The sequence below is a fragment of the Xenopus tropicalis genome, chromosome 5, assembly GCF_000004195.4.
Source record: "Xenopus tropicalis strain Nigerian chromosome 5, UCB_Xtro_10.0, whole genome shotgun sequence".
In the NCBI taxonomy this organism is placed as follows: Eukaryota; Metazoa; Chordata; class Amphibia; order Anura; family Pipidae; genus Xenopus; species Xenopus tropicalis.
The window spans coordinates 29,993,762-30,137,940 of NC_030681.2; the positions used below are offsets into that span (position 1 = coordinate 29,993,762).

General features: G+C 38.5%; 2 protein-coding genes across 2 annotated transcripts in view; one reads left to right on the forward strand and one right to left on the reverse strand.

The window, feature by feature from the left end:
- The first annotated feature begins 4,589 nt into the window (after positions 1 to 4,589).
- pcsk2 (proprotein convertase subtilisin/kexin type 2) lies at positions 4,590 to 95,164 on the forward strand. The gene is made up of 12 exons (NM_001097191.1): positions 4,590 to 4,988; positions 41,802 to 41,906; positions 54,163 to 54,276; positions 55,587 to 55,695; positions 56,765 to 56,802; positions 71,192 to 71,268; positions 79,286 to 79,374; positions 80,747 to 80,922; positions 81,997 to 82,212; positions 83,025 to 83,125; positions 84,384 to 84,611; positions 92,747 to 95,164. The coding sequence occupies exons 1-12, from the start codon at positions 4,809 to 4,811 to the stop codon at positions 93,231 to 93,233; spliced, it is 1,920 nt and encodes a 639-aa protein (NP_001090660.1). The 5' UTR covers positions 4,590 to 4,808; the 3' UTR covers positions 93,234 to 95,164.
- A 3,588-nt stretch (positions 95,165 to 98,752) lies between these two features.
- bfsp1 (beaded filament structural protein 1) overlaps positions 98,753 to 144,179 on the reverse strand; it is a 46,350-nt gene continuing 923 nt past the window's right edge. The window contains exons 2-8 of the mRNA XM_002931744.5: positions 133,184 to 133,244; positions 120,657 to 120,752; positions 113,169 to 113,261; positions 109,958 to 110,065; positions 107,308 to 107,528; positions 104,660 to 104,745; positions 98,753 to 99,992 (exon numbers count right to left, since the gene is read on the reverse strand). Of these exons, the coding sequence (XP_002931790.1) occupies positions 99,088 to 99,992; positions 104,660 to 104,745; positions 107,308 to 107,528; positions 109,958 to 110,065; positions 113,169 to 113,261; positions 120,657 to 120,752; positions 133,184 to 133,244 (1,570 nt within the window). The 3' untranslated portion in view covers positions 98,753 to 99,087. The remainder of the gene's footprint in view (positions 99,993 to 104,659; positions 104,746 to 107,307; positions 107,529 to 109,957; positions 110,066 to 113,168; positions 113,262 to 120,656; positions 120,753 to 133,183; positions 133,245 to 144,179) is intronic.

The window sequence follows — 144,179 nt, forward strand, 5'->3', positions numbered from 1 at the left end:
TAAGATATAATTACCCCTTATTGGGGGCAGAACAGCCCTATTGGGTTTATTTCATGGTTAAATGATTCCCTTTTCTCTGTAATAATAAAACAGTACCTGTACTTGATCCCAACTAAGATATAATTACCCCTTATTGGGGGCAGAACAGCCCTATTGGGTTTATTTAATGTTTAAATGATTATTTATTAGACTTAAGGTATGGAGATCCAAATTAAGAAAAGATCCGTTATCCGGGAACACCCCAGGTCCTGAGCATCCTGGAAAACAAGTCTACTTGTATTAGTATAGTAAATAGTAAACTGACCACACTATTATTTTTCCTAAAATGCATATCTTTAGAGCTTAGTATCACTCTAGATCCTGTCCCAGCAGAGAGAATCTCCAACAATCAAACATCTTATTCTCAAACATAACCAAACAATAAAAGTGACTAGTGATGAGCGAATCTGTCCCGTTTCGCTTTGCCATAAAATTCGCAAAACGGCAACAAAATTCGCGAAAAATTTGCGAAATGCATTTGTCGCACAAATGCAGCTATTTCTTGTTGCCGCGCCTATTTTTTTGTCGCCCGTGCTTTTTTGACGCGACCGTGCCCAATTTTGCCCGCGGTTGTTACGCAACCACGGCCATTTTGACGCGCGACTAAAAAAATTCGACACAACGAATTTTCCTTCTGCAAATTTTTACGGAAGTTTTGCGAAACAATTCACCAAAGGTGAAATGCAGAAATACGCTGGGAATCCATGCCTGCCGAAAAAATTCGCTCATCACTAAAAGTGACTACATTTTTGACTGAAAGAGCTAAAAATCTGATAAAACTGCGCATAAAATACTGGATATCTACTGTTATTTAACAAACCAAATCTTCTACATAGATCTGTGAATTCCCTAATGATAAATGTGTGCTGTCTGGAAGCATTATGCCATGTTCTGTTGTATAACTACAGATAAGTGTGTGCATTAAACCCAGCGCACGGTGCCTGAGAGTCATTTACACATTTCTCATATAAAAATGTGCAGGGAGAATAAATTTACAGCAGAAAAGTTTGATCCGAGGTCTAGAAACCCATAGAAACCATTCAGATATTTGATTTTATTATTTAAGAGACAGTAGACAGGTTAATGTTAAGAACTAGTAGGTTGCTAGGAGTTACTGAACTGGGAGCAAATATTTCACACGTTACCCTTTAACATGTAGCTTAGTGATGCAGAGGAATATATATAATGACTGTTACAGTGACTGTTACAATAGAAATACATGCATAGAAAGTCAATCACAATATAGTATTATTTGTAACATTGCGGAGGCGCACAACATTATTTGATAGCGTTCCATGTTAATCAGTTGGGGAAATACCTGTAAAAAAAAATCAGTGGACTGGTTTGAATTTTATAAATATGGAGGAAGCACTGTTCACAATATGTATACGTGTAATGCTTTTTTTTACGACTTCCTGTAACTCCCAGCAGACTTTCTCTGAGGTGGGCCCTCGCTGTAGGATGGAGAAGGGGTTCATCACACTCTTCCCACACTAAACAACAGGTACTTAGCAGGTGGGGCAAAACTTTTTTCCTTTATGGTCTATGTGCTTTAGTAGCAAAACTGTGCACACTGTGGGATAAGTTTTGTAAAAATTTGTGACTGCATTTTCTCCCCTGCAATCCGAGAAAACATATCTCAAATAAGTTTTTGACTATCAAATGAAAAATTGTAAAAATTTGATTGAAAACTCCACCACCTATAATCTGTTGAAATTCTATAGGAGTCAGTGGGTTGCAAAACATGATGCTTACCAAAGCGGCGCTTGCCCAGACTGCGGTGGGTTTTTCCTCGAAATGCCCTCCTGTTCATTTTTAGGTCTGGCCAGCCACTCTCTTCCTACAGAGAAAATAGCTTTTGCCCACCTTGCCTTATTACCAAACCTGTTTCTTTTTCTAACTGCCTGTTCTTTGCTTTTAGGGGTACCATTAATGCTTATTCAAAATGCACTTGTGTCGGGGGTCTGGCTGTTCTCTGCACCTAGCTCCAGAATCCCAATCTGATGCACAATTTGGTGATGGGAATTGGGATGCCCAAAGTCCTCCCCCTGACTGCCCTGAAGACTTTTGCATTATGCAGATTGCACTGCATTAGTAAATAAGCTGCACTGTCTCTTAATTTTGCATTTTTGTGCAATTTGGACTGGCACTTTCTGGTAATACGGGAGTCAAGCTGTCCATCTGGTTTTACTTATACATTATAGTGATCATTCATTTTTATTTTACTTTATTTTTATTTGTTTTTTCATTTTTTTTCCCATTAAACGGGTAATAGAAAATGGATAGGGACAAAAAAATGAGTACAGTGTACACTATAAGTTATTCTAGAGTTCCCGGCAGTCTCGATTTTGGTGGCAAGGTCTGAAAGTAACTCTTGCAGGGATAATAAATAAAGTGGGCTAGGAAAGCAGAGTCCTTGAACCTACACAACATGAACAAAAAATCCAACTAGAAATAAGGCATTATGATTGTAGTCACATTGTATAAGATCCCTGTTGTTAGAAAGATAAGTCCGACTATTCATTTTTATTATTGCTTTGTTTCACAGTTTAGAGTCAGGCCACCTTAAACTTTCCATATAAGCTTCCATATTCACCGATGAACTGCTTTGTTTCCTGCTTCATGTGAACTGGATTGTACAAAAGCCTCAGGCTACGGTAATGATTAATTCCTGCATTGTGTGCAACATGTAACCTACACAGGAAAAACACTAAGAGCAAATTCAGATGGAAACTAGTTCCTATCTAATAGCATTTACACACTTTACTTTGACTCTCTCAAAGCATAATTGTTTTCAAATACTAGTGCAATTGTAATAAAGACAAGCTCCCTGATGGTTTTATTGTGCTATAAACTCTATTGTCTACAAACCATTAAATATGAGCAAAGCATTTTTCGCAGAGCACGTTGCCTTTATGTTTCGGACTGGGGCAGTATTTAAACTGAAAATAAAAAGCTGAACAGATAAACCAACTTCATCTTCATAAAATCCTACCTGGATAGCAGTTGAAAAAAATATACTTTACTGTGCTATGTGTCAACTACACTTTCATTTTCATACACAAAATATGAAGCTGATAAAGCATATTAAGGTATGTTATATTGTGTATTAAGCTTTATCTTGTTTCAGCCTACTTAATATTGAAACAGATTTACATGTGAAAGAAACATGCACATTTTGCTGGAAATACAGGATCTATTAATAACAAAGTGTTATATGCCTTTGGTATGTTAATAATGATATGAAGCTTCTTCCAAACAGAGAAAACAAAGGTTTTCAGGACAATTCTATTCTAATTTGTGTCATTCTGAATGATCCCATTAATGACCAATATTTTTCGGCTTGCTTCAACAATATTTGTCATTTGGAATTAAATTTAAATGGGGGTGTGCTGAGATAGATAGCATCAAATCTGTTAATTGGGAAAAAGGCCATTGGTAAAACTGAAACAGCACAACTGACCCCCCACCCCCCAGGGAGATTACAAGCAGCCATGGTGAAATCTGCCCATCTCAACTAATTGATTCCTTTGACAAATTGATCACTGCTCTATTTCCTTGGAGATGTCTGAAAGATACATGGAATTGTTTCTCAGCCACTTGACCATATCCATTTCTCTTCCTGGGGGCTGTTATAGGTCAGGCACATCGTCTAAACATGAGCACTTATAACATGTCGCTAAAAGCATTTTGGTATTCAGCCCTTGCAGTATTTTACTGAAATCGATGGCAAAGATCAATAGAAAAGAATAGTCCAGGTAGGTTTATAGAAGTGGCAGCAAGAAGAGGGTGGGATGAGTGTGTAACTTCCCCTTGGTATCCGTCTCTGTGTATGCACACATACATTCATTATACCTGCATTTGTGATAGACATCTATATATATAGTATGTAATTTTAGCAATTCATATGCAAAATGTAATTGTTATATACATCTAAAGAAAAGGAGTTATTCACACATGCCAGAGAAATGAATGCAGAATAAAGGACTAATTGAATGGTAAAGTAGCAGTAATTAGAATTTAATATATACTGTAGCTACAGTGCATCTATACATAGACACATATCTGTGCTGCTGTTATGGAGCAGCTTTTGTCACGTTAGCACAAAGCAAATGTGCAAAGTGCTTCATTCTTTTGCATCTAGGCTATTGCTTGCCCCTAGCTTTGCAGCATGTGTCCCCTATATTAGAAAAGAAGCCTATCTTTGTATGTAGGCAAGGTTTACCTTACTAGGTATGAAATGACATCGGGTTTTGATAACAGTTTTGTCCCTGGTGGGTTTCCCCTGACTGCACAGCTCAGTTTGACAGTTCTGGAGCGCAGAAGAAATGGAGGAATTCTCCAGGGTGCTGAATCAGGAAGCCAGCAGCTAGGCACTAATGAGCAGCCTGAGAGGGGGGTGTGGAGCACTCGGTCAGCCCCCCTCTTATCTTGCAGCAAGACATTGGATGGGAGTCTCTCTACACGTGATCTTGTTTAGTTCTGGCTTTGAGCCTCAAATGAATTATAGATGAGGAGGAGCTGAGTGCAGATTTGGCATCAGAAGTAGGCTCACATACACATACACAGCAGAGCAACCTCAGGAGCAGAGTTGAACTGCTTGGCACGCTGAAGGGAGAGATGCAGTAGAATAAAGCACATTGGCTTTCCCCTTTATTTTTATTTATTTTTTTTACTCTCACTGTTCAGTCTTTTTGCACCTCTGCATTTCATTTGTTTGATTTAAACCTTAACCCGCTCATATCTACCTTCAGTACTAATCCTGAAAGATGAGGGAAGGTGTTGTGACAGTGTGGATGCTTGCTGCTCTTGTTCTGCATCTTGCCAGTGTTCTGGTCTCCGCTGGAAGACCTGTCCTCACTGATCATTTTTTGGTTGACTTACGTGAAGGAGGGGAAGCCGAAGCGAAGCAACTTGCAGCAGAATATGGCTTCAGTGGGACAAGAAAGGTACGGTAGCATCATGGATTCCACAGTTTTGTCTTCCATTCCCTGCAAAATTCATTCGTACCATTCTGTCTGAAAGTTAAATCCACTCATATCCATATTTATAATCACTAAATGAGTTTTTAAGCCATTTGCATTTTGGAGCCCAGGGTCTGCCTATACCCTCCCCATACATTTAACTTAATGCATTTGAAAAGATTAAATGTGGAATGTATTATGTATAACAGCTGGGACAGCGTATAATGCTGCTCTAAGCAATATTGTTGCTGGTTTTTGCATCACATTAGTATGTTAACATAAAACTGTAGGTGTGATAAACACATATATACACTGACATGCAATTTAAAATTGTCTCCACCCTTTAACTGTTTACATTCTTGCATTTTTTCTATACTTACATAATAACCCACGGGGTGGGGGGGGGGGGACAGGTATCGTTATAATGGGGAAGCAAAGATATGGCTTTAACTGCCTTGTCGTCTCTAAAGAACCAAATAAATGGACTTTTCCATGCATTATAATTGCAGGCTGTTCATTTAGAAAGGTTATGTTAGCAGGTCATGCACTTTGCAGTTTCCCATTAATGGAAATACTGTTACAGCCATGTAGAAAAGATCTTCTTATGATTGTATAGCATTGACACAATCTAGAAGCAATTTATAAAGCTGCGTGGGAATCTATATTATGTGCAATAAATTCAGGAGACTGTGCTGTAAATGAAAGAGAAACCGGGCCTAATTAAAGGCATAATTTACTCATTAGAGAGCATTCATGTGTAAAATGAAATATCACCTGCAGCCAATAACACTGATGCACTGCTCAAGTATGGCAAATATTCCACATACTGTCCTGGTAAGCCTGCGAAGGGAACTGCTTATAAGGCACACTTGGGTGCAATGACCTTTAGATCACACTGATCAGTCTTCCCCTACCAACTTATTATGATCTATACACTACAGTTCCTAAGTGCCTATTGAATCCTCAGAGCTATCAATCTCCTTTCTCTAATTATTGACAGTGAAGTCTATTATGGGTTTTAAAATGACCCTTTCCACGGGCGGGATTCAATTTTACTCCGGGTGTGATAAGGATTTTTGTTTGCATATGTTTTTGTGTTAAATACATCCCCATTTGGCAAAGTGTGAAGTAGCCGGGGGCCACTATGAACAGAGACAGATATAAAACAGCTGTAGACAAACAGTTATTGTTCTATATATACACTGTATCCAGTTACACTTACTTTGAGTAAATAAGATACAGGTATGAGATCTCTTATCTGGAAACCTGATATTTAGAAAGGCTATCTCCCACAGAGTTCAGTTTAAGCAAATAATTCCAATTTTTAAAAAATTTCCTTTTTCTCTGTAATAATAAAACAGTAGCTTGTACTTGATGGTAACTAAAGACACATTGATAATATTGTAAATTAACATACACCAATTCCTGCCATTTATATTTCAAAACACTATTTTCCCCACATCCATATAGGCAGATGTCCAGCATTTTGTATACAAACAAGAAAATAACAATCAGAGAAACTGCACACTCAGGAAAGTTCTTAGTTTTGCTCACAAACCAATCTTATCCAAACACCACCCAGATTCTTTCTCTGGAAAGACAATAACGATGAAAAAACAATACACTTTCAACAAACTGTGAGAAACAAGCAATGAAATTGGCAGCATCCAATAAAATCCTTCTGTAGGCAATCAGACGTTGTTAATGTATTTGTAGCATTTATAGCATTGATACCAATCGAACACAAAATTACTATGGACGTCATTTAGAGATCACCATTAAAACAACATTTGCACAGCAGTTAGAAGGAATAATGTAAAAATTTATCAGTCCCCCAACATTATCCTGTCATAATCACTGTGATAAGACTTTCTTGTGTTAGAGCTAAAAATAATAGAAATCTGAATATCTATATGATATGTGTGTGTATATATATATATATATATATTCTCACTAATGAAGCAGCAAATCACTTACTATATATATGTATATAGATAGATAGATAGATAGATAGATAGATGATAAATAGATAGATAGATAGATAGATAGATGTTACAGAATTCTCAGGGTTCACTTGGATTCAAAGAAAACCAACACATGTTTGAAAAATGGAGTTAAAGTCTTTATGTAATTATGTGTCAGTCTGGGTCCCAGATGAGTTAGCCATTGTTTTGTGTGGTTATCCGTAAGCTTAACTGCTTAAAAGAGCACTAAATACTAACCTTTGTTTGCTTAATTGTGCTAAGTACTGGAGGATACATATGATAGACATACTTTTCTGTTATCTCTACAGGCCATAAAGAAACATATCTGTTTTTCCTGTTTCCCTTTTGCCGGGGCTCTGCTATGCTCGATGAATTTGTGAGGCAATGCCTATTGGCTGTGTCTTTATTCTGTTTTCTTTTAAGAATTATTAGAAATAAAAATTGGTTTGGGGAGATACTGTGAAAAATAGAAATAACACATAACAATGGCTCTTTTATGCAAGGTTGCAGCTGCAGGCAAAGTCAGTAAAACCATGATAGAGGTTATAGAAATCCCTGCAAAAAGAATATCATAATACATTCTCCACTTAAGATTTCTGTGAGGAAACTACCCTTGCCAAAAAGCCTATGGCTAAAAAAGAAAGGCTTAATTTCCAAATAGAGTGCAGGTAGCAATGAGCCAACAAAGTTGGTTAGCAATGAGTTACTAGATCTATCATTTTATAACATCTGCCTGGGTTTAAACCAGCAACCTGGATTCACTGCTCAGTCTGCTATACCTCTGCTCTGTGTGAGCAAATATCAATGTTCCTGGTTCAATATTGTATTATCCTTTAGTTTTGAGGTAGGCAAAATCATTTGAGCTATTGTTAATCTGGTCACATGTGTCCCATTGCCCTGCCGATTTAATCCCCAGGCCTGAGCTCACTCACTTATTAAACTTATTCCTGAGTGCTCTGAATCCTTATTCCTGCTACTGGTTTTTGTTTCCTGATTCCAGCTCCCATGGTCCTGTCCCTTGTATTAACTCCTGGTTTTGACCTCAACTTCATTCTGTTTGTCTGAGTTTCATTCTGTTCATGTCTGTGTTTGCCTCATAATTCTAAGGTTGTAACCAGGTTCTGGCCGGCCTGCTCTTTCACGTTTACATCTATCTTTACCAGCATCTTCTCTGCAGTTAACCTTTGGTTTCCTTGCGTGCCCCTGTGGGAGCTTTACTCTTGTGTGGCAAGACCTGGAGGCACCCAAGTAGTTGAGGGCCAGGCCCAAAGCTAACAGATGGCTGTTACAGGCAGAATAGTATGCCTAGACCAGAATCCAGCTACTTTCCTGGGGTTACTTGAAGGTTACATTTTTATTATTTATGGTGGTTACAAAGTACAGTAGAGCTTTAAAGCAAGGTTTAACCAATAGCAGGAAATTCATTTGATAACAGCTACCAGTGACTTGCTGTTTAAAGTAGCTTTTAGCATAAAGGGCCTCTTTTATGTCCTATGGTTATATAAAATACGATAAAAAACAACTGTATTATCCACATATAGGGTCTTCTTCAGATGAACACAAATAGTAGATCAGCAGGCATACAAAACTTTATATAGTAACATAAGCATAGCAACCAGTGACCAGTTACTTACTTTCTTTATTCTTACAGCAGTCTTACTACTGATTGGTTGTTCTAGGCTTTCTACAAAATGAAGTACCTACACTTTATTATTATTATTATTATTAACATTTATTTATAAAGCGCCAACATATTCCGCAGCACTGTACAATAAGTGGGTTTCATACATTGGACATACAGAGTAACATATAAAGCAACCAATAACCGATACAAGAGGTGAAGAGGGCCCTGCCCAAAAGAGCTTACAATACACTTTGACATGTGTGGTTAGGTCTAGAGATTGAAGGTTGCCAGAGTGTCTGCGTGTGGCTCCATGGAAGCACTGTTTTGACATCCACTTGTAGTATTTCACAAAAATATATGGTGTGTATTTCACAGGTGCTACTACAGTTTTAATGGGTTGTAAATGGGAGTATTTTACTAAATCAATTTACTATATAATTGTGTGAAGACATTCAAAAAGTGAAACAACAAAAATAATACAATAAACATGTATTTTATTAGGACATAGCAGATGGCCTAATGCATTTTGTATCTAGTTGGCACTTTCTCATTGGCTGTATGAGGCCTACAGGCCTATGAGTAAGTGCCCACCAGGCATGAAACATGTTAGGCCATCTGCTCTGTCCTAATAAAATACACTGGCGCTATTACTCTCTGACAATAACCTCCTGGATCCCCTACAATCTGGTTTTAGACAACAACACTCCACTGAAACTGCTCTAACCTGACAAACAAATGACCTCCTTTTGGCTAAAGCCAAAAAACCCTACTCGCTACTAATACTTCTCGATCTCTCTGCTGCTTTTGACACTGTGGATCACCCTCTTCTCCTCCTGACTCTCCGCTCTCTTGGCCTTCGTGACACTGCCTTATCCTGGTTTTCATCTTATCTCTCAGATCGATCCTTCAGTGTCTCTTACAATGGGGAATCATCTTCTCCCTTGCCTCTTTCTGTCGGGGTTCCCCACGGCTCTGTCCTGGGCCCCTTACTATTTTCACTCTATACCTCCTCACTTGGCAAACTAATCAATTCTTTTGGCTTTCAGTACCACCTCTATGCTGACGATACTCAGATCTATCTTTCCTCTCCTGAGCTCAACCCAGAGCTTCTAACTCGCGTCTCTTCCTGCCTGTCCGCTATCTCCACTTGGATGTCCCAACGTTACCTTAAATTAAACCTCTCTAAAACTGAACTGGTTCTCTTTCCCCCATCCAACGCCCACATTGTTCCTGAGGTATCTATAACGGTTAACAATTCTACCATCACCCCATCTTCCCAGGCCCGGTGCCTTGGGGTTATCCTTGATTCTGCCCTGTCCTTCACCCCTCATATCCAATCACTTATCAAATCATGTCACTTTCACCTAAGAAATATCTCCAAAATCCGATCATTTATCACCCAAGATGCTGCCAAAATTCTTATTCACTCTCTTATAATATCTCGCCTGGACTACTGTAACTCCCTATTAATTGGCCTTCCCCTCCAAAGACTGTCCCCTCTCCAGTCCATAATGAATACTGCTGCCAGGCTCATACACCTCTCCAACCGCTCCTCCTCTGCCATGCCGCTCTGCCAATCCCTGCACTGGCTTCCCCTACCATCCAGGATAAAATTCAAGCTATTGACCCTCACATTTAAAGCAGTCCATAACTCTGCCCCACCCTACATCTCTGAACTCATCTCTAGGTACCATCCAACCCGCTTGTTACGCTCCTCTACTGACCTGCTCCTCAACTCCTCTCTCATTCCCTCCTCACACGCTCGCATTCAAGACTTTGCAAGGGCAGCCCCCCTTCTCTGGAATTCGCTCCCACAAACTGTCAGACTTTCTCCCAATCTCTCTGCCTTCAAGAAACCTCTAAAAACACATTTATTTAGAGAGGCTTACCCTAATCTAGTTTAGCAATACCCTGTGCCCCACCTCTCACAACTCTGTCATGCCCATTCCCACACCTTGTGTCTCAACCCTTTCTCCTTGTAGATTGTAAGCTCTTTTGGGCAGGGCCCTCTTCACCTCTTGTATCGGTTATTGATTGCTTTATATGTTACTCTGTATGTCCAATGTATGTAACCCACTTATTGTACAGCGCTGCGGAATATGTTGGCGCTTTATAAATAAATGTTAATGTAATGTTTATTTAATTGTTGTTTCAGTTTTTGGAGGTCCCCACACAATCTTTTTCTAGTTTCAGTGAACCCACCCCTCGGAGGCTGGGTTTTAAAATAACTTAGAATAACAATTTAAATTAAGATCCATTTTCAGTTAAAACATTTAGTAACCAATATGGCGGTAGCGGCTAGACATTTGATATCTTGGTTGTGTTTGCTTATGTATAATATTGATTTAATACACAAAAGTCAACAATAACTTGTAATATAAATCCTTATAAATGTATGGCTCTGTCATTGGATAGGATCTAAGCAATGAAGTAATGTCATTTGTGTAGGATGACTCATCATACTTGATAATTAGAAGAAATATTATATCCACTATTGTAATAATAAGGTTATCAGTAGTAACCTAGAAGTTCCTTGACCAGTTTTATTACAATTGGCTTGCAACTTCATGGATTTACCTAACGACCTCTATTATTCTTATATTATTCTGAAATGTATAAGACTCCCTCTCTCTCTTGACAGAGGAACAATGATAAAACTATTATATTGCATTTAGGACAAGGCTGCTTGATGGAATAATCTTCTCTAGCTATTGTTCAATGTCAGTTTCTAGATTGTTCTGATAGCTGAATGCAGGTAGATTAACTACAGGCTAAAAATCCCTTATTAACGAAGCACTCTCAGAATACTGAAACCTGAAAATGAAAGCATCATTCTTATTTACTCCCAACCACCATAAATACCACTGCTGCACTGGAATTTTACATGCAATAAACCAGCAGAAGTCACCTATGAGTTCTGTGACCAGGAAATATTTGATGACATTAATATCCTTATTTACTTTAGGGGGGTCGCTGGGTTTACGAAAGTATAATAAATTGGAAACGTGTTTTGGATCTTAGACAGTGTTCAGAATGCTAGTCTTCATTGTAATCATTATTTATTACTCATTTTAAAGACTTTTAATGGATTTTGAACACACCTAATATCATTAGGTCTAAGAGATTCTTATATGCTTTATACCTTAACCCCAAATTCAAAGTATAGAGCAGTGATCCCCAACCAGTGGCTCGTGAGGAACATGTTGCTCCCCAACCCCTTGGATGTTGCTCCCAGTGGCCTCAAAGCAGGTGCTTATTTTTGAATTCCTGGCTTGGGGGCATAAAAAAACCAATTATTGCTCTTATTGGAAACCCCAAGAAACTTTTTCATGCTTGTGTTGCTCCTCAACACTTTTTCCATTTGAATGTGGCTCATGGGCCAAAACCTGCCGCTTTTTCCTCCGCAATTTTGCCAAGATACGCCCCTTTCTTTCACAAGCAACAGCTAAAACACTAATCTATGCCCTTATCCTTTCCCGCTTAGATTACTGCAATCTCCTACTAACCGGCCTCCCAGACTCCCACCTCTCTCCCCTGCAATCAATCTTAAACTCTGCTGCCAGGATCCTCCTGCTCTCTCCTAAGAGGGATCCTGCTCAGCCTCAACTAAGCTCACTAGCATGGCTGCCTGTCAAGCAAAGGATAGCTTACAAAATCCTTCTGCTGACATTCAAAGCCCTTCACTCCTCTGCTCCTCACTACATTTCTTCACTGGTCTCCCTACATGTTCCTGGTCGTCTCCTCCGCTCCTCTCAGAGTCTCCGTCTCTTTACACCATCCACACCCACTGCACTCTCTCGTCTTAAACCTTTCTATCTCGCTGCTCCTTACCTCTGGAACTCTATCCCTGAATCCCTCCGTAGGGAAAACTCACCCACTCTCTTTAAGAAAAAACTCAGCTGTTACCTTCTGGAGCACTAAGACATTATTTTGCCCAGTCCTGCGCTTAAGGGCAAATGCCCATACCTGATGCACTCTTACCTTCCAGTTTGTGCCTGTATGTTACCCAACCACTCAGATTGTAAGCTCTACGGGGCAGGGACCTCCTTCCTACTATGTCTCATACCACATGGCACTTATATATATATATATATATGTTTACATATATGTATTTATTGTATTTATTTATTACTTGTCCTCCCTGTGTGTAATTTTGTATTCTGTAAGACTGTACAGCGCTGCGTACCCTTGTGGCGCTTTATAAATAAAGTTATACATACATACATACAAACGGTTGAGGATATCTGGTATAGATCAATAATAGGAACCAGGCAACCCGGGGAACAAAACTAAGTAACTGCAAATCCAATGTTTCACATTACTACTGCCCCTAACATACAAGGTAGGCACGCGTTTTAGTTAAATCCTGCCAGCTGGTGGCACTAAGCTCCTCTAAGTTCCCTTTCCTGATTAATATAATATTTTATGACCTATGGGTCTATTAAGACTATTACAGGTATTCTATTTCCAGTTTTGGGCTCTGACTGTAATATTAGTTCCTAATTATATAAACCAATACTTGCACAAATATACTTATAAATATACAATATTAAGAAACGTCTGTGTTAAAGGAGAAGGAAAGGCTAATAAAGAGTTAATCTCAAGCTGCAGGCATAACTTCAGTTCTCTCAATAGTGCCCTTAAGTCTCCCCATATTTCACCTGTTCAGATAATCAGAAACCTCATAGGAATACAAAATGCTGAGCTCTGTAAATAAAGTTCCCATAATGCCTCACTCCTGCACCAACACCAAGACTGGTGTACATGCACAGTTTGTAAGACTATGAGGAAGCTTCCCACTGATTGGCTCAGATCACACATTCCTAAGGGGGGGGAGGAGTTCTTAGCATTCTTGAGGGAGGGGGGAGTAGGAGTGAGGAGAGTGGAGAGAGCTGTGTGTCTCTGGCACAGGAAAACAAAGAGACTAGATATCCTGTTTCTTTTGACAGAGAAGTCAGTGCAGCATTTCTGTGAGTGCTTATGGCTGTATTTACATAGATCTTTGTGATAAAGCTTACTTAGTTTTTATCTTTCCTTCTCTTTTAAGACTGAAAGTCAACCAAACACTGATATATTTTATGTGAGCGCTGATATTTTATTCTGTTTTTGGTTATACTGCAAATGTTAAAATAGAAGCCAAATCACCACTAAACCAGTTAAATAAAAACACAACTGAAATAAAACAAATTCAATAAACAGTTCTATCTTGAGAAGCAGGGCTTTATATGTTACAGAATTACATTTTATGCAATTCTCTTTATTTTAAAGTAAGCTGTTCAGTTATATTGTTGTGGGTAAAATGCTTTATGGGTCTGAATGTAATTTTTTCACAACACTGTAATTTTTCTTACTGTAAACAGAAATTATATTTTTTGAAGACCAGGTACAATCCTGTTTTCTTTCTCCCTTCTCTCTCCTTGTCACGAGCAAACACCCACCTCTCGCTGCCTTATACACACTTGGCTGCTCTATTTCAAGAGGTGGAAACTCAAGAGAATTTGATTTTAATGCATCTTGACATGTTAGTGGATATGCCTGTTTATAAAGCACTGAATTGTGTTTTATCGATGCTGATATACAACTGTATCAAAATGCAAAGTATAAATGTTAGGGGGGCACATTTTTTTTAGATCATTTTTTGTTCTTTGCCGTATATATATACATATATATATATATATATATACACAGGTATTTCAATCAGTTGAAACAAATTTTGCCTAGATACCAAAATAGAATATGCTGTAAAAATGCAGAAAATTCAACTAAAAAACATCTGGCTATATAGGTCTTTTATAAATAGACTTCACACTGTATGAATATTAAAGGAAAACTATAGCCCAAGAATTACCAAACTGGAATATACATATCAGTAAATGTTGTCCTTTTACATCTTTTCCCTTGAGTCGCCATTTAGTGATGGGCTGTGTGCTCCCTCAGAGATCAGCTGACAGGAAATAATGCAGCTCTAACTGTAACAGGAAGTAGTGTGGGAGGAAAAGGCAGAACTCTGTCAATTAATTGGCTGATGGGGCCTAACATGTATGTGTGCCCTTTGTTTGTTTTTTGTGTGCACCATGAATCAAATGATCCCAGGGGGTTGACCCTTAGTACTTAAATGGCAATTTTCTACTTTGGATTATCCAATAGCACATACTCCTACAGAAGTATATTTTTATGAAAATAGTTTATTTAGATAAAGCAGGGCTTAACATATAACCTGTTTAATGCAATATATTTTATAAAGGCTACATAAGGGGGCTGATTCATCAAAGTACAAGCTTGAATCCCGAAATGGGTAAAATTCGGATTAGATACGATAATTTCTGATCGGAAATGTCACGAAAATGCTTACGAAAAAATCAGAATAGTCACGATATTATTGTATTGGCAATTTGAAAATTTACAAAATTTTTGTATCCGAACGATCATAAACGGCGGGAAAACCTTTCTGACTTTGATCCTTCAGTGCATGATTTGGAAGCCTCCCATAGGGCTCAATGGCACTCTGCAGCTCCAACCTGGCCCAAGGAAAGTCTCCCATAGGGCTCAATGGCACTCTGCAGCTCCAACCCGGCCCAAGGAAAGCCTCCCATAGGGCTCAATGGCACTCTGCAGCTCCAACCCGGCCCAAGGAAAGTCTCCCATAGGGCTCAATGGCACTCTGCAGCTCCAACCTGGCCCAAGGAAAGTCTCCCATAGGGCTCAATGGCACTCTGCAGCTCCAACCCGGCCCAAGGAAAGTCTCCCATAGGGCTCAATGGCACTCTGCAGCTCCAACCTGGCCCAAGAAAAGTCACCATAGGGCTCAATGGCACTCTGCAGCTCCAACCTGGCCCAAGGAAAGTCTCCCATAGGGCTCAATGGCACTCTGCAGCTCCAACCTGGCCCAAGGAAAGTCTCCCATAGGACTCAATGGCACCCTGCAGCTCCAACCTGGCCCAAGGAAAGTCTCCCATAGGGCTCAATGGCACTCTGCAGCTCCAACCTGGCCCAAGGAAAGTCTCCCATAGGGCTCAATGGCACTCTGCAGCTCCAACCTGGCCCAAGGAAAGTCTCCCATAGGGCTCAATGGCACTCTGCAGCTCCAACCTGGCCCAAGGAAAGTCTCCCATAGGACTCAATGGCACCCTGCAGCTCCAACCTGGCCCAAGAAAAGTCACCATAGGGCTCAATGGCACTCTGCAGCTCCAACCTGGCCCAAGGAAAGTCTCCCATAGGGCTCAATGGCACTCTGCAGCTCCAACCTGGCCCAAGGAAAGTCTCCCATAGGGCTCAATGGCACTCTGCAGCTCCAACCCGGCCCAAGGAAAGTCTCCCATAGGGCTCAATGGCACTCTGCAGCTCCAACCTGGCCCAAGGAAAGTCTCCCATAGGGCTCAATGGCACTCTGCAGCTCCAACCTGGCCCAAGGAAAGTCTCCCATAGGACTCAATGGCACCCTGCAGCTCCAACCTGGCCCAAGAAAAGTCACCATAGGGCTCAATGGCACTCTGCAGCTCCAACCTGGCCCAAGGAAAGTCTCCCATAGGGCTCAATGGCACTCTGCAGCTCCAACCTGGCCCAAGGAAAGTCTCCCATAGGGCTCAATGGCACTCTGCAGCTCCAACCTGGCCCAAGGAAAGTCTCCCATAGGGCTCAATGGCACTCTGCAGCTCCAACCTGGCCCAAGGAAAGTCTCCCATAGAGCTCAATGGCACTCTGCAGCTCCAACCCGGCCCAAGGAAAGTCTCCCATAGGGCTCAATGGCACTCTAGTAGTGGAAAAACGAAAACATCACAGAAAATACACACAGTTCTATAAATTAAACAAAATATGAATTTTTTGCATTCGGATTCAATCGTACTTTGATAAATGTGCCCCATAGTCTTCCTTTAATAAACATGAGGTTTCTTAAGTGTATGTCAACTATAAAATACAAAAAAACAAAACATATTTTTTCAACTCACGTCTTAATATAATTAAGTTATTCTAAAAATAAGACAGGAAAAAGGCATTATATACTAGATAACAATTATCAAACAACTCTGTTATTGTCTACGCTTCCCTGTAGGAAGTTGATTCCATTTGGTTTGTTATGTAATGTAATAGTGATATATATTATTTTATTAGAAACACTAGTAAAGTAAATTATATTAACTATTCCCAATGTCTGCATTGTAATTACATTTAGAAAAGAAAAAACTCAAATTAAGTTATTCTGTGTCCAGTGCATGTTTTTTCCATTACAGTTGTAATGTGGCTCGTCTATGGGACTTGAGAATTTTGAAAAACGTTAATATAACGATTTATTTCTGTAAATGCATATATGAAAAAAACAAGCACTTTGCTCTAGTTTCTACAATTCCTGACAGATCAATATCAATCAAAAACAAGGTACCGTGAATTTAATGTAATAGATTATATAAGCACCGTATAAGCAACGTATGTTGTTAAAACCTGCAAAAAACAGCCCCAGTCCAGTTTCATTTAAAATCAAAGGAATACTATTATGAGAAAATGTTTTTTTTTTTTTTAAACATATCAGTTAATAGTGCTGCTTTAGCCTAACCCTACATTCAAGTCCATTTTTTTTTTTTTATATATTCTTTATTTTCAGTTTTGTATAAATACAGTACAGAACTGAACCGCTTTTTACTATAGGCATAATAAACACTTCATATGTTGAAATGAGACAAATATGCTTAAATTATTTGCATTCCTGCATGATGTTATAGCAGTTTTCATGATATTCTGCTTTAACGAGACCAGGGCCGCCATCAGAAATCACGGGGCCCCTCACAATAAAGTTTTCTGGGCCCCCCCTCCTCCCACACCCCCAATGTCCCCTCCCCCAGTGACCCCTCCCAACAATACAAAGGACATAAAACTTTGGTAGCCAGGGCCCCCTAAAACATTGGTGTCCAGGAGTTACATTTTGCATTGGTGCCAGGGCAGGTACCCCCTAAATCATTGCTAGCCAGCCCAGGGCCCCCTAAAACTTTGGTAACCAGTGCCCCCCTAAAAAGCCCCCCCCAAAACATCCTCCAGCTTCCCCCAGGCCCCCCCAAAGCATCCTCCAGCTTCCCCCAGGCCCCCCCACAAGGCATTCTCTAGCTTCCCCCAGGCCCCCCCACAAAGCATTCTCCAGCTTCCCCCAGGGCCCCCCCACAAAGCATTCTCCAGCTTCCCCCAGGGCCCCCCCACAAAGCATTCTCCAGCTTCCCCTTGGCCCCCACCCCAAAGCATTCTCCAGCTTCCCCTAGGCCCCCACCCCAAAGCATTCTCCAGCTTCCCCTAGGCCCCCACCCCAAAGCATTCTCCAGCTTCCCCTAGGCCCCCACCCCAAAGCATTCTCCAGCTTCCCCCAGGGCCTGCTGCCTGCTGCCATGGTGTCCTCCGATATGTGCCGCGGCTCCCAGCTACTTTGCGCTTTTATAAGGTTGCGCCCCGTGCGTGTGACGTCAGTACGCACGGGCGCAACCTTATAAAAGCGCCGAAGTAGCGGCACATAGCGGAGGACGCCGCCAGAGCCGAGGAAGCGAGGGCCCGGACTTGATTAAAGGGGGCCCGAACTAAGATAACTTTAGCGCGGCCGGGCCCCCTTTAAAGCTAAAAATGTCCGGGCCCGGGACGATTGTCCCCCCTGTGCCCCCCTGATGGCGGCCCTGAACGAGACTATTTATGGTAGCTTTTTAGTATTTATTATACTTAGTTAAGCTGTGACGGTAATGTCTCCTGTTGCTGCCATTATTACCATGTTGTTGTCTGATATGGTACTGGGGGAAAAAAGCATGGTGAGAGAAGGAGGGGAGGGAGGGTTAGAACCAGAGGATGAAGGGGGGAAAGAGAATATCCATAAAGGGGGGGAACAGAACTTGGACGTGCTCAGTCGCTCAGCCGCTCTGTTGTTAACCTCATATCGTTTCCAGCAATTAACCTTAGACCTTTTCGTGTATATCTGGTTTCTAGTAGTGCTCCTAGTCCGGTTTCATTCATTTATCTTTATATGATTCTAAGAACATAATCCATGGGGACCATGTCGAGACAAATTTGTCTGGTTTCCCCTGAACATTACTAAGTAGTTCCTCCATTCGCATAACATTTCCCATCTCTTTAACCCACTCACTTATAGTTGGGGGAATAGTAGATTTCCAGTGGCGTGGTATCACTGTCCTGGCAGCCCCCAGGCAGAAGCCTAAGAGAGACCTTTTATATTTGGTACAAGTCCATTTTTTTAATAGATTCTTTTATATTTAATTTCAAAATCTGACATGGGGCTAGCCACAATCTTACTTTCCCAGGTGCCCTCAGCCATGTAACTTGTGATCTGATAAACTTTAGTCTCTGTAAATTCCCCCCACTCCCTTCCCCCCAGTAGCCAATCAGCCGAACAATAGGCAAATTAAAAGATAGAAGCTCCCTGACACCTCTGCTGAAGGATGATAATTAGCGATGAGTGAAATTTTTCATATGGATTCGCAGCAAACTTCTGTGTTTTGGCATTGGCTGATTTTTTGGGGAAACATCCAAAAATTTGCTGTGGAAAAAATTCAGCAAGTGAGGAAAAAATCACGGTCGCATGAAAAAAAAAAGTCACGGGTGTCAAAAAATAAAGTTGTGCACGTCAAAAAAATTGTGTAGTAGACATCAGATGAATTCATGAATTGTTAGTATTGCTAAATGTGCTCAGCCACCTAGTGGTAGAAATAAGAATAGCAACAAGCAGGAGAATCCCTGTTTTGCTATTATTTCAACTTGGGTTGTATTGACTGTATATTGAGTAGGATAAACAACAGCTTATCTAAAAGCAGTTCTATTGTGTAGTGCCGGCTCATTTTGAAAGCTCAGTATCAGGTACAATGCACTGAGATGGCTGCCTAAACACTAAATCCACACACAGCTAAAAAAAAGCACATTTGTTGGTTCAAGAATAAAATTTTAAATAGTTGAGTGAATTATTTGCAATGTGAACAGTGTAATTTATAAATAAAAGGTGCACTATAAAAATAATGACTTTAATTTTAGGGCAAATTTTAACTATAGGGCAAATTTATTATTCATTTTTATTTATTTTTTTAATTCCAACTATTCCAAATGTGGGTTGTTTAAGAAGTTAATTTTTTAAAAAAAACTAATTGCATAATGTGTTTCTATGGAATTTTTTTCCTGAAATATGCTAGCATTGACTAGATTATTCGGCAATTGATTTTATGAAAAAACTTGAATCTAAAAACTGTCTATGGTTCAAGTTGTTGGTTTTAAGCTGTGTTAAAAGGAAATACATAAAAAGTTAATGTTGATAAATTGTACACTAACTCTGCCTGACAGATATCTAAATATATGTTGATCACAGGTATCATCTTTTCTCATGGGAATTCTTGGGCAGAGACATTATATGACTTTATTAGAAATTCAACAGCTTTTGCAGATTTTTCTGTGATATTTTGTGCAACTGCAGTTGTAGAAACGATAATGCGAAAGCATTAAATATATTAATATTTCCATAGGAAGCCCATAGGGTATAATTCCAATACCCAGTAGGGAAGAAGGACATTAAGATAGACATTAAGATAATTAAGACATTAAAATGAACCCTGCAACAAACACATTATTTTATTAGATTTATCATAAATTGTTAAATAGAATAAAATTCTAGGGATGCACCAAAACTAAAATCATTTTTGGATTTGGCTAAATGCCAGATCCACCACAAGAGATTAGAGAATACCAAACTGAATCTGAAACTTTTATATTATTATTTATTTTTAATTAAATCTGAGGAAAAAAAACATCTCATGAATTCTAGAGTTTGATTTTTCCAAATCTGAAAACAGTGGTACAATTTGACCAAATTCTGAACTGAATGCTGCATTCAGGGCATCCCTGATTGTAAGCACCCAGGGCAAAAAACTGAATCTTTACACCTTTGCATGTTTGAGTTACAGTACATAGTTGTAAGGTATGTTGTTAATAATAATAACATAGGTTTGTTACAATACCCTAATGTAGTATACAGTTTTGTTAAATGAAGTGGAGGAACAGGCATACAATACAACCAACAAAACAAGAGGTCAAGGGACGTTCCACGTGAGAGCTACATAACATAGAACTGTATGGCAGAAGTGTGACACGAGGGAGGGGATGGAAGCAGGATTAAATGGATAAAAATACTAGACAATAGACAAAGCATGTCGGATTTAGTTAAAGATGAACCAGTGTTATACTATGGAAAGTTATAGTTTGGGGAGTATGTTTCATATTTTTATGTTGATTTTCCTTCTAGCCTACGGCAGGAAGAGCTATTGCGGCTTAATATAGATCAATATATTAATATGAAAAAGAAACCTCAATTGAGTTTAATCAAGATTTTATCCCATGATCAGTTTTTGAAAACACTTGAATTTGCAAATGAATAAATCTGCCTCTTAATGTATTCTCCTCCACTGTTCATCTCATTGTCTCCTTGTCAGAAGCAATCCTAGCTTTGGTCACGGCACTGGCACAGCAGCAGAAAGCATAACATGTTATTTTATGTTGAATTTTTAGATACCCGAATATTTTCTGTTGGTTTACTTCAAACAGCAAGAGGAACACAAACTGTAGATCACGGCCTATTGGCCAAAGCACAGCAGAAATAAGGTCTTATTACAGTTTTGCTTTAATGTAGATTAATGAGGAAAAATCCCAAGAATTCAAATAATACACTAATTTAAACAGTAATTTTATAAGGAACAGCTTCACAGAAGAGACTGAAGTATTTGAAGAGATTGAAGAGTATGAAGATAAAACATATGGCTAAGTGCAGTAACCCATACCGACCAATAAGATGTTTGCTTCTAGTACAGGTGACCAGTAAATGCTACCTGCTGACTGGTTGCTATATGAGACTAGACCTGAAGCTAACTTTGCACCTTTTATTGCATAACTCTTTCAAAACTGGAATTTCTGTTTATAAAATATATTACAGTTCCTCAGCATGGAAATTACAATAGCAACTTCTAGGGGCACATTTACTAACCCACGAACGGGCCGAATGCGTCCGATTGCGTTTTTTTCGTAATGATCGGTATTTTGCGATTTTTTTCGAAAATTATCGCGACTTTTTCGTTACCAATACAATTTTTGCGAAAAAAAGTGAGTTTTTCGTAGAGTTAAAACTTGCGCGAAATGTCGCGCCTTTTAAGTTTTAACGCTACGAAAAATCGTCAGATTTTGCGCAACTTTCGGAATGGCTACAAAAAACTCGCGTTGTTTTGCGCAAGTCGTAACGGCTACGAAAAACTCGCGTTTTTTCGCGCAAATCGTATTGGTAACGAAAAAGTCGCGATAATTTCCGAAAAGTCGTAAAGGCGTCGAAAAAATCGCAAAAAATACGAAAAAGTCGCAAAATGTTCGTTTTCCAATCGGAATTTTTCCAATTCGGATTCGAATTCGTGTCTTAGTAAATCAGCCCCCTAGTCTTGTTAATAAGCTTAAATATGTACATAAATATGGTTTAAATTAAACAAAGCAACAATAGCATACTTTCGTTTCAACAGAATTATATTGCTCAGATACAGCAGTTATTTTAGTTACTTCCTTGTCTAGGCTGAAGCTCTGCCCCTTTTGTTTTCTAAGAACTCCATCTCTCTCCAATAATGATGACCTCAAAAGGGTGCTTACTGCCTCTGCTCCAATTAAAATCAATTGTGCATGCCTAGTCATCATAGTCGGCGAGAGGAGTGCTCAGAAAGCAAAAGGGGGTGGAGCTTCATGCTAGGCAAGGAAGTAACTAAAAGAACTGCTGTTTTGCTGCTTATAATAAAGAAACAAAATAAATCTGCATGGAGGGAGAAAGGTATGTTATTTTGGGTCTATTTAGGGGATTTTAAAATAAAACGCTTATGCTTTAAGCTTCCTAACTGAGATCTAACCCTTGTTTCTGTGCCCTTCTCCCTGTTCCTTGTCTAATTCTTTAGTGATCACCTGGTGCTGACCTCGGCCTGTTTACTATATTTTGCGTCTGTCTGCAGGCTGCCTTGACCTTGGCCTGCTTATGGAACAATCCTTTTTTTGCTGCCTGCCCAGGCCTTGAGCCTGCATTTCAGACTTGTTTCAGCCTGCTGTCCCACCAGCCTGTTATCTCACAGTTTGCTTCATACTCTTAAGGTGGCCATACACGCACCGATATTATCGTACGAAACCTCGTTTCGTACGATAATCGGTGCGTGTATGGCATGTCGGCGAGTCGACCGATATCGCAGGAAGCTGCCGATATCGGACGACTCACCGATCGGACAAGTTTGAAAATTTTGATCGGGCGCCATAGAAGGCGCCTGACCAAAATTCTCCCTTCAGAGCTGAATCGGCAGAAGGAGGTAGAAATCCTATTGTTTCTACCTCCTTACCTGCCGATTCAGCCCTGAATGGTGTGTGGCGGATCTTACGATGTTTCGTGCGACCGATGGTCGTACGAAACATCGTCGGATCGCCACGTGTATGGCCACCTTTAGGGGTATATTTATCATGCTGTGTAAAAAGTAGAGTTAGCAGCCAATCAGATGCTTTGCTTTGGGTTGCTAACTGTTGAAATCAAATTGCTGATTGGTTGCCCTGGGCAACATAACCGCTTCCCTCCACTTTTTACACAGCATGATAAATATACCCCTAAGTCTGCTTTTTGTCATTTGTTTCTTCATTGAATTATTTGTATTCATTGAACGTGGCTTTCATTATTCATCCAGGCAGTATCATTTGTAGTTGGGGTTACCAAGCCCATCGGCCTCCATCGACCGCACATCTGTAACTGTACCTGACACGACTTATATTACAGCAGCAGGGATTAGATTTTGTAGCATTCCACAAAATCTCATGCTGTTGCGTGCCGATAAAATCTGACCAACAAAATCTGATCCACATCTTCCGTGTAGTTTAACCCTAAGGGGCACATTTACTAAGACACGAATCTGAACCGAATTGGAAAAATTCCGACTTGAAAACGAACATTTTGCGACTTTTTCGTATTTTTTGCGATTTTTTCGGTGTCTTTACGACTTTTTCGTTACCAATACGATTTGCGCGAAAAAACACGAGTTTTTCGTAGCCATTCCGAAAGTTGCGCAAAATCTGCCGATTTTTTCGTATCGTTAAAACTTGCGCGAAAAGTTGCGCCTTTTTCGTAGCGTTAAAACTTAAAAGGTGTGACATTTCGCGCAAGTTTTAACGCTACGAAAAAAGCGCAACTTTTTGCGCAAGTTTTAACGCTGCGAAAAATTGCCAGATTTTGCGCAACTTTCGGAATGGCTACGAAAAACTCGCGTTTTTTCGCACAAATCGTATTAGTAACGAAAAAGTCACGACATTTTTCCGAAAAAAATCGCAAAATACCGATCATTACAAAAAAAAACGAAATCGGACGCATTCGGCCCGTTCGTGGCTTAGTAAATGTGCCCCCTTGTGTAAACCCTTGTTTGAAGATCACACGTATTCTGTACAAAGGTTTCCACACTTGCGCTTATATTACAGTACTGCATTGAGAACCAGGGTCAGAAACCTATTTTGTAGCAGTTTGACTCCTCTTTCAGGCAGCGTAGCTTCAGGTTTGACCGGCAACAAGAGGGTTAACTTGAAAAATATGAACTGCATTACTCTAGTGATAACCTTTTCGGAAGCCTGTTCTTTCAGCTAAACAGCCCTAAAATCACTATTTAAAGGTTAGCGTTGTTCAAACACTTGGCTTGACAGAAGATGATAACAATTTAAAATAGCGAGTCTCATAAATTTTCTACCTACCATGATACGAAGACTGTGTGATATTTGGTTTTAATATATTCTCAGCTGGGTTACGCAGGCAAGACCTGTCTCTGTATTATCCTTTAAATCCTCTGCTCGGATACATTTAGTTAAAATGCAAATTTAGACATTTTCATGGAGACGTCAACCAGTAACTTCGGGATATGGCTTTTAAAGGGACATTGTGCTGACAAACTGTTAACTTTGCAAGAAAATGTATGCAAGGTTCTCACTGTTTCATGTATGAAAATGCTTTGTTTCAAGGCTGCTGTTTTGTAAAGACAGGCATACAGCCAGCAGAATAACTTTAGGGGATTAAGCTCCCCAACAAATGTATTATTTTTGTGCTAGTCAGGGTTGGCAGATAGGGATGTAGCAAACCTAAAAAAAAAATTATTCGCGAACTTTGCGAACCCCATAGACTTCAATGGGAAGGCGAACTTTATAACCTAGAAAAGCCATTTCTGGCCAGAAAACTGATTTTAAATTTGTTTAAAGGGTGCCACGACCTGGACAGGGGCATGCAGGAGGGGGATCAAGGGCAAAAATTTCTCTGAAAAATACTTTGTTGAAAAAGCGTTGCGTAAAAACGGGCAGACCTAGCGGAAATACGCTGCGTTTTTTGCTATTTCGCACTATTGGCACCATGGAAACGGGATTTGCTTACACCAGTACTAGGCTGAAAAAGGCCATGTGTGGTTGTGCGGCGTTTTTTAGGCTGAGAAAAAACGCAGCGAAAAAAAACGCGGCGAACCCAAATTGCGAACATACGCGAAAAGTTCGCGAACTTGCGCGTTCGCGAACACCCGATGTTCGCGCGAATTAGTTCGCCGGCGAACAGTTCGCTACATCTCTATTGGCAGATTAATTTTTCCAAACCAGCCAAAGTCAGTTTTAAAACCAGCCGAAAACTAGCGAAAAGCCACTTCAAAAGTAGCTCAAAACTAAGCCCAATATGCTCAATGAAAAAAGTCCAGCTGGGAAGTATGTCTTTACAGAAATAGATTCAGAATGTTGCATTAATGATAGCTCTCAGAAGCTCCAAGAGATACTGAGAGTTATACCTTAAAGATGAACTGCAGAAAGTAACAAATGGCAGCCACCCCACATCACAGTAGAAAGTAATCGTAAAATCTCATACCATATAGGGCAGCTTGTAAGGCAGACAGGTTGAGCCTGAATAGAATAGAAATGGGAGCCTCTGTCTATACTGTCCAATTGCATGCTGGGTATTGTAGTTTTATATTAATCCTAGCTGTAGGCTATTTGCTAGATAAAAACTACATTACCCAGCATGCAATGGGACAGGCATGTCAGGTTTACTAGGGGAAAACACTTTGGCTAGTTTCCAAACTACACACCCGCCAAAGCTCCAAAAAATTGTCCAAATCTGTATCTTGGCAGGTTTGTACTTTGGAAACCCACCCGGACTATAAATTAGTTGCCCAATTTGGCGGAAAAACCGCCAACCTGGCAACCCTGATGCTAATGCTTGTAGATGACCTACCAAGTACACATTTGTGGCCCCACCCCTTCCTGTCCCCACTGGACCCCCCCCTTTAGTCATGGGGTTTTCTTCCTCAATAGCTGCAACCATTTTGCATGCAAATTTAGGCATTGGGACACCTATTACTCACTGACTTATATAGGTCCTATTTCCTTTTAATGTAATTGCCATATTTTCTTTGTCTTTCCAATGTAATTTGTTATATTTTCTTTGTCTTACCAATGTAATTTTTAGGGTAACTTCCACAAATATTCATACAATATATAGAATACAACTTCACGGAGAGATAAGTATCCCTATGAAAAAGAATCTAAAACCCATACTGTATTGATAACGCTAAAATGAATTAAATATATACATGGGATCCGTTAACCGGAAACCCTTTATCCAGAAAGTTTCAAATAACAGGAAGCCTATCTCCCATAGACTTCAATACAAGCAAATAGTTCAAATTTGTGAAATAGATCATATTAAAAAGGCAGGTTGCACTTTTAAAGATCAGACAAATGTCACTCATCCAGCTGTGTCCAAGGGCAAATGTCCAGATGCTGAATTATATAAATGGTTTCTTAAAGCTTATAATTTGCAATACGGGGGTACATATAGCTGGAAAGTCACCTGTTTGGCACTAGCCTAAGACTTTTGTGCAGTTTATTAATAAAAAAATCCCCTGCAGGAATGAATACCCTACAAGGATTTCAAATTAACATGTTTTTCCCGTATTGTGCCTGGCTTTACTTTGAGTAAGCTAGGCACCATCTACCTTTAGGCGGATGAGTCAGATTCTAATATGCACATTAGTTCTTGGCAACAAATCTTTATTCTATAACAATGTTTACCTATTAACTCATAATTAAAAATGATATATTGATTTACTAAGTTGTTTCAGTTCAGTCAGCCTAATTTATTTCACTGCCAACAGTAATATTTATGTTTTTCTGTTGCTTTGTAATTTTATCAGCGTTCCACCCCTTACCCCAGACCTCAGACTCTTCTTTTTATTTACAGTTAAAATATAGTCTATAGATCTTGTTCAAAAATCAATGTTGGTTGTAGCAGCCAAAAACCTTTCTTCATTTGCATCCTTCCATTTACAACATGTAGAAACTACTCTCCTTGGGACAGTTACAAGACATCGAGCTACAAACAAAATATTGATAATATGTTTCGTTAGTACATTGTGTAAATCCAATTACATTTGTCTTGCCAATCAGATGGACACTAGTAAAGGACAGGGTTATCTATTATTTGAGGATGCATCATACACATATTATTGCATTTCAAGCAATGTTTTTTCTGTGGAATAAACAACTAGGATGATACACTGTTATGTTGCTGTCAGTAGAAAAACTGTGGCCTAAACTGGTGGCAAGTGGTTCTGCAGTTTCCGCCCAATGATGTGCTATCAGCTTTCTACTTAGCATCTCTTATAAATAGCAGGGCTCTTATGTATTTCCTTAGCGTTTCTATTTATTAAAATATGTATATTTTTAGTGCAGGTGACACAAGTGCTTTCCAGTAGCTTCGATGACTCAAGTGGGTGATTCAACAGTGGGTCTGAAATAATTTACAGAGTAAAAAAAATATCCAATCTCTCAATAAGGTAAGGTAGAACAATGCACTCCAATGCCTCCATCCTGTTAAGGTAACCCTTGAGAAAGCAGAGTGGACTTCTGGGAAATGTGTCAGGTTTTCCTGGTGGTTATTCTTGCAGCCATTGCACTTCTGTAAGTTGGAGCTATGGATTTTCTCCTTTATAGGCTTTAAGGGTGAAGACACATGGCGCTACAGTACTTGTAGCAGCTACTTGAGGTGCTACAAAATAGATAAATTACTGATAATTGTCTCTACGAGTGCTAGTCTGCTAGACAGTTCTCAGTAATGTCTAGGGCAGGGCATTTTCTGCCATTTTGTAGCTGTGACAAGTAGTTGCTACTTAGTAGCTCTGTGTGTCTTAGTACTAAGGGATTTCTATGTATTGGGCTCATACTTTTGAGAGCTGTTGCACATTTTTTGATTATTTGAAGAACCTGGTGTTTAATTGATAACTGACAGGAACTTTGGGGGCAATTTACTAACCATTGGATTTTTTTTTCCGATTCAGATTTTTAGCTCTAAAAGTCGCAGAAAAAAGTTGCGACTTTTACTACGCGTCAAAACAGCTAAAAATTTGAATTCAACAATTCGCCAACTAAAACTTGCCGAGATCATGTAGATGTCAATGGCACATGTTCCGTCCCTTCCCTGGAGGATCCTTTTTTTGATCCAACTTTAGAAAAAGTTGCAGTGCGAATAATAACACCTACTTGGAGCAGGCGGTACTTAAAGAAAATTGTGGTTCGTGAGCTTTTGGCAACACAACATGGACTTTGCAGTGGGATTTATTCAAGTCTGTGTTGGCCCTAGAGTGATGCAGCCGCCAGTTTGCAGGAAAATGGGCATTTTCAGAACGGTAGTTTCCAGAAAGTAATGGTTACGCGCGTAATATATCGAGTACTGCGTAAAATATCATGTGCTGCGTAATATGTTGCGCGCTGTGTAATATATCGCTTGAAAATATGTCATTGCGAGATAAATAATGCCAAGAACATTGCTTCTTAATTATGACAAGTGTCCTTTTAGTGAATCGAGCGTTAAGTCGCAAAAAATAAGAAGCAATAACATTTTTAACGCATGCTATAAATAGCACTCATTTTATCGACCTTTAGTGAATCGGCCCCAATGATTCCTAGCATTGTTACTAGTGAAGGCTAAACACCTCAAACTCTATAGATTTTTCAGGATAGACCTTCCATCTCCAAGGCTTCCTATAACATGATGATGCCTTCTTAAACGGGACCCCTCAATCAAAAGCCAATTAAAAATCTCATCTGTCAATTATTTATTGCCTTCCTCTATGCCTTAGACTGGCCATACACGCACCAATTGTAACGTACGAAACCTTGTTTCCTATGATAGCGGATCAACGAGACAATATCGCAGGAGCATCAGATATCGTCTTGTCAATCGGGCGAGTTAAAATATTTTGATAGGGTTGAAGGGCGCCAGGTGAAGGTAGAATTTCTATTGTTTCTACCTCTATATCTGAGGATCCAACCCTGAACAGATTGTATTGGAAAACTACAGGAATATCACAAGGAAATTACACTAAATTTGCTCATTGCCTTTATAGATAGATTTAATAAAACCAGTGTATGTATTCCTCTGTGATAGGCAAAATTCTACAAAAAAATGTTGTGTGGTGCTTTATGGTTAGATGATAGAGAGGCCACATAGGGAGGCTATTTATCAAAATTTAAATTTGTACATTTTTGAGTTTGCTTTTAAACCTGGAAAACTCATCAAACTTGAATGTGCACTTATTAATTAACAACTTGAATCTCAAAAAATTGATCCCTTATTGTATGAAAAAAAAATCGACATAGAACAATGTTCTGCTCGTCATTTTCGATGTCTATCAACTTTCAAAAAGTTTTGATAAAATTGTAAAAAGTGCTTGAATTTTGCTATTAAAACTCCCATTGACTTCTACATGAACTCGATTACTTTTAGACGCCAAATTTTTACATTCAATTTTTTTAGTTTTTTGTACTTATTAAACCTCAGACTCATTGATTCATGAGTTTTAAAGAAAAAAATTGAATCTAGGAAAAAAACTCGAATTCAAATGTTATTAAATCTACCCCTTATTTTGCCTATAGCTATAATTAAAAATATATACTTAGGGGGAGATTTACTAATTCACGAATCCGAATCCCGAAAGGGAAAAATTCTTTTCGTCACCGTTGCGACTTTTTCGTATTTGTCGCGACTTTTTCGTCGCCGCCGCGACTTTATCGTATTTTGCGCAACTATTTTGTCGCCGTTGCAATTTTTTCGTATTGAGCGATTGTAAACGGCGGAAAAACCAATTTGATTTTTTCGCGGCGGCGACGAAAAAGTCGCAGAAAATATGCGGAAAAGTCACGATGGCGTCGAAAAAGTTGCAGAACATACGAAAAAGTCACGACGGCGATGAAAAAGTTGCAAAAATACCCATCATTACGAACAAAACGCATTCTGACGCCTTCGGACTGTTGGTGGATTAGTAAATCGCCCACCTAGTTTAACTTTTTTTTTTACTGGCAAATTTTTCACCAGGTATGGATTCGCAGCGAAAAAGTCGTTGTTGCGTAAAAAAGTCACAGGCGCATCAAATAAGTCATGGTAAAAAAAGTCGCACTTGCATGAAAAAAATGACAAACATCAAAAAAGCCCCATTTCGCAAATTTTTCACTGTTTCACCAATTTTTCAGCAGAATCGCAAACATTTTGCTGAAACAAAACAGGACAGATTCGCTCATCGCTAAAAGCCACTGCAAAACTTTCTGTTCTTTATCTATTAATAACATTACAAATGGAAAACGAGTGTTTCAAGAGGTGTGGGTTAAAATGTTTTCAAAACTCAACACTGAATGTACCGGCTAAAGAAATCGAGAGGTTGACTCATCTCGTCTGACAAGTACTAAATGCATTAGCACTTTCTTATGATACTCTGTATTTAGCTCCAGTATAATAGTGTCAGCTTATTTATTTATTTTCACTTATATTTACCTGTATTTTCTGATTTAACCTTCCCTCCTCACTTTAATTCAAATCCATTTTCTTATTTAAATAACTGCCCATACTTGCATATTCTACTTTTCTTTATTTTTGAGAGGAGAGGTTACTGTAAATGGAATCCGTATACAAGGAGACTTGTTCCTGGATCTCTCAGGCTAAAGGTCTTTTGTACACTGTAATGAGGTTTTGCTTGCAAATGAACTGGCAGTATCCATTACTACAAGGTTAAATGACTGGCACAGTCACGGTGCACTAAGGGCTGTCTGCATTTAGTTAATGACTCACATTGTGTTGCATATTGGCCATTTAGAAAAAAACAAAGAAAACAATTGTAACCTGATTCTTCACACAAGAATGCTTGTCTTCCTATACAATACCTGGCTATTGAAGGGCAATTTGAAATATATTTGTGAAAGCTTTTTTTAGAAGAACAAATATGTATGAAATTATAACAAACTATATGTACATGTCATAATATACAATTGCAGTTATCCCGAAAGTTCTGAATTACGGGAAGCCTATCTCCCATAGACTCCATTTAATCAAATAATTCAGATTTTTAAATTTTATTTCCTTTTTCTCTGTACAGGTATAGGACCCATTATCCAGAATGCTCGGGACCAAGGGTATTCCGGATAAGGGGTCTTTCTGTAATTTGGATCTCCATACCTTAAGTCTACTAAAGAATCAATAAAAAATTAATTAAACCATATGGGATTGTTTTGCATCCAATAAGGATTATTTATATCTTAGTTGGGATCAATTACAAGGTACTGTTTTATTAGTACAGAGAAAAAGGAAATCAGTTTTAAAATTCTGACTTATTTGATTAAAATGGAGTCTATGGGAGACGGGCATTCCGTAATTCGGAGCTTTCTGGATAACGGGTTTCCGGATAAGGGATCCTATACCTGTAGTAACAAAACAGTACTTTGTACGTGATCCCAACTAAGGTACAATTAATCCTTATTGGGGTTTATTTATTTTATTTATTTCCAGTTATTTATATAGAGCCAAACATTTCCACAGCACTTTACAGCATATTTGTCCCTGTCCCAAAGGAGCTTACAATCTAAGGTCTCTATCGCATTCACACACTATGGTCAGTTTAGTCAGAAACTAATTACCCCACCTGTATGTTTTTTGAGTATGGGAGGAAACCAGAGTACCTGAAGAAAAACTCACACAGATGCAGGGAGAACATACAAACTCCTTGCAGATAGTGCCCTGGCTGGGATGGAACGCAGGACCCCAGTGGTGCAAGGCAGACATACTGGTTGAAACAATCTTATTGGGTGAATTTAATGTTTTAATGTTTTTTTAATATAATGTATAAGGTATGGGTATCCAAATTACAAAATAGTTTTATCCTGAGCATTCTATATCCTGAGCATTCTGGATAATGGGCCCTATTGCTGTATAACCAGCTGGATTCTTTATTTCTTTACAACATTAGAGCAAAAGATCACTAAAAAGATCAAGACTGAACCTTCATAAACACATCATATAACTATAACAAAACAACTCAATACTGGGACACTTGGAACCCCTGGTTAAATGCAATCCAGCTGAAGGTGTAAATACTGCCTGTTATATATATTGACATGTACGACTGAATGTGACCTATTTTATTGAATACCCCTACTGTCTTTAAACAGTAATAGCTTGTTGTTAACACTGACTCAAGGAAAGATGTGATAACATATGATGTATCGTATTGCAAGCCCTGTAACTACCCACATCCCCCACCTTGTTTCTTTTTTTATTGTTCAATTCTTAATTGAAAAATATAATAAAAGAGAGATTATTAAAAAAAAAAACACAAGAAAAAACACACAATCTCCTATAGCTTTAAGTGTCTTCATAGAACAGCTACCTATTTCTAATGGCATAAAACCAAACAGTTTTAACCCTGAAAATTAAATGTACTAATAATTTAGTATGAAAAATCTGTAGCCAAAATCTGTAGGCATCTTTATCAGAACAGTCTTAGAACTAATTCACACATGGCTTACCTTCAGTTAATATAATTACTAGGGGAAACCCTAGGGCATTGCTATTGCCACTGTATAATGCATAGCATTCTTGTGGCATATTGTGCTTGTGATAAGCTTAAAGGGCCAGTCAAAGTGCAAGTATTTTTTTTACATTTAATGTTTCCATCTGTTGATCTAGACCAGTGATCCCCAACCAGTGGTTCGTGAGCAACATGTTGCTCCTCAACCCCTTGGATGTTGCTCTCAGTGCCCCCAAATCAGGTGCTTATTTTTGAATTCCTGGCTTCAGGCAAATTTTGATTGGATAAAAACCAGTAGTACTGCCAAACAGAGCCTCATTTAGGCTGCCAGTCCACATTAGATCTACCAAATAGGCAATCACGGCCCTTATTTGGCACCCTCATGAACATTTTTCATTCTTGTGTTGCTCCCCAACTCTTTTTACATTTGAGTGTGGCTCACGGGGAAAAAAGGTTGGGGATCCCTGATCTAGACCCTAGGAAAAAACAATTTCTTGACAACAAATGTCCAATTTTATATGATCAAGGTTTTCAGTCTGTAGTCTTGTAGAGAGCCATAAATGGAATTAGAACCCTTTTAATCAACCCGTGAAAGAACTAAATCCATTGTTTTCTACAGAGCTTATCTGTTATCTGTCATTTGTGCCTTTTCTCCTTTTTTAGCTAAAATAGCTGCCCCCATGGCTACACAGCAGCTTGTTTATGTAACTATAATAGTCTTTCTGAAGCAAATACTGAATACTGTAAGTACCAACTTAACTTAACTACACTTTTATTTGTTTTGGTGTTACTTTTCCTTTAGGGCTCTGGCACACGGGGAGATTAGTCGCCCGCGACAAAACTCCCTGTTCGCGGGCGACTAATCTCCCCGAGTTGCCTTCACCTGCCATCCCACCGGCGAAAATGTAAGTCGCTGGTGGGATGGCACACCTCGCGAGGCAACTTCGGCAATTTGCGCGAAATCGCGCCGCCGCGTGTGCCATCCCACCGTGTGCCAGAGCCCTTAAGCTCAAGTTGCAACCATATGTCCCAGTTATTGACTGGACAATCAATATCTTCTAAGAGTGATGATAGCTATCCACACAGACTTTGCAAACAACAGCCTATAATGTTTATGCAGATAGACTAGCCCTGAAAAAAACTTTGGGTAGACACAGAAATTAATGTTGGCATACGTACAAGGGACAAAGAGCTAAAACAACTCCCATCTGAATGTCTATGACCCAACACTACATGCACCCACACCTCCAATGGGATGGATTAATGATTCTGGAATAATATGGTATAGAGATAGAATAAAAAAGATATGCATTCAACAAAATAACCAAAGAAGGCCACACGTGAAAAGTATTCCACAGCACAAAATAAGCTTATCATTTATTATTAAAAAAATATTTTCTAGCTATAACTGAGTTGAATTGACAGCATGCCAGTGAATGTAATGTAGGCCTTGCACAATGCTCTCAGCTAAATGAAGAGATAGCAACATGAGATGCCTTATTAGTCAGATGGAAAGACACAGTTTAAATCTTGTCTGTAGGAGAAAATGATAAATGATAGAAGCTTACCAAAAGCTACCACCAGGAAATTAAAGGGCAGCATCAATGTGTGTTGCTTGGCGACAATTGAGCTAAGCAAAATATAATGAGGACTGGATCTTTTCTGCACAATACAGTATAATTGCTATAATTAAAGACAGGTAGTAGTTGGAAACAAACTCTCACATTCCTATATTGTTCTGTTAAACCTATTCATCATTTTATCATAGCGAAATCTGCATATATTGAAATTTACTAAATTAATGATATATTGTTCTGAGTCTCTCACTAACATGGTTTTCGGAGGGCTAAACTTTGTTCTTTTCAATATTATATAAGGACTTTATGCACACTAGTTTTTTTTTTATTATTCAGGGAAACACCCTTTGGGGTTGTCCTTTGAGTTTCTAAATGTAGAGAGTTGAAATTCCCACCCAGATACTTGGGTGTACATATTGGTACTGTATTTCCATTAACATTTTTAAAATAAATAAATACTAATACATTATATTGCACATAGATACACAAATACAACCTATTAAAGGAAAACTACCCCCAAACAATGTAGGTCTCTATAAAAATAAATTGCATATACAAGCTTATATGTAAAACCCTGCTTCATCTAAAGAAACAATTTCTTAATTTTTAGCAGTATGTGCCATTGGGTACTCCTAAATAGAAAATTGCCATTTTAAGAATTTAGGGCCGCCTCCTGGGATCATAGGATTCACAGTGCACACAAACAAGCCAAGGCACACATACATGCTAGGCCACATCAGCCAATGAATGAACAGAGTTCTGCCTTTTACCTCCACACTACTTCCTGTTACAGTTAGAGCTGCATTATTTCCTGTCATGTGATCTCTGAGGGAGCACACAGCCCATCACTAAATGGCGGCTCAAGGGAAAGGATGCAAAAAGGCAATATTTACTGATATATATTTAAGTTTGGTGAGATTCTTTAATAGGTAACATAATATAGATTATCGGTTGGTTATGTATTCACTCTGGGGGTATAGTTTTCCTTTAATTACTATTTTAATGATATACTGTATTCCTCCATAGTAATCTTTCTACCATTCAGACTGAAGGACCCTCCAAACACTTTCCACAGATAAAAAATAAAGTACTCAATTTGAATTTCTTCTGATGATACTGTTTGAGTAAAGCCGTGGGAGGGATAAAAAAAAAATCCAACTGAAGAAATAAAGAAAAATATTGAATGTTTCACAAATGAATATTTTACACTACAGACAATAAAACAGTAAAGTGTCATCCATTTACAAAATATAATGGATTCTAAAAAGTAATTCAGTGAAAATGTTAAAAAAAAAATGATGTTTGTAGTCATTCCTGAAAATGCTGTCAGCATCATATAAGTATTAGTAGTTACTACTGTAGGGGCAGATTTATCAAAATAAGAGAGTAGAGTTTACCAGTAGTGATGAGCGAATCTGTCCCTAAAAATACGCGATACGCACTTGTGGCGTGTTTATTTGTCGCCCGCGCCAATTTTGTTGCCCGCGTCTATTTTTATTGTCGCCCCGTCTATTTTTTTTTGGCACTCACGGTTTTTTGCCGCGACCACGCCCAATTTTGCAGTGACCACACCCTTTTTGACGCAACCCAATTTGACGTGTGACAAAAAAATTTCTGCTGCAAATTTCACAGAAGTTTTGCAAAACAATTCGCCAATGGCGAAATGCAGAAATTCGCTGCAAACCCATGCCTGGCGAAAAAATTTGCTCATCACTATTTACCACAGAAAACATTTACCCACTTTCTATTCATTCCTATGGGATTTTTAGAAGGTAATTTATTAGTGGGTGAAAGTTAGAGTTCACCATTTGATGCTTCGAAAAAATCCCATAGGAATGGATAAAAGTGGGCCACTTATTCTTTGGTATACTCTAATCTGACATTTTCATAACTCTGCCCCATAGTATGCCATATGTAATGTAAAGCATCTATTATGCAGCAATCCATTATCATCAGTACCATTATTGCTATTGGAAGTCTACATCTCTTTATCTTACCATATTTAGAAAATACTCTACATGGGCCCTTGCCAATGATAGTTATTTACTCATAATTGCACATTTTTCATTATAAATCCAAATACATGGCCTTTTTGTTTGGACGCTAGCTTAACAACTCCTTTTACACTAAGGGGCTGATTTACTAATCCACGAATCCGAATCCGAATCCGAATCCGAATGGGAAAAATTCAGATTGGAAACAAACATTTTGCAACTTTTTCGTATTTTTTGCGATTTTTTCGTCACTGTTATGACTTTTTCGTAGCCGTTACGACTTGCTCGAATTGTCGCAACTTTTTCATAGCCGTTACGATTTGCTCGTACAGTATATTGTTGCAACTTTTTCGTTTTGAGCGCTCGTAAACGGCAGGCAAACCTTTCAGACTTTGCATGATTTTGGAAGCCTCCCATAGGACTCAATGGCACTCTGCAGCTCCAACCTGGTGGATTAGTAAATGTGCCCCGAAATGTTGCTGCATTAAGCTTCTTCTACTAATGCATTACAATTATGTTCAATGACAACTATCACAGTTTGTCTTCCACGTCCCCAACTTGACTTCCTACAGCTTCTTTAGGCTCCCTTTACTGATGAACATAACAAAAGCAATTAAAATGACCAGTTACAAGATACATTAGTTCAAAATATGTTTAACAAATGGGTAATCTTCCTACTTGTCAATGGTACATGCACACAATGGCAAGTTATATTAGCTCACAAATATGTTTAATAAATGGGTAAGCTTACCTCTTTCGAATGTGTACATTCACACAGTTTTTAATTAGAGCGAGAAGCGAATTCAAAAACCCAGCGAGAGAGGAAGAAGCAAAGAAAATGATTTTTATACTGCATTGCATTTCAGGGCGGGATAATGTGTATTCTTGATAGGCTGAAGGCAGATATGTCCCATTATGAAAAGGATGTGAGCTGTTATACAGAACATTAATCTAAAAGCTGAAGAGGCTTGCTTGCACTATAGCAATAGCTATTTATCTTGTTCAATGTTCTTGTTCTTTCCACCTTCAATAACAAAACCAAAGGCCCCTTTGAACCATGCTCTGTGTTTGCAGTTGAACTGAGACTCGCAAATGCAATGCAACAATAATTCCATGAAGTTATTAAATGCCACAGGCCAATGTCACTCTATTCATTCTAGTTAATATGACAGGAAGCAGTGTGATGGCAACAAATAAGTCATACAAATTACAGACACATTAAAAGTCATGCTTCATGGCAGGTTTAATGATCTGTGATAATTTAGTACCATCATTTTCAGAACTATTACTTTTTTGCCAGGGGTGAATGCATTCACATTTTTAAGTGCCATGTCTAGGTACAGATACTAAAGTAAAAATAGCAGCGCTAAAAGGAATTTGAATATTACATAGTTACATAGTTACATAGTTACATAGGGTTGAAAAAAGACCATTGTCCATCAAGTTCAACCCATCCGAGTAAACCCAGCACACAACCTATACTAACCAATCTATACACTCACATACATAAACTATATATATACAACCAGTAATACTAACTGTAGATATTAGTATCACAATAGCCTTGGATATTCTGCTTGTTCAAAAACTCATCCAGGCCCCTCTTAAAGGCATTAACAGAGTCTGCCATTACCACATCACTAGGAAGGGCATTCCACAGCCTCACTGCCCTCACCGTGAAAAACCACCTACGCTGCTTCAAATGGAAGCTCTGTTCCTCTAATCTATAGGGGTGACCTCTGGTGCGCTGATTGTTTTTATGGGAAAAAAGAACATCCCCTATCTGCCTATAATCCCCTCTAATGTACTTGTACAGAGTAATCATGTCCCCTCGCAAGCGCCTCTTTTCCAGAGAAAACAACCCCAACCTCGACAGTCTAACCTCATAGCTTAAATCTTCCATCCCCTTTACCAGTTTAGTTGCACGTCTCTGCACTCTCTCCAGCTCATTAATATCCTTCTTAAGGACTGGAGCCCAAAACTGCACTGCATACTCAAGGTGAGGCCTTACCAGGGACCTATAAAGCGGCAAAAATATGTTCTCATCCCTTGAGTCAATGCCCTTTTTTATACAAGACAGCACTTTATTTGCTGTAGTAGCCACAGAATGACACTGCCTGGAATTAGACAACTTGTGATCTACAAAAACCCCTAGATCCTTCTCCATTAAGGATGCCCCCAACACACTACCATTCAGTAGATAGTTTGCGTTTATATTATTCCTACCAAAGTGCATAACTTTGCACTTATCAACATTGAACCTCATTTTCCAGTTTGCTGCCCAGTTTTCCAATTTTGTCAAATCGCTCTGCAAAGCGGCAGCATCCTGCATGGAACTTATAGTTTTGCACAATTTAGTGTCATCAGCAAAAATAGAAACAGTACTGTCTATGCCCACCTCCAGGTCATTAATAAACAAGTTAAAAAGCAAAGGACCAAGGACTGACCCCTGCGGTACTCCACTAACCACACTGGCCCAATTAGAAAATGTTCCATTTACCACCACTCTTTGTACTCTATCCTTCAGCCAGTTTTCTATCCAATTACAAATATTATGTTCTAGGCCAATATTCCTCAATTTGATCATTAACCTTCTGTGCGGTACTGTATCAAACGCTTTAGCAAAATCTAAGTAGATGACATCAACTGCCATTCCAGCATCAAGGTTCCTGCTCACCTCCTCATAAAAGGCAACTAAATTAGTCTGGCAAGATCTGTTACGCATAAAACCATGCTGGCACAAACTAATAGTATTGTGAACTGCAATGTATTCAACTATCCTATCCCTTATTACCCCTTCCAGAAGCTTTCCTACTACTGATGTCAGACTAACAGGCCTATAGTTTTCAGGCTGAGAACGAGATCCCTTTTTAAATAACGGCACCACATTAGCAATCCGCCAGTCTCTCGGCACCATGCCAAACCTCAATGAATCCTGAAAAATTATGTGAAGAGGCTTGGCAATCACAGCGCTCAGCTCATTTAATACCCTGGGATGAATCCCATCCGGTCCTGGACCTTTGTTTACCTTTACATGTTCAAGTCTCTTTTGAATTTCCTCCTGAGTGACCCATGCGCCAGTAGCTAAATTACTAGCACTGGGTATATTAAAAGGGAAGCCTTCATTATCTGGCTCCTCAGATGTATAGACAGATGAAAAATAAGAGTTCAAAATTTCAGCTTTTTCCCCGTTCTCATCAACCAACGTACCTCCCCGTGATAATAAAGTTCCCACCCCTTCTTGCTTCATTTTTTTACTATTCACATAATTAAAAAATAATTTTGGATTCTTTTTACTCCTAGCTGCAATATCCCTTTCCATCTCTATTTTAGCTTGCCTGATAGCTTTTTTGCATGCTTTATTTGCTTCCTTGTACCTGATGAAAGTTTCCGCTGTCCCAGCTAACTTGAATGCTTTAAAAGCACGTTTTTTATTACCAACCTCGACCTTAACTCTTTTATTCAGCCATAAGGGTTTTGCTTTGCGATGCCTCTCCTTGCTTACAAGGGGAATATACTGTTGTGTATACCTGCAAAGCAATGTTTTAAAGATGTTCCATTTTCCTTCTGTGTCTAACCCCATGAAAAGCCTTTCCCAGTTGACACATTGCAGAGATGCCCTTAAACTGGCAAAGTCTGCACGTCTAAAATTGAGCGTTTTAGTTACTCCCTTATAGAGCTGTCTCTGTAGCATTATCTCAAAGGAGACCATGTTGTGATCACTGTTCCCCAAATGCTCACCCACACAAATGTTAGAGATAAGTTCAGTATTATTAGATATTACCAGGTCCAAAATAGACTCATTCCGAGTAGGTTCTTGAACCACCTGAAATAAAAAGTTGTCATTTAGCATATTTACAAACCTACTAGCTTTTTCTGACTTAGCCACCCCATTACTCCAGTCAATGTCCGGATAATTAAAGTCCCCCATAATAACAACTTGACCCAATTTTGAAGCCTCCTCCATTTGCAAAAGTAGCTGGGCCTCATCCCCCTCATCTATACGGGGTGGTTTATAGCATACACCAATGATCATTTTCTTTGTGACCTTCAGCCCTACTGAAATTTCTACCCAAAGAGATTCAACGTTTTCATTGGTAATGTCTTTATTACATGGCTTTAAATCTGACTTTACATAAAGACAAACCCCTCCACCCTTTTTAATCCCTCTGTCCCTCCTAAAAAGCGTATACCCATTTAAATTCACTGCCCAGTCGCATTTTTCATCCCACCAGGTCTCAGTGATACCAATTAAGTCATAATTTTCAATACATGCAATAGCCTGCAGCTCCCCTATTTTTCCCGACAAGCTACGCGCATTAGCCAGCATGCAGCGGAGATTACTACTTCTTCCTCTACAGCTTACATTAGCTAAAGGACAGTTAGAGCTAAGGTGAAAATTAGTCTGTTTCCCTTGTAACAATGGAAGCTCCTTATCTGATAAACTATATGCCCCCCTCACTCCTCCCCCACAACCCTTTACTGGTCCCACTGCCCCATCTACACTAGCTCTCCCATAAGAATCTAGCTTACCAACCCCCCCCTTGTCTAGTTTAAACACTCCTCCAGCCTCTTAACCATTCTCTCCCCTAGCACAGTAGACCCCCTTCCATTGAGGTGCAATCCGTCAGGGCTGTATAGATTGTACCCCAAAGAAAAGTCAGCCCAGTGCTCTAGGAACCCAAACCCTTCCTTCCTACACCAAGACTTTAGCCACGCATTTAGCTCCCTAAGCTCCCGCTGTCTCCCTAAACTAGCACGCGGCACCGGCAAAATTTCCGAAAAAATTACATTGGAGGACCTTTGCTTAATTTTAGAGCCTAGATCCCTGAACTCACTCTTTAAGGTCCCCCACCTAATATTGCCACTAAATGTTTTCCCAATATATCATCCATTCTTCAGATCCCCTTAAGGAAAACGCTGATTGAGATGTTTTAAGACGATAGTTGTGAAACCTTTTGGGCAATGAGCCCTAGGGCAATCTTTTTTTTTTTTTTGTAACTTAAATTTTATTTGGTTTTAACAGCATTATTTTTCATACTTTGTTTCTTTAGAAAGCAATACTGTGAATAATGTAATCAATAACAAATGATATACATATGATATAAAGTCAAATCAAGTTTTATACATTAACAATAACAATGCCAGTACTGTTTCCCAGGAGAGGGTGTCAAGTCTCGTACATTAATACGGGTGAAGTGATATCCCTTATTGCATAAATCTATTCATATGAGGTGTATAATTTTGGGAGATGAAATGGTCTCATTTTAACCATACTTTATCATGTTGGGGGACTGTCCCCCTGAGCCTCACTGTCATTTCTTCCAACATCTTCATATCTAGGGCAGGGGTGGCCAATACGTTGATCGCGGTCCACCAGTTGATCCCCGAGGATTCCTGGCGGACCACGATCAAGCCGGGGATGCGGAAGTGCTCCGTGAATGCGTATGTACGCACGCCGCACTTCCGCATTCTGCGTTGGTCCGGTCGATCGCGACCAGACTAAGTCTGGCCACCCCTGCCCTAGGACAATGTTGAACATTTTGCCACCACATTTTTTAAATTGCTAAAATACAATAAAATCAAAACGCCCCAAATCACTAATATCACATATCACTAAGTATGCCATTGGCCTTAAATTGTGTGTGCAAGCAGTTACTGTATCAATTCTGCGGTATATACAATGCGACTACTCTTTGACATTGGGTCAATTAATGTTATTTTCTTTTGTTTTGTTCTCAGCTACCCTTTACCCAAAGTTTATACCATTTTTATGGAAATGGAAAAACCACATCGCGGAGTCGGCGCAGTGTCAATAAAAAGAAACATTTAGCCATGGATCCCAAGGTAGGAGATTTCTTTTGGTTTTGCTGTCATTTTAAACTTCCTTGATACATTTGTTTAAAATGCTTTCATGGTAATGAAGCAACAGGGTATTGAATAACTTGCTTTTTGTTATGTATTGCTTAGTTACAATTACAATAAATGATAAGAAGTAGGTTGACATTTTGTTGACTTGCACCCAACCCTAACCTGCCTGCACCCAACCCCACCTAGCAAGGCACCTGTATTTATATATTCCGCGCCCGAGCGCCCATCTATGATGATGTCACGAATGGGGTGAGGCATGCAGGCGCGCGCCTAAAAATACAGGCTGCCGGAGGTGTAAACCAGGCAGAGTAAGTTTGTGGGAGGACGAAAGGGAGGCCGAACCTGCCCAATACCCACAAAAACCCGCCCAACCCACAGATTTTGGCCCAGCCTGCACAGCACTAATAAGTGCTATAGCTTGATTTGCAATGACACAATAGTTTCAAAAACATTTCATACTGTAGCACATATTTGCTCTATCCTGCACTTTTCACCACGGATGCAGGTCTTTGCATGCTAAAATGGAGTAAAAATGAATACAGTACTACCTGCACTTGCCAGTGCTGTATTCACTTCATATTAAATGAATTGTTGGCACACAGGGAATACTCAGCACAGCAACTTGTGAAAGAGTTTATATGTGAATCACACAGGGATAACACACAATACATTTGACAAGTGACATCACACATATAGGAAGTGATGTCGAACACATGCTGCCTAGGGCAACACTTGACCGAAATACAACCCTGGTAACAAAAAGTACAGGATCTGTATATGTAAATCTAGCACTACAGAAATATTGCAAGCACTACTATATGCTTTCTAATAATAACTAATAATTTCATCAAATTCCTTAGTGTGATATTTTAGGTACTCAAAGGATAATTATACACAGCAATCATTTTGGCATTCAGATCTTAGTTGCTTGTTTCATAGCTTGTCAAAATATCACACAAGTAGAAATGTTATACAATAGATATATAATGAAGGCAAAATACAGCCAATAATTTATGCTGCTAGTCATGCTACTGTATATAGTAGATGGAAAATGTCACTGAAATCTAGTAGTTAAATATGATATGATATTGGTTTAGAGATGCAATACGTGTTCTTCAAACAGAAGGTATTCACATGCCATGCTACACATACTGCACATACTGCCTTAAACCAAAAATGAGAGGCTTCAACCTTTTCTTAAAAAAATTGTAGGTGGAGACATGCTAGTGACTCCTTAATATGTATGTATGTATGTATGTATGTATGTACATCTTTATTTATAAAGCGCTACTTATGTACGCAGTGTGTACAGTAGAATACATTCATACAAACAGGGGATTATTAAGATAATAGATAAATACAAAGTATTACAATAAATACAGATAGATACAAGATAAATACAGTTGCAATAAGTTAAGAGTCAAAGACACAAGAGGATGGAGGTCCCTGCCCCGCAGAGCTTACAATCTAATATGCTGGGGGCCAACTATGCATCCAGAACTGCTTCTTTAATAACACCAATACAGCCAGGCTCTCTGCCTGTCTTACATTTCAGGAGGGCTATTTGGCTCCTTTCAGCCCTTCTCACCCTAACCAATATGGTTCTTTTGCTTCATGGTTTCTAAAACAGAATGGAATATCATCGATAAATTCTAGTTATGGCATATCAGATATGCATTATACCTCCTAGGCTTATACCTCCGTTTTAAAGTGAATATAATGAAATATACAAATATATATATATATATATATATATATATATATATATATACTATATATGGACGTTAGTCTTCTCAATAAACACCAGATTAATTCTATAAGTCCTGTGAGTGCGGATCTCTTCACTGTTGTATATATATATATACAGGTATATATTTTGTAAAAGGAAAGTTTTATAGTGTGTCAGTGTGTATAGTATGTGAGATCCCAAACAGGGTAATTGTTCATGGTATTCAATCTGTGCTTATAGTGCAAGACAAAAGTAAAAATAAGAAATCATATTTATAGAAAGTAAGAAAAGTTCAGTTGTGAATGCTTCATATAACAAAAGGATTCTCTGACTCAACACTAGAGCTAGGGACAAAGAGATTATCTGTCCTTGATGAGTCTGTATATAATAATATCTAACTCTTCAACCTTCACCACTAACCCAAAAATAAAAAATATCATATTTAGCTTCCCCCACCAAGCCTACACTGTTTTGGTAAGATACTATCGATGTGGTTTCAACCAACAGTGCTTCCCTATAGAAATAAATGCATTGCCAGCTGTTAGCCACATGTTCAATCACTTTTTCCCACTGATTCATTTAAACGGCAAATTATTTTTTTCGGTTATTTAGGTTTTCCAATGAGGCCCATTTAAAGACATGTTGAAATGGCAGGTTTCCTAGAAGCGTTTGTCCCATTATGCTTTGACGAAAAATTTTAACAAACTTCAGGAAAATTAGTGAAATACAACTTTTTTTGACGCGTGCAACTTTTTAGATGCAACTGCGGCTATTTTGCCGCAACAGTGCATATTTTGCAGCACAACTTTTTTTGTGGTCCTGCGTCATATTGCAGTAAAATATACAAATACACATAAGGTCATTTGGGATGCTTCATTATTGTATATTGGAAAGTTGTTCAGTATTCATTATGCAGTTATTTTTCCCATTATCTTACTAAAGTTCCCCTTTAACCCATTTATATTTATAGAGTAGAAACTTGCCTGCCTTAAAAACCCAATCAATAAAACCTCTTGTTATACCTATAACTTTTTAGTACAGTACTAACACTACTACTGTACTGTCTATATCAATGGTTGTCAGACTTAAACCCAACTGAAGGTTTACCTCTTGGTCAGGCCCCCTTTGAAGGTTTAGCCTTTCTCCAAGTTCCTCCATAATAACCTCAAATCTTCCTGTAACTGACTGACATTTTGGTCCTACACAGAGGACCTTTATCAAGACATCACAACCAGTTTGCTAAACCAACCAATTTGTGGAACTGGTTGTCTTGATTAAGGTCCTCTGTGTAGGACCGAAACATCGACTTACACCATTACATTTTTGCACATGATTTAAGTCCCATGAGTGCTCTGTGTTCTACAAGCTGATATATATATGTATGCCCTTACATTGCGTATAGAGTTTATTTTGCAGTGAAGTCATCTAAAGGTGGCCATACACGGGCCGATTGTAGCTGCTGATTTGGCAGCTTATCGGCCCGTGTAGGGGCAGAAACGACGGCCATACCCGACCGATATCTGGCCTGAAATTGGCCAGATATCGATCAGGCAGGTTAAAAGATTCAGTTGGATCAGGGGCCGCATCGGCTCATTGATGCGATCTCCAAACTGACTGTGCCATTGCCGCCGTTAGAATTCGATCGTTTGGTCCCAGTGCCAAACAATCGAATTAGCCTACATTTTCTCGATATCGCCCACCCGTAGGTGGGGATATCGGGAGAAGATCCACTTACTTGGTGACCTTGCCAAGCAAGCGGAACTTAACGTGCATGGCCACCTAAAGTGCTGGTACTTTTTTTCTTTGTTTAGCAAATTGTATTGTGCACCAGGGCAAACAGGTGCTTGTGTCTAGGGTGGCAGCTTTGGGGTGGGGGGGCAGCCCTTGGGTGCCTATATAATTGAGTTTATTTTTTTAGAAAACAAACCCCCATGGGGGAAGGGAGTGCAGTGTTTGTTTTTCTCTCCAGATGAAGGTTTCTGTGTGAGACTGAAACGTTGAGTAATAAACCTTTCTATTTTTGCATTTACATTTTGCCCACAGTTCTTTAAATCAGGGATCCCCAACCTTTCTTGCTCGTGAGCTACAGTCAAATGTAAAAAGACTTGGGGAGCAACACAAGCATCATAAAAGTTCATGGAGGAGCCAAATAAGGGCTGTGATTGGCTATTAGGCAGCCTCTATGCACACTATCAGCTTACAGGGGGCTTTATTTGGTAGGAAATCTTGTTTTTATTCAACCAAAACTTGCCCCCAAGTCAGGAATTCAAAAATAACTACTTGGTTTGGGGGCACTGAGAGCAACATCCAAGGGGTTGGTGAGCAACATGTTGCCCCTGAGCCACTGGTTGGGGATCACTGCTTTAAATCCTAGGAGTGCTGTCCTTGTTCCAGTGTATATACATATATATATGTGAAAAGGATTTTAGAACCAGAAAATGACTTAAGCTAAGACAGAACTTCATGGTTTGAACTGAATCTTTAGGAGAAAATTGCAGCCTTTCTTACTTCAAAGCTTATCATCATTATAACATCAGTATAGCAGTAGATAATAAATCCTTATAACTCAGATTGTACCTAGATGGTGTTGCAGCAATGATAATAACAGTAATAAATGCTTCTGAATCTTCAATAACCCGCAAAGGCTTCATGAAATTTGTAGCACAATTTGAATCCTTCATATCTATTGAAAACGAAAGTCTAAGAACAAATTAATAATTTATTATCTTAATTATTTATTTAATTGTTTAAAATGACATCTGTTTTGGTGCTTTATGTGTATTTTTATTTATCATGTGACTTGTATACAAAAGCATTGTACATATATACTGTATAATACAATAACTACAACAGGCCAGGAGGGACAACTGCAATAAAAAAATATAAATATATACACAGTTAGAAAGATCAATTGTCAATGATAAGAGACACACAATGAAAGAGACCCCTGAAATGTGACCAATACAGATGTCAGATTAAACTATATATAAACAGTAAACAGGAAATTCAGTTACAGAAGAGCTATTAATTCAGTCTGAGCCTGTTGTTTTTGAGCTATATTTAGGACTCTGATTTTGCAACGCATTTTCTAAAGCCTTTGAGGTTTATCTGAGATTCAGAGACATGTATTACTGGTATCATTACTACAGCACCATCTAAGAACAATCTAATTTAAGGATGCTTGTTCTATTTCTGTGATGCTGTAATGATGTTGCTAATGGAGATTTTTAAAATGTTTTAATTACCACGCAGTGTATTTTGTCTATAGTCCTGATCTAATGGCAAATAAAATGTCACTAAATCAACTGTGTTTTTTGCAATAATGCATGCACTATGTGAAAAAGATGAAATATATGACTTGCTCAAGAGATGGGCCATGAATAAGATGAATAAGAAATTGAAGCTTTTCTCCTGAGCTTTTCTACTTGTACTCTGCGGCAGAGAAGTGCAATTATCTAAAAAGCAATGACTGAACCTGAATTTGGAAAAATACTGAGCAATGGGTTATTAAAAGAATACATTCAGTACAGTCTTAGCATACGGTCAACAAGGTCCACGGTCTAATGTTGCTTTATTGAGAGGTACTGAAGGGATATACATGTAGTTGCTGTTTCTAATGCAGTTTGCTTATGTAAAAATGAACTGGTGATCTTTTGTATGGTCAGGACATCTCCTACAGGCTTCTTAGCAGCAACTAATGATTTTTTTCTATAAAAGCTTAAGAAGAAGCACACATAAAATTGTACAATAAATTCTAAAAGGAAAATGGAGGGACAAAGAAACATTCCACCTGATATTCAGAAATTTACCCAGAGTTAAGGCTACACCAGGGGTCCCCAACCTTTTTTACTCGTGAGCCACAGTCAAATGTAAAAAGACTTGGAGAGCAACACAAGCATCATAAAAGTTCATGGAGGAGCCAAATAAGGGCTAAGATTGGCTATTAGGGGCCTCTGTGCACACTATCAGCTTACAGGGGGCTTTATTTGGTAGGAAATCTTGTTTGTCTTCAACCAAAACTTGCCCCCAAGTCAGGAATTCAAAAATAACTCCCTGGTTTGGGGACACTGAGAGCAACATCCAAGGGGTTGGGGAGCAACATGTTGCCCCCGTGCCACTGGTTGGGGATCACTGCTCTACAGCATCACCACACATTGCATAAGTCGCAAAACTTGAAGTGTACTTGTGTTCTCACAAGAAATATATAATTATATAGGGACCTATAGGGTTAACAATCCCTATAATTTTAAACCCTACACTTCTGTACTTCACTGTTTCTGGGCTGAAACCCATGTATCTATTTTCCTACTTACATGTCTACAGATTTACATTATTGCTCACTTGACCACTCCCTTTCATACCCTAACATAGTATTAGCAAAGGGGTGGTTCTTCCTCATTGGCTGCCTCTGTTGAACCAAGTGAATGTTCCACTGAGCCTGGGATCAACAAGGCCCTAGTAAATCCCTGCAGTGAGATAATTACTTTTGGAGAAGTTGGGGGCAGGGACCCTGTGAACTAGGATTAGCTAGTGCAGGATAGATATATGTAATTGAACTTTCTAGGAAAGTGAGACAGTCGTTTTATTTAGACAGAGCAGCTTTCTGAGTCCCACCAGGAGAGATAGCTGGGATTCAGGGCCAGAACAGTGAGGGGGCGCTAGGCAGGTACCAATGTGCCAACCCTTAGTCCAGGATCTCTTACCCCAACAGCGGATTTCCTGGCCCTCCCCACCTGCCTTGGGCGCTCCCCCATCTACGGCATCCCCGCGTGTGCGTGTGTTCATGCACATGTGGGGGGGGGGGGGTAGAGTGGAAAGCAAAGCAGTGGGGGCGAGGTGGCTGACCAGGTTGTCTAGTGAGCCCAGCTGACTTGGCCCGCCTCTGCTGGGATTATTCTCCTTTATAGGCTCTCCTGCTTTAGCAAAGGGACTGCAGTAGTGACAAGGGAGTCAGGCATAGTCTTCTCCCTGAACCACTAGGAACCTTGTCATGATGTTAGGCAACTTTATTAGTAGGCATTACCTTGAAGCAGCAAAATGGATACTATAGTACCCTAAAATGGCCACCAGATGGGGCTTATGCATGACCCATACACACTGCAACACAGGTGTAAAACAAGATAAAAGAATCATTGAATTAGTGATATTTCACAATGTTAATAAGATAACAGCAGGATCTAGGTCTTTATTGAGACTGACTGGCATTAAAGTGTTTAAATTCTTCTTGTTTTCTTAATTGTATAAACTGGTTCTCACCATGAATGGAGTGTGGTATTTGTTCCAAACACAAATATTTTATTCCAGCTGGACACTTCTCTTGGCATTCCATAAAATTGGACACTATGGGGCCTATGTATGATAGCGTGAACCTAAAACCTGTTGAAGTTTTTACTTCAAAAGCCAGTTCTGGAAAAATTAAAAAAAAAATAAGATGACGAAGTTTTCCAGCCTGAAACTCACTGAAACTCATGCAGCGTTTCCTTTATGGAGCCGAAAGCTCCACCAATCATGAATAGGCCCCTTTGTGTCCTTGATCATTTTTTTCTAATCGGATTTTGTCTTTTGAAATGAAACAATTTCCATTGATATTACCTATATAAAGTACAGGTATAGGACCCGTTATCCAGAATGCTCGGGACCAAGGGTATTCCGGATAAGGGGTCTTTCTGTAATTTGGATCTCCATACCATAAGGCTACTAAAAAATTAGTAAAACAATAATTAAACCCAATAGGATTGTTTTGCACCCAACAAGGATTAATTATATCTTAGTCAGGATCAAATACAAGGTACTGTTTTATTATTACAGAGAAAAAGAGAAAAATCTGAATTATTTGATTAAAATAGAGTCTATGGGAGACAGGCTTTCCATAATTCGAAGCTTTCTGGATAATGGGTTTCTGGATAACGGATCCCATACCTGTATAACATTTATGTAAGTTTTAACACTTGCAGAAGAAGGGAACAGGGATGAGCAGATGAGTAAACATTTATGCTAGAATTTTCCAATGCATTTTGTTTTTCTGATAAGAAAAATTGTGTTTTTTGCACAGGAAAAAACAAAGTTAGAAAAAATGTCCATTGAATTAAAAGCATTTGGCAAGAGAGGAAAAAAATGCGACAAAAAAAGCCATTGACTGCAATGGCTAAGTACAAATTTGTAAATTAGTATTTATGCATGGGTCAAGTTTATACACAGTGCCTGTGCCTATGATTAAGGACCAGGAAGGTCAGAAAGGCATCAGGCAATGTTATACCTCAACTTTCTCAATGTTTTTTTTAATAGCCCGAAATAAAGAATAGATTTTTAACTACGGATATACGACTTTTTTTCATAGTACTACTGCAATAATTTGTCTTGGATTTCACATATACACTAGAAGAAAACTATTGATTAACAAGCTGAATGCTTTATTTAGTATTTTTAAACACATTGATTACTTGCCTCTTAACTCAACAGCTTATGAATGTTCCTCTACTGGGAGTCACATTAAGTAGAGACAAATATTGATTTTTTTCAAGAACATCTTGATTCACTAGGACCTGAACTGCCAACAATACATAGAAAACCAAGTAAATCTTTTCAAAATATTTTTCCATATAGCTACACTTTTATCTTTTCTAAATGTCAGCTTTTAGCAAATGCACCATTCTAAAACAATTTCAACTGGATAAAAGTAAAGGCAGTTAGATGTGTTTCTTTATCACTGCCCTTTGTTACAATTGGTACTGCTTATTGCCAAATATATATTAGTATAGCCTGCTTTAACGGTCTTGTTATTTTGGTTAGTTAGTTTAGGGAATGCTGCGTGTGAGATCAGCTCACAATGGAACAAGGTAGGAAGGGGTTGCATGACTCTGTGAGCCTAAGGGGGTTGGGAAATGGTTCTTACAAGTCAGAGATAGACGATCATGATTTACTTTCAATCTGTACAATCAGGTATGACTGTGTATCAAATATATTTATTTTTGGAAGTTCAGATAGTGTTAAGGCATGGTTTCTACATAATTCCAACCAAATGAGCTCATGTCAAGAAATGGGGTATATTTAGCCTTTAAATTTCATACTCTTCTTCAGTGATCCCCAACCAGTGGCTCTGGAGCAACATGTTGCTCCCCAACCCCTTGGATGTTGCTCCCAGTGGCCTCAAAGCAGGTGCTTATTTTTTCATTCCTGGCTTAAATGCAATCTTAATTTGCACCTTAACCATTATTAGTACAGGTATAGGACCCATTATCCAGAATGCTCGGGACCAAGGGTATTCCAGAAAAGGGGTCTTTCCGTAATTTGGATCTCCATACCTTAAGTCTACTAAAAAATCAATAAAACATAAATTAAACCCAATAGGATAGTTTTGCATCCAATAAGGATTAATTATATCTTAGTTGGGATCAATTACAAGGTTCTGTTTTATTTCTACATAGAAAAAGGAAATCAGTTTGAAAATTCTGAATTATTTGATTAAAATGGAGTCTATGGGAGACGGGCATTCCGTAATTCGGAGCTTTCTGGATAACAGGTTTCTGGATAAGGGGTCCGATACCTGTACCAAACAAAGCCTTCTGTATGGTATTAGTTCACATAGGGGCTACCTATAGCTAATCACAGCCCAGATACATTTGAATGTGGGTCACGGGTAAAAAAAAGGTTGGGGACCTGCTCTCCAACGACAAAATTTTTTATTGGCAGTCAATGTTTCAACATTATTGATCAAATTACCATTCTTATATCCATTGTCCAAGCCGCAAACATTTGAATTTTCTTACATTCCTTCAATTTTGAGAACTAAGTTGTTCTTTACTTGAGAGTATTTGTTTTGTTTATTGTTAACTCTTTAGATGCTATTTTTACTGTCCTTCCTAAAACTTTACCCAGATCTAGATCAGCCGTATGATCTTTCTGCACAGGGACACCTTTAGAGTTTTATATAATAAAACTGTAAATGTTGAACAGACTTGGTGACACAAATGATAGAAACAAAAGTTGTTAATAATATGCCTCCATTAGAAGGAAATCAAAGCCAGGTTACTGTAATTTAAAAAAATATTTACTCCATTTTCATAAAGACGGTACTGTAATAACATTCCTATTTTACTTTATGCAGAATTTGGTGCTGATTATTATCCCAACCTATTATATACCAAAGTGTTATTATCCCAACCTATTATATACCAAAGTGTTATTATCCCAACCTATTATATACCAAAGTGTTATTATCCCAACCTATTATATACCAAAGTGTTATTATCCCAACCTATTATATACCAAAGTGTTCAATGCATTTAAATACTGCCACTGTGTTTATTGTTCTGTGTTCTGCTAACTTATTCTAAATTTCTGTCCTTTTTCTATTTTTACACTATGTCACAACATGCATACTAGAAAAAAAATAGTTAATGATGGCATAAGGCAGCAGGGGGAAAACAGTAATTTTAATAGAAGTTAAAAGAATAATGAACAGAATATTTACTGATAAACGGAAGCCCCGGGATATCCTATGCAGCATGGCACAATTTATTTCATGGCCTCCCTAATGAAATGGTTATTTTAGTAGCTTTAACAAACCTCAGTTGTCATACATCTAGATGGCTGAGGCCAACAGACTATTAACAAAGAATATTAATTCTATAAATAGGGAACATATTTTTCATTTTTACCCGCAGGGTCTATAGATGCAATTAGCCACATGCAATCCTAATGAAGGGATAATATTCTCAACATTTTCAGAAATTAGACATTTCTGGTTGAGAAAGATGTTTTGTGCCGAGTAATTTTTGGAAAGTCAATTGATTATTCAGTTAATTTGTTTTTCTTCAATGTCCTGCTGGTTTAACATCAGGCCAGGCCATTTAAAATCCATCTTTAAGTGGAATTGCATTACAATTCAATATATTTTGTGTGTCTCTGTGTCATGTTTGGTTTAAACATATTTAACACTGTGTAATGTTTTTTTTTTCTTATCCCTAATTTAGAGAAAGTTCTAGGTTGATTCTTGTTGATTTACAATGCAATGTTGATTTTATAACAAAAGTGTATAGAGAAAGTTCTGGGTTGATTTTTATTGATTGACAATGCAAAGGTGTTATCATAGCAGCTAATTACTCTGAGCTTACCTGTAGTTTTAGTTACATGTTAAAGCATGTGATATTTATTATTTTATAGTCTGTACCTTTGCTAATACAGGTATGGGACCAGTTATCCAGAATGCTCAGGATCTGAGGTTTTTCTAGATGAGGGATCTTTCTATAATTTGGATCTCCAAACCTTAATACTATTAAAAAATAAATTAAATATTTAAATATTATTTAAACGCAAAAGAATAGTTTTGCCTTCAATAAGGATTAATTATATCTTAGTTGGGATCAAGTACAAGGTACTGTTGTATTATTACAGAGAAAAGGGAATCATTTAACCATTAAATAAACCCAATAGGGCTGTTCTGCCCCCAATAAGGGGTAATTATATCTTAGTTGGGATCAAGTACAAGGTACTGTTTTATTATTACAGAGAAAAGGGAATCATTTAACCATTAAATAAACCCAATAGGGCTGTTCTGCTCCCAATAAGGGGTAATTATATCTTAGTTGGGATCAAGTACAGGTACTGTTTTATTATTACAGAGAAAAGGGAATCATTTAACCATTAAATAAACCCAATAGGGCTGTTCTGCCCCCAATAAGGATTAATTATACATTAGTTGGGATCAAGTACAAGGTACTGTTTTATTAATACAGAGAAAAGGGAATCATTTTTAAAATTAGAATTATTTGCTTATAGTGGAGTCTATGGGAGATGATCTTCCTGTAATTTGGAACTTTCTGGATAACGTATCTCATACCTGTATTTAAATTAGAGCACAGTTTCTGATGTGATAGTGATAGTGATGGGCGAAATTATTCGCCAGGCATGGGTTTGCCGTGAATTTCTCTGTTTCGCCATTGGCAGATTTTTTCACGAAACAGGCAACAAAAAATTGTTACCCACGGAAAGAAAAAATTGTCCACGTGTCAAAAAAAATGTCACGCGTCAAAATAATTTGTCATGCACGTCCAAAAATTGTTGTGCGCATCAACAAAAATGATGCGAGTGACAATTTTTTGGATGTGCGCTACAAGTTTTTTTGATGTGCAACATTTTCGTTGTTTGCGAGAATTTTCCGGTGAAGTGAAATGAAACAGATTTGCTCATCACTAGTCATAAAGAAAAAAGAAGGAATAAATGCTGCAAATGGGAGTTAATGGTATGGAAATACAGTCATTTTAAAAAACATATAGAGCTTGTTCATTTCCTTGATCTACAGTAATTATACCTTTTATTTTCTGAAAGACTGGTCCTTGTGCTTTATTATAAAATATAATAATATACAGCTGGAAATATATAAAAGTTGTGCATTCCTACGATCAGAAGGGTATATTTCAATAGGTGAAATTCTTCTGGTGCTTGAAAATCCAATGATTTTCAATAAAAGAATCTAATGGAATAACTCATTTCAATGTATTTCAGATAAATAAAGTGGTTCAACAAGAAGGTTTCCACAGGAAAAAAAGAGGATACAGAGACATCAATGATATTGACATCAACATGAACGATCCATTATTCACAAAACAGTGGTATTTGGTGAGTGAAATATATACAGCAGGACCCACATTTTACAACTAGAAAAAAATGGTGTAAAATTAGGAATAATGCTCAATTAGGAATTTGTGTTAAAGCAACCTATTCTTTAAGTTATCAAAGAAAGCAATTTGTTTCATCTCTGACACAATTTGGGATTGGCCATAGGACAATTAAACTAACTTGAAATTGTATTTAAACAACATTGAAGGCACAATGTATATGTAGTGAAGTAATGAAAGCTTAATTTCACTAAATAATAACTTTCACACAGCACAAACATGCAGGGAAAAAATGTAAAATTGAAGGTTAACTGTAATCTCTTCAGTAAATGTTAAATATATTTGAGGCAAAAAATGGGAATTGTAAATAGATTATTTTTTGTTGAGTGGTTTCCAGTTTGGAATTTGATAGCAACCCTAGCAACAAGGTAGCTGTTTGAATGATAGAAAAAGATCTCAACAGAAATGAAGTAACAGAAAAATAAATTCTAATGTAACTCTCATAGTTATAGATGTAGAGCTTAGATTCATGTCCAGTGAGGCCAGTGAACATCTATGTCTATGAGGGTCCCTTTAAGTAAATAACTACCCTGTCTAGATTGCTGTCTTCTAAATAAGTTTGTTATTCTTCTACACAAGGATGCCCTTCATTATCTCCTCTTCTTATTACAATTAGCAGTAAGTTTGTCACTGTAGTTAATGTTTAATCCTTTATAAAAGAGATATTTAAGAGTTTTTTTTGCTCATACCTTACTAAAGTTTGCATTTTATTGGGGGAAAACTGAATTACTATCATAATATGCAGTAATACATGATATAGTGGTGCAGTGGTAAGCCTTGTACCTTGGTGGCCAACACTGGGTTCAGCTGTTTTTTTACTGGAATTACAAACCATGACAAGTAAAAAAGTAACTCACTTTGTGTGTTTGAGCTGCAGGATGTCCAACCAACCAACCAAAATAGACAAGTTGTCTTCTCTGTGGCTAGAGTACTTAGGGATCATTTAAACTTTGAACAGTACCATTAAAACACAAAAGTTTTCCCCTATCCTAATGTCAAGCTGACAGTCTGTTGGTATGTTTTGCAAGCAAACTAGAGCATCCAAGGAAGCCCATAGACATATAGGACATCAAACAACTCTACAGACAGATACTGCCCTTGTATGAATCAAACTCAATACCCTAGTTTGAATTAGAATGTATATTTGCTGTAAATTTGTAAATAAATTGTTAGAAAAAATGATCAACATTGTAGAAGTAATAACATTAAAATAACCATGTAACACAAATCTTTCTTTGCCTGATTTATCAGATCAACACAGGCCAAGCTGATGGGACACCTGGACTAGATCTAAATGTAGCGGAAGCATGGGAACTGGGATACACGGGAAGAGGGGTTACCATAGCAATTATGGATGATGGTAAGCACTTCTTAATGTACCTACAGAAAAATAGAACAATTGGCCATGAATTTTTAAAGCATTTACATTGCGTATGCTTTCTACTGCAATAGCCCATGTCAGATGCTGAATTCATTGATTTTTTTCTGAACCTGATGCATTTTCCATATATATCTACACCTATATCTATACATATTTATTTATATAAAATAATTATGGTTGCAAGCCTACTTTACTTGGGAAAGGCTCTGGTACGTAATATCAAAATGTACTGTAGCCATCCTCGCTTAGTGTAAACATTAATATCATATTTAAAGCTCAAATCAGTTTCCAGGACTGTTTCGACTCAATACATTTGGCTAGATGTGGCAAATAATATTTCCTAAATGTGTTTCTTAATATATTTTATCTGCAATCATTTTTAAATAAAGTACTATGCTAGAAATGGCAGAACACATCTAATGCAACACCTTTATATAGAAACAGTACTATGATACCTCAGTCATGACTGTTTACAATTTTTCTCAGTAAAGTATGCCACAATTGTATGTGTAGATTTGGAACAGCACCACCTATACTCCCATGGAATTATTTTATATTTTTGCAACAAGTTAACAACGTATGGCTTTTTTCTCATAGATGGTTTTAAATAAACACGAGGCAAAAAGGTAAAGGTAAAATAAACCAGAGTAGCCAAGCCCATGTTAATTCATATAATTCTAAGCACAATACATTCTAGGCCAATACATTCTAAGTGTTGTTTGGTTGCTAGGTGTAAGTGGACTGAGGATTACTTTACTTTACTTCATCATCTTAATGTGCTACTCATATCCCTTTGGAAATGCAGAAACGGGCACTCCTAATGTGCCCCTGTAGCTTGGGAAAAGCAAGTAACATCAAAAGCAGCAGCCATTTTATTAGTTAAGAGAGTATATGTAAAAATACATTTAGATGTGAGACATGCTTTCTCGCTATCCTCAGACTAGCTCTGACTTTGTACTGTGTCTTCAATTTAACTTCGAAACTACTGCCCAAGAGAAACACTGTGCACAGTTAGATGTTTCTAATCATTTTTCTGTTTCACTTTTAGGAATTGATTATCTGCACCCAGACCTTGCCTCAAATTACGTGAGTACAAGCTACATCTTCTTATAACATTTAAATTGCTTTGAGTCTGACAGGCTCACTTGTTATTAGCATGCTTGGGCTGGTTGAGTGAAAAGATAGACTGTTGCTAATCAGGACCCATCAGGTCCCCTCTAATTCATCAAATGTAGATTTTACACATCACCGACACTAACATATCCTAATAAGATAGCAAAATAAGTCAATAAAGTAACATTGTGCTTACTATGGTCCTGCCAACATGTGCCTGCCTTCATAATTACATTACAATTTATCCAGAATGTTTAAGATTTAGTGTCTAGGATCTAGTAAATATTATTTAAACATGAAATAAACTCTGTGGGATTGTTTGCCACCAATATGGACTCATCCAGCTCACTTACTATAAAGTGCAAGCTACTGTTTTATTAAAAACCTGAATTATTTGCTTAAAATGGGTTCTATGGTAGATGGCCTTCCAGTAATCTGGAATTTTCCATATAAGGGATTCTATACCTGTATTAGGTGCTGAAAATCAATTTGTCCATTGGAGACTTTTCCACTGGGGATCTTTATTACTATTTTATATACCCTAACAGATACCTTAGGGTCCAACTTGCCAAACCAAAATGCCCCTCTGCAATATGTAGGATCCAGGGGACTCAATAAGGGGTTCATCAAAACTTTCTTGAGAAAGAATACATTTCCTGACCAGAAAGGTTTAAAGTGGACCTGTGACCCAAACATAAAAAGCTGTATAATAAAAGTACTTTTCAAATTAACAAGAAAGCCAAATTAATTTCTATAGTAACACATCCAAACCCATTATAAAAATCCCAGCTGTCAATCATACAGTATATATTGCCTACCTTAGGCATAGAGGCAGGGCCGACAAGTACTTTAACTTTCAATTCAGCTCTCACTTTCCCCCTCCCTCCTAACCATCTAACTGTGTAGTCAGTGCATGGGCATCTGGTCCCCCATTCTGGCACATACACAAGATTTTGGGGTGATACAAAGCTTGCCTTAATAGCAGTGTCCACAAAATGGCGCCTGCCTATTTGCTGTGATTGTGTAATTCCAGGACTGAAGGAAACAAGATTTATATTACTTATATAGTGTAAGTGAAGTTTATTTTGCTTAACAAACACAATAGAAAAGAATTTAGAATTATTTCATAGGGTGACAAGTCCCCTTTAATGAATTGGCACATTTATATAATCTGACACAGTTTCAATTCAGCAGGATATTTTTGGCTACTTTGAGCACCATTCTGATCTATGGGGAACTCCCTGATGTGTGTTGCATGTGAGGAGAAAGGATTTAGATTAATGATGAGCTCATTTTTTCACCAGGCATGGATTCGCAGTGAAATTCCACATTTTGCCGCAAAATGACCCATGGAAAGTTCACGGTTGCACAAATGTTTTTGCAGTTTTGCTAATTTTCTGGCGAAACGGGACAGATTCGCTCATCACTAATTTAGATAATTGATAAAAATGAATTGTTAAATCCTAAATGTTCATTAATGAGCGGATGCATCAGTACTGCTTTTAAAGAATTCACAATAGTTAATCCCTGAGTAGAAACACAGAGAAACTCATGCAGACTAAAGGCTATTAGCAAAAGCAGGGAGTTGTTTTTTTTCTGCTGTGCAAGGTACTTTACATGACTATTTCAAGTAATAATGCCCCCTGTAACACAAAGAGTTAACTATTGACCACTAGGCTACAGCTCTTCTTGGCATCCCCTAACTGCACCCTTTGCTAGGCTTTATGATAAGGAACCATTCATTATACAGAGGTTTTCTAAGTGGACAGCTGTTTTTGTTTGCATTGTGCTTGTAAGAACCAACAGAAGAATGTGACTTTTAATTTTAGTTTTTTCCTTGTTAAGTGCAAGAAATTACAAAACCATATATATTTGAGTGAATCTTTGCTTTTTGCTTTGGCAAAAAATTAATGAAACTGCTGAAAAATTCGTATAATGGTGAAAAATTTGCAAAATGCAGCTACTGTAGGACTTGTTGATGTGCAACTTTGTTGATGTGATCCCAAGTTTTTTTTACGTCACCACTACTTTTTTTATGTGAATGAGACTTATTTGATGCAACTGAAACTTCTTTTTTATGCCACTGTAATTTTTTTCATACTTTTTTTTTTGTTCGTAGCAGTTTTGTGTAAAAAATTCACCAATGCCGAAATGCGGAAAATTTGCTCATCACTATTCCTGATTCAAGTAAACAAATAGTTTGTTCAGCACAAGCCCTATTCATTACACTAATGCTAAGAAAGTAGGTTAACTGTCCCTTTAAAGGAACAGTACCATCAAAAAATTAAAGTGTTTTATAGTAATTAAAATATAATGTGCTGTTGCTCTGCAAAAAACTGGTGTTTTTGCTACAGAAAAGCTACTATATAAATAAGCTGCTGTGTAGCCACGGGGGCAGCCATTCAAGCTGGAAAAAAGGAGAAAAGGCACAGGTTACATAGCAGATAACTAGTAGATAAGCCCCATATAATGGGGGTTTATCTGTTATCTGCTAAGTAACCTGTGCCTTTTCTCCTTTGAATGGCTGCCCCCATGGCTACACAGCAGCTTACTTATATAAACTATAGTAGTCTTTCTGAGGCAAACACACCACTTGTAGCAATGCAGGGCAACAGTACATTATATTGTAATTACTTTTATACGCTTTCATTTTTTGGTGTTACTGTTCCTTTAAGTAAACATGTAACAATTAGTAGGAGGAGAGGCAGGCAGTTTTTCTTCTTTCATGAATAAAAGACATGTTTTGGGGTAATTTGTATACAAGCTGAATTGAGCATTGTCTCGAGGTAAGATGTTTTGATTTTCAAATTACTAAGGAAAATAACGGCATCCTTCATCTAATTATTTATCGGATGATCATTTGAAGGTTGAACTGTTTGCTTTGTTGTCAGTGGCAGGAAAACTTCCTGCACTGCTGGGTCTGGAGATAAAATTAATTTTGAAGTGCAGAAGAGAGTTGTGCTTCAGCCTCAGGATTTATTAAACCACCAAAGTGGTGAATTCATAGAAAAGGAACAAATTGGTTGATCAGCATTACTGAACCCTTTCCTTAGACCTCATGCTGAATCTCAGAATACTATGAAGCTTGATTTATAAGATCCCTAGTATGCATTGATGCTAAAAATATTCAATACATATATGCAATATACACGTTGCTGCTGTAGGTGATTGAAAGTAAGTGGCATGGTACTTAGCTTTTTAGAGATATGAACTTGTAGGAAACACATTATAGCCTTCAGGCACTCCACATCTAATCCCTTTTGTTATTCTTTACCTCCACTACATCTAAACATTGAATGTGGCCATGTTTGTCTGAAGGCATTCTATGTTTTCTATCATTTTTGAATAAGAAGATTATTTCTTGTTTTTGTTGATTTATGTTAAACCTTTCATCTTTGACCTCTTCATACAGTATATAGTCTGATGATTTTAGTGCTAATTTCAAATCTAGTGAGGTCCATGTATAGGGTAATTGATATGTGTTAGTTATGGCAGTCACTTTAGCATTGTATTCATCGATGATTTTACATTACATTACCATTTATTTATAAAACTCCAACATATTCCGCAGCGCTGTACAATAAGTGGGTTTCATACATTGGACATACAGAGTAACATATAAAGCAATCAATAACCGATACAAGAGGTGAAGAGAGCCCTGCCCAAAAGAGCTTACAATCTACAAAATGGATCTGCTGCCATAGATCCTTATTAAACTGGTTTTAATTGTGACCACGCTTAACTCTCCTATTGACCTACTGTGTCATGGTACCCTCACAAGAAGCTACTTAAAAGGCATTGCTTAGTTGACCAGAAGGGATGGTCTAACATAAAGGTGGCCATACACAGGCTGATAAAAGCTGCCTACAGACCATATTGGCTGCTTATGGGCCCATGAATGGGGTCAAGGATCAACCTGATGTTTAATACACATATGGCCCAAACGGTTGGATCTATTTGATGTTGCCAGACTTAGTGGGCATATCAGGGAAAGGTCCCCTCTTTGGCAACCTCGCCAAATGAGTGGATCCTTTAGCATATGGCTACCTTAACCAAGAGAAAGGACAGCTGTCTGGGATCATCCATAGTAGGGACAATATACTGGTATAACTCTATGGTATATCTCATGTTATGAGAAAGGTTAGAACACCTAGATAACACCTAACTTTTCTCATAACATGAGATATACCATAGAGTTATACCAGTATATGTTTTCTTCAGTAGTCTCTAGAACTTAGCAATATTGGCACCATCAGCCCCCTAAGGCCCACTATTATTATGCAATAAACTTTATTAAAGTATGACCGCTAGAGGTTTTTTTTTTTTTAATAGAAATTCATTTTACTTGGCAGTGCATGTGTAAAAAATGACAAGGTGCAGATCAGCAGATAACTTTAATATGATGCCGAGTAGCATCCTGTAATTCTAAACCATAATTAAATACTATATTTTGAATTCAAAAACTGTAATGATGGCATTAATAACAATTATAATTAAAGTAGTTAAAAAAAATAGCTTGTTAAATGTAAAACATTTAGCTCTCAGTTTATCAGTGCGGATTCATATCCTGTTGGACAACTATCAGGTCTCAATCTAACTTAATTATCCATAAAATGATGAAAGGAATTCTCATTATTGCCCAAGTAATTAATTTTTTCCTGTTGAATACATCATGTTTAATGAATCTGAGGCATTTTAATCTGGTCTGGTAATCTATTATTTTCAGTATCTATTTATGTATGAAATTAGATTTTTGTATGTTGGCAAAATTCACACCAAAGCCACAGCTGCTTTCTTTCAAAATATATTACCCAAGTGTAACATTGTCATTTGGATATAGAATACCATTTGGTGTTGTATGGAATATCTAATTAAAGCTACTGACAATTAAAAAAACCCCATAAAATTCAAAAGATTTATTAATAGTCATTTTCATAGCACCCTAACACACATACATTGACTTATTATACAGGCACATATGCAATCAACAATAAAGAGACCTAAAAGAATGAATTGTGAATCAGAATTAACAAAAATTCACAAAATTGCCTAATGTTTACCTAATTCAGGACAGAGTGTAAAAAATATTGCTATCTCTAATTAGAGGCAGAAAGGGACATTCCAACCACATTCAAATGGCAATTGGGTCAGTCCATAGACCAACATGGCATTTTATTATTTATTGAAAACAGGAAACCGTGCATTTTATCATTGCTAAAAGAAAGTGATTAGGCCAATACTCCATAATACAGGTACAGGACCTGTTATCCGGGATGCTTGGGGCCTTGGGTTTTACGGATAAAAGATTTTTTCTGCAACGTGGATCTCCATACCTTAAAGTGATACTGTACATGTTAACTGTTTGGTCTTGTTGTACCCCTTTACTCTGCAATGCGCTGCGTGAAATCACGTGATAATAATACAGGTATGGGATCCCTTATCCGGAAACCCGTTATCCAAAAAGTTCCAAATTACAGAAAGGCCATCTCTCATAGACATAAGAAAATAATTTAATTTTTTAAAATTGATTTCCTTTTTCTCTGTAATATTAAAATAGTCCTTGTACTTGATCCCAACTAAGATATAATTAATCTGTATTGGAGGCAAACCAATCCTATTGGGTTTAAATGATGGTTAAATGATTTTTTAGTAGACATAAGGCATGGAGATCCAAATTACAGAAAGATCCCTTATCCAGAAAGCCCCGGGTCCTGAGCATTGTGGATAACGGGTTCTATACCTGTACTGAAATAAAAAAATACTTTTCAAAATATTAATGTACGTAAAAAGTTACCTATAGGTTGTGTTTAATTTTATTTTAATTTCTGGTGTTAGTATTTCTTTAAGTCTACTAATAAATCATTTAAACATGAATTATACCCAATAGGATAGCTTTAAACATCTTAAACATTTGAATTATTTGCTTATAATGGAGTCTATGGGAGATGGCCTTCATGTAATTCTGAAATTTTTGGATAATGGGTTTCTAGATAACAGATCCCATACCTGTACTACTGTTAGTTCTCACTTTCTTATAAAAGCATTTTTACCAGTACTCAAAATTCTATATTTTATATGGCAGAATACATGCTTTAGAGCAGGGATCCCCAACCTTTTTTACCCATAAGCCACATTCAAATATAAAAAAAAGTTGGAGAGCAACACAAGCATGAAAAAAGTTCCTGGGAGTGTCCAATATGTTGTTAATGGCTATTGGTAGCTCCTATGTGGACTGGCAGCTAGGGATGTAGCGAACATCGCCAAAAATGTTTGCGAACCCGTTCGTGGACTTTCGCCAAAACTCGCGAATATTCGCGAACTTTGCGAACCCCATAGACTTCAATGGGAAGGCGAACTTTAAAACCTAGAAAAGCCATTTCTGGCCAGAAAACTGATTTTAAAGTTGTTTAAAGGGTGCGACGACCTGGACAGTGGCATGCAGGAGGGGGATCAAGGGCAAAAATTTCTCTGAAAAATACTTTGTAAAAAAACGCAAAAAAAAAACGCAAAAAAAAACCGCCAAAAAAACCCGCAAGCTATTCCTATGTATACGCAAAGGCGAAAAAACGCGGCGGAAAAAACCGAGGCAAAAAAATGCGGCGCAAAAAAAAACGCAGCAAACCCAAAATGGCGAACATCTGCAAAAGTTTGCGAATTTGCGGACTTGCGAACACCCGATGTTCGCGCGAATTAGTTCGCCGGCGAACAGTTCGCTACATCTCTACTGGCAGCCTACAGGAGGCTCTGTTTGACAGTACACATGGTCTTTATGCCTCAACAACTTGCCTCCAAGCCAGGAATTCAAACATAAGCTTCTACTTTGAGGCCACTGGGAGCAATATCCAAGGGGTTGGGGAGCAACATCTTACTCACAAGCCACTGGTTGGGGATCACTTCTTTAGAGAGAATATTCCACAATCTCCCCTAATATCTTGGTTTAGACATTTCCACTGTTTTCAATACAATATAATCTTTCTTGCGCCTAGCAATTAGTGGGATTCTGGGACTTGCAGTTTAACAACAACTAGGGACAGAAGTTGCACATCCCTGATGTATATACCAAATATACATAATAATAACAAATAATACATACAACATATTGTTAAGCAATGTAAATTATGGGAACTAATCCCAAAGGACTCCAAGAAAATCCCATTTTCATGGGTTTATCCTATGGGCTAATGCTCTCCCACTGGGTTTTTAAAGTAAATGCTAGTGATTGGTTTGTTAAGCAACATATGGCATCCTCTCCAAGGGGGCTCAATGATGATGGGACCATGGCAAATGCACTGCGAACCCCCCCCCCCAAACATTCCCTGTGTTCAATAGCTGTTTATTTAGACATTAAAGATGATTAAATAATCTCTGAAAAGTTATTACACCCTTTTAATGTCACATATATAAAACAGCAGGGTGACACCCATCCTTCTCCATCTAAAGAGAGACTTGCTCCTCAAATTGGCTTCTTTGCCATTTCGTTTTTCATATGCAGATTTTGATCCATTATAGTACATTATGTTTTATGCTTATTAGTCTAAAAATTGAATATCAATTGGCTTATAGTTTTGTCTGGAATTTTATTTTTCTATACAGATTCCAATTCATTATAGTACATTATTTTTCATTACTGCATACAGATATTTTCCAGTCGTACTATTTGCCAAGGGGAATTGAACAGGCAAATCATTGTAGAAATGTTCTCTTCATAAATAAAAATTGATTTTCAAAGAGCATATTAGAAAAGCTCAGTGGGAAATATTGATGGGCTTATTTTACTCCCATACGGATTTAACAACTGGAAGATATTTATAAGCTCTAGATTCTTGTCTTTGTACCTCACTGCATAAGAATATTGTGAAAGCACAGATAAACATGAAGGATTTTATATGCTTGTAAACAACAAAGAAGCAAGGAGTCTTCAGGCTAATGAACTCCTGTACAGTTCCACATTCATCACTTTGATGTGACATATTGTTTGGAAACTATATTTCCTCACGACTGCAGTTAAAGGGGATATATATGATTCATACAAAAAAAGCAATACATTGCATTATTCATGTAAAGCAGGTAAGTAACAAATCTGAAATAGTTTTTTTGCAAAATAATATAAATAAAAGAAGAGATTTGGAGGTCTTTGTGCCTAAAAGAATGAACAGGGTCCTTTGAATCCTGCCTCCCCCATTAAGCCTCTGTTCCTTAGAGACCTTCCCTTGGAGACCCTTTCTTAAACTAATGAGATTTACTTTTTAATTACAACCTTAATCTTTATCTCCCCAGCTAGTGTGTGCTACTATTAATGCAGCTGGATAAGGACATGATCAGATGCACATCTTCCTTTCCTGCATTCAAGCTGCTTTCCTTTACTGCTCCTCGTATAAAATAATGTGCATTTCAGGTATTGATTAGCTAAAGTGCACATGATTTTGTGAGATGGAGTGATCAAGGAAAATGGGATGATTTAAATCTAATCCTGTCACTAAACATCTGCATTATCAAGAATTTATGAAGAACCAGCCAAAGAAAGAATGATAAATGGCAGTGGTATAAGTGGGGCAGGTTTTAGCATGTTGGAATGCGATATTAAATCTTACTAGACGGAAATAAAAGTCAGGAAAAGAGTGATTTGGGCAGGAGGCTGCAACATAAGAACTGCAGACAAATAGGGAGCAACTCCGCACAACTAATGATAGGATTACTGTCCTGTCAATCTTGGACCCTGGGTCACTAGAACTAGTGAGTAGTGATGAGCAAATTTATTCACCAGGCATAGATCTGCAGCAAATTTCTGCATTTCGTCATTGGCAAATTGTTTTGCGAAACTTCTGAGAAAATTCACTGCCCAAAAATTCACTGCGCGTCAAAAAAAGTCACGGTGGCATCAAAATAGGCGCAGGGGCGTCAAAAAAGGCAACGGTCGTGTCAAAAAGGAAATGGACGCGTACAAATGAGCACGGTCATGGAAAAATGGGCGACAAAAAAATAGCTGGCGACTAAAAAAAAAACATGACAAACACACTTGGCGAATTTTTCACCGTTTTCCGAATTTTGCTGTCTTTTCGCAAATTTTTAGGTGAAGAAAAACGGGACAGATTTGCTCATCACTACTGGTGAGTTTCAGAAGATCCTGCCATGGAGAAAGTGGGTGGTTGGGAAAGGGTATCATAAAGAATAGCTTAATTTGGAGCAAAGTATTAAATTACAAATGTTGAAATTATTTTTTATAAGACTTAATTTATGAAGATCCAAATTACAAAACAACACTAGGTCCCTAGCATTCTGGATAACAGGTCCTATACTTGTATTACAAATATAATATTTAATGGTGCAAAATTTGGGTTTGGAGCTTTTATGAGAACTTGTTTCTTTTAAAAAATATGTTTATAGGATATATATATCCTGTTTTTAACATTATCATATATTAACTACACTATAAATTCCTTCCATTATTATTATTATAATAATATCACGGTGCATTTCAAAGGAATAATATCCACCTTTCAAATGTCTAACTTTGTCTGTCACTTTCCATGCATGCTTAATGATTATGCATTGACATCAAGATAATCTGTTTAAATATCAAATTCTATTTTAAGCATTCTCTGCTTTGGATCTGCCATTCTTTGCTAGGGTTAAATCCTCTTAGGGCTAAGACACAGAAGGTTTTTGTAATTGTTGCTACTGATCAGTGGGTAATAAAATGTAAGTGATCAGTGCGTAGTTGCCACAAGTATCCCTTGAACAGTGATTGTTTTACGGTAAGCAGATCAACCTAAAGGTGGTGGGTGTGACCTTCAGCAATTTGCTTGCATTTGAAGTGGTGCTACTGATATCCTTGTGGGCCCTAATGCATGCTCTAGTTCACATCATTGTAATTTGAGAGCACTTTATCTAGGTCTTTGCCCCGCAAGATTCCAAGAAAGAGACCAGTAAATGCTTAAGTAAACTTAATGTCACAGATATTTTATTTCTTTAACTAAGGTGATTATAGACTATGATTATTTGCCCTTCCTCTAATAGCTGCCATTATTCATGAATTCTGATCTGAACCCACTCTAGAGACTCTAGAGATGAATTTCTGTTTCACAAAATGTCCGCAAAATGTTGCCATGAACATTTGTGCTGGCACCAAAAAAGGTGCAGTTGCGTCAAAAAAGGCATTTGTGTCAAAAAAGTCACACGGTACCCGCATTTTGCAAATTTTAAGTGGTTTCGCTAATTTTTCCTCAGTTTCTCTAGAGAGTTTTTTATGATCTATCCTTCAACTTTTAAAAGATCTAACATGTTGACAAGTGACAGAATTGGTATTATACAAATAGAAAGGCTAAAACCCCAGAACAAAGTCTTTTAGCTTACTTTATGCATACAAACCTCTTCAACCGATAGGTGAAATTCCGATCCCAATGCCTTCCCGAGGCACCCTTCTTCATGCTTTTCCATCCATCATTACTTTTGTGCTCCTAAAGGGGCGAGAAGGTGCTGCATCATTAGAGAATCTGATTTTATACTTTTAATTTTTAATTAATTTTGGCTCTTACAATGACCAGGAACAGTGTGGTCCTCAACTTGCCTGTGGGCAAAAAAATAATACAGAGCAGCCTATCAAAGTGTGTAGGGCCAGAACTAGGGGTTGGCAGAAGAGGCACATGCCTAGGGCACAGCAATGGGGTGGTTGCTAAGCATGTACCTCTTCTGCACCCCTAGTCCGGTCCCTCCTCAATTCGCCCCATCCCTGCTGGCCATCAGCATGCGTGCACTATTACACACAAATATTTGCTTGTATGAGGGGAAGAAGGCTGGCCGGATCACCTAGGATACCTGGTCAACTTAGCCCAGGGGTAAATGTGAGAAAAAAACTATAAATGTTGGAAAACATGCAGTATATCTGGCATGGTTTGGCAGTAGCAACTGACAACAAAATGCAGTGAACCTCAGACAGTGAAAGGTGCATCAGGTTTTTAGAAAATGCTTTTAGCCTAACTGGTGTAGTGTGAACATACATTTGATCAGAAATTATAAGAGCTGTTGCCCACATTGCTTGGGCTTGATATGTCTGGAAGACATTGGTGGAATGGAGATAATAAAGCAATAATTGTCACCGGATGACCTGTAATAGACTATGACTATAGAATATGACTAGAATATGACTGTGAGGCATTCCCAAGCAGAGCACAAGTGGTGGACAAGGCAACCTTGATCTACTAAATGGCAATACCACCAAAAGAATGAGCAGTGTCACTGAATGTACAAGGTCATATAATGGGTTTGAATTAAATCAACTTGCTGTGCAGGAATACATTTCTAGACTTGAGTAGATGTCACAAACAGAATTTGGGGCAAAACTGTTGTTCAGTTCTGCATGTATTACTACATTTTACAATAGGCAAGACAAGGCACTATTAAAACTATCTCACCTCTACATTAAGTAAATTGTTTATTGAATTATGTTTGTCAGTGCCAATCTTTTCCTGTGCGCACTTAAATTCCCTCTCTAGCAATCTTCCCGTTTCTCTCTGATCGCTATTCCCTATGCATTTGAGTCATATGGCAACAAACTGAAGATGAAAAACACATTCATTTACTAAACAGCAACTTGGCAGATACGCCAATAAAATATTTGTGTGTGTTTCATCTCTAAAATACTGATTCATAGTTTCTTAGTAGATATAGAGATAGATACCAGCATTAGTTTTGCAGCCAGAAATAATTCAATAAATGACCAATTTTTGTAACACTGCAAGTGCACAATACTTCTTTAAACAGAGTGAAAAACATTAAAAAAACATTGTATTTTTATGTTTGACTTTTAATGTTCGATTTTCAACTCATTAATACTGCTCTTTGCATGTAAACAATATGCCTATACTATTCAAGTATTATTCAGAATGCTCGGGACCCAGGGTGAGACTGGGCTGCTGAGACACCAGCAAAAAAACCTGGTGGGGCCCGGCGGCCCAGACCTGATCCCGGTCAGTGCTCCCCTGCCCGCCGTTGTCCCTCCTCTGATGCATTGTAAGTTTCTTACACACGCTCAGGGGAGGAACTCGGGCGGGTGCCCCTGTGGGGGTTTAGGGGAGTATGATGGGGGCCCATGTGGGGGGTGCAGCCCTGGTGGTCCCTGCACCCCCCAGTCTGACCCTGTTGGGACCATGGGTTTTCAAATCTTTCCTTAATTTAGACCTTTATACCTTAAGTAATTTGGAGCTTTCTGGATAATGGGTTTGGGATATTTATACCACCAACCTATTCTGCAGTGCATTACAGAGATTGTACATCATTGACATGAGTTCCTTCCCCAGTGGAGCTTACAATCTAACCCCGATATGTAACTAAAGGAGCTAAGTATGCCCAGGTCTAGTCACCCCAATGGGACGATTGTTTTTAAACAGCTATCTGTTAATTGGTTGCTATGGGTGACTAGCACCTTCCAGATAATAAACTTGATGGTTTGGGTGAAAGTCACACAATGGTCACATCCATCCCAGAAATAGACAGCAACACCAAGGCAATAAAGGGTTCTGACCCTGGGCTAATGCTAGATATTACACAGAAACTCCTTGTTGAAATCAAACCTAGAACACCAGTGCTATAGCAGAGATGTCCAATAAATATAGGCCATAAAGGGATATTTATAGCTCTTTCAGCCTCCCTATGGTCTTTATATACGATATATACATAATTCAATATAATACAGTCCCCAAACATGTGATCTATTGAACTGGATATCTTGGATAGGTGGCAAAATTTGGAAAGTTCTATCCTAAGGCAACAGACTTGTATGTAGGAGGCTCTATTTTCAGACTATTTAATATAATAGCCAACGATTTTCCAGAAACTGGTGCTTGAATATTACCTATTATGGAAACAGTGTCTTTTCCATCTGTGAGTTTTCTTAACTAATTAAGAAATCTATTTAATATATATTACTCTTAAAGCACGAATAAGCAATGAAGACCCCACTAAATATACATGAATTTGTTATGAACTACAGACATCTGGATTGTGTGCCCACTAAAGCAGGGGCAGTATCTTACCGAGCACCTCTTTTATATGTTTGTCCTTTGCTAAAATAGTTACTAAAGCAATGGAACAATGCTGTGCTTGGGTAGAAACTTACTATTAATTGCCAACGGGCCTGTGTTGTAAGTCAGGATCAAATACATGTAAATTTACATCATGCATTATTTATCATCAGTCTGATATCTCCTTATTTATACAGATTCATATCTTCCCCGGTAACCATGGAGACATAAGTAAAATCCACAGGGATTCAGAGATTTAAAGCAAATTAACTCCAAAAGGGCTCAATCATTTTCCAGTAAAAAGCAGCCAAAGGTTTCAGCAGCTTTATTATTAAATATCTGTGATTTAAAGAGTGCAAAGTGTGTGCAGATTCGGTCTCCTGCTTTGAATTAAGGATTCTGTATTAGTTTAAAATGGTGAAAGAGGTTTATACCATGCTATCCACCAAAGTGCAAGAAAACGCAATGACTATAAAATATGTATTATGTATAGATTATTATATCATACATTATTATTATGTATAGATTTTTATATCATACATTATTATTATGTATACATTATTATATCATACATTATTATTATGTATACATTATTATATCATACATTATTATTATTATTATTATTATTATTTATACATTATTATATCATACATTATTATGTATAGATTATTATATCATACATTATTATTATGTATACATTATTATATCATACATTTTTATTATTTATACATTATTATATCATACATTATTATTATGTATAGATTATTATATCATACATTATTATTATGTATACATTATTATATCATACATTATTATTATGTATACATTATTATATCATACATTATTATGTATACATTATTATATCATACATTTTTATTATTTATACATTATTATATCATACATTATTATTATGTTTCACCTGAATATACAATAGAATCCTGATTTTATATACCTGGATTTTATGTTTTCCAGGAACTGACACCATTTTTTCCTGGTACCATACAGACAAGCTTGGTTTTTCTTGCCCCGGACCTTACATTTTCCCAGAATGTATGCCATTTTGATGCTGCCCCATGGGAAATGTAAAATCAGGGTTCTACTATAGCTATGAAATATGAACAAAATACATAGGCACAGTTTCCTGCATTTATAGTAATTCTAATCAATTCTTATATTCTGTTTCTCATATGGGAATCATTTGTATATTGTAGCTTTCATATTGGCAATGGAATTGTGGGTCGCCATTCTCAACCACCTTCATGCGAATCTCTTGCTTATATCCTAAAAACTCTATTAAAACCTTGTCAGAAATACAATATTAATTTTAGCTATCTATATTCCAGAATGCAGAGGCAAGCTATGACTTCAGCAGCAATGATCCCTACCCATATCCCCGATATACGGATGACTGGTTCAACAGGTAAAGTAATATTATTTTGCACCCCAAAAATGATTATGGTACTAGTACCGCCATATGTATAATTATATAAGATAAGGATTTGGAGTATATTTAGAAAGGTCCATAATATGCTGAATATTCTGTAAAAATCTATTCTCACACTTATAAAAAAACAAATGCTGAGTTATCTGATTTATCTACTTTGGGAAATGCTGATTTATCTAATTTCAATTTGGGAAATTTTGGGAAAAACATCTTTTGAAAGCAGGTTTCTGAGGAAAAAGAACTTACTTGCAGAAGGTTTAATTCAAACAGAAAGGTCATTTATATTTCTTCTCCTCTCCCTCTACAACAGGGTTTCTTAAAATATATAATAATAATAAAAAAACAACAAAACACAAATACAAGAGTATTGTAGAAATGATACCTATATTGGCTAACAATAAAAATACATTGCAAGCTTTCAGAGCTCTAATGCCTCTTCATCAGGGAAGGGGCCTTAGAGCTCTGAAAGCTTCCAATGTATTTTTATTGTTAGCCAATATAGGTATCATTTCTACAATACTCTTGTATTTGTGTTTTGTTGTTTTTTTATTATTATTTTTGACACTGGCTAACACGGTACTACAGTTTTTGTTTTGTGATTAAAATATATATGAAGTCAACTTCATGTATAAATGATACCACCCTGAATGTCCTATTACAATGCTAACAGTACCAGTATGGGATCCATTATCCAGAAACCTGCTATCCAGCTTTGAATTAAAGGCCCTTGTTGAAATTGAATCATTTCAACTTTTTAAATTGCTTTACTTTTTTCTCTGTAACAATAAAACAGTACCTTGTACTTGATCCCAACTAAGATATAATGAATCCTTATTAGAGGCAAAACAATAAATTGGGGTTATTTAATGTTCAGCTTTTTTTTGTAGGAGACAAGGTATGAAAATTCAAATGTGGAAAAGCCCAGGTTGAAAGTATTCTGGATAACAGGTCCCATTCCAGTACCTAAGTTTCACCTCTTCAAAGGACCATGAAATCTAGATTCACTGGAGCGTGCCAATATGTTTGGCACCCCCAAGTGTACAGGCCTAGGGTGCGGAGCTCTGCCGCACCATTTTACTTACCCTTCCCAGGTGTCCCTAGTGCTGATTTTTTTTTCTCTTCTGCACATAAGCAAGCCCGGACCCGTGGCGCCTGGGAATATGGTACAATGGTGTGCAGCCACTGATCTGGTATATAACTTTGCCATTTAATTCACTGAAATTCACTCCAAATTTTGGTGATGCCCAAAATAAATTAGCCCTTTCATACCCTTTAAAAATTGTAGATGTTTTTGCACAACCCCTTCTTCTAAGCTGGTGCAAGGGTCTCTTCCATTCTTCTATTCCCCGAAATGCCTTTGCCTTGGGACATGCACAGTTGCTCCAAGATCTGCACAACTCAGTGATGACATGCAGGTCAGATGGAACATGTGTCATCACTAAGCTTCCATTAAGGAGGAAGAGGAAGCCTGATGGAGACTTTAAACCTGTCAAAAACCAATTTACTTATAATATTCCTACGGTGCCATAGACCAGAAGAGAGGTTAAGTTAATCCAAACCTGAGCGTTTTGGGAAGCAGTAGGGAGGATTTCTTCTGGGCACAATATGTTTTCATTACATTGCCCAGTAGCTGAAACTCATCCATTGGCTTTTTACACATAGACTTAAGTGCTGATCAGATCCGTAGCCTATGCCTTGCCCTAGACCTATGTGTTACCATACATTTTATAGTGAATCCTGTAATCCTGTTTAATACAGTTACATTTCTTCCTACATTATATCGTAACAAAGATATGCATAATTCATTAATTTTTAAGCAAAACTTGGGTCAAAATTATAACTCCCAAACTCCATTTTTTATCCAAAAAATAGCATCCAAGTAGCATCAGTAAAATGTCTATTCAGTTTCAAAAATTGTCAAGTTAACTTTTAACACCCTCTTTCCAGCAATCTATGCAGGTTTTTTTATCGAAGTCCTTTTTTTTAACGGCCACTTACAAGTGTGCAATTCTGTAAAATGGGAGCTGTCAACAAAAAATGAATTGAAGTTCCAATATATCATCAACAATAAAATTCAGCAGACTCTTCAATATTCCTTTTTCAGAAATGTATACAGGCTTTGTGTCAGAGTTGTTTGTGTCAGAGTTGTTTGTGTCAGAGTTGTTTGTGTCAGAGTTGTTTGTGTCTTAGTTGTTTTTGTCAGAGATGTTTTATTCAATAGACAGCTGAAATTCATGATTGGTCTGTGCTTCCTTTCCCTGCATCATGTATTAGAGCTAACCGTCTTTAAATTACAACATTTCTAAATGAAAGCCTGCATAAAGGGAGCAGTGTTGGAGTGGGGTATTTGGGGCACTTACTTGATTAGCTGGGCCCTGCTGCTATCAGTGAGCAGCAGACTTGGGAAGAGAAGGCAGGAGCTCCTGAGCCTGCATGTTCTTTTCCCCACACAGCTTTCTGTACTGTTCCTTTTCTCCCTGTAATCTAAGTCCCAGTAGAGCTGCACAGGGATTGCAAAGGTGAAGTTTGAAATTCCCTCCAGCCCATCCAATTCCCATGCAGCTTTACCTGGACAAAACCTTTCCACCTGTTAGTGGAAAGAACATGGAGGCACCCAAGCTCCCACCCTCACTTCTTGGGGGGCCCAGCTAATCAAGTTAGTGCAGCATGGCCTGGCCCCCCTTATATCCAAAAACCCATCAGGCCCGGGATTGCCCCCACCCCCGAAGGCAGCCCTGGGAGTGGAACCCACCAAGTGGATAGTAAAAAGAACAGAAACCGTACAGTCTTTTTAATTGATTATATTAATCATGAGATGAAAGTTAAATAAAATATTTGTTCTGTCACACTTCCCCCTTAAATATTATTCTGTTCAGTACTGAACCCTTTCCAAATCATATTACTTATGAAGCATTTTCAACATTTTCTATGGTAGCCATCTGCTTCCTTCTTATATAAAGAATAAAGAATAATAATCCTAATTTAGGAGCTTGCTAGTAACATTTAATGAACTGGGAATTAAATATTTTGTTCATTTTTATCTTACTGGCACGGCAGTTCATGCAGCCGAAGGTAGAAACGTACAGAGCCTCCAAACAATGGTGCTTTGTATAGTGCAAAGCTTCTAAGTCAATATCCCTAGGGATCCATGCTGAGCTCTTCATTATTTCTATTATTCAAAAGCAGCTCTGCATGTGAGCCTTATTTAGAAAGAATCTAGCATTTAGCAAAAAATATATCTGTATATGCATTTATTTTGGTTTATGTGAATTATGTGCGTGTTTTCTGCAATCACTTATATTCTGCCTCTCTGCCTGTCTCTTTTTTAACCCCCCCCAGATGCACACATACTACCTCCCACACAATCCAACATATTCCTCTCTTTTCTCACTCCCTACTCTTGCTGTTGTCATTAAAGAAATATCATCAATTAAGGGGACATACTTTCTGCAAGTATTATCATCAACCTTTAGACTGCCAGGCAGGATATTGGCTACTGTGCCTCCAATGAATCAATGAGCCATAAAAATATTTAGCAGGGAAACATTATACATTGCCTTTTGCCATCAGTACTGCCCATAATATAACAATGCTGTATTATTTTTCTCTGGATGTATATGTATTCAGACACATGGTCTGTAAATATCTCAAACACTGAACTACGTTGTAGCAGGATTTGTTAGCACCTAACATGCGCTGGGTTTGAAGTGCACATTTATTGATAAGGTAATAGTACAACCTGCAGAGTAAATCTTGCTTTGTGTGGTAACGGCTAAAATGTTATCTCTGCAATTGCATATGAATGAAACCGCATGGGCATTCTCATTATATTATCTAGCTCACCCGATGGACTGACTCTTATGTGTTTCAGGATTTCCATTTGGCAAGGGATCAGGACTTTTTACATAAGGAAATATGGCTGGCATACTTATGAATGGTGGTCTTGATACCTGCCTGCTGGTTTGGATATACTTTATGTAACACTATTTTGGCTAGGAATTGGTTAAACCAGGCTAGTAGTAACATGAGAGCATGTGTTATATGTGACTCTCTTTCTTAGGATGGGCCTTCGCTTAGGTGGAAGACCTTAACAGGAGCTGAGGGTGTAGTTGAACTACTACTCACTGTAGCTGTGTAGTGCAGTTGGTAAGAATGGACGCCAGAAAGGTTCTTGTGATAAACTATAGTACAGATTTATTTGTCCAAGACACGATGTTACGCAGGGTTATTAATGGTATAATAAAGTACACTATGAGGAAGTAGAGAGGATGTACACCGGTTTATCCCACCTCTTGGTAGAGTCTGGGCAGGGTAAATACATCTTTCAGCCAATACCCCTTGGAGGTAGTCTGGGTAGATATCTGCTCCTTCAGGTTGATAACCCCTAGTATATGAGTCCTCCGGGTGAGTAGGGATCAGGATTTATTCAATTCCTGTCTCTATCTCTACTCCATGGCCCTACACTGAGGCAACATTGCCGGATAGGAGAAATACTCCTAGATCTAAACTCTCCTTTGATGGGGCTATTAGGCTGCCCTTGCTTACTAGAACTGACTACTTCACTTTCCTAGAAAGTGCTATTACAAATCTGCTGTGCTGACTAAACCTTGTTCACGGAGCCCTGTCCCCGACTTTCTCCAGAGGGATGGTATCCTCTGGGGTACAAATGGCTTCTGGGGCCTAATGTCTGCTCCCAGGCTCAAATGGAGCTCTGCTTGGAAAGCAGCCTGCAGCCAAAGAGGAAGTCACACCCTCCTGCCAGACACTATATCAGTCTGCAGGGGGCGTGTACAACCAGGCTAAACCTATAAGAGATAGTGTTTTAACTGTAACCTGAGCACCTTTTGCCCAATAACAATAAATGTGTGAAGAGGTACAGTAGTGTTTAAAGCCATAGCAAGCTTAACCCTATGGGTCCCTACATTTATATAAAACAATAATAGGTTTAGGAATGCCTCACGTATAGCACGGGTTTTAGGTGCAGTGGGAGACTAAATAGTCCCTGGGTCTATTTGCACAAAGACTATTAAAACTTCTCCTGTATTTTTCTAACAGAAGAGTCTTTCCCAGAGACAGCATGTATAGAGGTGAAAAAATTGTTGTGCATGGCAGCATAGTAATTTTGGTATAGTTACATGTACTTAATACCACCAACCACCAGATGTCACTGTAGGCAGGAAAGTACAAAAGGGGCAGTGACGCCCAGGTTCATGGTCTTGACTGGAGAGTGTGGCAGGAACAATACCATCTGCAGGAGGGCAAGTACCAGCAAGGACCAGTAGTGGAGGTTTAGTTAAGTAAAAATAAGTGTAAGTACTAGGTGCACGAAACAGACAGACAAGCGAGCAAGAGCAGCCAAACACCCCAACAAGGAGTTAAAGGGACTAGGCCCTAACAGATACCCCATTATTGAGGGAACCTAGTTGTAGTGGATGGACCAGGCATCAGGCCGAAACTGTTACGGAAAAAGTCCTGTCTTGAGGAGTGCAGAGGGGCACCTTGGGTAGTCCCGGACTGCTAGAGCAGACAAGTGGGGGAAGATAATCCAAAGGTAACAGTAGAGTCAATGAAGATGTCCCTAACTGGGAAGGTGGCCCATTGATATAACTCTTACTGTAAGTTGGAAAGTGCAAATGGTTTTGTTGAATGACTGTGCATACTCTGGTGCGCAAATGTGAAATAAATGTATGAAGTTGAAGGAAGGGTGTCTGCACTTTATTTGGAAAATTACCAGCTATAGATATAGTGATTTTCTCTAGACCCCTGCCTGCCCCTCCAACAAGCAGTAAGACATTGGCACCACTAAAGAAAACATCTCTCAGAAACCTTTACGAATGAATGTAGCTATGGAGTTCCCCTACAACCCATTGTGGTTAACTGACCCAGGAGATATAAATGTAACTCTGTGTGGGTCTTTTTTATATTATAAAAGGTGTTTTTTTATTTCTTTTTGTTTGCCTTGAGAACAAAGTGTGCATTTGTGAATCCACTGGAAAAATACCTGCTTACTGTATATAATTATTATTTTCATTATTACCACAATCAGAAATTGAAAAGAATGTGCTTTCCAAGACTAAAATTAGACAGACTTGTTTATCTTTCACAAATGAAAGAGCAGTTTAAGTTGTTCCCTAATTAGATGTTTATAATGCAGAGCGTGGCAATTAAATTGGTAAGGGGTTGTTTGTATCCATTGCTTGGCATTGTAGGAACCTAATATTGCCAACAGTAGAATAAAAATTCAGTGCCTTTTTAGCTGACAGCAGATCATAACACAATTTAGAAATCCCTTTAAAATGTACCAAATGCACAGTTTTCTGCAATGGCCAACATGAGATCTCTACACTTACAGCCCGGATTTCTAAAACTGCCACACCAGATCTTAGAAGATATTAGTGTCATCTTCGTTCTGACTTCTATTGTAATACATTATAGGACGTATTCACAACCACAAGTGCATTGCGTAAAGTGTAATTTTAGATGGAATTTGCCATTTCCAATTCAGAAGGCTTGCTGACAGCCCTGAATAGTGTCAATACATGCAACACTTGAGTCAATCTTTCAATGTTCAAGTTATGGTGGTTAATGAACCTTCTTATGTTATGAATTCATTGCCAGACCTGGTATTTAAGTTTCCTTGTTAATTCACAATCTCTGCTTGGTTTGCTTCCAGCTATCTACTGAATATCTCACCTCTGATACTTATATCTCACCTATGATACTTATATCTCACTTCTGATACTTGCTTATTGGGCAATGCCATGGCAGGTTTGTTTTGTTTCTGCAGGGTCATGTAACTAAGGTAGAAAAGAAAAAGTGCACTAGGACTTCCATTTTTTTTGTTTTATGGAAAAATAGAACAGGAATAAACAACTGTAACATCAGCAATTATTAATAAGCAATTTGTCAAGTATCAAGGAACTCACAGTATACAACTAAACAATACTGATATGGTATCTGCTTTTTGCTAGGGGATAGTGTAACTATCTTTTGTTTCATTGCTGCTGCTCCAGGGCATACATTTTCCATTTATAATTGCCCAAGGATGAGCTTGGGATATTATGACCTATTACTATATGCCTAAGCCTACTAAACTGTCTTGTCTGCTAAAACCCTTTGTAGGTTTGTTTGTTAAGAGAAAACTCTCAATGTTGAGTCCACCAATCACTCTATAACTAAGGAGATTTGTATGTGAATAGCATAGGTGGATACATCTGATTGAATTCCATGCATGTTAGCACTTATTAAGGGTTAAGGGGTCTTGGACATTATCCAGGGTCAGACTGGGCCAGTGGAGCACCAGGAAAAAACCCGGTGGTGCCCTGTTCTCGTGGGACCCTAGTAACCCAGGCCCATTCAACCCCTCCGACGATAACTATGGGCTCCTGCGAAAGTGCAGTACGTGGCGGTGGGGGGGGGGGGAGCAGCTGGACTGGGGTGGGAGGCCCCCAGGTGGCAGCGCTGGTGGGCCCCGGACACTCTAGTCTGGTGTTGAATAGCTCAACTGCAGCACTCGTCAATGCCCGGCATATTTTTTACAATTTTTTTTAGAATTCACTTCAGTTCAATGTTAAAAAATATATGGAACTTTGATTTTTGTAGTGTTTGTTTTTTTCCCACAAATTAACACAAGCACATAATGTTAAATGCAAATGTATTTTAGTATTTGTTGATATTCTGTTGTTGTATCAATCCCTGGCTGTTCTATGATCTCATGGTTCTCATTGGTTCCCAATGTTCTTAGACTTGATTCCTACACAAGTACTACTATAGAAATAAAAATATATACAAACATACATACATACTTACTAAAACATAGATTTCCTTAAATATTGGGTAAGGCAACAGAATAACTGCGGCCTATTTGATTTTTTGGGAATCTTCTCAATCACTTAAAAAACAGTAAAATAATATATCTGGCATAGATGTATTTATATATGTATCTTATTAGAAGGTACCAGACTGATGAAGGTTTTCTTCTTTTTTATTTCAGCCATGGGACACGATGTGCAGGAGAAGTGTCAGCTGCAGCCAACAACAATATATGTGGCGTCGGAGTGGCTTATAACTCTAAAGTGGCAGGTACAATACAGATATGTGTATATACAGAATATTGCATAGTATAGGTTAATGTTAGTAAGCCATACATTGCCACCTAGTGTCTATGAAACAAAAATGCAGAGAAGAGTATTTTGGGGGATTTTCTACCTACTCCACTCCATTTATTCAAGCTGAAACAAATTATAATTTAATATTCAGGGACTTGTTAATTCAATATTTTATTAGTTTTAAGGTTATTTGTACATGGAATTGCTTTTGAAAGGGCTGTATACATTGTCTGCACTGCTGGCTCTGCCTCCAGAAAAATGGAGCAGGAGAAATAGGACAAACAGAGGACAACTGACTTAAGCTTTTATTAAGGGAATATAATCAAGGATGCTGCCCAAGTAGGCTGCATCTCTGGCTAGGATGTAATAACGTTCAGTGAAGATTTCAAGGTCATTTAGAGGGACATTAGGTTCAGCTACAGGGAGAGGGAATCCATGGCATACTACCACTTATTGTGCTAGGCCAGCCCAGACCCAGAATACATGGCAAACTAAAATAAATACACATGTATCAGAGTAAACTTTAAGGTTTATATTGTTACAGTTAAATATACTTTTTTAGTTGGGAACTAGACAGATGCATTCGTTTTCAGTTTCCAGTGAAGTTGGAGGTCCAAAGGCTTTAAGACGACATAAGGTACTTGGGCAATGCGAAAGGCCTCCTTCACCCGATTAACATTGTTAATTGTTAGCAGTAACCAACAGCAACCAATAAGATGCTTACTTTTAAACAGATTACCAGTAAATTAAACCTGCTAATTTGTAGCCATGGGATTACTGCACCTGGGAAAACTTTGTACCTTTTATTACATAACCCCCTAGTAACCAAGATTTGAAACAGCTTTTTGCAAGGCCTGTGGCTGCAGTTTATCCTGGAAGTATAGTTATCTGGTGGGGTAGTCCTATAATAGTGGCCTATAGGCCACTGAGCTAAGAGGTTGGGATCCTCATTGAGTGGGCAGTGGGGTATTGACCCAAGTGAGAATGGTGGGCCAAATCCAATGAATCGATCCTGGGGATAGCAGATCGATTACAGGGTGGGGTATGTGCAAACCCTCTGGCCACGGACCACCCTACATAATTTTCTGCATTAATACTTGAGCCCAATAGAATAATGAAGAGGAAATCTTATTATTAAAAAACATATTTCACAGCATTGTACAATGAATTGGTGTATACATGAAACATACAAAAACAACCAATAACCAATACAAAAGGTAAAAAGGGCCCTGCCCAGAAAAGCTAATACAGGCTAATACACTGGCCTGTAGGCTCAATCAAGAGTGAGAAAAATGTCCACCCCCTACATGGATACCTAAACAAGGTTCTCCTTTAAACTTTAATAGGCATTCGAATGCTGGACCAGCCCTTCATGACTGATATCATAGAAGCTTCATCCATCAGTCATATGCCCCAGGTTATAGACATATACAGTGCAAGCTGGGGTCCTACTGACGATGGCAAAACAGTTGATGGACCAAGAGAACTAACTTTACAGGCAATGGCAGATGGTGTGAACAAGGTAATTTATTCTTATTAACAGTAAAGTCTCCATGGAGTTGCAATGAAAAAAAGCAGTTATAGGATCATTCTCTAATTCTGAGGTGAACTAAGGACTCCGCTCTTAATCAAAAACGAATTCTTGGCACAGAATATAATCTGCATTTTATGAAAGAAATTGAAAAAAATCAACAGACCATTCTTTAATATTCTTTGATTCCCAGGGAGTTTCATGATCATCTTCTAAGATATTTTATTAGTCTTGGATTTGTTCATATTTTACTTAATTTAACTAAAGTAATTACTCTTGTAGAAAGTTTGGTATAAAAAAAATTCCCAAATTTTTTTGTGCCGATATTGAAAGCCCTCATAGCCATTGTGGAATAACACAAACTACAGTATAATTAACTCTAGTCTAGAGCAGCATCACGTTCCACTATGCATTCCAGCATTCACGTTCTATCTACATCTATCTATCTATCTATCTATCTATCTATCTATCTATCTATCTATCTATCTATCATCTATCTTAATTGGCCTTTATATTGAGGTCCTATAGACATGCTGAGTAGTAATGAGCAAATCTGTCCCATTTCGCTTCACCATAAAATTCGCGAAACGGCAAGAAAATTCACAAGACAGCGAAAAATGCGTGAAGCACATTTGTCAGAAGATTTTTTTTTTTTGCCTGTGTCTTTTTTGTTGCCCGCGGGTATTTTTTTTGTCGCCCGCACTTTTTTGACGTGACCGCACCTTTTTTTTTGCTGCGACCAGGCTTTTTTTGCTGTGACCGCGCCATTTTTGACACAACCACACCCAAGTTGACGCGCGCCCAATTTGACATGCAACAAAAACAAAACCATGCGGAAATTTTTCCGCGTCAAATTTTCATGGAAGTTTCGCAAAACAATTTGCCAATGGCGAAATGCAGAAATTTTCTGCGAATCTATGCCTGGTGAAAAAATTCACTCATCACTAATGCTGAGTTCTAGTCTTCACACCCATAGGGAACATTGTAAGGAAAGCCCTAACATACTGTTAGCCACATGCTATTACCCAAATGTAACAAATGATTGCTTCATTTTTATTTTTATAGGGTCGTGGTGGGAAGGGAAGTATCTATGTGTGGGCATCTGGAGATGGAGGAAGTTATGATGACTGCAACTGTGATGGCTATGCATCAAGCATGTGGACTATTTCAATAAACTCTGCTATTAATGATGGACGCACTGCTCTGTACGATGAAAGTTGCTCCTCAACTCTGGCCTCTACCTTCAGCAACGGTAGAAAACGAAATCCCGAAGCTGGTGTGGTAAGAACAACTACACTTACATTAAATCTGTCAACTCACACTTTTAAAATTTGGAATTAAGTGAAAGATTCTGTATAAAACAATGCGCACAACTTTTTTTTTTACTTGCATCTTTTTTTTAAGCGTGCAACAATTTTTCGTTGTGCAGGCGACAACTATTTGTCATGTGGTAAATTTTGACACCCGTTTCACGTAAAAATCTGCCAATGGCAAACTGCGGAAATTCGCCGCAAATCTATGCCTGGAGAATTATTTCACCCACCACTAAACATGAACCATATCAGGATGAAAGAAAAGCTTTGCATTGCTACAAGCTAGTTTTGGTTACTACTACCCTGGCCTTGAGTGCAGAGCCCCCCGTTTGGCTGTAGCAGTAGTTCTTTGTTTTTCTGTGCTGTAGAGCTATATCTTACTGCTCTCCCACCAGTAACTCCCTTTTACTACCATGCCATTCCCATGTAAAAGTCTATAAGAACCCTGTGATTTCTTAGTTCTGAATCTTGGTGGGTTCAAAATCCATGGAGCTCATGTAAAAAAACTTGGTCTTTTACCTCGACTTGTGACTGCTATATAAATATTGTACTTAATATGTCACTGCTTCAAAAACAACATAAGAGAGGTGGGTTGAAGATATACTGTATATAGATACCTAAAGGAAGCAAGTCGCCCCAGTAGCTGATTTTGACATTAATAACTGAGAAAGTTAAACTGATGTGAGGTTTGCCAAAGACATGAGTCAAATGAGAGTTGAACTTGCTTCTGAATAATTTCACTGCATAACTAGCCCATACATTTTTAATGTGTGCTTTCAGGCTACAACAGACTTGTATGGAAACTGCACTTTGCGTCATTCAGGAACATCTGCAGCAGCACCAGAAGCAGCTGGAGTATTTGCATTGGCCCTGGAGGCTAAGTATGTTAATCTGACCTTCTTTGCTAACGTTGTTTGTGTATAAATGGGGATGAGATTAATGAAAGGGATGAAATCAACAGAACAAAGTATTTTTTCCCAGGTAATTATAATGTAAACTAGGAGAACAATCAATAAATAATACATTAGTGTACGTGTGTGCGTGGGTCACATCCAAGCCCAAGACTTCAGGACGGTGAAAATTCAGTACTATCAAGTGAGCCATTGTACAGTTAGAAACCTTTTATCTATAATTCATAAACTACTTTCACCACTATGCATTTATGATCTTAAAGAGAAATGAACCCGCATATGAGTTTTTAAGTAGAATCCCCTGCTGCCTCCCCAGCTGCATAAACCAGACTGCCAAACAGTTGCCCCAAAGGCAAAAGTGCACAGTGACCTTCCAGGAACAAACACAGGCAACATGGCACATTTACAAAAGCACAAACGCTCGAGCGTTCATGCGAATGCTCCATGCGTATTTTTGTCGATTTTTTCGGGCGTCCGCACGACTTTTTTGTACGCCGCACGACTTTTTTGGACGTTTGCACGAAAAAATCGGAAAGGTTTTACCGCTGTTTACAATTGTTCGGTATGAAAATTTTGTGACTTTCGGATCGCCAATACGATATTATCGTGACTAATACGATTTTTTCGTAAGCATTTTCGTGATATTTGCGATCTTCAGAAATTTTCATTTCCAATCCGATTTTTTCCCATTCGTGATTCGGATTCGTGGATTAGTAAATGTGCCCTTAATTGTACAGCTCTGCTGAATATGTTGGCGCTTTATTAAACAGTGTTATATGTCTAAGCACAAAGCTGTGTTGTTCACAATGACATTGGAGTTTTTTCTAAATATATAAAACTATTAATTATATGCATGGTGCTCTAAAGTAGAGAAACTCTACTGAAGCCCTAGGTCACAAGCTTTACAGATAATACTATACTGGAATGGTTTGTCCAAGTATAACAGGAAAGAAATTAAGTAATTAGAATTGCTTGCTTAATTTTGCCATTATATGCTCTTATAGATACATCTTATAGCCTAATTTATACTTGGGTTTAACACATCACATATCCGTTAATGCAGTTTATTTCATTGAACCTTTTACGCCAAAGATATGGTTTTAGTATCATCAGAAGGAATGGGTAGGAAATAAATAGCTGTAATGCATCAGTAACAAGTTGAATCTGCCTTTTAATATATGTTAATGTCGTGTAGTCCTTAGTGTAACATATTTTGGTATTGCAATAGCCCAGGTCTGACATGGAGGGACCTGCAGCATCTGACAGTGCTGACTTCAAAAAGGAATCAGCTTCACGATGAAGTGCACAAATGGCGCAGAAATGGAGTTGGCTTGGAATTCAATCATTTGTTCGGCTATGGCGTTCTTGATGCTGGAGCGATGGTTAAAATGGCCAATGAGTGGAAAACTGTTCCAGAAAGGTTTCATTGCATTGGGGGAGCCATACAAGAGCCAAGGTAAATACAACTGATAATGTGTCATGTTTGTCTGACCCTTTTTTCTAAAGAAAAACCATTGAGCTCTTATGGTTAAAAGGCCAGTTTTAAAACCTTTTATTAACGTTAAGGGATACTGTCATGATTTTTATGGTACACTTTTATTTCTAATTTATACTCTTTACATAGGAAATAATTCACCAATTAATGTATTTTGTTTTAGCTGTAATATTGGTGTGTAGGCGCCATCTCAGTGCATTGTGCCTGAGTCTGAGCTTTCAGAAGGAGTCAGTGCTACACATTAGAACTTCTTTCAGGTTTCTCCTACTCCCATGTAACTGGAGGAGTCCCAAGCCGGACTTGGATTTGTTACTATTGAGTGCTATTCTGATACCTACTGGGAGCTGCTATCTTGCTCCCTTCCCATTGTTCTCCTGATCAGGTGCTGGGAGGGGGGTGATATCACTCCAACCTGCAGCACAGCAGTAAAGTGTGACTGAAGTTTATCAGAGCACAAGTCACATGGCTGTGGCACCCTGGGAAATGAAGAATATGGCTAGCCCCATGTGAAATTTCAAAATTAAACATAAAAAAAAACTGTTTGTGTTTTAGAAAACAGATTTCAATGCAGGATTCTGCCGGAGAAGCGCTAATAACTGATGTATTTTGAAAAACACATGTTTTCCCATGACAGCATTCCTTTAATATTACCCCCCCCAAAAGATACATGAGACAGATAATTTGTGGTACATTTTTACATTTCATATCAGTTATAGAAGAGCACATAAAGGAAGGAGGTGCAGTAGCTGACCATAACAAATACGATAAGATTAAAATAACAAATAAACCTATATTTTTTGGTTGCTGGGGCTAGACACCCTGACAACTTGATACAATTTCAAAGTTTAGGTTAAAAGGAGGCAGAATAGGAAGAGTAATAATTCAAAAACACATACATTTGAAATGAAGACCAGCTGGAAAGTGGCTTAGAATAGGTCCATCTGTACCATAATTAATAAATAAAAGTTTATTTGAAGATGAACTGCCCATCACAAACAGAGCAGGGGAGCTGGGAACACTACCATAAATTCACAGAGTTATGATATATAAGTGTGAATCCAACATTCACAGGCTTTGTAAACATGTCATAGGTGCTACTTGGATCCATGTAACCAGGGTATGTTTTCTTCACATTTTCTTTTTGCAGCCATGTTTGTGGCACAGTATTCTAAAAATACAGAACTGCTGATTTAATCCCCATTCTCAAGCCATTGACATTATCAGCTATTAAGCCTGCCATCTTTCCACACAACATCCTACAATCACTTAGTTTGCCATAGTCATTAACATGTTATTTAGTAACAGGTAATTGTTCTCTTGGTTCGTAATAGGCTTTCAGAATTATTGTCTATATTTAGCCCTGCAAGCATTTTCCATAGCGCACCGTAGCAACCCTGCCAATTAGTGAAAACAACCAGGGAAGGTTTTGCAGTCTACAACAATAGTTGTTAGGAATCGCATTAATATTTCAATAGTTCAAGTAACCCTATTGGCATTAGAAGGAGAATGGGAATTATTTTGTGTAATTATATGAAATTGTAGAGCCCATGACAACTCAAACTGATTAAAAATGAACTTAAAATAAGGGTAATTTTATTAGAATGAATGTGAGTAAATTGTCAAATTTTCAATCCTGTTGAATTGCTGAATCAACCAGTATCCAAGGTACATGATTATCGACCATACATACATCTTTATATATGAAAAAAAATTGAATGCCAAGTTATTTTGTGTATATATATTTTTGGTGCGTGTATAGCCAGCTGTACCAATATGGAGAGTAATTGGGTCTATGTCAGTGATCCCCAACCAGTGGCTCGGGGGCAACATGTTGCTCACCAACCCCTTGGATGTTGTTCCCAGTGCCCCCAAACCAGTAGTTGTGTTGGGTTGAAAACCCCACAGACTGTTCTTCCACTTTGGCTTATTCTTCCGCTTTTTCTTCTTCTTAGCGCCCCCCATTCTCTAAATGCTACTCCTCCTACAGTTTTAGGGGTACAACACCCAAACTCCCCACACTTCTTCACCCTATAGCGGAGCAGGTTGCTTGTGCTTTTCTAAGCGATCCGGCCCCCCGTATTTTTGTAGCGCCGTTCCGAACCCCCCAATTTTCCCATTGACTTTGACAGGGAAGATTTTCAAACTGCTGCCATTCTTACAGCTTTGAAGTTACACCCCCCCCAAACTTGAATAACATAATCATGGGGTCACCCCGAATGAAACAGCAACATTTGTTGGATGACCCTAATGTGGGAAGGGCCAACAACAGCCAATCAAGTTTCACCCATTGACTTTAATGGGGAAATTGAAACTGCTGCCAATCTTACAGCTTTGAGGCTGCACCCCCCAAACATGAATCTCATAGTCATAGGGTCAGCCTGAATGACCATCTATTTCTCCTCTTCATTTCCATTTAGAAATAGGTAATGGCCATATAGCAGGCCATTTGGTAAAGGGCAGGAGGGCCCACTGACACCTGGGCCCACCGGGAGTAGGTCAGTAGAGGAGCATAAGAAGCTGGTCGCTTGGTATCTAGAGATAAGTTCAGAGATCTAGGGTGGAGCAGGGTTATGAACTGCTTTGAATGTAAGAGTCATGAGTTTGAATTTTATCCTGGATGGTAGGGGAAGCCAGGGGAGAGCTTAGTCTCTAATTGCATCTATTGAATAGAGATGTATACTCCTGTACTGTAGCTTGCTGGGTGCCCACTACAATGTGTTTTAAAGTGCATTAGTAACAATCCATGAAAAGTAATGTCTGTTTCTAGATGGCAAACCCAACAGCCAGAAACATTGTCCTCAAAGTACAGTGGAGGCAAAGGGGCAGCAAATACTTTCTAACTAGAGAGACTTGTATCAAATAGCAATGTAGCAGCCATTACAAAGAGAAGAACTAGGCTGCATTGCTTTTTGAATCTGCTTCTAAGTTCTGGCTTCAGAAAAGAAAATATGGATCCTAATATCTCTCTTTCTCTCCCCAGTTTGATGGCCATGCTTTATAAATATCAACTGGCAAAGTCCACAGAAGTGTTAAACTGGTTACACACTAACCCACTGGCCAGTTCAACATGCTTAATATGTGTTTCAAAAAGCATCAGTTAATAGAGCTTCTCCTGCAGAATCCTGCATTGAAATCTGTGTGTTTTCCCATTCCAGATTCCCTTAAAAACTACCGTTCTACCTATTACAGTATTGCACTAGAGTCCCTGATTTTCTTATTAAATCCTTTACAATAAATCAACTAAGAACTTGCTATGCCACAAAGATTAGTAGTGATTAGTGTGCAAAGTAATGCTTCAGAGCAAATGCACCACGCAGCATGGATTAGAAGCTGAAGATGATTTTGATTTAGAGCATTAATAGACAGAACACTGGGGGCTATGTAAAAAAAGTGACTAAGTTTGCCCAGGAGCAATTACCCATAGCAACCAATCAGCATTTAGAATTGCTGGTCACCTATTTAAAAGCAAACATCTTAGTGGTTGCTATGGGTTACTGCTACTGGGCAAACAGTGATTGTTTTACATATGTCGCATCCTTCCATTTATATTGTTCACAGATGTCCAGGGTATGATAAGTATTTAACATACATTGACCAGCCAATGAATAGATGGGCCAATGACTTCAAGAAGAAAAGTAAAAGTCATTTGCCAGATCTGTAGGGGGTAGAAAAGTTGTCAAAAAAAAGTGCAAGAGTGCAGATAAGCGCAGAATGAAATATTTGCATGTCGCAGGAAACACATCTGCTGGTTGTGGACAAATAAAAAGAAAAAAAAAAAGGCAAACAGAACAAACTCCTCTTATTTAGTTTAATTGTAACTACAGCCCATCAGTTTGCCCAGATGCAGCCCCTTTCCACCTGCTCATGTGAACAGAACACATGTTGCCCATCTTAACTCGGCATAAGGTGACAATTAAAGAGATTTCATTGTTCCCTCCACCTTCATATCACTGGCAAACAGTCTCAGTGTTTTTAGTTATTATAGAGATCTGGAAAAGGCTGAAACCCCTCTAACATCAGTCTGACCACCCAGGGATATTTGATCAAATAACTTTCACATTATAATAGCCTTTGATGAGACCCATCATGTCTGGCACTATCAGGTCCTAGGGGGCATCTTGCAAAGGGCAAGACGCATTTGGACACAAATTGTCATGTTTTTCCCCCCCCCATGTATAATATAAGGTTGAAGGGAGTTGTTGCTGGCAGGAGGAGGGCCGTACCATAGTATCCAACAGCTAGTGTTTTAATGGAGACTGTTACACAGTAGAAGCTGTGTGGAAATAAAAGTGCTGGGAATGAGACAACTGCTGATATTGGGGCACAGTATAACCTTCCAGTTTGGGGCAGCGCCACTAAACACACACTTGGGCTGCTGCTACTGCACAGTTCTGTTTGTCACTTACAGTTATGGCTGTTTCTTGTGGGAGAGGGAAAGGACTTGCCCAGCCCTCATTAAAACAGTAAAACACATTGTAAACCAATTGTATATTTGACATTATACAGTTAAAGGAAGGGGGAATATGATACTAGGAGAAAAGGCTGCATTTTGTTATACTGTCAGCCCCAGTGTTGCTCCATAGAACAAGTAGCCCTATCTGAAAGCTGCACTGATGACATCATGAGCTGTAAAAGACAAGATTACTATATGGGCAGTCAGTTAACTGGGCAGCACGGTGGCGCAGTGAGTAGCACTGTCGCCTTACAGAAGCACTGGTCACGAGTTCAATCCTGGCCAGGGCACTGTCTGTAAGGAGTTTAAGTGTATGTTCTCCCCGTGCCTGCGTGGGTTTCCTCCGGGTTCTCCGGTTTCCTCCCACACTCCAAAAACATACAGATAGGTTCCCCCTTCCCTTAGTGTGTGAATGTGTGAGTGAGTGATAAGCCAGTATGAATAATCTCCATGGTCGTGGAGGACTATACTGGCTTGAGTGAATGGGAGCCAGTATGAATAATCTCCATGGTTGTGGAGGACTATACTGGCTTGAGTGAATGGGAGCCAGTATGAATAATCTCCATGGTTGTGGAGGACTATACTGGCTCGAGTGAATGTTTTGCAAAACAGTCAATGGGCCCTTTCTATCATATGGGTTGTTTTGCAAAATGAAATTTCAACATGCAACAAAATTTACCTAATTTATCTATATTTCTGGAGTTCATATAATACTTTTTTTGAAAAATTTACATTCATATATTTTCATAAAGGACATGTCAACCCCAAAAATATTTTTTTGCCTCATAAAAGAAAACATAATTCAAAGCAACTTTCCAATATCAATTTGTTAAACATTATTAGTGCTTTAATAGTTATTGTGTTGGGTTGGAAACCCCACAGACTGTTCTTCCACTTTAGCTTATTCTTCCGCTTCTTCTTCTTAGCGCCCCCCATTTTCTAAACGCTACTCCTCCTACAGTTTTAGGGGTACAACACCCAAACTCCCCACACTTCTTCGCCCTATAGCGGAGCAGGTTGCATGTGCTTTTCTAAGCGATCCTGCCCCCCGTCTTTTTGTGGAGCTGCTCCAAACACCCCAATTTTCCCATTGACTTTGACAGGGAAGATTTTCAAACTGCTGCCACAATTACAGCTTTGAGGCTACAGCCCCCAAACTTGAATAACATAATCATGGGGTAACCCCGAATGAAACAGCGACATTTGTTGGATGACCCTAAAGTGGGAAGGGCCAACAACAGCCAATCAAGTTTCACCCATTGACTTTAATGGGGAAATTGAAACCGCTGCCAACCTTACAGCTTTAAGGCTACACTCCCCAAACTTGAATCACACAGTCATGGGGTCAGCCTGAATGAAAATATGATGATTGCTGGATGCCCAAAAGTGGGTGGAGCTGTAACAGCCAATCAGATTTTATCTATTGATTTGAAGAAAATTCAACCTGCTGCCATTCTCACAGTATTAACACCAGGGTCCCCAAACTTTTTACACTTGGTCACTAGAGGACTGCAGTTTTTGTTTTGAAAAGTGGGTGGAGCCACCAACAGCCAATCAAATTTCACCTATTGATTTTTATTGGTTTGATGCCAGAGTTCTCAAACTTTGCAGTCAGTCACTGGGTGACTATGCATTCAAGTATTTTTAAAAAAAAAATGCAATGTGGGAGGGGCCAACAACAGCCAATCAAATTTTACCAATTGACTTTTATGGGGAAATTGAAACTGCTGCCGATCTTACAGCTTTGAGGCTGAACCCCCAAACTTGAATCTCATAGTCATGGGGTCAGCCTGAATGAAAATATGATGATTGTTGGATGCCCCAAAGTGGGCGGAGCTGTGAACAGCCAATCAGATTTTACCTATTGACTTGGCGGAAATCCAACCTGCTGCCATTCTCACAGTAATAACACTGGGGCCCCAAAACTTTGCAGACTTAGGCATCAGGTAACTGCGGTTAAAGGTTAGAAAAAGTGGGTGGAGCCACCAACAGCCAATCAGAGTTTACCTATTGACTTTCAATGGGAAATTTCAGCCTGCTGTCATTCTCACAGTATTAACACCAGGGTCACTAGGGGACTGCATTTTTAGGCTTTAAAAAGTGGGTGGAGCCACCAACAGCTTCAGACTTCACCTATTGAATATTTTATTGTTTAAATTTAAAATGCTGCCTTTCTCACACTATTTATCAGTCAGTCATTGGATGACTACATATTCAGGGTTAGAACAAGTGCGTGGAGCCACCAACAGCCAATCCATTTCCACCCATTAGATTTCATTGGTTTATATTTAAACTGATGCCATTATTTGAATATTAATTGCAGGGTTGTTAAACTTTCCAGAGTTGGTCACTGGGTATTTGCCGTTCAAAGTTAGAAAAAAGTGGGTAGAGCCACCAACAGCCAATCACATTTCACCTATTTACTTTCAATGGTTAAGGGGTATAGTTATCATACTGTGTAAAAAGTGGAGAGAAGCATTACCGGTGATGTTGCCCAGGGCAACCAATCAGCAATTAGATTTCAACAGTTAGAAAATGAAAGCAAAGCATCTGATTGGCTGCTATGAGCAGAATCACTGGTGATGTTTTACTCCACTTTTTACACATCATGATAAATATACCTCTATGTAAAAATGCTGTCAGTCTCACAATTTTTATGCCTGAGTCCCCAAAATTTGCAAAGTTGGTCACTGGGGGACTGCAGTTCAAAAATAGGAAAAGTGGGTTGGGCCACTAACAGCCAATCAGATTTCATCCATTGAATTTTATTGGTTTAAATTTAAAATGCTGCCATTCTCACACTATTTATGCCAGAGTGCCCACTGTTTGACTTCGACTCAAGGTTAAAAAAAGGGGGCGGGGTCACAACCACCAATCACAATTCACCTATTGACTTTTATTGGTTTAAATTTTAACTGCTGCCGTTCTTTAACTATTAATCCTAGGGTCACGAAACTTTGCAGAGTTAGTCACTGGGTAACTGCAGTTCCAGGTTAGAAAAAGGGGGTGGAGCCACCAACCGCCAATCAGATGTCACTCGTTGGCTTTCAGTGGGGAAATTTAAGTTGCTGCCATTCAGACAATATTAAAACCAGGGTCCCCAAACTTTGCACAGTGGTTTTTACTATATAACTGTGGCCCAAGGTTAGAGAAAGTGGGCAGAGCCCACTTAGTGACTTCATGTTTTTCAACCCAACATGAAGTTTGTTCTCAAACTTACTTTTCTAGTTAGTTTTGAATTCCTGACTTGGGGGCAAGTTTTGGTTAAATAAAAACAAGATTTACTACCAAATAAAGCCCCCTGTAATCTGATAGTGTGCATAGAGGCCCCTAATAGCCAATCTTAGCCCTTATTTGGCTCCTCCATGAACTTTTATGATGCTTGTGTTGCTCTCCAAGTCTTTTTACATTTGACTGTGGCTCACACATAAGAAAGTTTGGGGACCCCTGGTCTATGTAAATCATGGAATCATTTGAATCAATGGGTGTTTTTTCTCTGTGTGTATAAATTCATTAAATGCACTGGAGTCAATGGGTGTTTTTCTCACACTAAAGTCATAGGAATCAATCTGTAAATCTTGATAAATAGGCCTCTAAGTGTGAATACATTCAAAGATATTTAATACATCATTTTCACCCATAGGAGAATACCTTCTGATGGGAAGCTGATCCTTACCCTTTCAACTGATGCATGCGAAGGAAAGGAAAACTTTGTCCGATACCTAGAACACGTTCAAGCAGTTATAACAGTCAATTCCACTCGCCGAGGAGACTTGAACATCAACATGACATCGCCAATGGGAACTAAGTCTATTTTATTAAGTCGTCGTCCTAGGGATGATGACTCAAAGGTTGGTTTTGATAAATGGCCATTTATGACAACACACACATGGGGGGAAGATCCGAGAGGAACTTGGGTTCTTGAAGTTGGGTTTGTTGGGAGCATGCCAGAGAAAGGTGTTTTAAAAGAATGGACACTGATGTTACATGGCACTCAAAGTGCCCCCTATATAGACCAAATAGTTAGAGATTATCAGTCTAAATTAGCAATGTCCAAGAAAGAAGAGCTGGAGGAGGAACTAGATGAAGCAGTAGAGAGAAGTCTCAAGAGCCTGTTAAGCAAGAACTAGCACTATTCTGCATGTCTGTAAGAAGTTTCCGTTCTCCATTATTTTCTGTTAATCTTTTGAGCACCTACATTTCTGTACTAAGTATCATTTCCTTGCTGTGTTACAGTGAATGGAAACTTTCTAGGTATATTCTTTTGTGTAGAATAAAATAAATATATATATATTTTTACAATTTGACCCCTAATAACAATTTCAAATTCTAATATGCAATCTGTGCCAGTGTATTATTTTTTTGTTTGCTTCATAATATTTTCGATCGTTGCTGAGCAACAGAAACCAAGACAATATTTCTCATACACTATGAAACAGCGCTACACGATTTTTAAGTTTTACAGGATACTACTTTGAAATTGTGTATACAAATGAATTTTGATACAAACTACAAGAATTCCAGTTCTTAATACTCAAACGTCTCTTAGATACATATAATCATGCAATTAGAGATTGAAATATATTATATTGTTTATTTTGAATTTAAAGTTAACTTTTAGCATGTCATAGTATGGCCAAATGCAAGCAACCTTTCAATTAATCTTTATTAGTTATTCTTTATAGTTTTTCAAGTATTTCCCTTCCTCTTCCGGCTTCCAACTTTCAAAGTGGGGGTCACTGACCCCGGCAGCCAAAAACGTTTGCTCTCCTGTGGCTAAAATTCATTGTTATTGTTACTTTTTATTACTTCTGTTTCTATTCAGTTCTTCTCATATAAATATATCAGTCTCTCATTTAAACCACTCCCTAGTTGCTAAGGTTATTGGAGCCATAGCAACCAGATAACTGCAGAAATTCCAAACTGGAGAGTTGCCCAATAAAATGTAAAACAATTAAAAAGCCACAAATAAGAAAAAATGAAGACCAACTGGAAATTGTTTTAGAAAATTACTTTGTACATCAGACTAAAAGTTAACTCAAAGGTGAACAATCCCTTTAATTGTTAAGCTACTATTTTCATCCAAGCACAATAAAAAAATAGTTAATTGGGGGTCCCATCCATTACAGTAGGGGCTAGGGCGCAAACCTAAAGGAACATACTATGTCAGGTAGCTTAGTGATGACCCAACCTGCAACCCTCTAGCCATTCAACTACAGCCACCAAACAACCACCAACCTGTAGGTTGGTCAACCCATATATATATAAAGAGAAAATAATATATACCCTATTTGTACAGTATTAGAATATTAGAAGTTCCATGACCATATAAAGGCACATAACCTCAGACCAAATGAATTTTAAAGGCCATGGACCTCTCTACCTCCCAATATATAAAGAGAGAATAATATATACCCTATTGTACAGTATTAGAATATTAGGAGTTCCATGACCATATAAAGGCAAATGACCTCAGACCAAATGAATTTTGGACCTCCAAGGTGTTTTTTATAAAAGACATTTCAGTGAGTCACAAGAGACATTGCTAAACACTGATTATAAATGATAACATCACTAAGCACTGTTCGTAAGGATATATTTTACAGGTTTATTGTGTCTTTTTTGTATTATGCTTTCTACTTTGTGCTTATTTCAACATTTTTTCCATCAAGGAAATCCCCCCTCTGCTCTACCCTAATTCCCCCTTGCTTATACATTGCCCCCAAGTAATGATACAAGGAATATCCCACACCATTCCCTCCATGTCTACTCTAATAAAGTATATGTATAAAGGTGTATTCAATTCAAAATTTTATATGTGGACAGATGTATTTTATTTGGAAATATTATAATAACCAAAGTATTTTGTGTCTAAGAAGAAAGAAACAATGGCCAGATGCATGTGTACTTGCTAAATAACAAAGAATATTTGTTTTCGGATTAAAAAAACCTGTGAAAATATCAGATGATCATGTAGAGCTGATTTGCATTCTTGTTTTGTTATTAAATGTCTTATGTAGCAAGAACAATTAAAATGTTGGTTTATATTTCTTAGAGATTATCAACAGTTTTCTTTCATTTGAATATACAAAAAATACGTTTTTTCCTATTTATTCATGCTCTTAGCCTTATTGTGAATTTCGAGCACAGAAATTGCTAAAAAGCAAGACAGAATGTTCTTCATCAAACTATACAGATAAGCCCCTTTGGTTCTTGTGTTTAACACAGAATAACTAAACTTACCCTTACTTACCCATACAAAGAAACCTGGTGGTTAAAGGGGACCTGTCACACTAAGAAATTATTCCAAATCTTTTTCTATCATGTTAATTGAGCAACATAAACTTTACTTACAGAATATAAATTATTTCAATTTTGTTTCCTTCAGTCTTGGGATCCACAGTTAGAGCACACAGGCAGGCACCATTTTGTGGACACTATTATTAAGGCGAGTTTTGTATCAACACAAAATATTGTTTATGTGCCAGAATGGGGGACCTAATGCCCAGGCCCATGCTCTAATTATAGAGCATGAGAAGGGAGGGGTAATGTGAGGAGTACAGTGCCATCTAGGAGGTGCAGAATGAAAAGTGAAAGCAATTGACTGCCCTGCCTCTACGTATGAGGCATAGAGGTGGGGCAGGCAATATATAATTGACAGCTCAGATTTTAAATGTATTTATAACAGGCTTGGATGTTTTATGAAAGAATGAATTTGGGTTTTATGTTTAATTTGCAAAGGATTTTTATCATACAGCTTTTTATGTGTCGGTGACAGGTCCCCTTTATTTAATGGAGACTAAAGTTCAAGGAGTAAAAAAAAAAAAGAATGAATAATGTGATGTTAATTTTGGTAACATTACCAGTGAAACCTAGGTAAAGAATAATTCAATGGGATTAATGAAAATTATATTAATCTTGTACATATGTAAATTCTATTAATTTGTGCTTTGTGATATAAAGGCTGCCAGAGACATCAGTGAAACGTACCCATCTGTACAAATTATAGTGATATTTATTATAGCAATAAACAAGGGACAAAAATAACAATAACACTAATAAGGCATATCATGCATTTATGGAAGAGCCTTCACAATAAATGTTGTTTCCTACTATATTTCACATGCCATGTATTGATATTATGTATACATATATATGGATCCAGTACAAATATAAATATATGAAGATATTTCAAAACGTTCTAAAGCGTGTCCTTCACAAATAGATCCCCCAAAATCTATGGTTTCTATCATTGATCACTGCCATCTGCCACATATATACATATTAGGGATTAGTAATAAACAAAACTTTTTGCCAGGCAGGGACTCGCAGAGAAATTCTGCAGTGAGGAAAAAGTCAAAGCAAAAAAGTTGGGTGCATCAAAAGAGTTGCACGAAAGCCACGTTTCGCAAATATTTTACAGTTTCACTAGTTTTTCCACAGGTTCACAAATTTTCTGCCAAATCAAAACGGGACAGATTCGCTCATCACTATTAGGCATCATTTACAACTGCAAGTATAGTTGCACTACTGCGTTTTTCCTTGCAGTCAGTTGCTTGGTAAACCCCGTTCATTAAAGCACTTAATGTAAAAATGCGCTCATTGCACCTCCATATAGTGCTTGGTGCTGCCTTCCGTTCCACTTGTTGACCAAGCGGTAGTTCTAGGGTTCCCTTTACACCCAGCGTCAATAGTCGAACCACACTGCCAGCTTAAGAATAAGGTGCAGATGTCACTCACATGCTGAATATTGGAAATGGCTACTGGCAGACTTCTGCACAATTGTGGCAGATTTGGGACAAATTTGTGTATTTTAACAAATCGGATGTGTGTATTTTAATAAATTGGATGCAGTTGCAATAGAAGCAGTGCACTTGCCTGAGATGCAATGCCCCCTTGCAACCACAATAATGTCAATGTCAAATTTCAACTCAAGATTTTCACATTTTTTTTGAGTTTGTATCTGAATTTTTTTATTCACGTGAGTTTTTCATTTTCACCTTTTTTAATAAACAAGAAAACATTCAAGTTTTTTTTAAAATTTTATTTGAAGTTGAAAAAAACTCTAAAATTCACAAACTCAAAAATTGATAAATAAGCCTTAGCATGTTGAATAGGTGAGTACAGGGGACCACTTGTCTTTCACCCAATGAATACAGTTCTACCCTCACAGCTTGTGTTCAGCATGATTGTATTAATGATGGACAGGCTGGGGCAGGCAGGTAGGTGCTAACGCTTTACATATTATCCTAATAATAGTACTATGCTATCTTTCTTATTTTGAGGTACTTCACTTGATGGAGCCATAAAGGGTAATAAAAAGACCATCAGAAAAAATTAAATAAAAACTTCAACAAAATTTGCCTCAATATTTTATTGTACAAACAGAAAACTGTACAAGCAGTAACCATGTGACTTTACCTCCCTATATCTGAACAAACAATACTGTAGCCTACAAACCACTCGTGGTAAAGTTAGGTTTCTCCCCAGTATTTTTAGTTTTGTGCCTGACATTTAGGGCTGTTTGAGTACCTGTTTTGCTGACTAAACCATCAAAGGAGAAATTGTTATATCAAATATGTTGGTTGATGTTATGCTTAAAGGAACAAGCAACATGAGTTCAGAAATTCTCAATGATCTTATGTTGATTCAGTTTTTAATGCAATGTACACAAAAGGCACGTTATTGGCTGCGCTGTACAGTGGTGTTGTTCTACTATTTCTTCATAGGTTCTTGATAGGTACAGTAAAGCATTTTTCTCTCAAAAATATTTCAGTTATAGATACTGAACACTGGCAGACATACCTGCGCAAGGAGCTCAGCGAAATATGAACAGCGAAATTCTATATTTTGAAGAAAATATTTATCTGTGTTTTTTTCTGTTTTTCTTGTTTTAATAAACTTTGAAAATGAACTTTTTTCACCTATTGTCTCAGTTGTATCAGTCTTCTGCTCGTGATACAGAAAGACAGGTATTGTGTAGATGGTCAAAGGGGACATATATCATAAGAGAAAATCCCACCAGTCTTGTAGACAATAATGAATTTTATATGAAGCTGAAAAAAGCTAAAAACCACTATTATCTTTAAAATGTTATTGGCACTCCCCATAAATTTCAAATGAAATCACCAGACATGGATTCGCAGTGAATTTCCGCATTTCGTCATTGGTGAATTGTTTAGCGAAACATCAGTCAAAAGAAGTCGTGGTTGCGTCAAAATCGGCATGACAAAAATAGGCATGTTTGCGTTAAAAAAAAAACATTTGCTCATCACTAGTGGGCGGTCCCTGCTGGTGATAGCCAACTACAGTCCTGCAATACACACAACCAAAGACAGGCTTCAGTTCCCTATCTGGTCGCTAGCTGCTGATTGGTTCCTAACCTACAGTGCAGAGTGTCCCCGGCTCCCATTCACATCCGCATGATCTAGCCAGAAGGAAGTGGAACAGATGGAAGGGGCAAGTAGGTTGTTTCAGGGCCATTTTAAATAAATCAGCCTTTTAAAGCACATTTCTTTGATATTTAAAAAAGTATAACTCATTGGCACATTTTTTTTTACACAATATGTCCCCTTCAATAATTACTGCACAAAAACCCAGTGTTCTTGTTATAAAGATGCTGTGAGGCAAAATGACAACACATTTGCAATGGGTGCTCAAGGAATTCGATTTTTATTTGAATGCAAATTAACCAGATGTCACACGTATTTACATCAATTTACTGAGAAGCTAAAATAGAAGCAGGATATTTGTCAGGAGAAATGTTTACATTTCAATAGAATAAATACAGCTGAAATGGGTAAGGTAGAACAATCACCGCACAAAGTCATTCATTCTTTTCTGATTGACCAATAAGGGTATTTAGTTATCATCTAAATATAATGTTCTTGATAATTAATCTTATTTGGATATGAAATAATCCTTCCTACAATAGCTGAAATCAATGAATTAAGTGTAACATCCGCAGTTTTATAGATCAGCTCCTTATTTTTTCCTTGTTTTCTCGATCACAGTTTCTACAATTGTTGCTGTTTCTTCATAGCTCTTCAAGCTGTCATCAGAGATCTTTTCAATTGACTCCACTACCTCAACTTTTTCATAGCTCATGGAATGCAGGCAGTCTGCATCTCTGACAGCTTGTGATGCCATATACTCATTATTTGCGCCTGGACTGTATATTTGCGGCTGCTCATAGTCACGCCTAGTGCCTCCATCTGGTATTATTACAATTGGCAGAGCTTTATATTTGCCCTTTGTTTGTTTTCCTTTCTTATTTTTTCTTTCTTCTTCATCATCAAATTTCGTTACATCTTCTGGTTTATCAGGATATTTATCTTTCCTATTTGCCTCATCATCTCCACTGTCTGAAGGTTCAAAAGGTTCAGGCAACCCAGGAATGGGTAGAATGTCATTACCTGGCATTACATAAGGAATGATGCTAACATTGACCCTTCCGCCTGTCTGAGTGCTAGATGAGCAGAAGCAAGGGTCCTCATAACTAGATTCACCTGTTACAAGGACATAACGACTCTTTGCAAATAATTCAGTAGTAGGTTCTGGTTTTGTATAGGTTATCATTCTTCCCCTTACCATACCATATAGTTTATTAAATGCTTTACTTATCTGTGCCCCATCAGGTACGTCTTCTTCGCTTACACCAGGTTCAAAAGGATCCAAATCTTTTTCTGCTTCACCAAGGGTAGTGTTGTCATGTTCACTTTCTGTGGGGCCCTTCTCTATACTGCTTTCATCTTTCTCAAGAACTTCATGTTGGTTGTTAATATCACTGATTTCTATGCAGGGTATCTCTTTTCTTCTTAACATTTTTCTTTGAAACATCTTTTGTCTTGGCTTTGCTGTAGCAATATCTTGTATAGCGAGTGTAATATCTGCATAAATGTATATTGAATCTGTTACATGAACATTGGAGATGTATAATCACAGCAATGATAGGGGTTAATGAAAGGGGTAAAACAACTATTTATCTATCTATCCATCTATCTATTATCTATCTATCATCTATCTATCTATCTTTCTATCCATCTATATATCCATCTGTCTATCCATCTATCTGTTCATCTGTCTATCCATCTGTCTATCCCTCTATCTATTATCTATCTATCTATATCTATCTATCTATCATCTATCTATCTATCTATCTATCTATCTATCTATTATCTATCTATCTATCTATCTATCTATCTATCTATCTTTCTATCTTTCTATCCATCTATATATCCATCTGTCTATCCATCTATCTGTTCATCTGTCTATCCATCTATCTATTATCTATCTATATCTATCTATCTATCTATCTATCTATTTATCATCTATCTATCTAAATAGATACGTGTAAACAATAAACCAGGGGTAAAAACAACTATATTACAAAATTAGTAGCTATGAATAAACAGAAGGCCAGGATTATAAAAGCTAAAGAACGTCATGTTTCTAATGCTCCCCTACAAGGGCTAAGATGAAAAAACTGGGTATTATTTTACAGAACTGTTCTGTACAATTGTTTCAGGCTATAACATGCTTGACTAATGGGGTCATTTATCAACATTCCTATTTTTTGCCCCCACAATTTGAATTTTTTTTGTGCTAAAAATCATGAATTTAAATGGTGGTTTAAAAAACACAATTTTTTTATATTTATTGAACAAAAAAATTGTGAAAAACTCAAATGTAAAACTTTGGCATCTTCATGTAGAAGTAAATGGGAGCTACCCTAAGCAAAATGTAGTCAATTCAAGTTTTCAATTTTTTTAAGCTTGTTGAGAAAAATTTAAAGAAATCAATGTATTCAAGTTTTTTTTATGGTTTTATTCTATCCTTTTTTTATAGGTAAGATAATATTTGTTACATTTTAAAGTTATTTGAAGTAGAATTAAATTTATAAACATATGACTGTTGATCAATAAACTCCAAATGCAAAAAAAATTAAAATTTTTCATTTTGTTGCACAAATAAAGGATAAAAAACCTCAAAAACCTCTAAAACCATGAAGCAAAGAAAGATTAGTCAGCTAAGGGACAACTGCCATTGGCTTCTACATGACCTTGACAGCTTTTAGATGCAATATTTTTACTTTCGGATTTTTTACAGATCGGACACATGATAAATGAAAATTCACAATTTCCGCGACTTGTAAGTGCTAAAAATCCAATTCGCAAAAAAAAAATGGTTAGTAAATGGCCCCCTAAGTGTAAGTGGATGAAACAGGGGTAAAAAAAAGAATCAAGTAAGCGAGATAGGCAGTTCCATTAAAGTTGAATAAAGCTCATTTATAGAGTAAAATCAGCAATATTTATTGAATTAAACACATAAATGCTATGAAGCCTTATGCGTTTTGTGCCATACTGGGCACTTGATCATAGGCTAGATAACATCCTATAGGCACAAGGTATTTAAAGACAGACTGACCAATCACATAGAGGCAGTACTAACTAATCATTATCAAATCTTTTTAAGATCTCCTATCTCGCTTACTTGATTTCTAATTGGCTCCCCTATGCTGAGGGTCTGGGGCATGAGCACCTGGACCACCATGTACCACGGGTAAGCTCCTTCTCTACCATACTTGCCTAGATCTATATACTTACATGAGGTTTAGTAATTGTAAAAAAAAGAATGCCAAATAATGACCACAGCCTCATTGACATTTAAATACAAAACAGCCAATAGAAACAAGAGAAAAAAACATAGTAAGCGCTATAGGTTTATCACCTAAAAGTCAGGAATACCGGAAATTATTCTCACAGTGTATTGAAAAGTAACAATAAAGCAAATTTGATTTGGTTAAAACTATACCCCCGAACAATATAGGTACATGGCATAAACCTTATATGTAAAACCCTGCTCCATCTAAATAAACCATTTTCAGAAAAATATACTATGGGTGTTCCTAACTAGAGAATTGCCATTTTAAGTAGGGTCGCACAAGTATTAAGGGCGCACACAAATGAACCAAGGGCACACTGTTCTATCTTTTACTCCCACACTACTTCCTGTTATAGTTAGAGCTGCATTATTTCCTGTCAGCTGATCTCTGAGGGAGCACACAGCCCATCACTAAATGGGGGCTCAAGAATGTATTTTGGCAATATTTACTGATATATATTTCAGTTTGTTAAGATTCTTTGATAGTCCACTTAATATGATTAGTGATAAGCAATTTTTTTCGCCAGGCATGGATTCGCAGCGAATTTCCGCATTTCGCCATTGGTGAATTTTTTCGCAAAACTTCCATGAGGATTCGCTGCAGAAAAATTTGCTGCATGTAAAAAAATTTTTGCCGCTCCTCAAATTGGGCCGTCACATAAAAAAAGGGCGCAGTCGGGTAAAAAAAGGGCGCGGTCATGTCAACATTTGGGCGTGGTTGCTTAAAAAAAGTGCGGGCGGCGAAAAAGAAGCGGGTGACAAAAAAACCACACAAATGTGTTTTGCTAATTTTTTGTCGTTTCACGAATTTCCTTGCCATTTCATGAATTTTATGGTGAAGCAAAATGGGACAGATTCGCTTATCACTAAATATGATATCAACTATCTGTTGGTTAAGTATTCATTCTGGGGGTATAGTTTACCTTTAAAGCAAAAGGTCATATTTACATGATGTATTATATGTTCAGTTGTCATTTGTTTCAGTACCTTTGTCTTTTCTGTAGGAAAGATATATTCCATGAAACAATAAATCAACTGTAAACTCTAAACATGTTATTTATCTGATGACATACTAAATGGGCTCTCAATAAGTCTGTCAGACCTTAGGGACCCCAAAGGATCGCATATGGGGACATATTTTATATATAACATCTTCTAAAGATACTGTGGCCGAACAGTTTTAATCATCCCCAGTTTATAAATATCTGGTATTGACAGAATACAATTAGCACCCAGAAGTGGTGATATTTCTCTATAATTAACTCAGACGTTAGATTGATATTTACTTTACAAACTAGACTTCCCATGGTATGAATCTTAATTTGACGTGACAACGTGAATCTGAATTTCAATGGGCCACTCTTGTGTTTTATACTTTATATTGAATTTTTATTCTCTTTGTTTTTTCGTGCAAAGTTTTTTTTCTTCCTTGTTTCTATTGCTTGTTTTCTATTTTTAAATTGGAAAGGCTGTGGCTAGTATTCAGCCTATGATTAAGTGCCAGAAGGCATGAAATGGGCAAGGCTTTTCTTCAGGACATGTTTTTGGAATAAACCACTTCTGCTTTGCTTGGCATGATTAAGTGCCAGTATCACGAAACACATACAGCTTTCCTTCTGGACATGTTTTTGGAATAAACCACTTCTGCTGTATTTGGCCTGTCAGTGGATTGTCTATGGAGTGCCAGCCTTTGTGTATCTGTACGTAGACCTGTCCCCTTAGCTGAAGGCTCAGGGCTTGGCACCCAAACCCCACAAATCTACTGATGAGCATTCTACATTTTAATTTATGATTAAGTATCCTTTCCTTATTTATTGCAAAGAACCAAAAAAATCTAAGTAAGTTTGCCTGGTTTAACATTTTATTTTATTAATTATTATTAATATTATTATTCATTTCTTCTTTAAACCCTCTATCTGCTGGCATTCTACGTCAAACATTGTATCCATTTGAATACCAATCAAATTGCATCAATGTACTCTCATTGCTAACATTACCTTTTTATATTCCAGAGAACTGATTCTATAGTCATATCGTGTACATTAACACCATCTACAGCTCTGGCCTTCTTACATTTACTAAGGGGCACATTTACTAACCCACGAACGGGCCGAATGCGTCCGATTGCGTTTTTTTCGTAATGATCGGTATTTTGCGTTTTTTCGGAAAATTTTCGTGACTTTTTCGTTATTAATACGATTTGTGCGAAAAAACGCGAGTTTTTCGTAGCCATTCCGAAAGTTGCGCAAAATCTGGCGATTTTTCGTAGCGTTAAAACTTGCGCGAAATGTCGCCTCTTTTAAGTTATAACGCTACGAAAAAGGCGCAACTTTTTGCGCAAGTTTTAATGCTACGAAAAAATCGCCAGATTTTGCGCAACTTTCGGAATGGCTACGAAAAACTCGTGTTTTTTCGCGCAAACCGTATTGGTAACGAAAAAGTCGCAACAATTTCCGAAAAGTCGTAAAGACGCTGAAAAAATCGCAAAAAATACGAAAAAGTCGCAAAATGTTCGTTTTCAAATCAGAATTTTTCCAATTCGGTTCAGATTCGTGTCTTAGTAAATGTGCCCCTAAATATTGAAATTGTTCAATCAATTCAGAAAGTACCTTGTTCTGAATTTAGAATGTGCACCCTTCCATAGTAGGTTAAAGAGATCTCTACATGTTATTCATTTTTTGAATCATTCAACCAGCCAATTTATTTTGTCGGTGCTTGTAAGCATGGTCCTGTCTATTCTTTGCATGTCTGTACTGGGATTTCCATGGTTTGCATGCTGATGCTTAGCTATCAAATAAATTATGATCTTGGAACCAACATAATTGTGTAGTTTCAAAGTCAGTGTTGTATATTAGCCTTCCTCTACTACCACAAGAATTATTCTAACCATTACCTCTTCCTCTTGTTGTGGACATCTGAGAGGACTTGACACTTTGCATGAAGAGAGTAATTGGAGTTCCAACTATTGCAGAGTTTAATCTAAAACAGAGAAACAGAATGTCTATGTAACATATGAAACTTGCATGTGTCTACTAAATGTAAAGGTATGGAATGCCTAATCCAGAAAATCCTTCATAATAAAAGATCTGAATTACAAGAAGGACATCGCCATTTTAAGCAAAAAATTCCAGTCTTGTAATGATTTCTTTTTTTCCCATAATAGTAAACAGTAGCTTGTACTTGATGGTAACTAAGCTGGCTCTATTGTCCCACAATTTTGATGGGAAAAAAATTTGGCCCCGATTACCTTTAAGAAAGAAATGAAAGAAACTGAGATTTGGTCTAATAATACATAAGTAAAATCACCTATATAATACACATGAATGAACTATATTACAACTAGGGGTTACCTACAGTAAACAGATTATTTTATCCTATTTTAGAATTTTAGCCTTAATGTGCAATGTGCAACAGTATATATTAAATTCCGAGTATTTATATAGCACAGACAATTTACTGCAGTGCTCTACAAAGATTATACATCAATCCCTGCACCAGTATAACTTACACTCTAAGCCCCTATCACATTCACACACACTATCGTCAGTTTTATAAAGTACGAGTTAACCTTCCTGCATGTTTTTGGAGTGTGGGAGGAAACTGGAGGAAACCCATGCAGACATGGGAGAACATAAAACTCCATTGCAGATACTGCCCAAGCGGGAATCAAACTCTGGACCCATTGCTGCACCACAGAAAGGCTACCCACTGAACTCCCGTGCTGTAGTTTCACCTATATATCAAGTCTAACAGAATTGTAATGCAGTAAAAGATTTAGGATGCCACCACTGATACCATAAGAAATAATATAATGTGTTGTCACACAAAAATACATGCATTGCACCATGGGAGCACTTCAGTTCAGGGCCAGAGCAAGGCATTGGCAAGGCAGGTACTTGCACTTTGTGCTGAATGTATTTTGTTGCAACTGCAAAACCACTGAGCACTCTTCCTTCACTGCCAGATTCTGTGGCATCCATGATCCATACCTTTTTTATAAAAGACATATTAGTGGTGTTTGCCTGCACACAATCATAGAGAGGCACTTGTGTGTTTATAAGGATTGGAATTAAAAGAAATGTGGAGTCCAGCTTGATCACTTTATATATATCTTCCCCAGGGCCGCCATCAGGGGGGCACAGGGGGGACAGTAGTCCCGGTAGTTTTTAACTCTAAAGGGTGCCCGGCCGTGCTAGAGTCTTCTTAGCGCGGGCCCCCCTTTAATCAAATCCGGGCCCTATCACTGCTGGCGTCCTCCGTTATGTCCTGGTGCTCCACGCTACATCTGCGCTTATATAAGGTTGTGCCCCGTGCGTAGTGGCGTCACATGTACGGGGCGCAACCATATATAAGCGCAAATGGAGTGGGGAGCAGCAGGAAATAACGGAGGACATCACTTAAGCCGGAGCACGCAGGGGAGCCAACGCAGGGGAGAGGAACTGGATGATGGTTGGGAGGCCCTGGAGGATGCTGGGGGGAGTTGCAGGATGCTTCGGGGGTCCCTGGGGGAAGCAGGAGGACACTGGGTGGGGGAGCTGGAGGATGCTTGGGAAGATTCTTCCCCATCTCTCCTCTGACTCCTGCTACTCTCTATCACTATTTATCTGAGTGTCTGAGAGTTACAGCATCCTATGTTCCTTGTTAAAGATATCACTGCTTCCAAGTACAGGATAAGAAGTGCTGCTAGGGAGATCCAAATACAGGCCGAGGTCAGGGAAATAGTTTAATAAATTCTGGTGCTTTTTTTTGGAATAGGGAGGTTGGGCAGCATTACTTGAATGTCCCATTAATGGTTAAACCCAGTTCACTTGCTGGCCGGATAGATGGTGCTGGAGATCCTGAAGTAGGAAGCCTCAGTAGATAAGTATAACTGAAGAGGTTAGCTTTTGTAATAGCTCACTCTAGGAATGTGAGTCAGATTGGGGGTAGTTAGCAGAACAGCCAGCATAAAGACTCAATTGATAGGTTCCAAAGTGATCCCAAGAGGGACATGTATTCCAGGGACTCCACACTTACAAATGAGCACCACCATGGCTGTGACTTAAAAAAATATCATTTTTAAATAACTGAATTATTTAATTAAAATAGAGTCTATGGCAGACAACCTTTTCATAATTCAGAGTTCTCTGGATAACAGGTTTCTGGAAAACAGATTCCATACCTATATACTGTGCTTTAAAGAAGCTGTAATGCCCAAATTATTGAAGAACTGTCCTGTGTGTGAAGCCAGCATGGAAAACCCATCCTCCAATCCTACAGGTTGGGCCCATGTGTCCTGTGTAATGCACGCTCTGCTGGGAGTTACAGAGAGCCCCTTTGTGGGGATAGGCAATTCCCTATGGGCTTAAGAGTGGTACAGCTCCAAAACAGTGTTACATATATAAATACTGCTCCCAGTCCCTAACTGTAGTCAACCAGTGAAGGCTTGAAGAGCCGAGGAAGGGTTCTCCTTCACACTTTCCTAATATTTTCTAGTCTAGCAAATGATGCCATACAAAGAGGGGCACAAAGAAACCTTGCTACATTGCTCAGTAAACCCACCTGTGATCCTCATTCTCAATGATTCGCTTATACCTCTCTAGTTCATGCTCCAAGGACTGCTGGTAAATGGATAGCTGGCGGCAATCATTCATTAACTTTTCCAGTGACTTTTCAACTTCTTCCATGCCTTTCTTGAGGACTTCAATTTGCTCATTGTACAGTTGTATTTCATCATCATAACTCTCCTGGGTGCTCTTTATTGTTTCTTCCAGCACTGAAGTCTGTTAAAAATACAGCACAACACTGGGTTTCTTTGCACAGAAAGGAAGTATCTACAAGACATATTCAGTTCTCCATATTTGGCCATTTTGTGGATAAATCAAGTTGGATTTGTGTCATTTTGGTATTATTCAGTGTAGCAGTGACATTAGACTGCCTTCAGCCTGCATTACCACTCTGAAAAATGTACCAGTACTTTTAAAATCAGCCCCAGTGTCATGTATGGTATAAGCAACACCAAACTCCAAGGAATCTCTGGGGAGCAAATTTGATCCTAACAATGTTGCCACTGTGCAGGCCAAAGGATACTGAAAAAACACTAATAGAACATCTTTTGTAGGATATATATATATATTTTATACAGTACATTAGTATTGTTTTTTATTGATTCATTAGAGGGTACTCTTTCCTATATTCACATTTGTTCCATATATCTAGGCTTATCACTGGCTATCAATCCAAGTAGTACGAGGATTTTAGTTCTCCGAAGAGTTGAAAACTGTACAGCTCTGCTGTATGTATAGGTGTATAAATAATTGACTAGAGCAGTAAATCCAATTTCCTCTTGTGGGGTCAATAATAAAAGGTAGTGAATTAGACTTAGATTTGGCTTCATATTTAAGACTGTTCAGGCTGCTACCCAAACGTACAGTGGCATATACACAAATATACACAAGATGGCACTATAACACTTAGATTGGCTGCAATTCTTCGGAAATCTTTTTTGCAACTAACGATTATTGTTGTAGAAAAAGCAAAGCAAGCATGTGGTTGCTTAATAACATTTCTCAATCCAAACAGCACATGGTACATTTTTTCTAGCAATATATCTTGCTTACTAATCCCATTCTTTGAGGTTCACTTTAAAAAATAACTTTAATTTTGCTCAAGCTCTCAAGTTAAAAGGAACATATCTAATGCAGCCCAGGTTATATTGTATGGATGGTTTAGAAGTAACTCAAGTGCAGTAAGTATAGTCCAGTTATAAACTGACCGTATAGTATAGTCAGAATACTGTAAGTAATGTTATTTGGCACATATAGGAAATGATCATCTGAAACACACAATGATAAACGGTGTGACATAAAAGTTAAATGGCTCTTAACAAATGTGAATAAAATCATTCATTTACAAAAAGGGACCTGGACAAATTTCATTTAGGGGCATATTTATTGTGCTGTGTAAAACGAATTTGACAAATTTGACAAAAAACGGCGTAAAAAGCTGTGTGAAAACAGAGAACATCGCCTTCCGAATGCTAGATTTTACGCCGTTATTTTACGTGTAAAAATATTACACTGATTTTGCGCAATTTTTTACACGCCAAAGCCTGGTGATGTGTGGTGAATTTTCTCGCAATTTTTTGCAAAGCATAATAAATACGCCCCTTAATATTGGGGTTGCTTCTAAATAAGGTTTAGTTACATTTATGTGGTTAAAATCCTTGTATTCGCTCACTAATGGAGGACAGCGGATCACTGAAGAAAGATGACAGAGAGGGTGTTGGATAACTGAGGAAGGAGGAAGGATGACTGAGGGGGATGCGGGATAACTAATGGAAAGAGAGGAGGACAGAGGTGCCATTGTATTTTCCTATGACAATGGATTTGAAAATGAGGGACAGCGGAGGTATGACAAGCAGTTCTTTGAAGGAGTACACCAATCTGCTACAACATAATAGGATAGAGTACCAGGGGTTTACAGTATATGGCGCACTTGAGTTTTTACTGAGAATGTCCTAAAATGGCCACTGTACTCGCTAACATTATAAGGGTTCAGGATTATAATGTAAGTTTATAGGTCAGATATTGATGTGGGCATGATGTTTGATTCCAAAGTTTCATGATGTCCCAATACAGACACCATATATTATAGCCATAATAATTTGCCTTGGTGATATTCCAGCATCAACAGCTGAATTATAAGTCCTAGCACCTCCAGAAAGGCTTATAATAGGGACAATGTGGAGGCACTGATTTGTATAGAAAGGGAACAGAAACTTTTGTAAAAAGCAATATTGATATTGGTGCTATCTTCCCATTAGATACAGTAAGTTACCCCCTGTTTTCACTTGTCTCAGCCACCAGCATGACAAGGGCCGCACTCCTCAATGTATGAAAATGCACTAAGGTCAAATGTATTATTTTTTGTAATGTAAGGTTTATTGTCGCCATTAAAATAGTAGCCGAAAATATATAAAGTGTATTTGCATGTTGTTATTGTATGCAGACAGGCGCCACGCAGGCATTGACTTACAGTCTGAGAATCCAAGGATGGCGGTGAACTTACTCTATAACCGTGACAGCACTGACTTATGGTTATTCCAATATGGCCAAAAGTGACAGAGAGCTTAAACTCAAATCTATTTTCTCTTTAATTACTATAACACACAGTATAAAAATATGTATTATGGATATTCTGGATTTATTACCTCAGACTGAAGTTTTAACTTCTGAGCCTGAAGCTGACTGAGAATGCTCTTATATTCCTCTAGCTGGCTCTGTAGTATCGGGATTCGTCTTTCAGATATCAGCTTTTCCTGCAGGAAACAGAAGGGATTAACTGGTATCCCATGACACACATATACATTATATATATATATATATACATAATATAATACATATGTAAATGTATATGCTAAGAAAAAAATGTCAGGGATCATCTTTACCCTTTAATTACATTTTTGATTATATGCTATGAAAAGACAAGGGTACAGTGAGGTGGGGAACAAGCAGAAGGAAGATAAACAATGGGTAACAGGTATTTCGAAAATGTCTCTCTAACTCATTCCCCTTCCTTCTCCATGGTTTTGAATGGGATTAAGAATACAATAATTGCTGAAGTTTGCAATGTAATAATCAAATGATATTACACTGCAAGATGCTCATGTTTGTTTGTAATTGTATTTTCCCCATTTAATTAGAGCTGAGTTCCTCTTAAAACCTGGAACAGATTCCTATTCTATAAATGAACAGTAACACAGAAAAAAATGTGTTTTCCAAGTAATTAATATATAATATACTGCTGCCCTGCACTGGTAAAACATGTGTGTTTGTCTCAGAAACACTAACATAGATTGTATAAACAAACTGCTGTGTAGCCATGGGGGTAGTTGGAAAAATTGAGAAAAGGCCCAGGTTACACAGCAGGTTTCACAACAGATAGCAGATAAGCTCTGTAGAATATGATGCTGTTTTGCAGAGTTTATCCCATGCCCCTTAGCTGTATTTTAATTGCATCCATTGTGACACAGTGGCTTGTTTATAAAAACTATAGTAGTGTTTCTGAAGCAAATACAAAGCTTTTACCAGTGTTTTAATTACACTGTTTACACAAATAATTCATTCTGACATTTAAATTTTTATTCTTGAACCAACAAATGTATTTTTTAGCTGTAATATTGGTGTGTAGGTGCCATCTCAGTGCATTGTGCCTGAGTCTGAGCTTTCAGAAGGAGCCAGCGCTGATGTTTTCCCATTACAGCATTGCTTTAAATTTTTTTGTGTTACTGTTCCTTTAAGTATCTGGTTGGGGGAAATAAAAGCAGCAGAGAATGCATCGAACATATAAACATAATGGCTAATACTGCGGCTCATGCAACAACAAAAATCTTATTTGTATTGCGATAATTATCATGGGATGCCAGTTGTTTGATGCAGGTTATTATGGCAGCATGTTTATGCCAGCATGTTATTATGGCAGCATGTTCATGCCAGTATTTTATTATGGCAGCATGTTCATGCAGGCATTTGTGTGTGCCATTCATGATTTACTTCCGGGGCATTATTTCAATTATGTCAGATTTGTACACAAATGTATGACGTCTTTAAAATACTTTATAAATTCTATTGAGAATCGTAATATATAAACACAGAAATAGATTATGAGCTGGAGATTCTAAGCTACTGTTTATTGTATTAGATATCATCTCTCAATGAATTCCAAGTTCTCCTTGGATGTGATTTTTCAGAGCATTCTGTCCATGCCAAGGAAATTTAAGTCCATAAAAAGATAAGGCAATTCACTGGTGACTGGCCAGATTTCCTAAATATCTTGATTCCAGGAAGCCTAGATTTGATTGAAGGATCAACTCCTTGGAACCTGCCAGTCTATATCTCTGTGCTTTAGGAGCCAAAAATTAAATTAAAAGGCCAGTGGGGCACAAACATGCTGGATGCCATTTGTGTCGCTACCCCTCCCTCTACCCATGATATTTATTTATACAGTGGGACAACAAAAACACAGAATAAAACCCCAATATATGAATGTAATGTATACATACAACAAACTCCCTGTAGCACATTGTTCCCAGGCCCATTTTTACCTGCACATTGAATTGTGGCACATAGTTTTACAAACAATTATCATGTCCCATTAAGACTGTCAAGCCTTATATTGTTCAGTAGATTTAATCAGTAAATGTAGTAAGTAAATGGGCAGTATACAATATAGTAAGTAAATGGGCAGTATACAATATAGTAAGTAAATGGGAAGCATACAATATAGTAAGTAAATTGGCAGCATACAATATAGTAAGTAAATTGGCAGCATACAATATAGTAAGTAAATGGGCAGTTTACAATATAGTAAGTGTAACACTATTAACACAGGATAAGGCAAATCCTGGCTAGTAGCGTAGTGTAGAGCTTGTGTTACATGTGACCCTTAATACTTAGGCATGGGCCTCCAATAAGTGGGAGATTTATGGAGCGAGGGTGTAGTTGAACTACAACTAGCTGAGGTTGTGTGGTGCAAATAGTATAAATGGACACCAGGTTTGTTATATACTCACAAGCAGTAGATATAGCAAGTCACAGTGGTAAATAGCAGTTGTGACCTTTACGAACAGTATTGCCCAACATGGAGATGTGCAGAGTATTAGCTGAGAAACCAAGATGGATGCCCTTTACTGGACCGGATCCCTTCCAGCCAACGATGGTTCAAGGGTAATTACTGCCTGAGCCTTTGTCTTAACTGTAGTCCCTACAGCAAGGCATACAGAGCCTGGGGTAGGCTAAACCCTTAATGTCTCCTTAGGTGGGGCTAATGGCTGCCCTTTCTAGCTAGACTGACTATGCTCACTTCTACTAGAGAGTGCTATTAAATAGAGCTGCTGTGCTGACTTGTTCTCATTCATGGGGCCCTGTCCCCGACTTTAGTTGTTCCAGTAGTGTTACTGGGGCCTGACTGCACCCAGGCTCAGATGGAGCTCTGCTTGGGACACAGCATGCAGCCAAAAGAGGAAGCCACACCCTCCTGCTAGACACTATATCAGTCTGCAGGGGGCGTGTACAACCTGACTAAACCTATAAGGGATAGTTTTAGAACTGTAACCTGAGTACAGAGGGCTTTGCCCAATAACAATAAAGGTGTGAAGAGGTAGGGAAGTAAAGCCATAGGGAGCTTAACCCTATGTGTCCCTACATAAGTAAATGGGCACTATACAATATAGTAAGTAAATGGGCAGTTTGCAAATGGGCAGCATACAATATAGTAAGTAAATGGGTGGCATACAATATAGTAAGTAAATGGGCGGCATACAATATAGTAAGTAAATGGGCGGCATACAATATAGTAAGTAAATGGGCAGTACAGATCAATATACCCATTTCTTTAAAACAAGAAAAATAAATAGAACTTACCTCACCAATGCCGGCTGTGATAGCTGCTACACGGGGGGTTGTTTGGATGATCTGCTGCAATATACTTACGTAGGTCTGGATTTCCATAAGGTTCTGTTGAATAAAAATGTTCTAGTTTATTATGGATTCTGCATGTGTCTGTAGAAGCCAAAACCGTTTATATAATATTTTATGTACACTAGAAACGCACTACGATGTACTTCAGATTTACTAACACTCATTTTTTTATATATTTTTTATATATTTTAAAAGACTCGCCCCAAATTGGACATTAGTAGATCAGTGTAATGAGCTCTGATTCCCCAGCTAAGGCATAGGGATAGGGGTCACAGGGGACTTCCAAAACTTTGCTTATTCCCAACACCCACTATCATGACAATAGTTTTTGGACTTCCATGTTTAAGCTCTAGTGATGAGTGAATCTGTTCCGTTTTGTTGAAAAATTTGCAAAACACACAATGAAGTCATTTTTTGTTGCAACGTTTTCTTTGAGCAAAATACATTGTAGTCAACAGGGATTTTTTTTGCAGCAACTTATTTATCTGCAAAACACATTGGAGTTAATGGTCGTTTTTGGTGTTTTGCTCAATATCCACTGGAGTCAATGGACACTACATTTTTTTTCACTCTGAAATTTTTAATTCTTCCAGATATTGTAAATCATGTACTGGATGAAAGAAAGTCTTCACAGACATAACTCACCTTGGAGTTCCATGACATGTATAAAAGCACTCACCTTCTGGCCATGTTTTTTTTTAAATGGCCATGGCACTCCTCGGTGACTTATAATATCCTTATTTTTTACAATAGGGGGTTCTTTATTCACTATATTATGAACCTAGCATTTTAAATGTGGATCTAAACTCCTGAATAACTAAGAGTTTCACTTCTGGCAGCCAGCTACCCCTGTGCCACTTAAAATAACCTTTGGGTATGACCTCCTTCTCCAAGTCTTCTGAGGAGCAGCACATACAATGGGAAGCCCCAAGATGTGGGATAACAAAGCACATGAAAGACCCTTCGCACAGGTAGTGTAAGCCCTGGAGCAGCAGAGTCGGAGGAGGGGCTGCATGACCCTGCACAGCATCACAGCGGGGGATAGTGTAGTGTAATGCAAAAGGGGAGTGCCAATAAGGTGGGGCGGAGAAAGGTATATAGGAGGACAGTTAGGGGCTGGCTATCCACCATTTTGAGTGGACGCAGCTGAGAAAGGTCCCCACCCACTCTCCCTTAGTTGGGGGTTGGTTCCTTTTATTTACATTTTTGGTTTTTTATAGTTGTCACACATGTGGCCTTGGAGGGCGAGGGGTACAAGGGTTTAGTTAGCTAGTGGAAAAGATACGGGTAAGAGTAGGTAAAAGGTTAGAAGTGGATCAGAGTCCTGGTAGTTGTCACAGCTTTGGCGGGTCCTTGTCAGTCTGCCGGGGGGAGAAGCTTGTTCTGGTATGCCAGATCAGGTATAATGGATGGTTTAACCCCTAAGGTGGGTGACCATTGGTGGAAGGAATACAAATGGGTGGGTACCAACTGGCTAAGTAGAAAAGGGGACCGGATAGGTCCCGGATTTGGCGGCGGGTATCCTCCGAGCTAGGGATTGGGCGGCTGGAGGATAGCACGGCTCAGTTTGGTTGTGGAAGGGCAGACTGGCAAGGGACTCTGGGTCAGTGTTTGCATACTAATGTTTTGCACTTATGGTTATATGTTGATGTATTGTTATGATTACACATGTTTACTTATTGGTATTGTATTTAATTATTGTACTGTTTGTATTATAGGAAGCCCTGAAGCTATAAACGCAGGGGCTGCATGACAAGGGATCCGAATGACCAGCAGCCAGATTACACTGGTTTATGTTTAAAGATTGAAAAATCAGATGCAGCTGTGATTGGGTGAGAAGCAGTATGTTAAGGAGGGGGAAAGCTGGGCTGGGGGTGGAGAAGGATAGGGATATGATGTCACAAAAGAAGGAGTTCACTTCCTATCTTCTGAACAGGTAGAAACATGAGGCAGAGCTCTCTCTTTAATATATTGTTATTAGCTGCAGTATATACACACTAACTCCTCACTATACTGCGGGCTTTGGGGGTAGAACTATTTGGGCAGCTGTTTGTTAGGCTCTTGCTGTTTGTTTGCAGCTTTACAGCAGTTAATCTCACTGTAGCCACTCAGGCAGCATGGAAGTCAGCCTGGGCCCAAAAATGTACCCTCTCTATTAAATAGGAATCCAGCTACTGCAACTCATTACAGTGTACAGAGAGCTATAGTTGGAGTATACAGAGAGCTGTAGTTGGAGTATACAGAGAGAGCTATAGTTGGAGTATACAGAGAGCGGTAGTTGGATTATACAGAGAGAGCTATAGTTGGAGTATACAGAGAGCTGTAGTTGGAGTATACAGAGAGCTGTAGTTGGAGTATACAGAGAGCTATAGTTGGAGTATACAGAGAGCTGTAGTTGGAGTATACAGAGAGCTATAGTTGGAGTATACAGAGAGCTATAGTTGGAGTATACAGAGAGCTGTAGTTGAAGTATACAGAGCTGTAGTTGGAGTATACAGAGAGCTACAGTTGGAGTATACAGAGAGAGCTGTAGTTGGAGGTGGGGCTCAGTTGGTAATAAGGCAAAGCCTGAATTCAGTAACTTTCCTGGGCTTTGTTTTACTAACACTACGTATTATACAGTAGTTCTATAGATATAATCATTTGATTCAGCAGCCTGCTGTCAGAGTTTTACCTCTAAATTTACTGGGCCTTATCCAGTTGCGGATGTCATCTATCTATATATTATTAACCCATGCAGAACCTGCCAGATAGCCATCTAGTTATTTGGACAACATTCCTGTAGAGGCTACACTCAGGCTGTGTACCTAGGGCAGAAGTCGTTCTACTGTGTTTCGGCACACACACACATATATATATATATATATATAGAGAGAGAGAGTGAGGGAGGAGGGGATTACAGTACTATTGCCCCTGTGAGTGTATCATGGACCATGTACAGACCTCTCTCTTTTACATAATGTTATTAGTTGAAGTATATACAAATTTACTCCTCATTATACTACTAGCATTGGGGGTAGAACTATTTGGGCAGGCTGCTCAATAGTCGTTTCCTTGTTGTTGCTACAGCAGTTAATTGCACTGTAGTCACTTGGGCAGCAGGGGAGTCAGCCTGAGTCCAAAAAGGCATCCTCTCTATTAAATATAGAAATCCAGGCTGTGACACTGAGCTGCTGCTACTGCAACTCATCAAAGTACACAGAGAGCAGTAGTTTGAGTTTACAGAGAGGAGCTTAGTCAGGAATAGGGCAAAGCCTGAATATAGTAACTTTCCCAGGCTTTGGTTTAAGAAGTCTGTACATTGCATGGTATTTCTATAGATATAGTTCTCGATTTAGCAGCCTTTAGTAGGATCCTTACCTCTAATTTATTGAGTCACAGATTTCAGGTCATGCTCAGAGGACAATCTGCTGCTACTGCAGACAGAACCTAAATATAGTATAATCCTCTATTAGTACAACTAGTAGGAGTCTGATGGGTAAGTATAAAAAACAGAGCCTGCCTATTGTAGCTTAGCTGGGATGCAGCCGACTATTAGCGAGGCAGGTGCTTGATGGGCTTGGGTCCCACAGGAGTGTTGACAATTGGCTGCCTGGTTACACTTGCCCACCCAACCCCTAACGGTTGGGTGGCTGGCATGCCAGGTAGTCCATGAAGGCGGATGGTGGTTTATTACTGGCAAGCATTCCCTCTGAAAAAAGGTTTGTATAAGAAAGCCACAGCTCCTGTGAAAATACCATACGCTTAGCACAATGTCGCTTGCAGTTTCAGGGCACTCAGCTTGCAATTGGGGGGTAGATACAATTTCACCATATCTGTGCAATTATATAGAATTAGCAACCCCAAGATTATATGATAGAGGCCTGCTTACTGTAGCTTATATGTGTATATATATATATGTATGTATATATATATATGTATATTTAAGCTGATCACATAGCTCCCTGGCACAATGCTAGCCTTTAATTCATAGAACTTATTTTTAAATTTTCTGGGCAGAAAGCAGTTCCCCACTGTCAGTATATGATTTGATCACCTGGGGGGGAGGGCATACAAGCAGGCAAGAAACTAATAGCCCCCATTCTCGACAAGGTTATTATTTCTTTCTTTCTGTGGCTAGTTGTCACTACAGTGACTATAATATCAAAGCCTAAGAAAAAGTGGTTGGTTGGCCTTTTTCCCTGAGCTGGGCCCTTATGAGCTAGGCTTGCAAGGTTGGATGGAGGTCTCTGCACAAAGGGATGGGCTGTGGCAAAAAGCACAGTAGTCTGTACGGGAGCAGCGACAGGAGCAGTTTGGCCTTACCCTCAAAGCTGGGCATTCACAACGTGGAAGGGCTGCTACGGAAGCAGCATGGTGGAGTGGTTGGTTGGCCTTACCCTCAGAGCTGCGGTAGTGTGTACAGGAACAGCAAGTGTACGGGAGCAGCAACAGGAGCAGTTTGACCTTTTCCTCGAAGCTGGGCATCCACAACGTGGAAGGGCTGCTACGGAAGCAGCATGGTGGAGTGGTTGGTTGGCCTTACCCTCAGAGCTGGGGTCTCTGAGCTGGGTCTCCACATGTGTGGAAGGGCTGCTATGGAAGCAGCATGGTGGAGTGGTGGTTGGCCTTAACCTCAGAGCTGGGGTCTCTGACCTGGGTCTCCACATGTGTGGAAGGGCTGCTATGGAAGCAGCATGGTGGAGTGGTGGTTGGCCTTAACCTCAGAGCTGGGGTCTCTGACCTGGGTCTCCACATGTGTGGAAGGGCTGCTATGGAAGCAGCATGGTGGAGTGGTGGTTGGCCTTACCCTCAGAGCTGGGGTCTCTGAGCTGGGTCTTCACAGTATGGATGGGCAGCTACCGGACCAGTATGGCAAAGTGGTTGGATGACCTTACCCTCTGAGCGAGGCAAGTACAGCCGGAGGGAGGTCTCCACAGAGAGGACAGGCAGCTATGGAGCAGCTTGGTAAGTGGTTGGTTGATCTTACCCTCTGAGCTAGGCGTGTACAGCTGGAGGGCATGTTAGAATGCCAATAGAATGCTCCAGTGGTTTTTGTTTTTTGTGCTCATCAAATCCTCTAGTTGAGAACTATTTGGGCTGATATGCCAGGCATCCTAGTGGGAAGTTTTGCCTTGCTGTAACGTGTCCAAAAAATATACATCCATAACTGGCCATGTTGGTAATTGCACATGGTCATGGATTTAAAGGTATTTCAATAAAGGAAAGTATTTATTTATGTTTTGCATACATATGATATTTAAAAAAAATAAATAAATAAAAAAATGATTTGTATTTATACCATAGAGCCAATGGCCAATTTTATTCTATCCTGTGGTACAGTATGTGTGATACAAAAAGAAATGTTTTATAACATAGTTAAAAATTTATGGTGGGGACGAACCCAACTGAAGGTTTTCAGTTGGGCTCGTTGTGGCGGTAGGACCTTGCCAGAGTACTGCACAGGAAATTTTAGAAGAGGGAGAAAGGAGCTTCTCTCCTTTGACTGCACGGTGGGTTGATTGATACAGACGCTACTACTGCTTGTGCTAGGTGACAGCCTGCTTGGATTTCCTATCATCGAGGCACTGCAGATTCAGGACCGGCAGCAGGGCTGCTGAACTTCTCTCATGGTGGGAGATGCAGCTCCTGCTGGTAGCAGAGTTTGGGGCCATCCTCTCTGTAGGTAGAGGCAGCCTAATACTCAGTGGTGGATATAATGACATAGTGCTGATCTCAAGTCTTCAGTAAGGAACAGCAGAGCATAGTAGCGATCTCTTATGGAATTCTGGCTTCGAATATTGCCTTGGGGTGAGGCTGGCAAGGTCCTATTTATTTGATAAAATGTAAATAAATGCTGTGGCCTCTTTTTACCCATTACCGTCTCCTGGTGTTTTATTAATGTATGTAACAATGGGGTTCAGAGGGATGGCTGAAGGCGAAGGGAAATTGAGGAGTCCCCTTGTCAAGGAAGCCCTGAAGCTATAAACGCAGGGGCTGCATGACAAGGGATCCGAATGACCAGCAGCCAGATTACACTGGTTTATGTTTAAAGATTGAAAAATCAGATGCAGCTGTGATTGGGTGAGAAGCAGTATGTTAAGGAGGGGGAAAGCTGGGCTGGGGGTGGAGAAGGATAGGGATATGATGTCACAAAAGAAGGAGTTCACTTCCTATCTTCTGAACAGGTAGAAACATCCCACCCACCCTCCCCTCTTTTTTGCATATTTTGTAAAATGCCAGGATATTTTCTTCTTTATGCTCTCATATTATCTGTTAATAACAGAATGTGAATGTTTTCCAATATGCACTGTTATATTGTGGTTTCGGTAACACTATACAGTATGAATGTGAGAGTCTGCATGGTATTATTTATGTTAAATAAAAGTCAAATCCTTGATCCAGGGAATTTTCCGATCGCCAGGTGGGGTCAGGAAGGAATTTTTTCCCTCTTGAGGCATAATTGGCACAGGCTTCAGGCTGGGTTTTTTGCCTTCCTCTGGATCAAAACAGTGGATATATGTTAATGTATTTTAAGTTGTTTCTGTCACAGCAGCAGTAGGACCTTGCCAGAGTACTGCACAGGAAATTTTAGAAGAGGGAGAAAGGAGCTTCTCTCCTTTGACTGCACGGTGGGTTGATTGATACAGACGCTACTACTGCTTGTGCTAGGTGACAGCCTGCTTGGATTTCCTATCATCGAGGCACTGCAGATTCAGGACCGGCAGCAGGGCTGCTGAACTTCTCTCATGGTGGGAGATGCAGCTCCTGCTGGTAGCAGAGTTTGGGGCCATCCTCTCTGTAGGTAGAGGCAGCCTAATACTCAGTGGTGGATATAATGACATAGTGCTGATCTCAAGTCTTCAGTAAGGAACAGCAGAGCATAGTAGCGATCTCTTATGGAATTCTGGCTTCGAATATTGCCTTGGGGTGAGGCTGGCAAGGTCCTATTTATTTGATAAAATGTAAATAAATGCTGTGGCCTCTTTTTACCCATTACCGTCTCCTGGTGTTTTATTAATGTATGTAACAATGGGGTTCAGAGGGATGGCTGAAGGCGAAGGGAAATTGAGGAGTCCCCTTGTCATGTTAAATAAAGCTGTGGCCATTATCATTTCCAACAATGATATTGTCACGCCATTTTTATTGGTGAGTGAGGTGTGTAAGCAAGTGTAGGATGATGCGTGGGTCATGCTTCTGCTACTCTGGTGGGGGGGGGGGTGGTTTGAAGAAAGCAATCTGTTCTGGAAGGTGTAAGGTAAGCTACTTAGTGGAACTCATATAAGAGAAGAGCCCATGGGAAGCAGTTATTATTGTTCAGTGAATTTGTTTATCAAAGCAGAATACATACTGCATGTCGAATGGCAGGAACAAAGCAATTATCACACTGTAATAGTACCTGTATTTAATTTTAATGTTTATAGTAATAATAATGCTGTGCCAATAGTTTACCTTCTTGTACCTTTCCTTTGCTGCATTTATATCATCTTGCAGGAACTGTGATTGGATCTGCAGCTCAAGATTGCTAAGCAAAGCTTCATCAGCTTCCTAAAAGACAAAGAAAAAAGAGCATTTGCCTTGAAATAAATGTACAATGTCTGGCACGGCTGGTAGCGAATGTATGAGGGGAATAGGCCTAATTCGTAATGATGGTATATTGATGTACTGTGCACAGTTACACTGGTCAGGCCCTTTTATAGACACTGTAACTGATGCAGAGGCATAATAAGTATTTATTATTTATTTTCTGATCTGTCAGAGTTTATCACAGCCCACAAGTAATTAACAAGAGAAATCCCCATGACCCCAGAGACCAGACTGCTGTTATATGTGGCAGATACGGGGGGAAATTGTGCATAGGTGAGTGGTCACCTGATGGGAAGTTCTTATCTGCAACGTTTATTGGTCATTTTATTTTGCACTGGACTCTATGGGGGAGATTTACTAATCCACGAACGGTCCGAAGGCGTCCGAATGCGTTTTTTCGTAATGATCGGTATTTTTGCGACTTTTTCGTATGTCCCGCGATTTTTCTGTCGCGACTTTTTCGGATATTTTCTGCGACTTTTTCATCGCCGTTGCGGAAAAATCGGATTGGTTTTTCCGCCGTTTAGAAAGTATTTATTTACTAAAATCTGCTCTCCGTATACACGCCCTGGGCAGGTATGGGATCCGTTATCTGTAAACCTGTTATCCATAAAGATCTGAATTAAGGGAAGGCAATCTCCCATTTTAAGCAAATAATTCAAATTCTTAAAAATGATTTCCTTTTTCTCTGTAATAATGAAACAGTACTTTGTACTTGATCCCAACTAAAGGTGGCATTACATGGGCAGATTTCAGCTGCCAATTCAGATCTGGGACCGCATTGACTTGTTGATGCGGTCCTCGGTCTGATGGCCCATATACCCGCCATTTTAATTCAGTTGTTTGGCCCTCAGATCGAATTAGCCCAATATCACCCACCGGGAAAAGATATGCTCCTTTGGCAACCTCGCCAAATGAGAGGATCGTACTGTGTATGACCATCTTAAAATATCATTCATCTTTATTGGAGGCAAAACAAGCCTGTTGGGGTAGTTAATTTTTAAATGCTTTTTTTTGTAAAAAAAAAAAAAGTATGTATATCCAAATTACAGAGAGATCCATTATTCGGAAAACCCCAGGTCCCGAGCATTCTGGGTAATAGATCCTATAACTGAATATATAAAAAATAAAACATTTTTATATAAAAATGGTCCTGTCTGTTATCTACCCACTTAGATTGTAAGCTCTATGTCAGAGATCACCCACCAGTGATTCATGAGCAACATGTCCCTCACCACCCCATTTGATGTTGCTCCCAGTGGCCCCAAAGTAGGTGCTTATTTTTACATCTGGCTTGGAGACAAGTTTTGGAAGCAAAGAGACACAGTTTTACTCCAAGCAGGGCCTCCTGCAGGCTAACAGTCCACATGCGGCTACCAAATAGCCAATCACATCCCTTATTTGGCATCCCCAAAGAACTTTTTTCATGCTTATGTGGCTCCCCAACACTTTTTATATCTGAATGTGGCTCAAAAGTAAAAAAGGTTGGGGATCCCTCTAGTTCAGGGGTCGGGAACCTTTTTGGCTGAGAGAGCCATAAACACCATATATTTTAAAATGTAATTCCATGAGAGCCATACAATATGTTTGGCCACAGATGCTGTGGGGCAAGGTAGGGTGGGTCCCAAGGATGCCTGATGTGATGCAGAGGAGGGTGTGGCCTGTGCTCGGCGGATAGAAGACGTGTTCTAAGGCTTAGAACACGTCTTCTACCCGCCGAGCACAGGGGCAAGGTAAGGTGGGTGCCAAGGATGCCAGATGCAATGCAGAGGAGGGCGTGGCCTGCGCTTGGCAGATAGAAGATGTGTTCTAAGTCTTAGAACATGTCTTCTATCCGCCTAGCGCAGGCCACGCCCCCGTTATTTTTTTTATTAAAGATTTGGCAGCGAGCCAGATGGAGCCATAAAAAGAGCCACATCTGGCTCCTGAGCCATAGGTTTCCTACCCCTGCTCTAGTTGGTGGAGATTGCCTTCATTTTGTGCCTCTCACCACATGGCCATAATCTCTGTGTATTCATACTAATTGATTCATTATTATTATTCATTTATGATAATGCTTGTCCTCTATGTATACTTTTCTACATTTTACTACTGCTGCTATACTTGTAGTGCTATAAAATTAAATTATAAATATAAACATGTCCCCATATAAGTATAAGTACCCCATATCATCCTTTCATTTATATTTGTATTTTTTTTCCTGTCATAAATGTATCAATCATCAAATATTTATTCTATTTTCTGTAACAGAACTTACACTTGAACACTGGAAGGTCATCAATCATTGGTTTTTGACATTATCAGAGTTTAATGTTGCACAAATTATTGCATTAAAATAATTGCAAGCAGAAGAATTAGTCAAGTAAAAAATGGAAGCTGCGCATCTACATTTACAGCAGAGCTGATGCTTTGTGCGGCAGCTTATTATGTAAATGATGGTGCTTCAATAACAACTTTGCTGTAGGTTTGCCAGAAGCTGTAAGGCAGATGATTAGTAGTGTGCTGCTCCTATCACAAATGCTGCCAAGGAGACCAGACTCAAAAACACTTCACTGTACTTTAATGAGCAGCAGACAATTCCAACATGGGGAGAGAAATAAGGTTCCTACATTATTTATGTAGCCCCCGTCTTAATTTAACACCTGTTACTTAAGATAATTGGTTTTTTTCCCTGCTTTCTTTCTAAGAGAGTCAAGAGGCCATAGTTCTCAGAAGAAAGACTTTCTCCAAATGTGTAAAGCTTGGTGCAGCCTTAGAACATTATTCTGTAATGGAAATGTTCATTTTCTGAAACTCTTATTTATGGGCCAGATGCGCTAATAGGAAAGTCTCAGACAAAGTTCTTTTTCATAAACTAGTATTTCAGTTGTGTCCTCACGTGCTTCATTCCAGACTACAGACATGAACAGCTGATGAGTATCTTGCCTTCGACTTTCCCTTTAGTTAATAATAAATGCCCAAGTATAAGTCCCTTGTTATTTTATTGGCAAACCTGTTATATGGAGAGGGGTTGTCCAAATACCTAACAAGCCCCATCTTCTATGTACAGTAGGTTTATACTGTAATACAGTATGTGCTTTCAGGCAGTCACCTCAGCATTAGGTGAGCCTAGGGAAGGCATCTCCACAGAGCCTTTTTATTGTAAAGGTATAGGACCCGTTATCCAGAATGATCGGGACCAAGGGTATTCCGGATAAGGGGTCTTTCCATAATTTGGATCTCCATACCTTGTCTACTAAAAAATCAATAAAACATTAATTAAACCCAATAGGAATGTTTTGCATCCATTAAGGATTAATTATATCTTAGTTGGGATCAAGTACAGGTACTGTTTTATTATTACAGAGAAAAGGGAATCATTTAACCATTAAATAAACCCAATAGGGCTGTTCTGCCCCCAATAAGGGGTAATTATATCTTAGTTGGGATCAAGTACAGGTACTGTTTTATTATTACAGAGAAAAGGGAATCATTTAACCATTAAATAAACCCAATAGGGCTGTTCTGCCCCCAATAAGGGGTAATTATATCTTAGTTGGGATCAAGTACAAGGTACTGTTTTATTATTACAGAGAAAAAGGAAATCAGCTTTAATATTCTGAATTATTTGATTAAAATGGAGTCTATGGGAGACGGGCTTTCCGTAATTCGGAGCTTTCTGGATAATGGGTTTCCGGATAAGGGATCCTATACCTGTATTTATTTATAAAATGGTTATGGGCATAGCACCATTACTTTTTTAATACACACCCCTAGGCTGAAAGAACCCTTAAGCTTGGTTTGCCACCAAAATGGATTTATACTGGTTAAGCTAAATTTAAATGGACTGTTTTATTCCTACAAAGCAAAAGGAAATCATGAAAAAATAGAATTATTTATTATTTGTGGGGGAATGTAATAAAAGTCAGCCAGTGTGGTATGTAGGTAATTAAACTTCTTACTGAAAAAGTTGCAATGTTTGTTCCAAAAGATTAAGCCACCTTCGAGTACAGTACGTCTTAAAACTGCACAATGCACAATTTAAATTTCCAGTGCAGTCTAATGAAGAATATTACAATGTGAAATGCAAATTCTTATTTGTGCAAATTTTTTTTTTCCGTTTCCAACTTTTATTCCATATACTGTATCTTCTAGTGTATGCCTTCCTAAAGGAGCCAAACACGTATGCAGTACAGCTTACCATGACAAACATGAACAGAGGCATGTATAAAACCAAAGATGGTCAAAAGCATGACGCAATTGTAACTAGGCGGCTGATTAAAATTTCAACTTTTTGGGCTACAAATTTTCTGTTGTGCAAAAACTCGCAAATTCCAGTTATAGTTTTCAAAAGTAAAATGTTTGATTTTTTATTAAGTGCCAAAAATTTAAAAAACTCGAATGTAAAGCTTCAGTACCAAAAACTTGCAAATTCATGTAGACGCCAATGGGAGCTGTCCTAGGCAAAATGTATGCATTTTTGCTCCAGTTTGAGTTTTTAGACCCATTGAAAAGCATTCTAGGTTTTTTCACTGTTTAATTTGATTATGTTTTTTATTTTTTTATTTTTAAGTTTAATCATTTTGAGTTTAGTCAAATTACAATTAAAACTATAAAATTTCCAAATTTGAAAATCGATAAATAAAGCCTATAAAAGGGGTTCCAGTACGCCAGGCCATGTCCATTTATATATGCTTGCACATCGTTTACATTTGAGGGGGCATTTACTAAAGCTTGATTTCTTCAGTTTGGTTATTTTGACACCAAAATACGATTGGTCGCAGAAAAACTCGATTTTTTAAATTATTTTTTGTTTCGTCATTATTTTTTTAAATTATTTTTATTATGTGACAAACCATGACAGATTTCAAAAGAAAAAATACACCATCTAAAGCCTGCTGAGATCATGTAGAAGTAAATGGCAGATGTCCCTTTTATAACTCAAAAATGTTGTGGTTTTCGAAATTTTCCGCATCTTTTTTGTTAGGCGCGCCCGCATTAAATTGGGTGTGGTCACATCAAAATAGGTGAGGTCATGTAAAATAGGTCCGCTCACCCCCCCCATCAAAATAGTGCAAACTAAGAACGTTGCCTGACACCCGCCTTTTCGCAAATTTTTCACTGTTTCGCAGGTTTTTCTGAAGTGAAACAGATTCACTAATCACTATTTGTGGTTTCAAAATACCATAAAAATCCAAATGTTAGCAAATGCCCCCTTTTCTTAACATTGTTTTCAGTTGTTTACTGGTTTGCTAAACATGTAATATAAAGCAAACAGGTTGAAATTCTTCCCTTGATTGATTAACTCATAGCAATTAGTGATGAGCGAATTTTTTCACCAGACATGGATTCGCAGCCAATTTCCACACTTCGCCATTGGCGAATTGTTTCATGAAACTTCAATGAAAATTTCTTGTTGAAAAATTCGTCGCATGGAATTATTTTTTGTTGCACGTCACATTGGATGCGGTCGCGTCAAAAAAGGTGCAGTCCCATCAAAAAAAGCGTGGGAGACAAAAAAATAGCTGCAGCCGACAAAAAATAGACGCAGACGACAAAAAAAGACGCGGGCGACAAAAAAAATAGTGCGTTTCGTGAAATGCGTTTCGTGAAATTTTCGCCGTTTTGCGAATTTCTTGGTGTTTTGCAAATTTTTATTCACTAGTGATGAGCACATTTTTTCACCAGGCATAGATTCACAGCAAATTTCTGCATTTTGCCATTTTTTCGAGAAAATTCGCCACTGAAAAAATTGTTGTGTGTCAAAAAAAAGTTGGGGCCGCGTCAAAAAGGGCGCGGTCACGTCAGAAAAGGGAGCGGACGCGTCAGAAAAGAGAGCGGTCGCGTCAAAATGGGGACGGGCAACAAAAAAAATTGTGCAACAAACATGTTTTGCGAATTTTTCGCCGTTTCAAAAATTTTTCGCCGCTTCCCGAATTTTGCTCTTGTTTCCCAAATTTTTAGGCGAAACGGGACAGATTCGCTCATCACTACTCATCACTAATAGCAATTACTTACTGGTTTACTGGTCTATTGTGTTTTTATATCTTTATTTGATGGTTCCATTAAATACAAAAGACTGTATTTACATAGAGTGCAATGTGCATCATTCTGACATCAAATGATTACAAACTAAGGGGCCCATTTAATAGCATTCGTATTATGCTAAAAATCGTGGATTATACTAATTACTTAAAAACATGGAAAAAAGGTCATTTTTGTAACAAATATAACTAATATAAAACTTAAAAACCTAAACCTAAACCTAAATGTCGAAGGCAATGGAAGCTGTCCTGGCAAACTGTAACAATCTTTTATTTAATTAGAGGTATTAAAGGTATTTGTGAGTTTAGTTGTGGTAGAAATATCTCTAAAATTACACAAATTTGAATTATCAAATATATAACCAGGCAAGAAAAGGAAGTGACTTATTAGGAGGATACTTTACCCCTACTAAGGTATCAAATACATGACCTTTAACCCCACAAAGTAATCATCCCAGTAAATGTTGTACATCGATTTTATCAATTAATCAACCAACTGTGCAATTTTGCTTTACATTTTCCCTGTCCCTCCCCCCGTCTCATATAATATATATTTTATACAGAAGTAATGACTTTCCTACTAACTCTAGCCATTGTAATATATCCAGAGGTGATGCCCACATCCATTTCAATACAAAAATCCTGATAGGAAGAGAATTTTGGAAGGGGTATCAAAATTCACTGCTCCAAGCAGAAAAAGCTCAAGGATTAGTCTGACTGAGACTTTCTAAATTAAATTGTTACATCCCTCCAATATATCATAACTTTAAAGCAGTCTAAATGAAAAATAGATGCATTACATATAGCAGGCATGGCTTCTAGACAGGCACAACTTAGTGTGTAAGGCAAATAGCTTGCCGGCGTTGTGTCACTTATAGAAATGAATCCCCTTTATATAGAGTTAGCAGAGGCCTCCCAGGTCCCTTATCCATCACAGGAATATACAACTGCTGTTTTTATTAATGACTTAGCTTAATGACATAGCTTAGAAACCAATTTGTTTTTATTGGCTTCCTTTTCTCAGATTCATTACATTGTATATTTGGCTTGCATGGAACAACTAAATGTCCCAAAACACTTCTAAAAAGTCTGATTAAGAGGTGGCAATTTACGTCTCCATTCTACTAAAGCTGGCCATACACGCACCGATATTATTCTGTGCGTGTATGGCAGCTCGACGAGACTACTGATCAGACAGGTTAAAATATTTGGATTATATTGGCAGGTGGAGGTAGAATTTCTATTGTTTCTTCTTCCATATCTGACAATTCAGCCCTGAACGCCAGTGGAGGGTGGGAACGATCTATCCTGCAACCAATGGTCACACAAAAGATTGTTATTGCTACGTGTATGGCCACCTTAAGTCCCACACTGTCAGGATTCCCCTTGCAGACCAATACTTGAGAGAATGTTTAAGATACCGGTTTCTCCACAATGGTATATAACGAAATATGTAAGGATAAGTATATTTCCCTATCTTAAATGCCTTTTGCAGCTCTTACATAGTTGAGACTTAATTGTCTACTGGTCTACTGTTTAAAAGCAAACATCTAACTGGGTCATTAATTACACTAATTCCATAACTTCTTCCAATTTTACAAGTGAAGGATTTTTATGGGAAGGGTGTATGATGTATATGTGTGAGCTCTTTGTTAGGAACAGATTTTTTTTTAAGGAGCCATATCCATAAAGGGTTAGTGGTATATCTCCCCCTGGTACCAACCCCACTATAAAGGTAAAATTAGCTTTTGCTGTTCTGCCCAGCCATTGCTAGGGCTGATCTACAGAGAGTGCCAGAGTCACTCCTGCCCTGAGAACCTTGGGTCAGGTGGAAGTGAATAGCCAGTTACCAGGGGCAGCAAAGAGCTGACCTGGTCACTTTAAGAGGCAAATTTCTGTTTTTTATAACTGAAACTGGGCTCTTCTAGTGCAGAGAGCACTTGGGAGCGCTCAACTTGACAGTAGTGCTAGGATAAATCTGACAACTTATCCTATATTTTGCCTTTAAAGGAATAGTTCAGTGTAAAAATGAAACAGGGTAAAATACACAGACTGCACAAAATAAAAAAATGTTTTCAAAATAGTTAGGCAAATGTAATCTGTAAGGGCTGGAGTGGGCAGATGTCTAACATAATGGCCAGAACACTTCTTCCTGCTTTCAGCTCTCTAAGCTGTTAGCAGTCAGTAACCAATCAGTGACTTTAGGGGGGGGCATATGGGACATAACTGCATTTTAATCTGACCTGCGTGCTCACAAACTAACTGAACCGTTATGTCCCATGTGCCATATTGTTGGTTAACTTCTGGCTATAATATTAGGCATCTGCTCACTCCAGCCTTTATAGATTACATTTTTGCTAAATATATTACAAATATTTTTAATTTGCACAGTCTATCCATTTTACCCAGTTTCATTTTTACACGGAACTCTTTTTGTAGTCTGGATGTGTTCCCCTCTCTGTTCTTATTTTATTGTATTTCATGGGGATTTGAATTGATTTATTTGCTGCGGATAACATTGTGCCAGTTTTGCAGCCATGAAGCTAAGATTAAAAAAAGCATAAAAAAGTTGAAACCATTGGCCTGTTTTATACAAGCGCTAATACAATCCAGCACATAATCAGAACCCTACAGAACATGTCAAACTGAAATATTGCACAGAAATCCCAAGAGAAACTTTCTTTTAGCCATTTATTTCCAAACATTCTGAGCTGTTTGATTTGAGTCAAATTGTTTTTACTGGAAACCTGTCACTGAGCATATATTTCCTGTATGTTTGTAGAGACAGATAATCCCCAGTTCCTACAGTGAATGCTAAAGACATGATTTAATGTTTTTGCTGCTTTACTTGTTAAAACCATGTAATTTGGCTGCATACTGGGTACTTATCAGGTGTCGGGTCCGTGCACTTATTCCTGTCTGTATTAATATAACAATGTCAGAGTTAATATGCAATTCTTGTGACAGATAATACAGACTGATTGCTGAAAATCCTGGTGGGGAAAAAATGAAGCTTATATTTCCCTATTGTTTTGTATGTTTTCTTGCTCTGCTCCCTTATTGTGAACTGAGACTTGCACCGTCCTTTGCAAGCTGCCATTTCCCAGGTATGTCTTAAAAGGAGAAGGACAATTATAATTACTGGGGGAAGCCAAATGTTAGGCACCCCTTGTGATTATAATTACCATATATACTCGAGTATAAGCCGATCTGAATATAAGCCTAGGTACCTAATTTTACCTAAGAAAACTGGAAAAACATTTTGACTCGAGTATAAGCCTAGGATGGGAAATGCAGCAGCTACTGCTAAGTTTCAATAATCAAAATAAATACCAATAAAATTACATTAAATGAGGCATCAGTGGGGTATAAGTTTTAAAATTTTTATTTCAAAGAAAAACAGTAAACTAGCTCTGTAAGCGGAGAAGAGGGTCAACAAAAACAATATGGTATCAACAATGATACCTTAAGAGTACTGCCCTCAATCAGCAACCAATATAAAACACAAAGAGTTAAAATCCTTCAAAACTATATATAGTTTATATATAATATAAAGTGCAATGTCTAGTGCCAAATGGGACAGGTGAAGATGGTAGATGAATTTGGGAGCGGGCCAGGGCACTGGAGGGTCTGGTTGCGGGAGGCCTAATTTGCACACAAAGGACAAAGGGTGCTAGTCTGGAGGGACCCATGGCATCCAACTCGAGTATAAGCCGAGGGTGACTTTTTTCAGCACATTTTAGGTGCTGAAAAACTAGGCTTATACTCGAGTATATACCCTGGGCCAGTGCTCCTGTTAGCAGAGAACTGCACCAGCCTGGGGAACTTCCACATGAGCCCCACGGAGCGATCTTCTTCAGCTTCTTCTTTCTTTGCTCCAGGTGGTTATTCTGTGTGTGGCTAATTTTCAAAATTCTGTGGAGATTTTGATGCCAACAACAGGCATCTAGTGAAGCAATACAATACAGGACCCAGGTAGCCTTTTCATCCTGATTCCTTGGTGTTCTGTATTTACTGTGGGACTTTTTGTTTTGTTGGTTGTTTTCTAGAAATCATTTACTAATATGGCAAACTGCTAAGTGAAAAAAATGGCTTATTTACTGAAAATTGATTGTTTGCCAAGAATGTATTATTATGGTGCATTCTGCAAGTTGAGTAAACATGTTGCTTCTAATAACAGATGCCAGCTATGCAATAATATAAGCAAGGAACCTGTAACCATTTCAAAATGTATTTATGTATTACTTTATTTTACACAATTTCACATGCACACAAAAGGAAGGATCACTGTTTAAATGCACAAAAGGGGATCCTGTACTTCCTGCCTGGTTTACTGCAGGGGTTAAATACTGGGTCCCATAATGCTTCTGCATGTGGGGGTGGGGGCAGTTTTATGACTGCTCAGTTAAATAAGAAAACGTTTGGTAGTTTTAGGTGCTCAGTACCTCAATTAACCCCACGTGAGTTTCTTAATTCACACAGGGTTTTTCTTTATGATGGCTCAAGCCAAAAAGCTTGAGCAATCATAAATCTGCCCCTAAACCTTGGGCTCAAACCATAATAAACCTGCCCCTAAACCTAGAGCTTGAACAATCATAAATCTGCCCCTGAGTCTTGGGCTCAAGCAATCATAAATCTGCCCCTGAGTCTTGGGCTCAAGCAATCATAAATCTGCCCCTGAGTAACGATGAGCACATTTTTTTGCCAGGCATGGATTTGCACACAAGAAACGCGTTTCACAAATTTTTTGCCGTTTCACAAATTTTCCTGTTGTCTCGCAAATTTTTTTTCTGAAGCGAAATGTGACAGATTCATGCATCACTACTCCTGAGTCTTGGGCTCTAGCAATCATAAATATGCCCCTGAGTCTTGGACTTAAGCTGAGTCTTAGGCTTAGTCATAAAAAGAGGCTGCAAAAAAAACATCACAATTATTTTCTAATATGAGTTCTCCAAAATTGAGTTTTCAAGATTTATGTATTGAAAAAAATCCCAAAAATTAGAATTCATCACTTCTGCAGCTAAAAACCTAGAAGTCAATGGGGAAGGTGTATTTGCAAAATTCAAGCAATTGATTTCAAATTCAAGTTTTCAAAAGAAAGTTTTGATTTTTAAAGATTTTAATTGAATGACATTTTACAGCAAAATTGAGAGGCAGATTTATCAAAGTCCGAATTTTGGCAAAAAATCAGAGTAAATATGATAATTTTGGATGTGCGTTAATTCCGCGAAAATTCGTATTATGGTCATGCAAAAATATTGACATAGAATCCGAAAATTATGAAATTTTCGTATCCGAACGATCATAAACAGAGTGAAAACCTTTCTGACTTTGGACCTTTAGGGCATGATTTTGGAAGCCTCCCATAGGGCTCAATGGCACTCTGCAGCTCCAAGCTGGCCCAAGGAAAGTCTCCCATAGGGCTCAATGGCACTCTGCAGCTCCAACCCGGCCCAAGGAAAGTCTCCCATAGGGCTCAATGGCACTCTGCAGCTCCAACCTGGCCCAAGGAAAGTCTCCCATAGGGCTCAATGGCACTCTGCAGCTCCAACCCGGCCCAAGGAAAGTCTCCCATAGGGCTCAATGGCACTCTGCAGCTCCAACCTGGCCCAAGGAAAGTCTCCCATAGGGCTCAATGGCACTCTGCAGCTCCAACCCGGCCCAAGGAAAGTCTCCCATAGGGCTCAATGGCACTCTGCAGCTCCAACCCGGCCCAAGGAAAGTCTCCCATAGGGCTCAATGGCACTCTGCAGCTCCAACCTGGCCCAAGGAAATTCACAATACCGAAGCTTCAGTTAATCCAAAACTTTCGGCAAATATGATTTTGTCGCATAAATTGACGCAGAGCACATAAAAGTTGTGAAAATTAAAAAAAAATATCATAGAAAAATACGAAAACTTCTATAAATTAGAAAAAATAAAAAATGTTCCCATTCGAAGTCAATCGTACATTGATACATGGGCCCCTAATAGTAAGGTGCAACGAATTCATGGGATCAAATATTTCTGTTTCAAGCCTTTGTGTAAATGTGCTGGGAAAAAAAATCGCATTCAGGTTGATTTGAGTTTTTATCAAAAATTCTAATTTTAGCAAATCTGAACGATTATTCTGGAATGGACTTTTGTACAGCATCTTATACATGCTTAGCCAAACCAGACAGGTGCCCTAGTCAAGCCAACCACCTCTTATCCCATATGGCAATGGGGGGAATGTTGAGCAAGCGGTGAGGGGACAGGGGCCCAGACTTGGGGTGGGTGACAGAAGAGGTATGTGCCCAGCAAATAGCAAATATGTACAGTACATTTTAAAATATTAAAAGGCAAATAAAGGTTATTGGTACAAAAAAATATATATGACATTGTGCTTACCTTATTAAGATTTTCAAGAGTGTCTTTGAGATGCAGCTGGTGCTCACATTCATTTTTATATCTGAGAATCAAGCAAAAGATTTCCAATAACTCACCATATACAGCACTCACAGTGTAGGCCGCAGCACTTAATCCTGAAATGGTTAAACTCAACTCATTTTCCCACTGTGGACTTTGTAAGCCACCATCTATGCATAGACATTATATCCCCCAATAAACCCATCACTACTGTGAGTTTTCTGCAGCCATCCCTGCTTAGAATGCAGTTACATGAAAGAAATGCCTTTTATAAACATAGTTTATTCATTTTTCAGAAATTGATCCCCTGACCTTTAATAACAGTTATATAGTCCTAAAAATGTCATGCATTGAGATAAATCCTGGACAATGAGTGCAAATAGTTTGTACAGCTGAAAATCAATAATTATCCATATGGGGTTTTATTACTGTTTTGGCCGTGGTAAGAAAATATTTGCTTAACATTTAATAGAAAGGCACAATTTGCACTATGGACTGTGCACTATATAAAGCAAATTGGACCCTGTGCTTTAAAAAGGGGCAATAAATTCAACAAAAGTGTATTTCCTCCCTACAAAAGTGTTATGGTAAGCAGAATAGTTCTTAATAAAGTCAGAATCAGGCCAAACCCTAAATCCCTTGCAACCGAATACCGAACTGAATTCAAAGCGCACTGTGAAACTTTTTCTATGTTCAGATTCGGATTTGGTTCGGCTGAATGTATGTATTTGGCCGAACCCGAATCCTGCTGAAAAAGGTTGAATCTTGGCTGAATCCCAAAACGAATCCTGGATTCGGGCATCACTAATTGTAAGGGTGCAGGTATCAGTCCTGGCCAATCACATGCCAGTAGAATGCTCAAGAACAAATTAGAATGTTAATACCTGTATTATTGCAGCAAATGGAGCTTCCTCAGTGAAGCAGAACAGTTCTGGCAAAATTGGAATTGTAATGACAGGGTTTATTTTCCTTCATTTTTTCACAAATTTGTCACAGTTCTGACATACTTTATGTCGTTATCTATACCAAAGCATTCAGTAATCAGTTTTCCATACTCTGTTTGCAATAATAAAGGATTCTGAGCCTTCTGTGACACATGTGGGAAGATTGCTTGATATATGAAACTTTAAGGCAAAAAAAACAACCCCAAAACAATATTAAACTATGTCATTTTATTGAAATGGGATATTTTTAATCAGACATTTTCCAGCACTTATTAGAAGTGCCAAAAATAATAAAAAAAAAAAACAAAAGACTTTTTGGAATGCTAAACCTTGAGCAGACCAGGTGAGGAGTATAAAAGACAAAAGAGATACAGTTTCCTCAGTACAGGTATGGGACCTATTATCCAAAGTGCTTGGGACATGATTTCTGTAACCTTGTCACACTATATTCTAAAAGGGTTATGTAATAAAAGGAACTAAGTAACCCCTACCCCAGTAGCAGTAACCCCTAACAACCAATCAGCAGGTAGAATTTACTGGTCACCTGTTTAAAATCAAACATCTTATTAAAGAAGGGGTTTGTCCCATTAAAAAGTTGGTATAAACCCAACATCCTTACAGCAATACTTTTGAATGATTTTGATGGCATAGCACTATTGCTTATAAACCATTTCTATCAAAGGTTTCAAGAACTTCTCAAGTTACGAAATAAATCTATTTAATAAAAACCTGCAGGAACCTCGCGCAGACTGAGAAGATTTTATTGGGTGTTTTTGCATCCCAGAAACAAATGTGAAAAATAATAAATGCAAGAAGCAGTATTCCAGATTTCTCACTTGTGAGGTCAAGTAAGAAGTGAGACAGAACAAGGTGCATACTTAGATTCTGATATCTGCCCTGCTACAAAGAGTTATGTGTGTGTGTATATATATATATACATATATACAGTATATATATAAACTAGAATCAACTAGAAATCCTGTGATGTGGGGGCATTAAAAAGAGCATGTATGAGGGGTCATTTATGAAAGGTAATTTATGAAGTCCCAAGGCAGAAGTGCGAGGGCAATTGGGGGTGCAAGTGTATGCCCCCAATTCATGCAGAAAGCACTTCTGACCATTATGTGTTTTCCAGTGAAGGGCCTCATTGTAGCCTAACTAGCATACAAATGTGTAATGGGGCCACCTGGCTCAGATAGGTCTTCATCATGGGGAAGGGAAAAGGGAAGGCCTTCACTTTTCCCAGGGCAAACTTTATTAAAGCAGCATTACACAGGGATTGCAAAGTAGAAGGCTAAGCACAAGGATTATCTCATACCCTCACTTCTCTCATGGTGTTTTTATCACATAGCCTCCAGTGCCACTGTAATATATTTGTACTAGTATAGTGCCATTACTGTGAAGGGTCCTCATCTTCTTTCACACTGTACCCCCTCTTCTCTGTCATTTCTACATATAAAGCACAAGCTTCCCACAGCTATCTCACTACAGCCCCTAGGTTCCCTATTAACCTACACCTGAATGCTCAATCCCTAACTGACACAGAATCGACTTACAAATGCCAGAGGGGCTTCAGTGGGAGGCCATAGATAGTCACTATTTAACGGGATGGGGCTCTTTCCGTCTCTGTGTACTTAAAATGCCAGAACCTATTTTCCCAGTCCAGACTAATCGCTACCTCCTCCTTGGGGCAAAAGAATGCCCTTTCTACTTAAACAGTTACCTAACCACCTCTGAGGTAGTCCTGGCACACTGTGTTCCTTTTACCCTGGCTCCTGCAAAGCGTGGTCTGGCTCTGCTCTTGTCTTATTATCATGATTTCTGGGACAAAAAGGGAGTGCCCAGCTCAGGTGCGTCCTTATCTAATCTCCTTAAGGGGGATTCCCAACAGCCCAACCTTAAAGTTTGGTGCCATCCACTGGCTGGACTAAATATTGCACATATTTCACCTCATAAATGACAAGAGTAAAGGCCCCCATACACGGGCCGACTATAGCTGCCGATATCGGTCCCATGGGCCGATTCGGCAGCTAATCGGCCCATGTATGGGCAGAACAGAGCAGCCTGGCCGACCGATATCTGGCCAAACGATCGGATTATTTTTTTTTCAAGCCACTTGCTACCCGATATCGCCCACCCGTAGGTGGGGATATCGGGTGAAGATCCGCTCGCTTGGTGACATTGCCAAGCGAGCGGATCTTATAGTGTATGGGGACCTTAAGGGTGGGAGGGGTGATGCCTAGGTGCCTCAACAAATTAAAAGATTAATTGTATAAACTTGTTAATAATTAAATAATTAATAATAATTAAATGAACATTTACAGAAGACTGTAGTTAATCTGATTTATCCTTTAACTTAAAGAAGGAATTAAAAGCTTTAAAAGAACCTGAAGTTTTCCCTGTATGCCTACAATATTCCATCTTTAACTTGTTTTATACAAAGTACAATCATCTACTATCTCTCTACAAATATTAGTTAAGGTGGCCTCTCTGACAGTGGATTGGCTTCCTCAGTGATCCATTAGAGAACACTTTATTTAAAGTGCAACAACAAATAGTGCAAGTTTTAAATCTAATTAGACCTTCCTCATGTGAAATATGTACTGTACTTAGGAAGGACCATTTAGGTAAGAAACACTTTGAATAAGGCATTGCATTGTCTTTAAGTTATCACTGCATCAGTTATAAGTATTCAAAAGCTACAAGAAGCCTGCCGTTTCCATGACTAATGTGTTAATCAATTCTGAGTACTGCTCCAACTGATTATAGGAATTTGGAGCCTTATGAACTTCAGCCAAGAGCGCAATGCTTCAGTGTTGTTGTAGGACGAGATCTGAGATTTTTGTTGGCATCTTGGATGTGCACATATGTCTTCATGGCTTATCTGTTACAGATGCATGTGCTATTTTAATTACAGAAATGTTTGTAGTAGGTTTATGCTTGACACATTTGTTAGATCAGAGACCATATTGCAGATTCCAGAGAATGTGCAATACTTGTACTGTATATATAAACTAAAATATCTCTTGTGTATTTTTTATAGTACAGCCAGTACAGTAAATATAGACAGCTATACTATACTTTGTCTGGAGGGGAAAGGGAAATAGAAAAGGTGGATGGGCATATCTGTTTGTTAAGCAGGATCTAAAAAGGTGATGGTGGAAAATAAAGGGGCTGATGCCTGGGTAGATAACCTTGGGTAGATTACTTGTACGGGTATGCTATAGACCCCAAGTTAGTAAGAAGAAAGTGGCTCAGCTCCTGTTTTTATTTTTATTTTTAATTTTATTTTACTGGGTGTTGAGTACCCAACCAGATGTATAGTAAATGTGCAAGTACTAGAACTCCAGGGGAATAAAGAACATAACATTATCTAATTTAATGTTTGTAGCCAGTAGGTCCTTCCAGCAGACACAAGGGCATCCTTTCAGATTAAAGAAAAAGATGTTTCCTCTTAATATTTCAAGAGCTGTGGAGATGGGGAATTCTCTCCTTGAAGTACATGTGCTGTCTGATTCATTAGATATTTTCAGGAAGGAGCTTTTTAGCAAGTCAGAAAATACAGGGTTACTGAAAAGAGCTCTTAGTCTTAGTACAAGCTTGATCCAGGGATCAGTCCTATTGCCTTTTGGAGTGAGGAAGGCAAAGAGGCTTTAGAAGAGGCGTTTCGCCTTTCTTTGGGTTTTATTTAGACATAAAATGTTGAATTCTATAGACGTGTATTTATTCAAACTAAGATACTATGTTACTACTTGTAGCAATGGTTGAAGGACCATAGCTTTATGACTTTAATTATGTTATACTCAATTATGGCACATATTAGAATGCTATTTTTTTGCTACAATAATCCTAGGGGGGATGATTAATACAAAGCACTGAATAAAATCCTGAAAAGGGACATTGAGAAAAAGATGGTGGCCCCCGGCCTGCCTTTCTGTTGTTCAGGCAAAGTGCACATGGTGAGATCAACAGAATGTGATGAGGAGCTGTGTCTCCCCTGCACCTCCCCATGTGCCAATAAAACTCAACATCAATTAACATTTGTAACATCATTAACTTGTACAAAACCGTTTGTATAACAAACATTTTCAGTAACCTTTTCAAACCGACAATCCTTACTCGCCTCCCAGGGACTGGCCCTGGGCCCAAATGTAACGCCTGGTTCCTGCCTCCTTTCCCCCCGACCTAAACCGAGGCTACCTGCCTTCCGATCAGGACCGCAGGCCAACCGGGCTACACTCTCCTTGGCAAGTACCCCCCTTAAACTTCCCCCTGGGGGCACGGAGTAAGGTACCCTCCGCCAACTGCAACAACAACAATGACCTCCTTTTTAAAGGGAGAGAGGGTGGGACGCTGCGAGCTGCTGATCCTTTGCTGCCTGGAACTGACTGGAAGGAGGGCTGCCCTGAGCGTCCCTCCCCTTGCTAAGCCCGGGAAAAACCAGTGCTCTCAGTGGCCAGCCACCAGGAATCCATACAGAGGGAGGGCTGCCCTACACTGTGCTCTGGGTCATTGGGCCCCAATATACATAGTACAGGTATAGGACCCATTATCCAGAATGCTCGGGACCAAGGGTATTCCGGATAAGGGGTCTTTCCGTAATTTGGATCTCAATACCTTAAGTCTACTAAGAAATCAATAAAGCATTAATTAAACCCAATAGGATTGTTTTGCATCCAATAAGGATTAATTATATCTTAGTTGGAATCAATTACAAGGTTCTATTTTATTTCTACATAGAAAAAGAAAATTAGTTTTAAAATTCTGAATTATTTGATTAAAATGGAGTCTATGGGAGACAGGCATTCCGTAATTCGGAGCTTTCTGGATAACGGGTTTCCGGATAAGGGGTCCGATACCTGTACATGATTATTGGCCGTACAGTATGTACCATACATGTACCAATAACTGAATAAAACTTTGTGACACTGTAAGTATGTGTATGCCAGCTTTACCAAAATGTGAATTATTTTGGAAGGCCTGGCTGAGAGCAACTGGGTATGGTCTGTATGAACCATGTGAATTGCGGAAACATAAAAATCTTTGGTCCTTTTTTTGTTTTGTGTTTTTGCTTCATTAAGTACAAGTGAAGTGAAACAAAATGCATGGCCAAATTCTAGCACATGTTTGTGAAACTTTTTCCCATTTGCAAAAACAGAATTCTATTGCATTCAGTGGAACTTTAGTTAATACAGTGGGTGTAAAAGGCTACATTGAAATCACAGCTTTGATTATGTAAAGCTAAAATCCAGACAAGTTATGTCACACATTTTAAATATCTTCTGGCCAACTATATTAATATGAAAAACAAATGGATCATTTACAGGGAAATATCATTAAAAATAAAACTGTGGTTTGCATGAGTATGTGCAGTCTTCCTAGTGATTTAGAATGGGGATTAAAATTGTGCCCATATGTAACCAATCCCATTCCAAATTATGTTAAAAGGAAAGGACGTGTTTATGAATTGCACTCTTGCTAATAGGGGAATGTGCCAATCATAAACAGAAGACAAATTGCATAGAAAAGAACAAAAACACTAATTTACAATGTGCTATTGTTCATTAGACAGTTATTACATTATGAATTAGAATTGTGCGTTCTTTAAAACCTGTTTGAAGTTGGCTTCTTTGGCACATTTTACAGTTTTTTTTACACTGCAAAGGAAAACTGTAACATGCTTGATGGTTTTTCCATTGTGAAATACTTATAAATTCTTATACTGACAGAAAACCTATATTAAACACACTCAAGGGAAAATGTCTGCACAAAGGGAGCACTTGCATTGTCCACATTTTTATTTGTATTTATTTGTATTATATTCCTACACTGAAATATTATGTTTGTCCAATATTACTCAACTGTTATCTGTCTTCCTTTATGTTGTGCCAACTAATGGTACTGTATGCCTAGCCCTGTTTTAGTTTCATCTGTTAAAGGTGATTTAAAGGAGAACTAAACTCTAAAAATGAATATGGCTAAAAATGCCATATTTTATATACTGTACTTACTGCATCAACTAAAAGTGTCTAAATAGCAGCAATGATCCAGGACTTCAAACTTGTCACAAGGTGTCACCATCTTGGAGAGTGTCTGCAACACTCACATGCTCCATTTGAATTTAGTAATTAAAATGTTTAAAAATGAATTTTTCTCTGTAATATTAAAGCAGTAACTTGTTCTTGATCCTAATTAACATATTAATTATTCTTAACCCCCCCCCCTTAAACTATAAAAACCTCCGGTCCCAAGCATTCTAGATCAGCGCTGTCCAACTTCTGTTGTACCGAGGGCCGGAATTTTTCCGACCTATGTGGTGGAGGGCCGATAATGGAAGCCAGTTTTGACCACTCCCCTTTTTGAAACTGCACCCACTTGAAACCACACCCATGTTATCACATGACCATACCCATATTAATGGTTGTAGTACAGCAAAAACCTGCCATACTCTGCCTGCCCTACCCTGCCTGTGTGTGCCATACTCTGCCTTCCCTACCCTGCCTGTGTGTCATACTCTGCCTGCCCTACCCTGCCTGCGTGCCATACTTTCACTGTGTTTGCCATTCTTGGCTGGTTTGTGCCATACTTGGCCTGTGTGTGCCATACTCTGCCTGCCCTACCCTGCCTGTGTGTGCCATACTCTGCCTTCCCTACCCTGCCTGCGTGTGCCATACTTTCACTGTGTGTGCCATTCTTGGCTGGTTTGTGCCAAACTTGGCCTGTGTGTGCCATACTCTGCTTGCCCTACTCTGCCTGTGTGTGCCATACTCTGCCTTCCCTACCCTGCCTGTGTGTGCCATACTTTCACTGTGTGTGCCATTCTTGGCTGGTTTGTGCCAAACTTGGCCTGTGTGTGCCATACTCTGCCTTCCCTACCCTGCCTGTGTGTGCCATACTCTGCCTTCCCTACCCTGCCTGTGTGTGCCATACTCTGCTTGCCTTATGCTGCCTGTGTGTATGGCACACACAGGCAGCCTACAGTGACACAATGCTGGCACTGCTCCTACAGTCTGCACAATAACTATATATTAAAAAACTTTTTAATTGCAGTACCACCTCAGTATATGTTCTTTTTGTAGTGTGCAGGGATTATTTGTGGGTTTCTACTGCTCCTGAGGTGTGAACAGGGGAACAATGGGGGTGATTACAGCCTGAGCCTGAGGTGTGAACACTGCAGGGGGTGGACAATGCAGAGATTAAAAGGTGTGAACAACACAGGGGATTACATATTTAAACAATACAGAGGGATTACAGCCTGAATCTGAGGTGAGAACCATGCAGGGGGGGCAGTTAATCTCAGTACTGATACCATTTAAAGCTTACACAAGAGTAAGCCATCAAAGCAGCCAGACAGGTGGGGGGCCATACAGAGGGGGGTCACGGGCCGCCAGTTGGACAGCACTGTTCTAGATAAATCCTCATACCTGTACTGAACTTGCCTCACCAGCAGAGAAGTACAGCAACCCTATAATAGTAATGATCCATTCCTTTAATTATGTCTATAGAAGCTTGTTATCTTGGACCTTGTTAAACCATCATCTGAGTGTCAGTGACACTGCACATGCTCAGAGTGCTCTGGGCAGCTGAGCTAAGCATTGTAGTTGTCAGAAATCATAAAGCAGACAATAAGGTTTATCTAGCATAGAAGCTGATGCTACAGGGCTATTCAATTCTGATGCAGGATGCACTTGTTTCTGAGCTGCCATGTAATGTGAATCTGAATTAATTACTTATTAGAATTGTATTGTGAATTTTAGATTCTAAATATACTGTACACTATTGGCCCCTTATTCTCATATAACAGCCAGCAGCTCAGAGCATGTGTGGTGAATGAGCAAAAGAAAGAAGAGGAGCTGCTGTGGAACAATTCAATCTAAACTGAATTGGGCTCTTGCTAAAGCCCAAAATATAGTAACTCAAGTCTAATTATCTGTAAAATTGTTACATATAGGTCGGTAGGGGTGGGTTTGCTACATTAGTACCCACAGCAAAACCAATAGCAAAACACATAATAATCATTTATCATGCTGTGTAAAAAGTGGAGTAAAACATTACTGGTGATGTTGCTAATGGCAGCCAATCAGATGCTTTGCTTTGGTTTTCTAACTGTTGAAATCTAATTGCTGATTGGTTGCCCTGGGCAACATCACCGGTAATGCTTCACTCCACTTTTCACACAGCATGATAAATATACCCTGTATGTCTAAATGGACTTATAGTCTGTTTCCCTCACAGAATGCTGCTACAAATAACATGCTACCAAATATGAGACATATAAGAATCAGTTCTATGGCACCTTTGGCAATAACTTTTTCATGATATGAATATTTACTGAAACCATCCTTATTGGAAGAGGGACCCACGGATGCTCATGTATTTTTTTTAACTCAGCAGCACTAAGGGAGCCAAATGCATCTTAGAGCTGATAAATTAAAGTCCCACTGTGTATTCCCTCCTCTACCTCTTCATCATATACTGTATGCCAAGCAAAGCCAAGCAATGGCATCCGTTTTGTTTTTAACCCATGATAAGTGGAACAATTCTCAATTTACTTGTGTTGCCACACTGTTTCAAAAAACTCATATCTCCTTTAAATTATTCATCACCTTCATGCCTTATTCATTCTATCCCAGGACATTCAAATAACCACAATTAAAAGAGCACTCTCTGCTCATGTTTCACCTCCTTATCTGTGCCTGAAGTGCAACTCACCTCCTTATCTGTGCCTTATCAGCAACTGACCAATGACAATCCAGTAAATAAATGCCTGTGTTTTTTTTTCAAGTCTGGTATAGGACGGTCACAGTTTTTGTTTTTTTTTTCACGTCTGATACAGAGCAGTGCCCTGCTTTTTTCACATCAGGATGGCCACTAGCCCTGTAGGTTTCTAGGAGCTGTGATCAGATTTAGGGGAATAGCATAAGATGCAAAATACAAAGAATTTTAATGATTTTATATTGTAAATGTATTTCATTTGGTATAAATTTCACACACAAGGATTATGATTTTTGACTATACATCCCCTATACCTTCAGTAACCACAGCGCTAAGCTCTTTCCATACCCTGGGGTTATGGATTTTTGCTTACCGGGCTGAATTATCAAAGACTGAACCTGGAAATCAAGAGATTTCAAGACCTTCAATCTTTTTAATTTATCAAAACTTTTAATGACCTGACTCATATATCGAAGCTGATAATGGTGTCATTGCTGTTAGAATGAGTCCCACTGCGCCAACACAATAATTTCCTATGGGACAGTGCACAGTGCAGCAGATTCTGACTACCTGATGAGTATCACATTCAGAGAGAAAGAAAAGCCCAATTATTTTCTGGGTTGGAATGAATTGTTCCAGCACTGAAAATAAATTGTTAAATCCAAAACCCCAGCCCCTTGAGAGGCAGGTAGAATTTTATTTTTTTTCCCACAATTTGTGGGAATTTTTGGTGATAAAAAACACAATTTTTTCATGATATATTAAATGTCAAAACCACAAAAAACACTGATACAAAACTTTGCCATGTAACAGCTGTTGAGGTCATGTTGTTTTATGGTATTAGAGGTTTTCAGTTATTTTGGATGCTCCATTAGTTGAAAAATGCCAACATTTCAAGGTTTTTGCCCTTCTTTGTGATGCCCTCAATGTGTATTATGGGACATGTAGTCAACAAATGTTTTTGCTGAAATTCTTTATCCTTTCCTGTCTTCTACAGAATTTTATGTGATGGAGTAACAATTGCTTATCCCAATAAAAGGAAGATTTTAAACAGCAGCCTGCTTACATTGTTTTGAGAGGGGATTTGTGTAGTAGTCAGGGGAACAGACAGTCCAAAAATAGAAAGCTTTATTATATCATGTAGCTGCCATGATTTACAACCCTTGAAGAGAGCAAGAGAGTCAGATATATAAATAATATCTGAGAATATGTAAAATAAAAAAAGAACATAGTACAGGTATGGGATCCCTTATTCGGAAACCCGTTATCCAGAAAGCTCCGAATTAAGGAATGCCCGTCTCCCATAGACTCCATTTTAA

Coding starts and splice junctions, on each gene's coding strand:
- pcsk2 (NM_001097191.1), top strand. CDS start 4,809: ATGAGGGAAGGTGTTGTGACAGTGTGGATGCTTGCTGCTCTTGTTCTG. Junction 54,277..55,586: donor TCACAAAACAGTGGTATTTG/GTGAGTGAAATA, acceptor CTGATTTATCAG/ATCAACACAGGCCAAGCTGA. Junction 82,213..83,024: donor GAAATCCCGAAGCTGGTGTG/GTAAGAACAACT, acceptor GTGTGCTTTCAG/GCTACAACAGACTTGTATGG.